Raw genomic sequence first — 144179 nt, 5'->3', positions numbered from 1 at the left:
AAATTAGAAGAGAAATACACCAATAAGCCTACAAGGCAGTGATCACCACGCTGGCCAGCTGGGCCTCGGCAAGCTTTGGCCCCTGCCCATATTCCTCTCTCCATCTCATAGGCTCCCCACGGACTCCACAGGCATAAGAGCCCTGTTTCAATTCTTTCCAAGTGTTCTGCTCTCATTCACCTCCCGTTCCTACCTGAGGTACCCTTAGTCTTTGTCTGTCTGCCTCCCACCCTGCATCTTTCCCCCCTCCAGCTACCAGGCCTCTCATTCTCAGCATGATCACAGCTTCCTCAGGGGCGCTACCCCATCTCCCAGGCTTGCCTAGCTTTCCCTGATGCCACTGCTGTGCACCTTGTATTTCTCCTTGACTGAGCTCCTCAGCTCTCTCATCACTTCTTTATGTCTTTCCTTGTGAAGCTGTTTTTTTGACCTCTAGCACCAACCACTGTGCCCACTGGGCCTGCCAAAGAGATGCTTGATAAATGGTTGTGGAAAGAATTAGTAATTACTAGGACTCTCAGTCCTCTTCTTCCCCTCTTCCCTCCTTCCCTCCCTCCCTCGTGCCTCCCCCCTCTCCTCACGCATCTCCCTCTCTCTCTTTCCTGGTCTCTTTACACACAGAGACACACACACATACATCCATTTAATTATGAACATAATTCATTCAATAAAACTTCATGAAGGCCCTTGAAAATTTGCATACTGTTTTTTGTAGGTAATAGAGCATGAACAATTTACCATTTCAAAGGGTTTTTTTTCTTTTTTTGGTGAAAGGCGTTTTTAAATAATTGCATACTCTAGTTATAGAAATGTAAGATAATTTACATATTTCCCCCTTATTGGCCATTTAAGGTTTTTAAAATTATTCAAAATATAAATAATACTGCAATAAATGTGCAAGCAGCTGTCTGCATTTCAGATTCTTTTTTGGATGGATTCCTAACAGTAGAGTAACTGGATTAAGGGAAAAAACATAAAACAAAACAAACAAAAACCCCTGTTGAAACACATAGTCAACAGTTTCCAGAAGAGAAGTTTATTCTTGCACCAGCATGCAATTCTTCATATTAAAGTGTTTGTCTCTGAATGGTCCTGAACAGTATAACTGACCTTGAAATCTGCACTCAGAGGCCAGTCTCACCCAAGAGCAAGCTCAATGGTCAACGCTGTTGCCCAAAGCTAATGAAAGTATTTTTTGCTACCTCCCAAACTTGGCTCTTGCCTCTTCTCGGCTTACTCAAGCACTATACATGCTTCAAGGTGTGGTTTAAATCTTACTTCCTCAAACTCTCATCTCCTTAGCACTTGTTATCTGCACCTTCTTAGGTATCTTTGTTAACCTTAAAGTTAAGGAGCAAATGCTTGAAGCTTGTCTAACACACTCTGCTATTTTCCTGTGGTGCTTAGCAGACTGTCTAGTATACAGAATTCCTTAAGATATAAACATTAATAGATGTTGTGGACTCCTGTTACTTTTAGAATACCTAGTCAATTCTCATTTGGGAAGCTTTCCCTTCTCGGTGGGAGCTTGTCATTCTTGTGGTCCTAGGTTTCCTAACTCTGGAGTAGACATGTAACAATTCTGATTCAGATTCCGAGTCCAACATGTGGGGTTTTCTCCATATCAAGCAATGCTCCAACACCATCTGGCCGTCTTAAAATTCACTCAGTTTTCACTCTATCTTCCTGGGGATAGCGTCAGAGCCCACAGGTTAAGGGCTTAGTCCTACAAGATTGTGCCCCCCACCACCACTTCAGATGGCAATCACAACCCTATACTTCTGAGGAACCAGCTATCAACTGGAGGTACCAACCACCCTTTCCTTGGGTTTGACTAACTTGCTAGAGAGGCTCACAAAACTCAGAGGAACAATTTACCCACTAGATTATTTGTTTATAAGAAAAGGATATAACTTGGTAACAGCTAGATAGAAGAGGTATCTAGGGAAAGGTATGGGAAAGGGCAAAGAGCATCCACTCTCTCCAGACGCAAGCCTCCCCAACCTGTTCACCAACCCAGAAGCCATCCAAACCCTGTCCTTTTTGATTTTTATGGAGGTTTTATTAAGCAGGCATGATTAGTAAATCATTAGTCATTGGTGACTGAACTCACCTCAAAGTTGGGAGGGGTGGGTAGGGACTGAAAGTTCCAACCTTCTAATCACAGGGTTGGTTCCCTTGGCAACCTCCCTCAGCCTTTGCTGCTTTCCAAGTGTCAACTCATTAACATAACAAAAGACACCTTTATTACCCTCATCACTCAGGAAATCTCAAGTGTTTTAGAAGTTCTGTGCCAGAAGAAAAGGTATGAAGACTAAATATGTATTTATTTTCAATTAAATCAGAACATGATACTCTGATGGGCCAATATGAGCTCTTCCTGGGATTTGTGATTGAAGCTATTGAGCAAAAGCATTTCTGCTATAACAGGAGCTAGGGGTACCATGTAGCTTGGAGCTGCTGGCAGTCAGATTTCCTCCACATGGAAAAAGTCCATCTGAGAATAAAACAGCAAGAAGGAAAGCAGAGCCAAAGGAAAGAATCTCGAATACATCATCTGAGTACCCAAATCCAACTGTTACAAGCCACAAGCTCTGCCCTCTTATATGAAATGATAACTTCTCTTTCCTCCTTTTTATTTACTTAGAATTGAGTATTTGTCACCTGCAACTGAATGAGACCTTACTACCCCAACTCTACTTGTGATAGTAATATACGTTGAAATAAGCACATTATCCTGTGTATTTAGTTACCATTTTAAATTCAACACTGCTCATCTTTGGAATGGGAGTTACCTACTAATTCCCCAAGAAAGGTTAATTTTTATGAGTTCATAAGCCCTTAATAATTTATCTGATGTTTGCCTCTTGGACCTGATATTTCCCTCAAGCCATCTTGTTCCTGTTTGACTTTAAGAAAATGAAAGTGATTTCAAATTACATTTTAATTATTTCCTTCATAATAAACCAAATTGCATTTTAAAAGCTAAAGACATTTTCTGCTCTTGAACTTAGAGCTGTAGCTTTTAATGAAATCTGCTGCACTTTTTAAAAATTTTAATAAATTTTCTACATCTTACCATGCTGCCTATCTTTTTTTGAAAGAGATGATCAATGTTTAATTTTGCTTTATTATGATGTTCTTTTTATTAGAGTCATAGTGAAACTTCTCTTCTGCTTAGGTATTTCCTCATAATACATGTTTTAGTCTCATCTCTGATAAACTTTGGTTTAGGCTTTACAATTCTAGTCAACTAAGTATTTCTCCCCTTTGAGACATTCTAAATTCATTGGAAAAAATCTGATGGAAGTCTATCTCTAGAAGAATCATATTAATTTGCGAGGGGCTCATGACTTGAGTTGAAATCAGGAGTGGGATGCTTAACTGATGGAGCCACCCAGGAGCCCCTGTGAGGTGTTTATTTTGAAATATCAACTGTCTAATACCACTCTATCCAATGCAAGCTTGTATCATGCCTCATAAATTTGTCTTGACTCTGTCTACATGAGATAAGTTTATCCAAACTTGTTAATTACCCAAATGTTTCATTTTCAAATGTGAATAGAATCTGGGTTTACTTTATCTTTTTTTTTTTAAGATTTTTATTTATTTCTTTTAGAGAGAGAGAGAGAGAGAGAGCACAAGCAGGGGGTAGCGCAGGCAGAGGGAGAAGCAGGCTCCCTGCTGAGCAAGAAGTCCAGTGGGGGGCAGGGTCCTGGGATCATGACCTGAGCTGAAGGCAGAAGCTTAACCAACTGAGCCACCCAGGCGCTCCTGGGTTTACTTTATTTTTAAATGGAAATACCTAAAACAAATATTTTTATTGCTTTTTCACTCACACATACTTTTAAAAAAATATAGAATATTCAAGTGTGTAAAATATACATTAAAAAAGTCAAGAAAGGGCCATTATTAAGTTTTGTGTTTAACTTTCTTGACTTTTATGCATGTTTAAACACATAAACATACTTTGAATCAAATCTTACATACTGTTCTATACTGCCTACCCTCCACCAAGGTACACACAGCACATCATGGTTATTTCTGCAATCTGACTTCATGCAGATTTACTTTATTCCTTATATGGTAGCTTAGTATCCTACTGGATGACTGTACATTAATATAACCAATCCTCTTCCAGTGGACAATTAGTTTGGTTCTAGGTTTGTGCTATTATAAATAATGCCTGGAAACACTACATTATCTATATCTTGACCCAATTATCTGACAATTTCCTTAAATATTCAACAAAAATTGTTTTAAAATTTTAAGTAACACTGCTGGATTAAAGAGTATGCCTATTTAAAATTTTAACATGTATTGCCAGACAGCCCTCCAAGAAAGTTATAAGAAATTAACAACCTCACCAAGATCACACAAGAGGGCCTATTCTCACTATTAAAACCTCTAGACCTGTATTTCTTAAAATAGGGTTTTGGTATAACCCTCATCCTTAGATGTATACACAGGAACATCAGTGGGCTTCACAGTCAACCTAATTGATAATAATTGAAATGGACTGAGCCTAGGAATCTTCATTTTTTTAAATTTGGGAAACATTATTCTGGCCATATCATTTTAGAAGGCATTTACTAAACAAATGGTTAAAGATATGTTCTCATATTTATCTGGGTTTATCTTTCCAAATATTTATTGGTTATTTCTCCCTCTGTCACAACTGTCAGCATATCTGTTCTGTCCTTTTTTCATCTGGGATGGGGTTTCATTTTTTATTGATTGATACCATCTTATTATATTTTAAGTATATTAACTTTCTCCAAGTCATATATCCTATAAATATGTGCTTTTATTCCTGTTACTTGTGTGATGGGATTTTTTTTGATCATGGAAAAATTGATAATTTTTGCATAGTAAAATCATTGTCTTCTTGAGACTCCCAGCTCTCCTCTAATTCCCTGTCCAATATTAAAATCATCTTTTAGATGATCTCTTGCTACTTAAAAATTTTTAACCAATCTAGAACCTATTTTAGTCTTCTTGAGACTCCCAGCTCTCCTCTAATTCCCTGCCCAATATTTAAATCATCTTTTAGATGATCTCTTGCTACTTAAAAATTTTTAACCAATCTAGAACCTATTTTAGTCTTCTTGCGACTCCCAGCTCTCCTCTAATTCCCTACCCAATATTTAAATCATCTTTTAGATGATCTCTTGCTACTTAAAAATTTTTAACCAATCTAGAACCTATTTTTGATATATTTATTTTTAAATAAAAATTGAATTTCTAATCATCATTTCTGAATAGTTTCCTAATTTTGCCTTACCTGAAACACAAAATGCTAGCAGTCTGAGGCGCCACTCCGATTTTTTCCCTTACCTTTAATAACATTATTTTTTTTTTAATTTTGAAATTCAGAAAGCCTACTAGAGTAAGAATACTTTCATTTCTATAGCACTTAGAAAGCTTGGTCAGTATTTTTTTTTAAGTTTCTTGTCCTTTTTTTTAAACCCCAAAGATATTTTCTAATAGTTTTTTAAAAATAATTCTTTCATTTATGTTCTCTTTAGATTTTCTATCATGTAGAAGAAATTTGATGTTATGAGGCTTTCCTCTGTATCAATTTTATTTCTAGAAGTTTATATACAAACTTTTAGGAGGTAGTATTAACAGAACATGTTTATATACATAGATAACTACCTAGCTATGTGATTATTTATACTCATAAAAAAGTGGAAATATTATTCAGTATTATTCTTCAGCCAGCAAATAAAATAGAGGCATCAAGAGCTAAGGATAACATAAGAAAATACTTCTGAGTCAATGTTTAGAGGAAAGGCAGGGTGGGGAGGGGGTGCACACTTGTGTACCATAAGATTACAACATAAAAGAGTAATAAAACCTATGCAAGGATATACATAAGCCAAACTGTTGCAGTTATCACTGGGATAGGAAACCATGAATGATTTTTTTTCTACTTATTTTGCGTGCTTTGGGCATGCTTTTATAATAGGGAACTCAATACATATTTTTACTTTAAAGCTAATACTCAGAAAATCGGCATCATGGATTCCTCTGAGTTGAAGAAACAGCCACCATGGTGGTCTGGGAAGGCAAAGAGCTGCCTGTTGCAGCTGGAGTACATGGGGCTGGTAGGAGCAAAGGGGCTTTGCAAGGAAGGAAAAGAGAAAAATTGGAAATGTGGCCTTGAAAATCCCTGAGACATCTTAGACATGACCTTGAATTTCCCACAGGGTGTGTTTCTCCTTCTTTAGAGCTTGGACGTTCTATGGCTCTTCATTTCATTTTTATTTCTACCTCAGGCAAAGAGAATATCTCTTAGCAAGTTTTGTTTTCTTATAGACCATTTTAGAACTTTCACTAAAAGAAGATAAAATGGTGTAGACCACATTATGTGATAACAAGTTATTTGATATTTTTATCTTTTATTCATAAGGAAAATACTATATTTGGCTTTTATTCATTTTTCATGTGTTTTATTTTTTTACAATAAAATTCTAAAATTGTTTAACCATCTCTCTTGTTTACCATACCAAATCTCTCATATATGAGTAATAAGATTTTCTCTGCTTAAAATTTTTTTAAAGTATTAGTGATGCCTTTAATCAAGATGAAAAAATAAATTAGTATCTTAAAACCCATCTGTTTGTATTACTTAGAATGCTCATATATAGTCAAATGACAAATACTCAATGTCAAACATTATAAGATTCAGTAGGTTTTTGTTTCCTATTTCCAAACTCCTAGAAGGATAAGGGATGAAAACAAGGACTGAACTGCCATTTTCACACTTTTTTTTTTGGTCTCTTTCCTTCTTCAACATGCCAACTCCACTCAGTCAATCTATGGACAGGCTCCTTCAGTGAATGGGTATTTTATTCAGTCTCTGACCAGACAGAGAAGGAAAACACTCTGACATTCCCCTTAGAAGAGAAATGAGGAGAGACCCCAATTAGCCTACTTTGTGTCGCATGTCCATCTACAAAGGAATCACTACTTTCTGTGAAATGGGTACAACAGTTCCTAGCCCTGGTCTTGACTAGGGAGGGAAATTGTTTCTTAGCAGGAAAGAGGCAGAAGAGAGGGCTAGGTAGTTACAATTAGCCATACCAGATTTTCTATTTTCAATAGCAAAAGACATTTTTACATCTCTATCTGATTCTACTAGACATGTGTAAAGAAACATGCTTTTGGGGAGGTTTGAGTTCAGGTGTGGAAAACCTTGAATAAAAACACTATTCTGTAGATCAGAGGAATATTCCTGGAAAAGCGGTTTGCAAAACAAGTATGTGTCAAAGTTTTCCACCTTTGAGCTAAAGAGCTGGTTTCCTGATAGGTCTTCAAATTCTTCCACTACAAAACATGGACCCCAATTCTGGATGGAGTTGTGTGTCTGTAACTGGCATGTCTCCCAGGTTAGCAACCTGAGAACCAACCTAACAAAAACAGTTTTCTAAGCAAACTAAATGGGTCCCATAGCAATTCTGACTTGGCAGAAATGAAATCATTTTGAGTCTAAAGATTATGTTCAAATGGCCATTTAGTTAAAATTTTATCAGTTAGAAAAACAAACTCCTTGAGCACACTTTGCCAAGATGGTGTTTTGTGTGATTATTTCCAAATTGTCAAGGAGTGGATTTCTATCTGTCATGGGAAACTGGGACACTCTTTTCTGTCAGTACTGTCTCAAGATGCTACAAGAAGGCAGTAAATGTTATGACTACGTCTTTGATCAAGATGGTCTGTCTGCCAGGTTGTCTATGTCAAGAACACATTTCTCTGGGTGTAAGGCCAAACAACTGGTGATTCAGGCAAAAAGCACTCATCGTAGATCACATTCTCCAGTCAGTTTTAACTTTCTCTGGCTCAGAAAAGCCTTTAATGCTATTTCTGGCCTCTGTTTGCTGTCTAGACTGAAGACAGAATTAACTATGTTGTGCTTGCACACGGGGTGTCCTCGAGTGAGAAAACTTTGTGTATTATCTTTCTTTTCACCGTGTATTTAAGAATCCAAGTGCTTATTGGGTTATTCTCATAAATGTGTTCAAAAAATGTGTTACAATCTAAAGTGTATGTTGAGAAATGATAGCCAGGTCTTCTTAAAAAGAAAAAACGAATAAAAGGGAATGTATGTGTTTGACATGTTTTCGTTTCAAATTGACAATTTCATATGTGAAGAAAGTGAATAAGAATGAGGAGTCTGCCAGGTAGAAGACAATATACACAGGCTTATAAATAATATTATATCCAATATACAGAAAAAAACCCCACTAAATTCTGAAGGGGTAGGTAAATTTCTCACCATATTTAAATAGCACCTAGGGAACTTCTTCCATCCAAGGTGACATAATAGGTACTGCATTTACTTTCCTATTAGAAACAATAAAAAAAAAACTGGACAAAATACATGAAAGTGGTTTTCAAGATAACAGACATCAGGCAATGAAGGATGGTGATCTCTCAAAGAGGAAACAAATGAGATGAGCCTTAGGATCATGTCAGCTTACTGCCCCAAAGGATTTCCAGGTCACAATACAAGAAGAGGAGACTGAGCCAGGGTCTGACAGACACACTGGGTTAAGGAGATGGAGCTAAGATTTGGGGCAGAACCAAGATGGCTGGAGTTCACAGGACAGAGTGCTGAAGACGAGAGAGCTGTTCGAGAGGAAATCCTGGGAATCTGCCAAGGGTCCCTCTTGAGTGTTGAGCAAGCATTGGGAACAGTGCACATGGGTGAGAGAGCTACCTACTCAGGGCTCCTGGAAAGAACCACCCCAAAGAAAGAGGGACAAGTATTCAGGGCTTACAAGGAGCTGGGAATAGCACAAAGTTTCCATTCATCACAGTAGTTATTCCCATATCAGTGAAATGTTTTATGCTATAAAATGGAGACAGAAGCGGAGAAATACTTTGTTATACTGGTGTTTAGGCCAGATCCTAACCCACAATGTCACAGACCTATTTTCCAAGTGTCACAGAAAATGCAAACAAGCCTGTATTTGCAGTCAGGAGAAAAGAGGGGCCCTTTTTACAAGTCGGAGAATGGAAAATCTTCTCATCCGAGTCTTAGAACATCGCAGGGAAGGTAACCGACTTATCCAAACAGAAATTAGTGGAATCTAGGGATTTGACTCTAAATCCAACCATATTTCCTTTACTTAAAATTATTTCTTCCTCTCACTATGACTTGTGTTAAGGCAACACAATCTTAAATGTAGTATAATAGTACCCCCCTTATCTGCAGTTTTGTTTTCCGTGGTTCCAGTTACCCATAGTCAACTGCAGTCCAAAGCAGATGATGCTCCTTCTGACATATGGTCAGAAGCTCCGTAGTAGCTTGACACTACGTCACAATGTGTACGTGATTCACCTCACTGCCTCTCATCTCATAGTTGTTTCACCACCTCACACCATCACAAGAAGAATGAGTTCAGTGCAGTAAAATATTTTCAAAGGGAGAACCACATTCACATAACTTTTATACAGTATATTGTTACAATTGTTTGATTTTTTTAAAGTTATTATTAATCTTTTTTTTCAAGTAGGCTCCATGCCCAGTGTGGAGCCCAATGTGGGGCTTGAACTCATGACCCTGAGATCAAGACCTGAGCTGAGATCAAGAGTTGCATGCTTAACCAATTGAGCCACCAGGTGCCCCTAATTATTCATCTTTAACTCTGCCTAATTTACAAATTAAACTTTATCATATGTATGTATAGGAAAAACACAGTATATAGAGAGCTCAGTACTACATGCAGTTCAGGCATCCACTGGGGGTCTTGGAATGTATCCTCTGCAGATAAGGAGGGACTACTACACCTCTTCTTATGTGAGCCTTAGGCCATGTGATGTGCTGATAGAGACTGAGGAAGACTGCTTTGCGGACTTGTGTGTCAATATTACATTCAAAGGTTTAGAACGGTATAAATGAGATCACACTGTTGCAGAGATCACTGGGGAGCACTATGGCCCATTTTTTCCTCTTCTGCTTGAGTCAATAGCTCAGCTTCATTCTAGCCCTTTACAGTTAGGTGGGGTCATGTGACTAGGTTCTGGCCACTGGAATGTTTGCCTTTTTGAGGTGTGGACCATTAAATCTCTCTCTGTATCATTTTCCTCCTTTGTCATCTTTCTTGGTTATGATGGAGCCACATCTGTAACATGGACATGTCACAAGGAGAATGAGCTGGGGGGCCCTGACTAACTACAGAGCACAGGCCTCCCCTTTCACCCTGCTAGACATTCAACAGTGATGTGAAAAAAGGACAAACTTTTACTGTGTTAAATCACTAAGATTTTGGAGTCATTTATAAAGCAGAAAACCTATTGTAAAAGACATATCTACTCTGTATTAGAACAAATAGGTGAAGTATGTCAGGTGGGGGGGGGCAAAGATATTTATGTATTACCTAGTAAAATTAGCAAAGATTCATGATTAAATTCCCATAGAAATTTAACAATTTCCTTAGGAAATTTAATGATCATTTATTCTTAAAACTTGGTATACAATTTTGGGTAGTAATTCTTTATTTTATAACTTTAATTGGGGAGGGGAACCTGCTAACTAGGGAGAAACATAACATATTCTGCCCTTTTTCATTATCTATCTAAAGTTCTTGAAAAATTTATAACACCTATAGGTCTCTTAGCTTTCATTTTTCAAAAGATAATTTCTTGCTTGGAATGAGTAAGATTTGGAGCTCACACTGTGAGGAGTTAGTTCACCAAGACCATTTTTTATTGAACGCTGAGCACTTAGTGGTCAAATACCCTTTGTCTAAGTTAGGTAGGAACAACCTTGCTAACACCTCAGAGAGTCAAATAAGGGAATTAAAGGGTAAGATTTTTGCTTGAATCATGTTATTTCAATGAATTACCCACACAAAGGAAACTGAATTTCATATACTATTTCACTCCATAGTTGGTATTTGAGTGACAGGGTGGGTTTTTTTCCCCCTTTAATTCCTCATTCTCCTTTCAGGGTTAAGTATAAAACAGAAAACAATGCTATTTCATAGTAGCAGCTCCAGAATTTTTGTGGAAGAGGGTCATAATGCTTATAGTCTTGAAGGAAAAAGAGGCTCATCACTGACATTGTTTCACAAGGGTGCTAATTTTTATTTAAGGGGATTTATTAATTTTTAATGAAGGGAATATAACAATAACAAAGTTCACTAAAGATGTTTTTATTCCCATGTTATACACTATATTGAGAAAATATTGACTGTTTATAAATGTATATTTTTCTTTGGGGTGGCTTGAGGGAGCTGATATTTTTTAAGTGGGAGGTAATAGAACTCCACAGTTGTTATTTTGTGGGTATTCAATTATGAAATATTTACTGAGTACTTGCAACGTTCTAAGCATTGGTCTAAGCACTGGAGATAGACCAGCAAACAAAACACACAGATCCATTCCCTCATGGAATTTACATACTTGTGGGAGACACAGGTGATAAAAAAAATTACCTAAAATATATAGTACACAATACAGGAGACTAAATATAAATATATGTAAGATAGATATATGTATATAATGCCTAGCATACTATAAAAAAGTGACAGAAAGGACTAGAGGTGTTAGGGGCAAGGGAAGAGAAGAGATACTTTAGACTTTTGACAGGTTGGCTGGCCAGATCCTACAGGGTAGATCTCAATGAGATATTTGAGTTGAAACCTAAAAGAATTGAACCATGTGGGTATCTGGAGTAGATAATTCTAGGTGGCAAGAATACCAAGCGCAAAGGTCTGGAGGCAGGAACTTAACTTTGTCTATTGAGGACAATATAAGCTGATCATAGTGATCAAATTGCAGATGCCATCTGCTAAGGTCAGACCACTGTGAAAAGGCCTTTTTTTTTTTTTTCCTTTCTCCCCTTGATCCTGAGTCCTGAGTGCATCTAGCTGGGAACTAATGGAGCGGAAGTATTGACTGAAGGCCAGCACAAAGGAAGATGTGCCCCTGAAGTGGGAAAACTGGCTGAATGTCATCAAATGCACCAGAAGGTGGGCTTGGGGACCGGAGCAGTGTGTCTCTCCTGCCTGTATGAGTTCCCTCAGGTCAAAAACTGAGTCTCTGGGCCAGTGAGAAAAAATGAAGGAAAAGAAATAGCTCTGTGGAATGTGGCAAATGAAACCAAACTGTATTGATCTCTAGCTCTAAAAGATCTTGTCTTAGAAATCCAACAAGTTAAAAAAATTGTTCCTTAGCAAGAAAACTAAAATGACCTCATAGAATCATGAACCTTCAGAGAGGTGGGAGCAAACTTAAAAATTGCCTAATCAAACTTATTTCTTTTATGAAAGAGAAAAACAGGCCTAGCTAAGGAAATTGATTTTGAGAGGTGAAATGACATGTCCAGCATAATAAAGTCAGTTGGGAGCAAAATCAGGTTGTCTGGCTGCATTTTCAAGGCTGTTTCTTCAACAATTTAAGTGATGTTTCTCCCTTTTAGGTGTGATTACCTTTGAGATTCTATTCTGGAAGGAACTGGTGATTTAAAGCAACAAATATGGCCATAGGCAATGTAATAGAGTAGAGAACCTTTTGACTCAGCCCCAGGTTTAAGTCTTGGTTCTAAAGGAATGACCTTGTTAATTAGACGGTTGGGATATTATCACTTTCCTCCTGAATTTGTTGAGAAGATTATACGTGAAATGCTTGGCACACATTAGGAATTCATAAACTATAATGACAAGAGCCTTGGAAGTAAGTTATCTAGGGAGGAATATCACATTTTGTCTGATTGCCTCCCAATCTAAACATTCCTCACCCCAGTTTGGGGAAGTACATTAATATCCACGATGCCTGCCAAAGGATCTTGTTCACTTGACCTCAGACTACATGGGAGAAGACAGCACACTGGCCTTGTAAAAGCATCAGAAGGCTTCCCAGGAGGCAAACAAGCAGTGTTTTGAAAAATCCATACAGGTCAACCTTTCGTGAGAGTACATACCCATCACATTCCCACCCTATTAGATGGAGGGCAAGATTGGGTCTCAGAGTAGATGCAGTGAAGTTCCACAAACACCGCCGTGTTACCAAGACAACAGTGTGTGAAATGATGGTGAAGGCCGCAATCACCAGACTGGTGAAGCACGTGTTTTAATACAGGATCCTATTACAGACTTACGAGCTGTGAGCTCTTTCCATCTAAGTGTGGGGCAAACACTGTCACATTTTGGCGACAACGGTGTGTGAAATGATAGTCCTTGTTAAAATAGCTGGAGCGCAGAAGCAAATACTTTAAGGTAAAAAAGCTTATTACGGACTTATGAACTGTTAGCTTTGCTTCCTTCAGGCAAGGGTCTGTGGGTGTCTGGAAGTTCAGTCCTGTTCCTGACTTTGGGGGCCCTAACACACTTGCACGGATGCAGTGAGGTGTGTGGGTGACTACTGGCCAGGTGCTGAGCTCTGCTTACTTTGTGGCCATCCCCATGGGGCTCAGCTCTGTGAATAACTGCTTGAGTGAGGCTCCTCAAAGTAGTGATGTCCTCTCTGTGCATGTGCAAAAGTGCCTGCCATTTCAACATACAACCCCTCTCGAGACATCCTGCCATTTAGAAGATAAATATACCCTAGGGAGCTTTCCATGCAATGGGAATTAACTGACCAAAGTATGTTTTTCCACACTTACAGACAAGGTCATAGCCATGAACCTGCTTTACAGACCTTCAAAATCAGAATATGGATGAACAGGGAAAAATTGAGAGAGCAAGTGCCTTGGAAAGTGATTGTTTCTCTAAAAATCTTCCCTTTTATTTGGAAGATGTTGTATTTAAGGTTCCCTTTCATTTCAAAGATAATTAAAATTGAAAATGACATAGATTCTAAAGGTCTGCCTAGAAAAGAACAGATACAAGTCCCGGGAAAATAGATTTTATTAGATCAAAACTCATGTTCTTCTCTTTAAACAGCCTTGTACAAAGAGTGCTTGTAGAGTACAGAAGGGAACATCAAAGCTATGCCTCACTCTGGCTCAAACTCCCTTTTGCCCTCGCAGAAGCTGAGGATGTTCCATTTTCCGGACTTGGAGGAGCTGGATCCAAATTAGAAGTCAGATGTACTCACTTTAATATTCTATCTCAGGCTCATGAAAAGAAGTCTGAATTGTGATCAAAATCTGACTCTTTCACTATGGCTCAACATTATGAAAAGACACTAAGAGATGGAAGGAGATGAATTTTCTCCAAATGATTCATGTAACACTTGAGATTTATTAACAGATGGTATTACATGGCTTATTGTCATGAGCCAGTAAGTCTACTGAGGCTCCCAGGGTGTCCTCCAGACTATGGAAAGATACAGCAAATTATAAGACATGATCTCTGCCCTTAAGGAGTTGGCAATCTCCTTTAATAGAAATTAAGAATTTTTTTCTTTAAAGATTTTATTTATTTATTTGACAGAGAGAGACAGCAAGAGCAGGAACACAAGTAAGGGGAGTGGGAGAGGGAGAAGCAGGCTTCCTGCCGAGCAGGGAGCCCAATGTGGGACTCGATCCCAGGACCCTGGGATCATGACCTGAGCCAAAGGCAGACGCTTAACGACTGAGCCACCCAGGCGCCCAGAAATTAAAAATTTTAAACAAGTAACTGAAAAAAGTACAACTAAACACTAAATTTGTGAATTAACTTGACTTACTGAAGTAGTTCCCCAGCTGTCAGGGGAGGCTGGTGAGGTAAGGAAAGATAACAGAGAAAGTCCTGGTGGACCTAGGGGCTTGGGAAGGCAGGCTTTCAAGTTAAGGTGGGACTTAGAAATACAAAGAAGAGAGTACAAGGCATTCCTCAGTCCAAATGAACATGACAACCCTCAAGTATAACTACATCTATTGAATTGCAAGAGTGACAGACCCTCTGAGCAAAGAAACACCATAGGACATGATGTAAATGACTTGGAGGAGTAATACAATTTAACTTTATCCAACTGGAATGATGGACAGTGAACAGATAGAAAGCACAAATGTTTCTTAGGTGCTTTCAGGAGGCCAAGCAGATCATGAAAAGGAGGGGAGCAGGTTATGCTTGAGAAATTAAGGAGTGGTGACAGCTATCGGAACTGTGTGCCTAGCCTAAAGGCAATCAAATAATAAAAGCATTTGACAGGCAACATAACAGTGGGCTCACAGCTAAATTGCAACAACATTCATAGTTCCTCTGAGCTGTGCTTTGCCTCAACCTAGGATTTTCACACACTCAATATTAACAGTAGCACTTTCCTAAGGACTCAACTTGGGACTCCCAATGACCCCCCACTTACTTCCCCAGGTGTCTCTTTCACCCCTCCACTTCACTAACTTATGCAAATGCTGAACTAGAACATTTTGTTCCCTGAAATAACCCTGAGCTTTTCTATCTCCTTTTACTCTCTTCCCTTCCCTCTATTTCAACTATTCTTCTCATCAAAGTCCTCCCTATTCTTGAAAGCTGTGTTAGTTATGCCTCAGTTCTCAGTGGTAAAAACCCAACCCAAATGAGCTTTACTAAAACACAGAAATTCCTTAGCTCAGCATTTGAGGTCTAGGTGTTGCCTTAGCTCTACAGACTATAATGACTCTTCTCTTTATCTCCCCAGTCTCTTGCAGCTCTGTGTTTTGTTTTCTACCCTCTCCACCCCATGGATTAGCATCATTCTTTTTGTGGGTGGGTGGGTGTGTGTGGGGGGGGTGGGGGTGGGGGAGGGCAGTCAAGGGGAATGTGTAAAGCAAAGCAGATCCAGAAGTATATCATCCTAGCTTAGTGACCCTGGAGGAAGGAACACTCTTACTTCCAGCATCTATGAATAAAAAGTGTCAGAAATAACCCTGATTGGCCTGATTTGCTCATTTGCTAAGGCACAAAATACTATGATAGGCCAAGTATCAGCTCCATGGTCCTCTATTAGCCAGAGGTACCATATGGAGTAGGAAGACACCTTTCCACAGAGAAAGGGAAGGGAATCTGTGAAAGGTGTAAAGGGATTCTGAGCAGCCATAACCAACAATAACCACCCTCAGCCACACCAGCCCAGCTCTAGGGCCTTACTTCAGGAAGCAGGATAACCTTAGCAGGAAGAGCATAGAATTTCTGAGACAGCCTGAGTTCAAATTCTAGGGCTAGCACTTCCTGGCTCATAAACGTGAACCAATTAACCACTAGAAACCTCCATTTACTTGCTATGTGGAAGTTACATGAGCTTCCTCTCCCCCCCATGCTAAATGTGTTGTGAAAATTAAACAGTATATGCAGTGTGCCCAGTTCTGTTCTTGGAATATAGGAAATGCTCAATATACAGATGCTGCTATGAAGGTGATGATGCCTGTGGTCATTATTACTACCATCACTACGAATGCTACTCTTCTACTCACTTCCCCTTGGTCCTCCCATTTCTTTTGCCCAAGCCAAAAAAGACTGCTCTCTTTTCCCTTCATCTGTGGGCAAATTTGAGCATTTCTAATTCCCTTTTATTACAGCTATTGCTCATATGTGTGACAGAGCTAAAAGACTTGCAGGTACTGAGTACTTGTGAAGGTACTCAGCATTTTTACTTTCTCTCTTCCTGCTGAATAGAATTCTTGATGTCCACTCCCTTGCCCCCACCCGCCATTCTCTTTGAGCAGCCTGGTTCCTTGATATTTGCGTGTGTTTGTGTTTATTCATTTTTTTTATTAAAGTGTAGTTGACATACAGTGTTAGTTGCAGGCAGACAACAATTCTATATATTACTTAGTGTTCACGATGTAGTTACAATTTTAATTTCCTTTATTTATTTCATCCATCCCCCTCCACAACTCCTCTGGCAGCCGTCTGTTCTCTGTATTTGAATTTTTTCTTTTTTTCTATTTATTTTGTTTCTTAAATTGAGAATCAGAAGATTGGGAAGGGGGAGGGAAGAAGAGGAAGAAAGAAGAGGGTCAGGTAGCCTGAATTTGGGAAATGTGTGACTAGGGGGATGTTAGGAAGGCAAAAGTTCTTCAGTAGCTGCTCATTGTGGGGAAACAGGAGGAGATTAAAGAGGATGAAATGGAGATGAAATGGAAAGTCCTATTCAGATTTTTTCAAGATTTACAGTCTATACACATCAAATGCATTTATAGTCAAATTTATATCTATGAGGGGGAGGAGCAAGATGGCAGAGGAGTAGGAGATCTAAATTTTGTCTGGTCCCAGGAATTCAGCTGGATAGGGATCAAACCATTCTGAACACCTACGAACTCAACAGGAGATCGAAGAAAAGAATAGCAGCAACTCTATGAATGGAAAAGCAACCACTTTCTGGAAGGTAGGACGTGTGGAGAAGTGAATCTGAGGCGACATTCGGGAGAATACACGGCGGGGGAGGGGGCCTCCATCGGCCACTTCTGGCAGGTGATAGAGCCACGGAGCACAAAATCAGAACTTTTAGAAGTCTGCTCCGCTGAGGGACATCGCTCCAGTGGCTAAGCAGTGGGTGGAACCCTCATGGGGAGAGTGTGGTCTCAGGACCCTGGAAGTTACAGAAAGACCAGGGGTGGCTGAGTGCAGCAGAGCTCCCAGGTGTCAGAGCGGGGAAGCCGGCTGCAGAGACAGAGCCGAAGAGTGGGCTCTTAGCTTGGGGTTGCCATAAACTGTGATCGGCGGCATAGTCGGGTCACTGCTCCTCCAGCAGGGACCCAATAAGTGGCAGATCCGGGGAGACTCTCCTTCCTCCCCCAGGAGGAGCAGCGCAGGAGCACACCGCAGGACCCTGCCGGGTTTGGAGACTCCACACAGGGTTGTGTGCCAGAGATAGAAATGCTCGGTCACAGGCCGGGTGAGCATGGAATGTGGCCGGAGACCAGGGAGATGGGAGTGACTGACTGCTTTTCTCTGGGGGCACACTGAGGGGTGGGGCCCCGAGTTCTCGGCTCCTCTGGGGTGGAGATTGGGAGGCTGCCATTTTCACTCTCGGCCTCCAAAGCTGTACGGAAAGCTCGCAGGGAACCAAAGCTCCCAAGAGCAAACCCGAGCAGATTACTTAGCCCAGACCGGGCAAGGGCGGGGCAATTCCACCTCCGGCAAAGACATTTGGGAACCATGGCAACAGGCCCCTCCCCAGAAGATCAGCAAGAACAGCCAGCCAAGACCAAGTTTACCGATCAATGAGAACTGCAGAACCTCAGCACTAGGGAAATACTGCACATAGAATTCATGGCTTTTTCCCCCATGATTCATTAGTCTTTCAAAGTTATTTTTTTTAATTTTTTTTTTAAATTTTTCTTTTCCCCTTTTTCAACCAACATCTTATCAATCCCTTTTTTAAAAAAACATTTTTATTTTTCATTTTTAGAGTCATATTCTATCCCTTCATAGTAGTTAACCTTATTTTTCATATACATATAAGTTGTCCTCTCTTTAAACTTTTGGCATACAGTTTCTTCTAACAGACCAAAATATACCCTAAATCTCTAGTGTATGGCTTTGTTCTAGTCTCCTGCCTCATCACATTTTCTCCCCCACTTTTTTTTAAATTCCTTTTCTTTCTTATTTCAACCAACTTCTTATCTTATTAATTCCTTTTGTAAAATCTTTTATAATTTTCATCTTTACAGTCATATTCCATCCCTTCATCGTATTAGCCCTTATTTTTGTACATACATAAGTTTTTCTTTGTTTAAAACTTTGGGAGACACTTTCTTCTAACAGACCAAAATACGCCCAAAATCTAGTGTGTGGCACTGATCAATGCACCAGCCTGATCATATTTGATCATACTCTTTTTTTTTAAATCTTTTTACTATTTCTTTTTTTTCTTTCTTTCCCTTTCTTTTCCCCTGGTTTCAGTTCTTTTGATTTGTTTAGTGTATAGTTTTCTGGGGTCACTGTTAATCTGTTAGCATTTTTGTTCTCTCATTCATCTACTCTCTGGACAAAATGACAAGATGGAAAAAAATCACCTCAAAAAAAAAAGAACAAGAGGTAGTACCGACTGCCAGGGACCTAATAAATAAGACATTAATAAGATGTCGGAACTGGAGTTCAGAATGATGATTTTAAAGATACTAGCTGGGCTTGAAAAAAGCATGGAAGATATTAGAGAAACCCTTCTGGAGAAATAAAAGAACTAAAATCTAACCAAGTTGAAATTAAAAAGGCTATTAATGAGGTGCAATAAAAAATGGAGGCTCTAAGTGCTAGGATAAATTAGGCAGAAAAGAGAATTAGTGATATAGAAGACCAGACGATGGAAAATAAAGAAGCTGAGAAAAAGAGAGATAAACCACTATTGGATCATGAGGGCAGAATTCGAGAGATAAGTGATGCCATAAGATGAAACAATATTAGAATAATTGGGATCCCAGAAGAAGAATGAGAGGGAAGGGCAGAAGGTATATTGGAGCAAATTATAGCAGAGAACTTGCCTAATTTGGGGAAGGAAACAGGCACCAAAATCCAGGAAGCACAGAGAACCCCTCTCAAAAATCAATAAAAATAGGTCAACACCCCAACATCTAATAGTAAAACTTACAAGTCTCAGAGACAAAGAGAAAATCCTAAAAGCAGCTCGGGACAAGAGATATGTAACCAACAAAGGTAGAAACATTATATTGGCAACAGACATATCCACAGAGACCTGGCAGGCCAGAAAGACTGGCATGATATATTCAGAGCACTAAATGAGAAAAATATGCAGCCAAGAATACTATATCCAGCTAAGCTGTCATTGAAAATAGAAGGAGAGATAAAAAGCTTCCAGGACAAACAAAAACTAAAGGAATTTGCAAACACGAAACCAGCCCTATGAGAAATATTGAAAAGGGTCCTGTAAGCAAAGAGAGAGCCTAAAAATAACATAGACCAGAAAGGAACACAGACAATATACAGTAACACTCACCTTACAGGCAATACAATGGCACAAAATTCCTATCTTTCAATAGTAACCCTGAATGTAAGTGAGCTAAATGCCCCAATCAAAAGACAAAGACTATCAGAATGGATAAAAAAAAAGACCTATCGATATGCTGCCTGCAAGAGACTCATTTTAGACCCAAAGACACCCCCAGATTGAAAGTGAGGGGGTGGAAAACCATTTACCATGCTAATGGACACCAAAAGAAAGCTTGGGAGGCAATCCTTATATCAGACAAATTAGATTTTAAACCAAAGACTAGAATAAGAGAATATGAAGGACACTATATCTTACTTAAAGGGTCTATCCAAAAGGAGATCTAACAATTTTGAATATCCTAACATGGGAGCAGCCAATTATATAAGCCAATCAATAACAAAAGCAAAGAAACACATCCACAACAATACAATAATAGTGGGGGACTTTAACACCCCCCTCACTGAAATGGACAGTTCATCTAAGCAAAAGACCAACAAAGAAATAAAGACTTTAAATGACACACTGGACCAAATGGACTTCACAGATATATTCAAAACATTCCATCCCAAAGCAAAAGAGTACACATTCTTCTCTAGTGCCCATGGAACATTCTCCAGAACAGATCACATCCTAGGTCACAAATCAGGTCTCAACCAGTACCAAGAGACTGGGACCATTCCCTGCATATTTTCAGACTACAATGATTTGAACCTAGAACTCAATCACAAGAGGAAACTCGGAAAGAACTCAAATACATGGAGGCTAAAGAACATCCTACTAAAGAATGAATGGGTCAACCAGGAAATTAAAGAAGAATTTAAAAAATTCATGGAAACAAATGAAAATGAAAACACAACTGTTCAAAATCTTTGGGATGCAGCAAAGGCAGTCCTAAGAGGAAAGTATATAGCAATACAAGCCTTTCTCAAGAAACAAGAAAGGTCTCAAATACACAACCTAACCCTATACCTGAAGGTGCTGGAGAAAGAACAGCAAATAAAGCCTAAATCCAGCAGGAGAAGAGAAATAATAAAGATCAGAGCAGAAATCAATGAAATAGAAACCAAAAGAACAGTAGAACAGATCATCGAAACTAGGAGCTGGTTCTTTGAAAGAATTATAAGACTGATAAACTCCTGGCCAGACTTATCAAAAAGAAAAGAGAAAGGACCTAAATAAATAAAATCATGAATGAAAGGGGAGAGATCACAACCAACACCAAAGAAATACAAACAATTATAAGAACATATTATGAGCAACTCTATGCCAGCAAATTCGATAATCTGGAAGAAATAGATGCATTCCTAGAGATGTATCAACTACCAAAACTGAACCAGGAAGAAATAGAAAACCTGAACAGACCCATAACCACTAGGGAAATTGAAGCAGTAATAAAAAATCTCCCAATGAACAAGAGCCCAGGACCAGATGACTTCCCAGGAGTAGTCTACAAAACATTTAAAGAAGAATTAATACCTATTCTTCTGAAACCATTCCAAAAACTAGAAATGGAAGGAAAACTTCCAAACTCCTTTTATGAGGAAAGCATTACCTTAATCCCAAAACCAGACAAAGACCCCATCACAAAGGAGAATTACAGACCAATATCCCTGATGAACACGGATGCAAAAATTCTCACCAAAATATAAGCCAATAGGATCCAACAGTCCATTAAAAGGATTATTCACCACGACCAAGTGGGATTTATCCCTGGGCTACAAGGTTGGTTCAACATCTGCAAATCAATCAGTGTGATACAATACATTAATAAAAGAAAGAACAAGAATCATATGATCCTCTCAATAGATGCAGAAAAAAGCTTTTGACAAAGTACAGCATCCTTTCTTGATCAAAACTCTTCAGAGTATAGGCATAGAGGGTACATACCTCAATATCATAAAAGCCATTTATGAAAAACCCACAGCAAATATCATTCTCAATGGGGAAAAACTGAGAGCTTTCCCCCTAAGGTCAGGAACATGGCAGGGATGTCCACTATCACCACTGCTCTTCAACATAGTACCAGAAGTCCTAGCCACAGCAATCAGACAACAAAAAGAAATAAGAGGCATCTGAATTGGCAAAGAATTGAAACTCTCACTTTTTGTGGATGATATGATACTTTATGTGGAAAACCCAAAAGACTCCACCCCAAGACTGCTAGAACTCATACAGGAATTCAGTAGAGTGGCACAATATAAAATCAATGCACAGAAATCAGTGGCATTTATATACACCACCAACAAGACAGAAGAAAGAGAAATTAAGGAGTCAATCCCATTTACAATTGCACCCCAAACCATAAGATACCTAGGAATAAATCTAACCAAAGAGGCAAAGAATCTGTACTCAGAAAACTATAAAATACTCATGAAAGAAATTGAGGAAGACACAAAGAAATGGAAAAACGTCCCATGCTCATGGATTGGAAGAACAAATATTGTGAAGATGGCTATACTACCTAGAGCAATATACACATTTAATGCAATCCCTATCAAAATACCATCCACTTTTTTCAAAGAAATGGAACAAATAATCCTAAAATTTGTATGGAACCAGAAAAGACCCCGCATAGCCAGAGGAATGTTGAAAAAGAAAAGCAAAGCTGGTGGCATCACAATTCCGGATTTCAAGCTCTATGACAAAGCCGTAATCATCAAAACAGTATGGTACTGGCACAAAAAACAGACACACAGATCAATGGAACAGAATAGAGAGCCCAGAAATAGACCCTCAACTCTATGGTCAACTCATCTTTGACAAAGCAGGAAAGAATGTCCAATGGAAAAAAGACAGTCTCTTCAACAAATGGTGTTGGGGAAATTGGACAGCCACGTGCAGAAGAATGAAACTGGACCATTTCCTTACACCACACACAAAAATAGACTCAAAAATGGTTGATTAGCCTGGTGGTGGGTATTCAGGAGGGCACATTCTGCATGGAGCACTGGGTGTTATGCACAAACAATGAATCATGGAACACTTCATCTAAAACTAATGATGTAATGTATGGGGATTAACATAAGAATAAAAAAAATAAATTAAAAAAAAAAAGGTTGAAAGACCTCAATGTGAGATAGGAGTCCATCAAAATCCTAAAGGAGAACACAGGCAGCAACCTCTTCGACCTCAGCTGCAGCAACTTCTTCCTAGAAACAGCGCCAAAGGCAAGGGAAGCAAGGGCAAAAATGAACTATTGGGACTTCCTCAAGATAAAAAGCTTTTGCACAGCAAAAGAAACAGCCAACAAAACCAAAAGACAACCGACAGAATGGGAGAAGATATTTGCAAATGACATATCAGATAAAGGGCTAGTATCCAAAATCTATAAAGAACTCATCAAACTCAACACCCAAAGAACAAAGAATCCAATTAAGAAATGGGCAGAAGACATGAACAGACATTTTTCCAAAGAAGACATCCAAATGGCCAACAAACACATGAATAAGTGCTCAACATCGCTTGGCATCAGGGAAATCCAAATGAAAACCTCAATGAGATATTCACCTCACACCAGTCAGAATGGCTAAAATTAACAAGTCAGGAAACGACAGATGTTGGCGAGGATGTGGAGAAAGGGGAACCCTCCTACACTGTTGCTGGGAATGCAAGCTGGTGTAACTACTGTGGAAAACAGTATGGAGGTTCCTCAAAAAGTTGAAAATAGAGCTACCCTATGATCCAGCAATTGCACTACTGGGTATTTTCCCCAAAGATACAAATGTAGGGATCTGAAGCGGTACGTGAACCCCGATGTTTATAGCAACAATATCCACAATAGCCAAACTGTGGAAAGAGCCAAGATGTCCATGGACAGATGAATGGATAAAGATGTGGTATATATACACAACGGGGGAATATTGTGCAGCCATCAAAAGGAATGAAATCTTGCCATTTGCAAAAATGTGGATGGAACTGGAGGGTATTTTGCTAAGGGAAATAAGTCAATCAGAGAAAGACATGTACCATATGACCTCACTGATATGAGGAATTCTTAACCTCAGGAAACAAACTGAGGGTTGCTGGAATGGTGGGGGGGTGGGAAGGATGGGATGGCTGGGTGATAGACATTGGGGAGGGTATGTGCTATGGTGAGCACTGTGAATTGTGCAAGACTGTGGAATCACAGACGTGTACCTCTGAAACAAATAATACATTATATGTTAAAAAAAAAAAAAAGAAGATAGTAGGAAGGGAAAAATGAAGGGGGTAAAGTCGGAGGGGGAGATGAACCATAAGAGACTATGGACTCTGTGAAACAAACTGAGGGTTCTAGAGGGCAGTGGGGTAGGGGGATAGGTTAGCCTGGTGATGGGTATTAAAGAGGGCATGTACTGAATGGAGCACTGGGTGTTATACACTAGCAGTGAATCATGGGACACTACATCAAAAACTAATGATGTAATGTATGGGTGATTAACATAATAAACAAAATTGTATCTATCTACCTACCTAGATATACACTCCCGAAAGTATTAGCCACCAGAGGTGTAACTTTTTTTGCTGTTGCAGAGTCTATGGATTGATTACAAGCCTGGGTTCATAGAACAAATGGAGAAAAGCCTGGGTAGACACAATTTTAAAAATCACATCTTCTAATGATATTATTTGTATTTATTAAATTTCCATTAAAGTCCATCCAGCAATAAATCAAATAATTAGAAATAATGACCCTTTATCACCATCTTTCTTGGAGCTAACATCCCCTAATGCAAGGCATGGTATATCCAGGGATTGGGCAGTAAATCTATGGTTATCTGATAGGACAAAGGGCTTTGCAGCCTCCATTCACACAGTATACTGCAACGCGGTGCTTCTGCGTAAGCACTTGCTTCCAATGTGGGCTAGAATAAGAGGGGGAAAAAACTCCTTTTAACTATTGTTGATGACCAAGAAAATTCTCCAAGGTATGTACAACATATATTGCTCATGACTGATCTTCTCATACCAGAGAAATAAGGGAAGTTATACTAAACATTGATAAGTCTATTGAGACAAAAGCCAGCAATTTCTCAGAGGGTCCAACTGACTTATTTTAGGTTGAGGATACCTTTCTGCCTTAAACCTAACAAAGAGGAAACATTTACAGATGATTCCTGCTGATTTTCTAAATATGTCTTCCCACTTCCTTTTGTAGAGTTATTAGAGATTTAATGCTCTGAAGGTTAACAGAGCATCCCTAGCTGACTTTCCCTCCTTTCCATGTAAATTGCAAATATGCACATTGCCAGCTCTTAATCACCTAGTGCCCTCTACTCCCTAAAGCAGCAGTCCAAGATTCCTGGCTGCCCGGACCAGAGGAAGTCAAGGTTGGTTCTCTCCCTCCATCATTCGGACCACCCACGTAGGTTTATTAATCTAAGTTTTGTCAGATTCTATTTTTACAAAGATAGAAGAGATATTTTTTAAAAACAAAGTTAAAAGTAACATCAAGATAGATTTTAAATGGTCCTATCCCTTGGGTCAAGGAAAGTAAACAAGTATTATCTCCTCCTCATTCCAGATAGGATAGAGGATGGAGGTTATAGCTCTGAGGAAAGTTTCCTGACTCTGAAGCTCGATCAGAGGAGAGAAGTGGAGAGGTGTGTTTTGGGGAAAGGCAGACACCATTCTCCCATCCACAGGATACTGGCCCAATGTTAGAAGAATTTCAGGTGGTGTATGGTCTTAGGATACACACTGAAGCTGGATGCTGAGGCTGTGGTCTTGATGCTGCTATGGTCAGTGAAAAAACCCACTCTAAGAGGCAGCTGGGGTGAGCAGCAAAGCCTCATGGTCAGTGGGGTAGCAGCCCTCACCAGTGCTGTCATGTGCAAAACAAACATGTGATGCCTGGGGCCAGTGGATAGATACACAGAAATCTTTCCTCTGAGTTTGGAGCCTGCCTTAGTCCTCCAGTTCCAGTATCACCCCAGTTTGGGGAATAAGGACAGAGCTCATTCAGAACTTCTCATTAATTTTGGTGAGGTTTCCAAGCTGGATTTGGCTACAAGATATCAGAAGGGAAATCTCTCACCCTTTCACTACCAAATCGCCCAACCCATTCTATCTCTAACCATATTGTCTACCATCCCCATCCCAATGGATTTACCACTCATGCTCCTACGTAAAGCAGCCCCTCCATTTGTGCAGGAGACCCACTAGTGCCCCCTCTCTTCCAATCAAGGACAAAGCTCCAGCCATCCTCTTTCCTGTACCATTAATCCCCAACCCCAATCATTCCCATCAGCAGGGCAACTTGCTGTAGTAACTCTCACCTTAAACACATGCCCTCTTTATTCTAGATCCTCTTCCAAATGTGCACAGTCTCTCCACTTCCTTTATGGTGAAACTCTGCAAAATGGTTACATATACTGCACTCCCTATTTTGTCACCTCCCCCACTCCGCCATGCTTTCCTCAACCCACTCCAGTCAGGCTTGCCTGTGCATCGAAGTCACCAGCAGTTTCTGCACTGCCAAATTCAGATACCATTCACCAGCCCTCACTCTCCTCAACCTCTTACCAGCATGTGATGTTGATACACTATTCATTTTCTCCTTGAAGGACTTTTTGCCTTGGCTGCTGGGAAACTGTCCCATTCTGTTTTCCTCTGACACAATAAGAAGCCTGCTCTTCCTCATTCACCTCTTCTGGGCTCCCCTTTTCTTCCCATTTCTACATGCAGGAATACCCCAGAGGTTAGTCCTTGTCTCAATTCACACTCACTTCCTTGACAATCTCATTGAACCCCATGGTTTTAAATGCTATCTCTATGCTAATCTATCCCAGATTTAATCTCTAGATGCCACTTTCCCCTGAACTCCACACTCCTATTCAATTCCTACTTAGCATCTTTACTCACCTACTAATAAGTACTCCAAAGTGAATATATCCTATATTTACCTCTTTATTCCCATGTCCAACCCAAATATACTAACACCTAAGGGTTTTCTGTTTCATTAAATGGTTCCAACATTTACTAGTTGTTCAGTTAAAAAACCTAGGAGCTGTCATTGGTTCTCTCTTGTTCTCACAGTTTACATCAAGTTTATTAACAAACCCAATTGGCTGTACCTCACGGAATACCACTTGCCACCATCTAACCACCATCCTAATCCAAATAGTCATCATCTTTCTCTTGTACTGTCCTTTTTATTAGTATATATCATTCTTAATGCTGCCACATATTCTCCACACAACATACAGAGTAACACTTTTAAGATTGTATATCAGATCATAACACTGTTCAACTCAAAATTCCCCAATGGCTCCATAATATTTAGAATAAAGCCAAAGTAATTGACAAGGTACACAACTGCAGACCCTATGTGATCTGGCATGTTCTTGCTCACTCGCTCTCTCTCTCATGTGCTCATGCACACATAACCCACCCACACACTTCATTCCCTTATACTCTTTACTGATCTCTCTGTTTTTCAAACACATCTGCCATGCTCCTGTCGCAAGACCTTTGTTCTTATATACTCAGCCTGGAACATTCTGTCCGCACACATGCCCATGATGCTACTCACTCATTCCAATCCCTGACTACCCAATCATTAACTTTTTTTTTAGATATCTTATTCCTAACATTGCTACTAATTAAGAAATTGTAATTATTTATGTATTATATACTGATTATATAATCATTTATATTATTATATAGTTGTTTGTGTATTTGTCTGTTTTTTCCTTCATGAGATTGTATAATCTATAGAACAGGAATTCTGCCTATTTTGACTGCCATTTTATCTAAATCACCTAAAAGAATGTGATAGAGAGTCAGGGCTAAATATTTTTATTGAATGTATAAATGCCAAATTTCAATTAACCCAGTAGATTTCAGTAACTTGTACTGAACTGAAGTGGCGAGGTAGCAGTAAACTGTTATAGCAACCGCACTTACAGTGGTTTCCTTATGATTAATCTGTGGTTATTTCAAAGATGTTTATTGAGCAAGAAAATGCTAAGAGAAAACCAAACTGCATTTACAATTCTTTTGTGCAAAAAATATGATTTATTACACACGAAAATGGTTTTAAAAATTACTTTGTTTTTAGCTGCCTCAGGGTTTTATACTTCCTAATCCCTTAGTTTAGAACATTATTTTCCCCAAATATTTCATGGCATCACATTCTCATTTGATACAAAGAGTTCTTGCTCTGAAAAAAAAATAGTATTGATATTTTCAACTCAGAAAAAATTATTTACATGTATTCCTACAATAAAACCCAACTAACAGAAGAAGATATTAGCAAAACATATAACTGACAGAAGATTACTGTATAGAACACATAACCAATTTCCCTAAATCAATAAAAAAGATAAGCAAAACAACAGAAAATGAGAATAAGAAAATAGAAATTTTATAGAAAAAGAAGTACAAGTGGTTTACCAATATATAAAAATATCAACTTCAGGGGTGCCTGGATGGCTCAGTCTGCTGAGCATCTACCTTCGGCTCAGATCATGATCCTGAGGTCCTGAGATTGAGTGCCACATGCAGAGGGAGCCTGCATCTCTCCCTCTGCCTCTCCCTCCTGCTTGTGTGCTCTCTCTCTCTCAAATAAATAAAATCTTCTTTAAAAATCACCTTCATAAATTACTGGTAAAGGCAAATTGAAACCACAATGAGATTCCACTTTGTACAAAGAGAGTGGGAAAAACTAGAGAATTTAACAGTACTAAATATTATTGAGGGTGTGGAGCAAATGAAACCATCAAAATGATGGTAGTGTTTTGGAAACTTTTCAGTATTACCTATTAAAATGAAATCTATGCACATTCTACTTCCCAGCAAGTTCACTACTATATATGTAAGGTAGAAAAACTCTTCCTTTTGTGTACAATAAGTTATATGGAAGAATGCTATTACAGCTGACCTTGAAAATATACACACACAACCCCAAAATTGAAAGCAATCCAAATGTCCTGTAACAATGGAATAAATAAGTTGCTTTATATGCATAGAGTGGAATATTACTCAGTAAAGAATATGAATAAACACCAGCTACACAAATCAGTGTGGATACATCCCAGAAACACATTGTTGAGTCAAGAAGTAAAACATATCATACTTGTATCCTATGATTCCATTTTTCAACATTCAAAACAAAACCATGATTAAGTGTACATGCAAAAGTGCTAAAAACTATAAAGAAAGCAAGAAAATGATAACTATAAATTCAGGATAGTGACTACCTCTTGCTTATCTGGAAGGGGAGATAAAATTGGGAGGCAACTGGGATATGATCATAAATTATATCTTAGCTGGTGGGTACAAGGATGTTTGTGTTGTTCTGTTCTTTAAATTGTAGTTACATGTAGTCATGTAGTCATATTTCTTAGGAAGAAAAAAATAGTACCATCCCAGAACTTGTGTGGTAAAAATACCAGTGGAACAAAGTCAGAAGAACTGACTTAAAAGTACTCCCTCTCCCATTCCAAGGTATGGCATCCTTCCATTTTCTGAGCCTCAGTCACCCCATCTATAAAATAAGGAGGCTAGGTAAGATGAAGGCTGAAGTTCTATACTATGACTAACATTCTGTAGTTCTCTGACTCTATAAGGGCCAGGCATCTGAACAATCTGATTTCATGAGCAGAAGTCTAAGTTTTACCAAATACCTGGAAATAGAAGATCAAAGTATTAAAAACTTGGCAGACTTTGGATAATTATGTTGAAACACAATTAATGTAGGTGATGTCTAACAAAAGACAACACTTTAAATAACTTACAGGAAATAATGGTCTCCCAGATTTATTACCCCCATCCTTTGTCTGCCTTTTGCCTCTCATGCCCTGAGAAAAGGAAATGAGAATCTGTGTTTGGGATAATTTTGTGTTAGATGTGGTTTTAATAAGTGGTCTCATGATAATAAAGATTTTGGAAATATATAGTTTCTTTTTTTTAAGATTTTATTTGTTTTAGAGAGAGAGAGTGTGTGTGCAAGCAGTGGGGAGAGACAGAGGGAGAGGGAGAGAATCTTAAGCAGACTCCACACTGAGCACAGAGCCTGATGTGGGGCTCGCCTCATGAGCATGAGATTATGACCTGAGTAGAAATCAAGAGTCAGACATTTAACCAACTGAGCTACCCAGGCACCCCTGGAAATATATAGTTTCTGCCTTCCAAACAATTAGGGATATAAAGGAATATTAAGGTGGGATCATCAAAGAAAAAGTGAAAGTTAAATAAAGAACAGGCCTAGGAACCTCATCTATAAGGTAACCTCTGTGCTTAAATGCCAAGAACAACAAAACTTGAATGCAATAAGCAATTAAGTAGTATTATGGAATTCTGTAATTAGAATTTGAGAGTTTCATCCAAATCATGGTCATGGAATACCCACTTTAAGCTGTATTCAAATGAATAGGTTTTAGGGTGATGAGGTTGGAAGTCTTAAAAAGGAAGAGATATAATAATAATTATTCCAAATAAGCCTTATAATTTAGGGATATTTTAGAATTTTATTCAGTAAAAAGTAAAGGCTCTGGAAAAACAACTGAGGTATTTATTTATTTATTTATTTATTATTTATTTATTGCTTGCCTGCCTTGTTCCAGAGAAAATTTAAGGGCTATATATATTCTTACTGCAGCTGTATTTTATATTATATTTTTATCACTCTGAAAACTACACTTAAAAAAATTATCTAAGTATGAGAATGATGGAGGTTCTACACACTCTGCTTCTCTCTCCCTCCTCCAAGAAGTAACCACTGATAATCCTCACTAATTTTGGTACTCTAAATTGTTTTTTTTTTAATTTCATGTAGTCTAATTTCTGAATATAATATAGAAACAGAAATATGTAGATAAACATGTGAGTTGTGTACACATTTAAACAAAATCATGTTGTTGATACTGATCTGAAACTTGCATTTTTCATTTCACAATAGGATAACCATTAAGCCATTCCATATATGTGTTAAAATATATATTATCACGTTATCAAGGTACCATAAGTCAAGAATCACCTATTACTGGACAATTAGAATTTTTAAAAAATTTTGTTATTCAAGGGGCGCCTGGGTGGCTCAGTCCTTAAGCGTCTGCCTTCAGCTCAGGTCATGACCCCAGGGTCCTGGGATCAAGCCCTGCATCGGGCTCCCTGCTCTGTGGGAAGCCTGCTTCTCCCTCTCCCACTCACCCTGCTTGTGTTCCCTTTCTCGCTGTCTCTGTCAAATAAATAAATCTTTAAAAAAAAATTTTTGTTATTCAAATAGTGCTGCACTGAAAAACAATTTTACTGTTATAGAAAGCATTTCTGCAAATGCAATTGCTGAGTTAAAGGGTAAATGCATTTTTTAAAAAATTTACAGCCCCACGGAATGTATTTTCTATGCTCTTTCTACCACTATGTGTTACTAATTTGATAACTTCTGCCAATTTGATCAATGAAAATTCTATCTCAACTTTTAACTTACATAACTATGAATGAAAGTAAGTATGTTATTAAGTACTTAGTATGGCCCAATTGTTTGTATTCTCCTATAAGCAGCTCATTAAGTTTTTCCTTTGTTTTTTTTTTTTTTTTTTTACTGGTTGTCCTTATTTACAGGAATTCAATATATATAAAGTTATTAATCTTTCCTGTATTACAAAATCATAAACATTCTCTCCCAGTGTGACATTTATGTCTTGACCTCATTTATGCAGAAGTTTCCCATAATCTATTTCTAATCAAACCCATCACTTACTTAACCAATCCCAGATTTCCTGTTTTTCTTAGGAAGGCCTCCTTATGGTGAAGTTACAAATCTACTACTTACATTTTCTTCTAATATTTAAAAAGTTTAACTGTTTGGGCGCCTGGGTGGCTCAGATGGTTAAGCGTCTGCCTTTGGCTCAGGTCATGATCTCAGGGTCCTGGGATCGAGTCCCACATTGGGTTCCCTGCTCAGTGCAGAGCCTGCTTCTCCCTCTCCCTCTGCCACTCCCTCTGTTTGTGCTCTTCTGTCTATCTCTCTGTCAAATAAATAAATAAAATCTTTTAAAAAAAATTTAACTGTTTAAATTGAGATACTTTGTTCTTCTGGAGTTTATTTTTATATATGGGTAAGACAGGAAACATAGCTTTATAGTATTCCAATTTTAGCCAAGCATCCTAACCTATGTACTGAATAATCTATCATTCTATCTACTCTGGATTGGAATGATAATTTCAATGTGATAGGCAGCTTCTAAAATGACTCCCCATGATCCCCACCTCCTGATATTCTCACTTGTGTAATCCCTTCCCCTTGAATGTGAGCCAGACCTTGTGATCTGCACATAATAAATAAAATATGGAAAAAGTGATGGCACATCACTTCTGAGATGAGGTTCAAAAGACTATGACTTTTGTTTTACAAGCTCTCTCTTTTGGTAGCCCTCTTTCTGCTTACAAACTCTGATGAGGCAGGCTGTCTTATAAGAGACCCATGTGGTAAGGAACTAAGGGCAGCTTCTGGCCAACAGCCAGTAAGGAAGTGAGGCCCTCAGTCTAAGAGTCTGGAAGGAATCAAATCCTGCCAACAGCCACTGGAGTGAACTCAGAAGTGGATCCAGACCCACATAACCCCTGAGATAAGACCAGTGCCTTTTAAGTGACTATGAGAAAGAAGACCCAGCTAAGCTGCACCTGGACTGCTGAGCCACAGAAATTATTAGATGATAAATGTTAATGTTTTAAGTCACTAAGTTTTTAAGTAATTAGTTATGTAGAGATACATCACTAATTCCTTCATTGATTTCTACTTGGTGTTTCTAGAGGATTCTTAATCTTTTAAATTTAATTTTATTGTGCCAGGTATCACTTTTGGCAGTCTGATGAAGTCTACAGAAACTTCCTCATTATAATATTTTTAAATGAATAAAATGAGATACATAGGACTATAAAGGAAACAAATTACCTATATTGAAATCCACATTAAAAACTCCACCTAGTCCATTCAACCATGTTTTAGTTACTGTGCAGATTCACATTGTTTTGATTATATTAGATATATGTTAACTTTTAGCAACTTGTACACAAGTTCCTATTAACTATTGTGTTTAATATTTTCTTGGGATTTCTCACTTGTTTATTCTTTAACATAATGCCTAAAATCTTTTATTTATCTTTCCCCAAACTGATTGTGATTCTTTTTTAAAAATATTTTATTTATTTGAGAGACAGACTGACAAGAAGCTCAAATGGGGGGGGGGGGCAGAGGGAGAAGCAGGCTCCCTGCTGAGCAGGAAGCCTGATGAGGGGCTTGATCCCAGGGTCCTGAGATCATGACCTGAGCCAAAGGTAGATGCTTAATCGACTGAGCCACCCAGGCGTCTCCTGATTGTTGTTCTTATTTAAAATGTAGGAAATATATATACAGAAGTATTGACATTTTTGTGATATTAGCTCTTCTATTAACTCAGAACTTGTTCTCTTAATACCTTTCTTACTTTCTACATCTTCTCTGAGCAACAGTGTAATAATTGTAATAGTAATATCAATTAAATGTCATTTATTTGAGACTTACTCTGTGCCATACCATGTGCTAAATGTTTTACAAAATTTAGCCAAATACTCACAACACTATAAGATAGGGGAATTGCCCATTTCTAGACAAATAACTAAAGTTCAAAGATGTTAAATAAGTTCCCAAAATTGAGAAGTTAGCTAGTGGCTAACAGGCATATCTACCTGGAAATCACAAGGCTTCTCTGCTAAGCCAAACTGCCAATTTATGTTTCTAACCCATGTCTACTAAAAGAATGTAAATGGCAGAGAATTGTAAATTTCCACAGTACATTTCACAATGAATAGATAGTTGCTTAAGTGAAGCTTGCATTTCCAAACTGTATAAAAATGCATTTGTAGTCAAGATATGAACTCCTTTTTTGTTGTTTGACTGTTGACAGCTTTCAAGCACCACCTCTCCTTCTACCAGTTATGTCCCTCATCTGGGCAAGCCAGTAAGAAGACATGTTTAGCACCAGTAGAAAGTTCTATGCTCTCAAGTCCTAGCTCTTGCGAGGGAACCTTCAACCCAGCCCCAATTCCTAACCCTTAATAAAACCCAAGCTAGTCTCTCTTTCCTGTTCTTTCAAGTTCAGGAGCCTGTCTTGTCCCCCAGAAAGCCTCATTATGTGAGTAATAAATCTTTTTTCATACTCTTTTGATGCCCATGTGGCATCTTTAATCTTAACATCTGAACAAAACTTTGAGTGGAGATTTATTTTACTGTATGGGTTGATCAAAGCAGCACTGAGTATTTCACTTAGTCTTTTAGATACTGCTATTTTAAAAACCACAGTTAATCATTAACACAGATGATTTTACATTTAATTCATTTCTTCCCAAGGCATTTATTAAGTATCTACTATATAGGCACGCTATTCTAGGTGTTCTGCTGGTACCAAGGAATTTGTCAACAAGTAATTATGAGACTTGATTCTAGCTTTGGGAACTAAAGTTTGAACTAGAAATATAAAGCCAAATACAGGGCTCAGGGGGAGGGAGTACTTATAGATTAATTCAAGATTATTAATGTACTATTCCCCTATCAAAGAAAAAATAATCTATAGTTAATTTAAAACATTTGCTATTTTAATCACTTGAAGAAATTAAAGATTTTTTTTTTGTCAGATAAAGCTGAGGATCACAATGGATGTTTGCCTTACAATCAAAAGCCATTGATTGCTTTCCATTAAAACTTTCCTACAGATTGAAATTTCTTTAATTATAATATGACACCTCCCAAAGTCTGTGAATATAACAACATAAAAGATGTGGTAGTTGAGCAGCCCCAACAGTGGGCTGGGGGCAGAAGTCTGACCTGACAGCTGGCCCTGACAACCAACAAAAAATTCACAGGCAGCAGGACAAAAAGAGAGCTATATAGTTAGCTCTCCAAAAGACAGACTTGGCGCCAGACATCTGGTCTGGCTGCAGGCCCTGCCCACCAATGAAAGCCTCTCATGGGACAATGGAGGGAGAGTGCCCTGCAGTTCAGTGTGACCACAGTTCTAGCAAATGGGCTGAGGGCAGATATCTGGTCTGTCCCAACTACAAGCCCATGGAAGCTCTAGACAGGCTCCCTAAGAGCACAGAGACCAAACCCTGCCTTAAACAAAGAGGACCATTGCAGCTAACTGGACTGAAGGCCAATGGGCTTAGCCACAATATTAGGGTGCATGGACCACACATAGGAGACACCCCTGGAGTGCCAGGTTCTGGTGAATGAAGAACATTGCACTACAGGGCACCATAGGACCTCTTGTTCATAAGGACACTACTTTCAAGAACAGGAGATGTAGCTGACTTTCCTAGTACACAGAAACAAAGACAGTGAGTTAGACAAAATGAGAAGATAGAGGAATGTGTCCTGAATGAAAGAACAGGACAAAAATCACAGCAAAAGAGCTAAATGAAATAAAGATAAGCAACACACCTAATAGAGAAATCAAAGTAATAGTCATAAAGATACTTAATAGACTTGAGAAAAGAGTGGAGGATCTCAGTGAGACCTTCAACAACAGAAAATATTAAAAAGAACCATTCAGAGATGAAAAACTCAATAACTGAAATAAAAAAATACACTAGAGGAAACAGATAGTAGACTAGAGGAAGCAGAAGAATGGATCAGGAAGTTTGAAGACAGAGTAATGGAAAGCAACCAAATGGAACAGCAAAAATAAAAAAAAAATAATAAAAAATGATAATAGATTAAGAAAACCCAGCAACATCATCAAGCATACAATAACATTCCTATTATAAAAGTCCTAGGAGAAGAGAGAGAAAAGGAGGCAGATAATTTAACTGAAGAAATAATAGCTGAAAACTTCTTTACTCAGGGGAAGGAAAAAGACATTCAGATCCAGGAATCACAGAGAGCTCCAACAAAATCAATCCAAGGAGTTCCACACCAAGACAGATAATAATTAAAATGGCACAAAGTAGTGACAAAGACAGAATTTTAAAAGCAGCAGGAGAAAAGAAAACAGTTACCTACAAGAGAAACCCCAAAAGACTATCAGTTGATTTTTTAGCAGAAACTTTGCAGGCCAGAAGTGAGTAGCATGATATATTCAAAGTGCTGTAAGGAAAAACTTGCAACCAAGCACACTCTATCCAGCAAGTTTATCATTCAAAATAGAAGGAGAGATAAAGAGTTTGCAGGCAAACAAAAATTACAGGAATTCATCACCACTAAACCAGCCTTACAAGAAACATTAAAGGGAATTCATTGAGTGGAAAGAAAAGGCTATAATCAGGAGTAAGAAAATTAGGAAAGGTAAAAATTTCACAGGTACAAATATAATAAAAGTAGTAGATTAAACACTTATAAGACCAGTACAGATGTTAAAGCACAGAACCTGTAAAATCAATGATATCTATAAAAATCACTCAAGAGACTCATAAAGGATATAAAGTATGACATATACATAAAACATGGAGGGGGGAGTAAAAATGTAGTGCTCTTAGAATAAGTTCAAACTTAAGTGACCATCATCCTAATATAGACTGTTATATGCATAGGATGTTATATATAAATTAATGGTAAGTACAAATTAAAAAAAAAAAACCTGTAATAGATATGCAAAAAATAAAGAGAAAGGAATCCAAGTATATCACTAAGGAAAGCCATCAAACCACAAGAGAAGAGAGCAAGAGAATAAATGAATAGACAAAAACTGCAAAAACAGCTGTAAAAGAAATAACGAATTTTTAGTAAAAATTACTTTGAATATAAATGGACTGAACGCTCCAATGGATAAAAGAGCAAGACCCACCTATATTCTGTCCACAAGAAATTCATTTCAGGCCTAAAGACACATGCAGATTAAAAGTGAAGGAATGGAAAACATTTATACATTTGTAAGCAAAAAGAAAGCTGGGTAGGAATACTTATATTGGACAAAATTGACTTTGAAACAAAGACTGTAACAAGAAACAATGAAGGACACTATCTAATCATAAAGGGGACAATCAAAAAAGAAGATAAAACTATTATAAATATTTATGCACCCAACATGAGAGCACCCAAATATATAAAGCAACTATTAACAGACATGAAGAAAGAAATCTATAGTAATACAATAATAGTAGGAGACTTTAACATCCCACTTACATCAATGTATGGATCAACCATGCACAAAATCAACAAGGAATCAGTGGCTTTGAATGACACATTAGACCAGATGGATCTAACAGATATATTTAGAACATTTCACCCAAAAATAGAATACACACTCTTTTCAAGTACACATGGAACATTCTCCAGAATACATCACATGTTAGGCCACAAAACAAGTCTCAACAAATTCAACAAGTTTGCAATTATATCATGCAGCTTTTCTGACCACAATGTTAGAAATCAATCACAAGAAATTATCTACAAATAACACAAATACATGGAGGTTAAATAATAGGCTACTAAATAATGAATGGGTCAATGAAGAAATCAAAGAGGAAATTAAAAAAAAATACATGGAGACAATTGAAAATGAAAACACAATGGTCCAAAGTCTTTGGGATGAATCAAAAGCTGTTCTACCAGGGAAGAGGACCTACAGGCCTATCTCAAGAAAAAAAAATCTAAAACAAACAAACAAAACCCAAACCAAACCAAAACAAAAAAAAACAAAGAAACCTCACTATCACCAATGACCAAACCTAACCTTTCACCTAAAGGAACAACAACAACAACAAAAAACCAAAACCCAAAGCTAACAGAAGGAAGGAAATAATAAATATGAAAGCATAAATAAATGAAATAGAGACTAAAAATCCAATAGAAGAGATCAATGACCAGGGTGGGTTCTTTGAAAAGATCGACAAAATTGATAAACCTTTAGCCACTCATCAAAAAACAGAAAGGCGGGGGGAGCTCAAATAAAGAGTAGTAACAACTGACCTTACAGAAATGCAAAAGTTTATAAGATACTATTATGAAAAATGATATGCCAACAAATTGGACAACCTATAAGAATTCCTAGAAACATATAATCTCCTGAAATTGAATCAAGAAGAAATAGGAAATCTGAATAGACCAATTATTAGTATTTAAATTCAATCAGTAATTAAAAAAACTGCCAAAAAACAAAAGTACAGGACCAGAAGGTTTCACAGGTGATTTCTACCAACGCTTAAGAAAGGATAATACCTATTCTTCTCAAATTATTCCAAAAAATAGAAAAGGAAGGAAAGCTTCCAAATTCATTCTGAAGACAACACTACATTGATATCAAAACCAGATAAAGACACCACAAAAAAGAGAACTATAGGCCAATATCCGTGATGAGCATAGATGCAAAAATCCTTAACAAAATATTAGCAAACTAAATCCAAACATAATTCACCACGATTGAATGGTATTCAGTTCCAGTATTCAAGGGTGGTTCGATATTCGCAAATCAATACATCACTTTAACAAAAGAAAGGGCAAAAACTATATTTCAATTCAACATATTATTTCAATAGATGCATACAATGCATTTGACAAAATATAACATCCATTCATTATAGAAACTCTCAACAAGGTAGGTTTAGAGGGAACATACCTCAACATAATAAATGTTACATAACGAAAGCCCACAGCTAACATCATACTCAATATCAAAAAACTGAGAGTTTTGCCACTAAGATCAGGAAAAACACAAGGATGTCCACTCTATTTTTATTCAACATAGTACTGGAAGTCCTAGCCATAGCAATTAGACAAGAAAAATAAAAATTGGTAAGGAAGAAGTAAAACTTCCATTATTTGTGACATGATACTATATATAGAAAACCCTAAAGACTCCACCAAAAAACTGCTAGAACTTATAAATGAATTCAGAAAAGTCACAGGATACAATATTAATATACTGAAACCTGTTGCATTTCTAGACACTGATAATAAAGTAGCAGAAAGGGGAATTAAGAAAACAATCCCATTTACAATTGCACCAAAAAAAAATAGAATATGTATGAATAAACTTAACCAAGGAGGTAAAAGACTTGTACTCTGGAAACTTTAAAACATTAATAAAAGAAATTGAAGATGACATAAACAAATGAAAAGACATTCCATGCTCATGGACTGAGAAAACAAATATTGTTAAAAATGTCCTTACTACAAAAGCAAACTACTAATTTAATACAATCTCTATGAAAATACCAACAGCATTTTCCACAAAACTAGAACAAATAATGCTAGCATTTGTATGGAACCACAAAAGACCCCAAATAACCAAAGCAATCTTGAAAAAGAAAACAAAACTGAAGATATCACAATCCCAGATTTCAAGATATACTGCAAAACTGTAGTTATCAAAACAGTAGGGTACTGGCACAAAAAGAGACACATATATCAATAGAACAGAATAGAGAGTTCAGAAATAAAGCCATGCTTTATGGTCAATTAATCCACAATAAAGGAAGCAAAAGTATACAATGGGAAAAAGACAGTGTCTTCAAAAAATGGTGTTGGTAAAACTGGACAGCCTCATGCAAGAATGAAACTGGACCATTTTCTTAAACCATATACCAAAATAAACTAAAAATGTATTAAAGATCTAGATGTGAAACCTGAAACAATAAAATTCCTAGCAGAAACATAGGCAGCAATCTCTGTGACATCAGCCATAGAAACATTTTTCTAGATATGCCTCCTTTGGCAAAGGAAACAAAAGCAAAATTAAACTATTGTGACTACACCAAAATAAAAAGCTTTTGTGCAGCAAAGGAAATCATCAATAAAACAGAAAGACAACTACTGAATGTGAGAAGATACTTGTAAATGACATATCTGATAAGGGGTTAATAACCAAAATATAAAAATAATTTATACAACTCAACAGCAAAACAAAACAAAACCCACAAATTAAAAAACGGGCAGAGGACATGAATAGACATTTTTTCCAAAGAAAACATACAGAGACCAACAGACACATGAAAAGATGTTAAACTTCACTAATCATCAGGGAAATGCAAATCAAAACCACAATGAGATATCACCTCACACCTGTCAGAATGGCTAAAATAAAAAACACATGAAATAACAAGTAGATGGAGAGAACATGGAGAAAATGCATTGTTGGTGAGAATGAAAGCTGGTGTAGCTGCTGTGGAAAACAGTATGGAGATTCCTCAAAATATTAAAATTAGAAATACGATGTGATCAAGTAATTCCACTAGTGGGTATTTACTCAAAGAAAACAAAAACACTAATCAGAAAAGATATATCCACAATTATGTTAATTGCAGCATTACTTACAATAGCTAAGATATGGAAGCAACCCAAGTGTCCATCCACAGACGAATGGATAAAGAAGTGGTATAGATCTACAATGGAATATTATTCAGTCAGAAAAAAAAAGAGTGAAATCTTACCATTTACAAGGACATAGATAGCTCTAAGAGGATAAAATACTAAATGAAATAAGTTATTCAGGGGAAAACAAATACCATATGATTTCACTCATATGTGGAATTTAAGAAACGAAACAATGAACAAAGGGAAAAAAGCTTAGCAAAAAAACCAGACTTTTTTAATAAATTTTTTATTGTTAAGTTAATCACCATACATTACATCATTAGTTTTTGATGTAGTGTTCCATGACACATTGTTTATGTATAACACCCAGTGCTCCATGCAGAGCATGCCCTCTTTAATACCCAACACCAGGCTAACCCATCCTCCCACCTCCTCCACTCTAGAACCCTCAGTTTGTTTTTCAGAGTCCATCATCTCTCATGGTTCATCTCCCCCTCCGATTTCCCCCCTTCATTCATCCCTTCCTGCTATCTTCTTCTTTTTTAAAAATTTTTTTTAACATATTATTTGTTTCAGAGGTACATATCTGTGGTTCAACAGTCTTGCACAATTCACAGCACTCACCATAGCACATACCCTCCCCAATGTCCATCACCCAGCCACCCCATCCTTCCCACCTCCCACCACTTCAGCAACCCTCAGTTTGTTTCCTGAGATTAAGAATTCCTCATATCAGTGAGGTCACATGATACATGTCTTTCTCTGATTGACTTATTTCCCTCAGCATAACACCCTCCAGTTCCAACCACCTCATTGCAAATGGCAAGATCTCATTCCTTTTGATGGCTGCATAATATTCCATTGTATACATATACCACATCTTCTTTATCCATTCATCTGTCAATGGACATCTTGGCTCTATCTACAGTCTGGCTATTGTGGACATTGCTGCTATAAACATCAGGGTGCACGTACCCCTTCAGATCCCTACATTTGTATCTTTGGGGAAAATACCCAGTAGTGCAATTGCTGGATCATAGGGTAGCTCTATTTTCAACTTTTTGAGGAACCGCCATACTGTTTTCCACAGTGGTTGCACCAGCTTGCATTCCCACCAACAGGGTAGGAGGGTTCCCCTTTCTCCACATCCTCGCCAACATCTGTCGTTTCCTGACTTGTTAATTTTAGCCATTCTGACTGGTGTGAGGTGATATCTCATTGAGGTTTTCATTTGGATTTCCCTGATGCCAAGCGATATTGAGCACTTATTCATGTGTTTGTTGGCCATTTGGATGTCTTCTTTGGAAAAATGTCTGTTCATGTCTTCTGCCCATTTCTTAATTGGATTCTTTGTTCTTTGGGTGTTGAGTTTGGTAAGTTCTTTATAGATTTTGGATACTAGCCTTTTATCTGATATGTCATTTGCAAATATCTTCTCCCATTCTGTCGGTTGTCTTTTGGTTTTGTTGACTGTTTCTTTTGCTGTGCAAAAGCTTTTTATCTTGAGGAAGTCCCAATAGTTCATTTTTGCCCTTGCTTCCCTTGCCTTTGGCGCTGTTTCTAGGAAGAAGTTGCTGCGGCTGAGATCGAAGAGGTTGCTGCCTGTGTTCTCCTTTAGGATTTTGATGGACTCCTGTCTCACATTGAGGTCTTTCAACCATTTGGAGTCTATTTTTGTGTGTGGTGTAAGGAAATGGTCCAGTTTCATTCTTCTGCATGTGGCTGTCCAATTTCCCAACACCATTTGTTGAAGAGACTGTTTTTTTTCCATTGGACATTCTTTCCTGCTTTGTCAAAGATTAGTTGACCATAGAGCTGAGGGTCCATTTCTGGGCTCTCTATTCTGTTCCATTGATCTATGTGCCTGTTTTTGTGCCAGTACCAGACTGTCTTGATGATGACAGCTTTTTAATAGAGCTGGAAGTCTGGAATTGTGATGCCACCAGCTTTGCTTTTCTTTTTCAACATTCCTCTGGCTCTTCGGGGTCTTTTCTGGTTCCATACAAATTTTAGGATGATTTGTTCCATTTCTTTGAAAAAAGTGGATGGTATTTTGATGGGGATTGCACTAAATGTGTAGATTGCTCTAGGTAGCATTGACATCTTCACAATATTTGTTCTGGGGGTATAGCTCAGGGGTAGAGCATTTGACTGCACAATATTTGTTCTTCCAATCCATGAGCATGGAACGTTTTTCCATTTCTTTGTGTCTTCCTCAATTTCTTTCATGAGTATTTTATAGTTTTTGGAGAACAGATTCTTTGCCTCTTTGGTTAGATTTATTCCTAGGTATCTTATGGTAAAAAAAACCAAACTCTTAAATATAGAGAACAAACTGGTAGTTACCAGGGAGGAGGTAGGTGTGGGATGGGTGACAAAAGGGAAGGGGATTAAGAATACATTTATTGAGATGAGTACTGAGTAATGTACAGAATTGTTAAATCATTATATTGTCACTTACAACTAATGTAACATTATATGTTAATTATACTTGAATGAAAAAAAAAGCTATATTTGACAGTCAACACATTCATGCATTCAGTGATTTGCCAAATATTTATAGTACATTCATACATTAATTTGAAAAGGATTGACCTAAAGTATTGTGATTTCAGAGTATATATATCTCTATTATTCAAGTCATATTTAGTACTCACAATCAAATTTTATGCTTTTCTTTTAGCTAGATCTTGTATCTTTCTTGTTAAATTTATTTTTAGCTCTTTGAAATTTTGGTCTGTGAATGATTTTTTTCCCATTTCAATTTCTAACTGGTTATTGTTAACATAAAGAAAAAAGCATTGCTTCTTTGTGGTATTTATCTTGAATCTAGCTGCTTTACTGAATTTTCATATTGGTTATAACAGAATTGTTTATTTGGGAACTGTGTGATCATATCATCTGTGAATAACAAAAAAAAGTCTGTCCTTACAAATGTTTGTAATATTTAATGCATTTTGTCTTAATGTATTAATTAGAACTTCCAAAAAGATGTTGAATAATGATGATAATAGTGACTATATCATATTCCTGGTTTTAATAGGAATGCTATCTAGTAAGATATTCACTCTTGGTTTTTATTCAATATTGTCATAGGGAGTTTCTATTCCTATTTTGCTTTCATTTTTTTTTCCTTTCCATCATTTCATTTTCAGATATAGACATCACAGCCTCTCCTTTATTTACTTCAGGCAAATACCAGCTAAATATCATCTTGAAACTTTCTTATTTTAAGGGCAGCTTTATAACTATGGTTTGAAGAGTCAAGGAAGGGCACTTGTACCAAGTTTAGAATATAGCTAACTTTAATAACTAATAGGGGGCTGTAATCTCCGAGAGTCTTTTAATGTTTTGATTTATGTTTGGCCTGATTTATGATTATATACTTTATTGGTTTTTTAATTTTTTATTTATTTAAACTAGGTACAGAGCTAATATTAAATAACAATCTACTTCTCACAGTGGCACAGATAGCTCCATGACAAGATATATTTATCAAAATAAAGGAAATGGAAAAAGAAGTAATATTCAGCAACATTTAAATAAGGCTTTCCAAAGTGCTAAGATTTCTAAGGGGATAGCAAAATGAAAATACAGTTAGTACATCTGTCTTCTGATTCACTTTCAAGTATATTTTCAAGTGTGATTAATGGTTTTATAAATACATTTCTCACTTTATCCGTACCAACAAAAGATTTCAAATTAATTCACTATTTTTGACTCCTTCCTTAATGGATTTTTAAAGTCCATGGCAAAAAATCAATCCACTGCAGACTCAAATCTGTGAAATATGATATATTCTTTTATATCCAGAAAGGAATGGGAAGGTGATGCTGTAAATGATACTGCAAAATAGACTGGTACCATTTGCCCTAAGCAAGGAAAGTGGCATGGTCATTTCAAGATATTTTATTTCTAATACCAAAAAAAAAAAAAAAAAGTTATGCTTTTTATCTTCCCTAGGCAATTAATGGGCTCTGGAATATTTAAAAGGCTTAAATATAAATACTGTAAAGTTTCAAATACACATATTTTTCATTAAAATTTCTTTCCCCAGGTATTTGAGCCTTTAAAAGGGGAAGATAAGACTGTATGCACACAGGATATATAAATGGTTCTTAGCTTCAAGGAACCCACACTTACAAAAGAAGGTAACATTGTTACTTGGAAAGACAAAAAATAAGTTTCAAGAAATGCCAACAGAACAGACATTTCTGAAGACTCACAAGAAAGAAAATTGCAAATATCAAGGGTTGAAAAGTTGTAAGAAAAGATAAATAGATCAATGACACAAACACCACATCAAAAACTAATGATGTAATGTATGGTGATTAATATAACATAATAAAATAAAATTTAAAAAAATAATTCCAAATATAAATAAGAATATGAAATATGACAGGAGAGAGAGGTATAGCCAATCAGTGAGGAAAGGAAGACTCATTCAATAAATGATACCAGGGAAATTTGTTCTTCAGGTGGGAAATGATAAAATTAGATCCCTATTTCACACCATTTCCAGATGGATTAGAATTATAATTGCCAAATGCAAAATAATTTATAAGAAAATATATTTTGCATATTAGGCTAGAAAGCATTTTCTTTTTTATTTATTTTTTTATTCTTATGTTAATCCCCATACATTACAACATTAGTTTTAGATGAAGTGTTCCATGATTCATTGTTTGTGCATAACACCCAATGCTCCATGCAGAATGTGCCCTCCTCAATACCCACCACCAGGCTAACCCATCCTCCCACCCACCCTCCCCTCTAGAACCCTGTTTGTTTTTCAGAGTCCATCGTCTCTCATGGTTCGTCTACCCCTCCGATTTCCCCCGCTTCATTCTTCCCCTCCCGCTACCTTCTTCTTCTTCTTCTTTTTTTTTTCTTAACATATATTGCATTATTTGTTTCAGAGGTACAGATCTGAGATTCAACAGTCTTGCACAATTCACAGCGCTTACCAGAGCACATACCCTCCCCAGTGTCTATCACCCAGTCACCCCATCCCTCCCACCCCAACCCCCACTCCAGCAACACTCAGTTTGTTTCCTACAATTAAGAATTCCTCATATCAGTGAGATCATATGATACATATCTAGAAAGCATTTTCTTAAGGCACAAGTGCAAACCATAAAGGTAAACATCAAGTTTGTCTACATTAAAATAAAAATTTTTATATGAAAAAAGCTATCATAAAACAAAGTTAAATGACAAGTTACCTACTAGGAAAGTTACTTTTAATACTGCCAGTCAACTAAGGTTTAATCATCATCATCATCATCATCATCATCTTCTTCATCATCATCATAATGTTGTAAATAAATAGATCATTTAAAGCAAAAACAAGATAACAATATGGTAGTAAAGTTATACAATAATATATGCCAGATGCTGTTCAAAGCACCTTATATTAAACTCATTTAATCCTCACAACAAACTTGTAGGTCCTATTATTTTTCCCATTTTACAGAGGAGGAAACTGAATCATAGGTAGACTGAATGAATCATCCAAGGCCACAAGGCCAATGAGTGGCAGAATTAGGTTACATAAATACCTCCTACAAATTGAAACAAAAAAAAAGAGGAATAATGCAACAGGAAACAGACAAGGCTGTAGACACATAATTCAAAAAAGAGGAACCTCAAACACATATCAATTGCCCAATTTAACTATTAATGAGAAAATGAAAATTAAAACACTGATACAATTTCTCATCCATCATATTGGCAAAATTTTAAAGTGTAGAAAAGTCAAGTGTTGGTAAAATTATAACAAATTGGATTTTTTTTATATACAGCTGACATCCAGAAGAATTTAAAAAATTATAAACTCTCCAACTCAAGAACTATACTTTGGAGATCCTCTCACTTGTATAAGGACAAGAAATACTGTACAAAGATATCCATTAAAGCACTGATTATAGTAATTATAAATGAGAAAAATTAGTTGTATAAGTTTCAAAAAGATATATTCAACATGAAAAAATGTTTATCTAAATGATAAAAGCACAAAACACTGTGATATATTTCTTGTGACTATAGTTTTATATCTGTCTATCCATCTAGCTAGCTAGCTATCCATGAAAACAAAGTAAAGAATTAAAAAATACATAGGAATGATAGACATAAACTTCAAGTTAGTTGTCACCTCTAAGAATGGAAAGAGAAGAATAGAAGTGGGGCTTTCCCCCCCACCCTTCCTATGGAAACAACATATAGGAATCAAAGGTGGAAAATATTAGTACTCATTAAGTATGTGTAACAGATGCACAAGGGTCAGTTATATTGCTTTTAGAACTGAACTTTATGTTCTGAATATTTATCAATTAAATTTTTTTTCCAAATTAATGATGCTCTGTTTTTGCACAGTGAAAGAAACCATCAATGAAATCAAAAGTACCTTACTGAATGGGAGAGGGTATCTGCAAATGACATATCCAATAAGGGGTTAATATACAAAATATATAAAGAACTTACAAAAATATATAAAGAACTTATATATAAAGCCAACATTAAAATAATAGTAATAATAATACAATTAAAAATGGGCAGAGAACCTCAATAAATATTTTTCCAAAGAAGACCTACAGATGGCCAACAGTCACATGAAAAGATGCTTAACATCACTAATGCAAATGCAAATGGGAAATGCAAATCAAAGCTATGAGATATTGCTTTACAAATATCAGGATGGCTAGTATCAAAAAGGCAAGAAATATCAAATTTTGGCAAAGATGTGGAGAAAAGGGAACTCTCGTGCAATGTTGGTGGAAATATAAATTGGTGCAGCCATTTTGGAAAACAGTATGAAGGTTCCTCAAAAAATTAAAAAATACAAAAATACCATACATTCCAGTAATTCCATTACTAAGTATTTACACAAAAAACAAACTCACTAATATGAAAAATATATGCATGTATATGCCTAAGGATATGTGCAAAAGATATATATAATGGAATATATGAAATATATAAGATGGAATATTAGTCACACAAAAGAACGAGATCTCACTATTTGTGACAACATGAATTAATGTAGAGGGTATTATGCTAAGTGAAATAAGTCAAAGACAAATATCACATTTTACTTATATGTGGAATCTAAAACAACAAAATAAACCCCTCTGCCCCAAAACAGAATCATAAATACAGAGAACAAACTGGTGGTTGACAGAAGGGAGAAGTTTGGGGGATGGGCAAAACAGGTGAAGAGAATTAAAAGGTACAAGCCTTATTAATACTGTAGTAACATTATATGGTGACAGATGATGACTACACTTAATGTGGTGAGCATAGCATTATCTATAGAATTGTCCTATCACTATATTGTACACCTGAAACGAATATAACACTGTATGGCAATTATACTTCAATTAAAAATAAAGATACTGTGAAAAGAACAGAAAAAAGATGCTGTGTAGTAAGAATGCTGAGGGCAGAAAGAGCCATGAAAGTGAAATATTCAATGATTAGTGATTGAGGGAAGAATGTATTTTTCAAAGAGAGAGTTTTATGGGCAGGAGAAAGGAGAGAGAGAAACCTTCAAATGTTTGAGAAGGTGAAGTCACAAACTCTGATCTATGAGCCTAATTTAGCCAACAGATGTGCATATTCAGCCAGAGCAGAACTCTTCAGAATTTGGTTAATTTTATATGTATATAAACATATTTTGGTATATATTCTATTTCATCATAATCCTCACAAACTCCTTATGTCTTCCACCAGGTCATTTTTGTTTATATACCTTGTTTATGAAAACTTCTGAGTATGAAATCTTGCAAAAGAACAAAATAAGCAGGTAGACAGAACATTTGATTTGTAACTCAAGAGGATTACCTCTTCATCAGAGAGAGCAGAGAAAGAAAGAGGAAGAGATGTAAAACATTTAAAAAGAGTAATTAAGGCAGGTGAGGCTTTGAATAAGAAAATAAAATATGTTGCCCTTGGGTGGCTCAGTTGGTTAAGCGTCAGAGTCTTAATTTCAGCTCAGGTCATGATCTTATGATCATGAAATCAAGCCCCTCATCTGGCTCTGCACTGGGCATGGAGTCTGCTTAGGATTCTCTCTCTCTTTCTCCCTCTGCCCCTCACCCCTCTGTCTGTTTCTCCCTCTAAAAACAAAAAAGAAGAAAATAAAATTTTACAAAAAGTTTAGTGAGGATGTAAAAAGAGAAAACACCTGGGTACATTTTGAAACACCACACAAATGGGCCTTTGGTATGGCCATATTGTTAAAAGCATCTTTCCTGAATACTTTGTCCTAATCTCATATTTTCTGCCTCCTGACATCAAAAATTTTTTTTCTGCTTGAAATTTTATCTCATCCCACAGGTTCAAAGTTTATTATTACTTCTTTGACTTCCAGATTTCCTCCTGGACTATGCTTTGTACTAGTCTTTCTTGGGCTTCTCTGGGTAAACCCTTTCCTAGTCTCATCTAGAAAGGAACCTGGGGATGGTCCTCTCCTTCATAAAAACAAGATCTGCTTACACAATTTTCTTGAGTGTCTAAGAAGCTATCTTTTCATCAGCTCTGGAGAGGTGTCACCAATTTTCTCTTCAAATCCACTTATTTGTCATCTCCTTCAGAAACTTTTTAAAAAGAAAACTCTGTGTTACCATGTTTGGAAGAATGGCACTGGTGTTAAAATGCTGAATAAGACTGAATCTCCAGAACATTATAATAATTGATGGATTCAGTCGATTTTGTAAAACCCTCTCCTTTTCTTTATCATTAGGGAAAAACATGTCCAGTCAATTTTATCACCCTGGGAATGGTGGATTTGCTATTTCCATTGAACTGGATGACCAGTCCAGTCAAATAAGTGGTTTACTATTTTTCTCTGGTGAAATAATTGTTTAATTGAACTGAACAGATTTATAGGTTTCTTGGGCACGCAAGCACAAAGCCACAATGAAAATCAATACCTCAATGTGTGAGTATATAGACAAAACTATTTGAATGAAAATTTTTTCACACTTGCAATTAAGTTTTGACTAAGTTTCTTATTCTTATGGGGCTTTATTTATACAAATTTAAAGCTAAAATATCTCACAATGAACTGGATATTTTGGAGGACTGGTCAGGAGTATTATTATAAGGTAGTAGGAGTAGAGTAGTATGGGTATGTGTCACAGGCTTAGTGGAAGAAGTAAGTTTCTTTGGAGAGAAATTGAAGTACCTACATCAAGATTTATAGAGATTTTATATGCAAATATTTTTAAATGCAAAACACTGTTTTAAGTACTATAAGTGCCCCCAAGATGAAAATGACAAAGTCTCTACCTTGAGTGAGAATACCAGTTAGGAAACTTTTGTCTGCTAGAAACAGAATATACTGTTTGGGCTCAAACAGGTTTAAAAGACAAAGATTATATCATTGCACATAACTAGAATTCTTGAGAGAGGACAGTTTTGGTGTGATTTAATAAATGACTTAATTATGACACTACAGACACAATATTAGAGTAGGCAGTTAGGTTCTAACAAGATACCTGATGGTCAGCAAAGAGGAAGTCATGGCCAGGTATGGGGAGAGTCAGAGGCCTGTTCTAGCAGCACACCCCAAGGAGCCAGATCAAACCAGACAGGCCCAAGATGGTGGGTGCCATGACAGGAAACCCCTGATTAAATAAGGAAGAAAAGGTATAAAACCCTGCTTCCAAGAAATCCTGCCCCCAAGTAATGAATATTCCACCACCCCTAGTTAACAACTGTCAATAAAAGATAGAAACTTGAACTCCAGGGCGCAGCTCACTTGTTCTCGCTCTCTCTTGCTCTAGCTCTCTTGCTTGCTCATGAGTTCCTTGTTTCTCCCTCCTGCCTGCTTTCAACATCCAGATAGTGTACTCTTCTCTTTAATAGACTTTTCCTATTTGTCCCACACAACCACTGTGTCTGGTTCATCCTTGAATTTTTTCTTGCCACGAGACCAAGAGCCTTCAACAACATCTTTGGGAGGGACTAGGTCAAGGCCCCAGAGCTCAGGGTCTCCACAGTTTACTCAGCAACAACAGCTTCTGGTATACCTCATTCTGATATCCTCAACATGAGATCTACCATAATTAAGCTCCTCTTTTGGTTACAAGGGGACTGTTAGGACAATTATAACTATATGCTATGCTGTTCATACCTAGTATTTGTGAATGAAAATGTGAATAAGGAGGGAAAAAAGGGGGGTTTGGGAGGGAGAGAAACTGGGGTGGGGAGAAGACAAGAGTACAGACACACAGTGATATACCCCCTTAATTATAGAATATAAGCCATTCTCTTTCCTTGGGTGGGGCCAATTTAATACAGCCATTCTGGACCAGGAATATATTGCAGCAGGAATGCCAGGCATTGGCTTAGAGGATTCAGGTTCTCCACCTCCACATCAAAGAATGTGCATTTAGTGGAAGACCACACAAAGAAAGAATATTGTGATTTCTGTTAGGAAGTGAGAAGAAAAGAGTTGGATGTTGGATAATGAAATGATGACTTTTATATTAACTTTACAATTTATTTTTGCACGGTCACAGGGAAGATGGCAAGAGACCTATGAATAATTATAACATAAGACATAATACAATAAGTGGACATCTTCATCAGTCAGTCAGGAGTTGTTGTTGGAGTTGAATCATGTCTTCCATTCCTGAAATAAACCCTTATAATTCTGAATGGGTATATCATTACCTTCACAAATACTCAATTTGTGACTAGTTTGTACAGATCCCCAAATTCTTCTGGAATTATGTTTTATTTTGGTTTTCTTTTTGCATGTACTCAGAACATTTATTGACCTCTTAACCTTCAATGGAAATTTTTCTCTGATTTATTGCCACTTTCCACAAAGTAGCAAAGGTTTAAATTATTGCAAAAGAATTACCATATATCCACTGAAGAGAGAACAGTGTAAGTGTGTTGAGATGTTGGTGTCAGGCAGTGAGCTAGAATTACCCATTAGCTACATGACTTGTTCTCACACATCAGCTTGTCTATGTGTTCAATCTGAATATGTGCCTCAGCAAAATTTCAAATCTAAGCATGTCATGGACTATCAGGGTCATGTGCAAACAGTCAAAACCACTTACATTAAATCCATAAATGCCAAGGGTCCTCTATACAAATATAAGCTATTAATAAATTTCATAAAAGATGTGGGAACCAGTTATTATGGAAACTTGAAGAAGGAAAATCCCTTCCCAGCAGAGTCACTAGAAATATTAAAGTCAACTGCCAAATATTCATGGCAGATTTAGAGGCTGCTTTTGTATTTTCTGGGTTGATGATTTGATGTGGACAACTAAAACAGTCCACAGTTTTATAATATCTGCATTAACTTAAGAAAGGAAAGCAATTCTTGTTCTAATTAATGGCTTTTTCTAAAGGAAATGGAAACATTCAACTACCTTTGTCTTAAAGACAAAAAACTGTGCTTCTAAAAGATTCTTTGAAAGTATGAAGAACAGAAGAACAAATGTGCTATCAAGAAAGTCAGGAAACTGTTTTCAAAATAGATAAACAGATGAAATAGGTCACTTTGCACAACAATCAAATAGCTTGCAAGATACAGTGCATTTGCTCAAGTCACATGTAGAGCAACAATTCTGAAAAGATGGAAAAGAAAAAGAATTACCTAGGAATGGTCTGTTGCCTCTCTCCATGGTGCTGCAGGCCAGTGGCTGAAACCCAATGCAGTCTTGAGTACTCACAGCTTAAACCCACAATTCTTTTCCTGGACAGTACAGTTAACCTCATACAGTGATCAAAATGGATAGTTAACATGGCCAATTAAGCAGTTCTATTGCTAGTTCATGCTAAAGGAGTAATAGATTAAGTTAGATTGTAAGCTAGTCACCAAGGGAGAATTACCAATTTTTTAAAGCTTCCTTCAGCCTTGACTTACATGAACTGTGTAACTTTGCAGTAACAAATTAACTTATAATTAACCAGGAGATTTGGTTGGCTCTGTATAAAGAAACAGATATCTCAGACTTCATAATAATTTGAGAAGATTATAATAAAAATATGTGCAGCTGTTTGCTCAGAACACTTAGCAATAGAAGTTACTAGTGCTTAGTTGGCTGTAAATACAAGAGATATGACTTCAACCATCTCTGTATGCTATATGGAACCCATTACTTTGTCTCACTAATACACACTTGAAATATATGAGGTTATTTAAATAAGTTCTCTTCTTCTAAAATTAAAAAAAAAACAAAGCTAGAAGGTATGAATATTATTAAATGCTCATATCTTTGAATTAATTACTTTAATAAGAACTTCACCCCTAACATCTAGTTGAGAACCTATCTGCAATGAGGGAATGATGGCCTTGATGGGGATAAAGAAGAGAATGGGGGCACTCTAGGAGAGCAAGACTGAGTGGATCAGTAGAGTAGGGGGGTACTTTGGGAACCCTGAGAGTTCTTAACGATCTACCGACTAGCAAGGAACAGATCAAATGAATTTCCTAAGGTCAATTCTGCATACCCATCACTTAAGAAGCTAGGAGACACAAAATGGGGACTCTCAAAACTAATCTTTCTCTTTAAAAATTATTGCTTCCTTCCCTATTAATTGTTAGCTGCCTATGGCTTTATGGATCCAAGCATCAGAGTACCTACTATGTGCCAGATATTCTACATATACCTTACAGATTATTTAATTTAATCCTTAAGACAGTGGTAGGTATATAATCTATGCTTTACAGACAATTGAGTAATTTATCTCATACCACTTAACTTGAAATGACAGAAATATAATGTGAACCCAAGTTTTGTGACTTTAAAGACAATGTCCTTAATAGATGTAATATTTTCTCTGGGTTCCTAGTTCACATTCAATCTGACCTTCTTCTTAGGTGGCTACGATTTTGGCTCATCTTAATTACTTCTCTATCCTGAAGGCTCCTTTATTCTAGAGGTTCTTTATTATTTTCTGATCACAATTTTCTGATTATTTTTTTCTCTGTGACCAATCTCTTTTGGCTAAGAACTCAAAGTCTGCTGTGTCAGCCTGTTTCCAGTAACCTTGGCTAACAGTGGCCCGTAGGAACAATGAAGCTCCCAAGTCCTTGATCTGAAAGAGAAATCAAGTAAAGATGGAAGAAGGGAAAGAAAAGGGAGCTTGATGGGATCAACTACCATCAACCTTTTATTTTTAAAATTAAATTTAAGGTTAATAAGTACTAATATGGAAGAATCTTTGCAAGCCAGCGCTATACCATGATCTTCAGGTAAATTACTTAACTTCTCTGACCTAATCAGTTAACAAATTATATTTGAGGCCTACTTTGAACAAAATTTACATATTCCTTGTTCTCAAAGGACCTACAATCTACAAAACAGTGTATAATAATCAAACTCTTGAAGAATTACTGTGAAAATTAACAGCCTAATGCTCATAATAAGGGACATTTGTTTAAATGCTGTTTGCTTCAGTATTTAGGAGCAAGATGGTGGAGGAGTAGGAGACCTACATTTCATCTGGTCCCAGGAATTCAGCTAGATAGGGATCAAACCATTCAGAATACCTACAAACTCAACAGGAGATCGAAGAAAAGAATAGCAGAAACTCTCTGAACAGAAAAGCGACCACTTTCTGGAAGGTAGGATGTGCGGAGAAGTGAATCCAAGGCAATATTCGGGAGGAGAGACGGCGGGGGAGGGGGCCTCCATCGGCTACTACTGGCAAGTGATAGAGCAACAGAGCACAAAATCGGAACTTTTAGAAGTCGGCTCCGCTGAGGGACGTCGCTCCAGTGGCTAAGTGGGGGTGGAACCCTCGCTGGGACAGCGTGGTCTCAGGACCCTCGGGGTCACAGAAAGACCAGGGGTGCCTGAGTGTGGCAGAGCTCCCAGGTATCAGAGTGGGGAAGACGGCTACAGAGATGGAGCCGAGGAGTGGGCTCTCAGCTCAGGGTTGCCATAAACAGTGATCCACAGCACAGTCGGGCCACTTCTCCTCCAGCAGGGACCCAACAAGTGGCAGATCCAGGGAGACTCCCCTTCCTCCCCCGGGAGGAGTGGCGTGGGAGTTCACTGCAGGAATCTGCTGGATTTGGAGACTCCTAACAGGGTCGTGAGCCAGAGACAGAAATGCCCAGTCACAGGCTGGATGAGCAAGGAGTGCGGCCAGAGACTGGGGAGACGGGAGTGACTGACTGCTTTTCTTTGGGGGCTCACTGAGGAATGGGGCCCCGAATTCTCAGCTCCTCTGGGGTGGAGATTGGAAGGCCACCATTTTCACTCTCGGCCTCCAAAACTGTACAGAAAGCTTGCAGGGAACAAAAGCTCCCGAGAACAAACCCGAGCAGATTACTTAGCCTGGACCTGGCAAGGGTGGGGCAATTCTGCCTCTGGCAAAGACATTTGGGAACATCAGCAACAGGCCCCTACCCAGAAGACCAGCAAGAACAGCCAGCCAAGACCAAGTTTACCAATCAGTGAGAACGGCAGAACTCCAATGCTAGGGGAATTCTGCACATAGAATTCATGGCTTTTTTCCCCAATTCTTTAGTCTTTCAAAGTTTTTGTTTTTGTTTTTTTTTTTACTTTCTTTTTCTTTTTTCTTTTTTTTGAATTTTTCTTTTTCCCTTTTTCAACCAACATCTTATCAATCCCTTTTTTAAAAAAATTTTTTTATTTTATATTTTTAGAGTCATGTTCTATCCCTTCATAGTAGCTAACCTTATTTTTGGTATAAATGTAAGTTGTTCTCTCTTCAAAATCTTGGAATACAGTTTCTTCTAAGAGACCAAAATATACCCTAAGTCTCTAGTGTATGGCTTTGTTCTAGTCTCCTGCCTGATCACATTCCCCCCCCATTCTTTTTGTTTTAAGTCATCTTCTTTCTTTTTTCAACCAACTTCTTATCTTAATTCCTTTTATAAAATCTTTTATAATTTTCATCTTTACAGTCATATTCCATCCCTTCTTCGTATTAACCCTTATTTTTATACATATATAAGTTTTTCTTTGTTTAAAACTTTGGGAGGAACTTTCTTCTAACAGACCAAAATATGCCCAAAATCTAGTGTGTGGCACTGATCTATGCACCAGCCTGATCATATATGATCATATTCTGTTTTTTGTTTCTTTGCTTGTTTTTAACTTTATCTTTTTCTTTTTTTCTCTTTCCCTTTCTTTTCCCCGGGTTTCAGGTCTCTTCTGATTTGTTTAGTGTATATTTTTGGGGGGACATTGTTACCCTGTTAGCATTTTGTTCTCTCATTCATCTATTCTCCTCTGGACACAATGACAGGAGAGAAAAAATCACCTCAAAAAAAAAAAAAAAAGGAACAAAAGACAGTACCAACTGCCAGGGACCAATCAATACGGACATTAGTAAGATGTCAGAACTAGAGTTAAGAATGATGATTTTAAAGATACTAGCTGGGCTTGAAAAAAGCATGGAAGAAATTAGAGAAACCCTTTCTGGAGAAAAAAAAGAACTAAAATCTAACCAAGTTGAAATCAAAAAGGCTATTAATGAGGTGCAATAAAAAATGGAGGCTCTAACTGCTAGGATAAATGAGGCAGAAGACAGAATGAGTAATATAGAAGACCAAATGATGGAAAATAAAGAAGTTGAGCAAAAGAGAGATAAACAACTACTGGATAACGAGGACAGAATTCGAGAGATAAATGATACCACAAGACAAAACAACATTAGAATAATTGGGATCCCAGAAGAAGAAGAAAGAGAGAGAGGGGCAGAAGGTATAATGGAGCAAATTATAGCAGAGAACTTCCCTAATTTGGGGAAGGAAACAGGCACCAAAATCCAGGAGGCACAGAGAACCCCTCTCAAAATCAATAAAAATAGGTCAACACCCTGACATCTAATAGTAAAACTTACGAGTCTCAGAGACAAAGAGAAAATCCTGAAAGCAGCTCAGGAGAAGAGGTCTATAACCTACAATAGTAGAAACATTAGATTGGCAACAGACATATCTACAGAGACCTGGCAGGCCAGAAAGGACTGGCAAGATATATTCAGAACACTAAATGAGAAAAATATGCAGCCAAGAATACTATATCCAGCTAGGCTGTCATTGAAAATAGAAGGAGAGATAAAAGCTTCCAGGACAAACAAAAACTAAAGGAATTTGCAAACACAAAACCAGCCCTACAAGAAATATTGAAAGGGGTCCTCTAAGCAAAGAGAGAGCCTAAAAGTAACATACATCAAAAAGGAACACAGACAATATACAGTAACAATTACCTTACAGGCAATACAATGGCATTAAATTTCTATCTTTCAATAGTTACCCTGAATGTAAATGGGCTAAATGTTCCAATCAAAAGACACAGGGTATCAGATTGGATAAGAAACAAGACCCATGGATATGCTGCCTGCAAGAGACTCATTTTAGACTAAAAGACACCTCCAGATTGAAAGTGAGGGGGTGGAAAACCATTTATCATGCTAATGGACATCGAAAGAAAGCTGGGGTGGCAATCCTTATATCAGACAAATTAGATTTTAAACCAAAGACTAGAATAAGAGATGAGGAAGGACACTATGTCATACTTAAAGGGTCTATCCAAAAGAGGATCTAACAATTGTAAATATCTATGCCCCTACCATGAGAGCAGCCAATTATATAAGCCAATCAATAACAAAAGTAAAGAAACACATCAACAACAATACAATAATAGTGGGGGATTTTAACACCCCCCTCACTGAAATGGACAGATCATCTGAGCAAAGATCAACAAGGAAATAAAGACTTTAAATGACACACTAGACCAAATGGACTTCATAGATATATTGAGAAAATTCCATCCCAAAGCAACAAAATACACATTCTTCTCTAGTGCCCATGGAACATTCTCCAGAATAGATCACATCCTAGGTCATAAATCAGGTCTCAACTGGTACCAAAAGATTGGGATCATTCCCTGCCTATTTTCAGACCACAATGCTTTGAACTAGAACTCAATCACAAGAGGAAACTCGGAAAGAACTCAAATACATGGAGGCTAAAGAGCATCCTACTAAAGAATGAATGGGTCAAACAGGAAATTAAAGAAGAATTAAAAAAAGTCATGGAAACCAATGAAAATGAAAACACAACTATTCAAAAACTTTAGAATGCAGCAAAGGCAGTCCTAAGAGGCAAGTATATAGCAATACAAGCCTTTCTCAAGAAACAAGAAAAGTCTCAAATACACAACCTAACCCTACACCTAAAGGAACTGGAGAAAGAACAGCAAATAAAGCCTAATCAAGCAGGAGAAGAGAAATAATAAAGATCAGAGCAGAAATCAATGAAATAGAAACCAAAAGAAGAGTAGAACAGATCAACAAAACCAGGAGTTGGTTATGTGAAAGAATTAATAAGATTGATAAGCCCCTGGCCAGACTTATGAAAAAGAAAAAAGAAAGGACCCAAATAAAATCATGAATAAAAGAGGAGAGATTACAACCAACATCAAAGAAATACAAACAATTTTAAGAACATATTATGAGCAACTCTATGCCAGCAAATTCGATAATCTGGAAGAAATGGATGCATTCCTAGAGATGTATCAACTACCAAAACTGAACCAGGAAGAAATAGAAAACCTGAACAGACCTATAACCACTAAGGAAATTGAAGCAGTTATCAAAAATCTCCCAACAAACAAGAGCCCAGGGCCAGATGGCTTCCCAAGGGAATTCTACCGAATATTTAAAGAAGAATTAATACCTATTCTTCTGAAACTGTTCCAAAAAATAGAACTGGGAGGAAAACTTCAAACTCATTTTATGAGGCCAGCATCACCTTGATCCCAAAACCAGACAAAGACCCCATCAAAAAGGAGAATTACAGACCAATAACCCTGATGAACACGGATGCAAAAATTCTCACCAAAATATGAGCCAATAGGATCCAACAGTACATTAAAAGGATTATTCACCACGACCAAGTGGGATTTATTCCTGGGCTGAAAGATTGGTTCAACATTCACAAATTAATCAATGTGATAGAATACATTAATAAAAGAAAGAACAAGAACCATATGATCCTCTCAATAGATGCAGAAAAAGCATTTGACAAAGTACAGCATCCTTTCTTGATTAAAACTCTTCAGGCTGTAGGGACAGAGGGTACATACCTCAATATCATAAAAGCCATCTATGAAAACCCACAGCAAATATCATTCTCAATGGGGAAAACTGAGAGCTTTCCCCCTAAGGTCAGGAACATGGCAGGGATGTCTACTATCACCACTGCTATTCAACAGAGTACTAGAAGTCCTAGCCTCAACAATCAGACAACAAAAAGAAATTAAAGGCATCCAAATTGGCAAAGAAGTCATCAAACTCTCACTCCTTGCAGATGATATGGTACTTTATGTGGAAAACCCAAAAGACTCCACCCCACAACTGCTAGAACTCATACAGGAATTCAGTAGAGTGGCACAATATAAAATCAATGCACAGAAATCAGTGGCATTTATATACACCACCAACAAGACAGAAGAAAGAGAAATTAAGGAGTCAATCCCATTTACAATTGCACCCCAAACCATAAGATACCTAGGAATAAATCTAACCAAAGAGGCAAAGAATCTGTACTTAGAAAACTATAAAATACTCATGAAAGAAATTGAGGAAGACACAAAGAAATGGAAAAACGTCCCATGCTCATGGATTGGAAGAACAAATATTGTGAAGATGGCTATACTACCTAGAGCAATATACACATTTAATGCAATCTCTATCAAAATACCATCAACTTTTTTCAAAGAAATGGAACAAATAATCCTAAAATTTGTATGGAACCAGAAAAGACCCCGCATAGCCAGAGGAATGTTGAAAAAGAAAAGCAAAGCTGGTGGCATCACAATTCCGGATTTCAAGCTCTATGACAAAGCCGTAATCATCAAAACAGTATGGTACTGGCACAAAAAACAGACACACAGATCAATGGAACAGAATAGAGAGCCCAGAAATAGACCCTCAACTCTATGGTCAACTCATCTTTGACAAAGCAGGAAAGAATGTCCAATGGAAAAAAGTCTCTTCAACAAATAGTGATGGGTATTGAGGAGGGCACGTTCTGCATGGAGCACTGGATGTAATGCACAAACAATGAATCATGGAACACTACATCTAAAAGTAATGATGTAATGTATGGGGATTAACATAAGAATAAAAAAAAATTAAAAAAAAGTTCTTTATAGATTTTGGATACTAGCCCTTTATCTGATACATCATTTGCAAATATCTTCTCCCATTCTGTCGGTTGTCTTTTGGTTTTATTGACTGTTTCCTTTGCTTCGCAAAAGCTTTTTATCTTGATGAAGTGCCAATAGTTCATTTTTGCCCTTGCTTCCCTTGCCTTTGGTGATGTTTCTAGGAAGAAGTTGCTGCGGCTGAGATCGAAGAGGTTGCTGCCTGTGTTCTCCTTCAGGATTGTGATGGACTCCTGTCTCACATTTAGGTCTTTCAACCATTTGGAGTCTATTTTTGTGTGTGGTGTAAGAAAATGGTCCAGTTTCATTCTTCTGCATGTGGCTATCCAATTTTCCCAACACCATTTGTTGAAGAGACTGTTTTTTTTCCATTGGACATTCTTTCCTGCTTTGTCAAAGACGAGTTGACCATAGAGTTGAGGGTCTATTTCTGGGCTCTCTATTCTGTTCCATTGATCTATGTGTCTGTTTTTGTGCCAGTACCATACTGTCTTAATGATGACAGCTTTGTAATAGAGCTAGAAGTCCAGAATTGTGATGCCACCAGCTTTGCTTTTCTTTTTCAACATTCCTCTGGCTCTTCGGGGTCTTTTCTGGTTCCATACAAATTTTAGGATTATTTGTTCCATTTCTTTGAAAAAAGTGGATGGTATTTTGATGGGGATTGCATTGAATGTGTAGATTGCTCTAGGTAGCATTGACGTCTTCACAATATTTGTTCTTCCAGTCCATGAGCATGGAACGTTTTTCCATTTCTTTGTGTCTTCCTCAATTTCTTTCATGAGTATTTTATAGTTTTCTGAGTCCAGATCCTTTGTCTCTTTGGTTAGATTTATTCCTAGGTATCTTATGGTTTTGGGTGCAATTGTAAATGGGATCAACTCCTTAATTTCTCTTTCTTCTGTCTTGTTGTTGGTGTATAGGAATGCCACTGACTTCTGTGCATTGATTTTATATCCTGCCACTTTACTGAATTCCCGTATGAGTTCTAGCAGTTTTGGGGTGGAGTCTCTGGGGTTTTCCACATAAAGTATCATATCACCTGCAAAGAGTGAGAGTTTGACTTCTTCCTTGCCGATTTGGATGCCTTTTATTTCTTTTTGTTGTCTGATTGCTGTGGCTAGGACTTCCAATACTATGTTGAATAGCAGTGGTGATAGTGGACATCCCTGCCATGTTCCTGACCTTTGGGGGAAAGCTTTCAGTTTTTCCCCACTGAGAATGATATTTGCTGTGGGTTTTCATAGATGGCTTTTATGATATTGAGGTATGTACCCTCTATGCCTATACTCTGAAGAGTTTGGATCAAGAAAGGATGCTGTACTTTGTCAAAAGCTTTTTCTGCATCTATTGAGAGGATCATATGATTCTTGTTCTTTCTTTTGTTAATGTATTGTATCACATTGATTGATTTGCGGATGTTGAACCATCCTTGCAGCCCAGGGATAAATCCCACTTGGTCGTGGTGAATAATCCTTTTAATGTACTGTTGGATCCTATTGGCTAGTATTTTGGTGAGAATTTCTGCATCCATGTTCATCAGGGATATTGGTCTGTAATTCTCCTTTTTGATGGGGTCTTTGTCTGGTTTTGGGATCAAGGTGATGCTGGCCTCATAAAATGAGTTTGGAAGTTTTCCTTCCATTTCTATTTTTTGGAACAGTTTCAGAAGAATAGGTATTAATTCTTCTTGAAATGTTTGGTAGAATTCCCCTGGGAAGCCATCTGGCCCTGGGCTTTTGTTTTTTGGGAGATTTTTGATAACTGCTTCAATTTCCTTAGTGGTTATAGGTCTGTTCAGGTTTTCTATTTCTTCCTGGTTCAGTTTTGGTAGTTGGTACGTCTCTAGAAATGCATCCATTTCTTCCAGGTTATCTAATTTGCTGGCATAGAGTTGCTCATAATATGTTCTTATAATTGTTTGTATTTCTTTGATGTTGGTTGTGATCTCTCATCCTTCATTCATGATTTTGTTGATTTGGGTCATTTCTCTTTTCTTTTTGAGAAGTGTGGCCAGGGGCTTATCAATCTTGTTAATTCTTTCAAAGAACCAGCTCCTAGTTTCGTTGATCTGTTCTACTCTTCTTTTAGTTTCTATTTCATTGATTTCTGCTCTGATCTTTATTATTTCTCTTCTCCTGCTGGGTTCAGGCTTTATTTGCTGTTCTTTCTCCAGCTCCTTTAGGTGTAGGGTTAGGTTGTGTATTTGAGACCTTTCTTGTTTCTTGAGAAAGGCTTGTATTGCTATATACTTGCCTCTTAGGACTGCCTTTGCTGCATTCTAAAGGTTTTGAATAGTTGTGTTTTCATTTTCATTGGTTTCCATGACTTTTTTTAATTCTTCTTTAATTTCCTGGTTGACCCATTCATTCCTCAGTAGGATGCTCTTTAGCTTCCATGTATTTGAGTTCTTTCCGACTTTCCTCTTGTGACTGAGTTCTAGTTTCAAAGCATTGTGGTCTGAAAATAGGCAGGGAATGATCCCAATCTTTTGGTACCAGTTGAGACCTGATTTATGACCTAGGATGTGATCTATTCTGGAAAATGTTCCATGGGCACTAGAGAAGAATGTGTATTCCATTGCTTTGGGATGGAATATTCTGAATAGGTCTGTGAAGTCCATTTGGTCCAGTGTGTCATTTAAAGTCTTTATTTCCTTGTTAATCTTTTGCTTAGATGATCTGTCCATTTCAGTGAGGGGGGTGTTAAAGTCACCCACTATTATTGTATTGTTGTCGATGTGTTTCTTTGCTTTTGTTATTGATTGGCTTATATAATTGGCTGCTCTCATGGTAGGGACATAGATATTTACAGTTCTTAGATCTTCTTGTTGGAGAGACCCTTTAAGTAGGATATAATGTCCTTCCTCATCTCTTATTACAGTCTTTGGTTTAAAATCTAATTTGTCTGATATAAGGATTGCCACCCCACCTTTCTTTTGGTGTCCATTAGCATGGGAAATGGTTTTCCACCCCCTCACTTTCAATCTGGGGGTGTCTTTGGGTCTAAAATGAGTCTCTTGCAGACAGCATATCGATGGGTCTTGTTTTTTAATCCAGTCTGTTAGCCTGTGTCTTTTGATTGGGGCATTGAGCCCATTTACATTCAAGGTAACTATTGAAAGATAGGAATTTAGTGCCATTATATTGCCTGTAAGGTGACTGTTACTGTATATTGTCTGTGTTCCTTTCTGGTCTATGTTGCTTTTAGGCTCTCTCTTTGCTTAGAGGACCCCTTTCAGGATTTCTTGTAGGGCTGGTTTTGTGTTTGCAAATTCCTTTAGTTTTTGTTTGTCCTGGAAGCTTTTTATCTCTCCTTCAATTTTCAATGACAGCCTAGCTGGATCTAGTATTCTTGGCTGCATATTTTTCTCATTTAGTGCTCTGAAGATATCCTGCCAGTCCTTTCTGGCCTGCCAGGTCTCTGTGGATAGGTCTGTTGCCAATCTAATGTTTCTACCCTTGTAGGTTACAGATATCTTCTCCTGAGCTGCTCTCAGGATTTTCTCTTTGTCTCTGAGACTCGTAAGTTTTACTATTAGATGTTGGGGTGTTGACCTATTTTTACTGATTTTGAGAGGGGTTCTCTGTGCCTCCTGGATTTTGGTGCCTGTTTCCTTCCCCAAATTAGGGAAGTTCTCTGCTATAATTTGCTCCATTATACCTTCTGCCCCTCTCTCTCTTTCTTCTTCTTCTGGGATCCCAAATATTCTAATGTTGTTTCATCTTATGGTATTGCTTATCTCTCGAATTCTGCCCTCGTGATCCAGTAGTTGTTTATCTCTCTTTTTCTTAGCTTCTTTATTTTTCATCATTTGGTCTTCTATATCACTGATTCTTTCTTCTGCCTCATTTATCCTAGCAGTTAGTGCCCCCATATTTGATTGCACCTCATTAATAGCCTTTTGATTTCAACTTGGTTAGATTTTAGTTCTTTTACTTCTCCAGATTGGGTTTCTCTAATAACTTCCATATTTTTTTCAAGCCCAGCTAGTATCTTTAAAGTGATGATTTTGAACTCTAAATCTGACTTCGTACTAATGTCCGTATTGAGTAGGTCCCTGGCAGTCAGTACTACCTCTTGTTCTTTTTGTTGAGGTGATTTCTTTCCATCTTGTCATTTTGTGCAGAGGAGAATAGATTGAGAGAACAAAATGCTAGCAGAGTAACAACGTCCCCAGAAAATATACTCTAAACAAATCAGAAAAGACCTGAAGCAGTGGGAAAAGAAAGGGAAAGAGAGAAAAAAGAAAAAGATAAAGATAAAGATAAAAACAAACAAAAACAAACAAAACAAAACAACAACAACAAAAAAAAAACAGACTGTGATCAAATATGATCAGGCTGTTATATAGATCAGTGCCACACACTGGATTTGGGGTGTATTTTGGTCTGTTAGAAGAAAGTGCCTCCCAAAATTTTAAAGAAAGAAAAACTTATATATGTACAAAAATAAGGGTTGATATGATGAAGGGATGGAATATGACTGTAAAGATGAAAATTATAAAAAATTTTATAAATGAATTGATAAGTATAAAGAACTTAAGCTCAATACCCAAAGAACAAATGATCCAATCAAGAAATGGGCAGAAGAGATGTACAGACATTTTTCCAAAGAAGACATCCAAATGGCCAACAGACACATGCAAAAGTGCTCATCACTCAGCATAAGGGAAATCCAAATCAAAATCTCAATGAGATATCATGTCACACCAGTCAGAATAGCTAAAATTAACAAGTCAGGAAATGACAGATGTTGGCAGGGATGCGGAGAAAGGGGAACCCTCCTACACTGTTGGTGGGAATGCAAGCTGGTGCAGCTACTCTGGAAAACAGTATGGAGGTTCCTCAAAAAGTTGAAAATAGAGCTACCATATGATCCAGCAATTGCACTACTGGGTATTTACCCCAAACATACAAATGTAGGGATCCGAAGGGCTACACACACCTCAATGTTTATAGCAGCAATGTCCACAATAGCCAAACTATGGAAAGAGCCAAGATGTCCATCGACAGATGAATGGATAAAGAAGAAGTGGTGTATATATACAATGGAATATTATGCAGCCATCAAAAGGAATGAAATCTTGCCGTTTGCAATGTCACGGATGGAACTCGAAGGTATTACACTCAGCGAAATATGATACATCAGAGAAAGACATGTATCATATGACCTAACTGATATGAGGAATTCTTAATCTCAGGAAACAAACTGAGGATTGCTGGAGTGGTGGGGGGTGGGAAGGATGGGGTGGCTGTGTGATGGACGTTGGGGAGGGTATGTGCTATGGTAGTGCTGTGAACTGTGTAAGACTGTTGAATTTCAGATCTGTACCTCTGAACAAATAATACATTATATGTTTAAGAAAAAAAATGAAGAAGGTAGAAGGGAAAAATGAAGGGGGGGAAGTCAGAGGGGGAGACGAACCATGAGAGACTATGGACTCTGAGAAACAAACTGAGGGTTCTAGAGGGGAGGGGGTTGGGGGGATGGGTTAGCCTGGTGATGGGTATTAAAGAGGGCACGTATTGAATGGAGCACTGAGTGTTATACACAAACAATGAATCATGGAACACTACATCAAAAAACTAATGATGTAATGTATTGTGAATAATGTAACATAGTAAAATAAAATTAAAAAAATTCTGTGTGCTTCTTCTGGGTGGAAATCAAGTATCATTGATTCAAATTTAGTTAAGCTAAATCTTGCTTCTATGTTGGTATTACTAGTATTTGAGTTATGAAGCCAAGGCAACAACTGATCACTTCCCTTGTCCTTTTAAGTCCAAGCCTAAGTACAGAAGAAGCTGAAGATTGGTAAATTGATGAAAGTACAAGACTGAATTGCTGCTGAGTGCTTTTCCTGTACAGAGATTATAGGCCTCTCTTCTTATTGCCCCTAGAGTAAGTGCAAAGCTTTTTTTTTTTTTTTTTGAGTGAGAAATAGTGAGAGCACAAGCAGGGAGGAGAGGGAGAAGCAGGCTCCCTGCTGAGCAGGGAGCCCAACATGGGGCTTGATCCCAGGACCCTGGGATCATGACCAGGGCTGAAGGTAGACGTCTAATCGACTGAGCCACCCAGTCATCCCAAGAGTAAAGCTTTTTTAAAAAAATGAAAAGTGATAACACTTCTACAAGCTTTTATTCTAGTTGGAGAAATACCTTAGAGCTGTGGCATCATAGTATGTTCCCAATGACATGAAGAAAGACACCACTAAAGGTATAGTCTTAAGGTCTATCTCTTGATGGAATGGCATGAGCAAAGGACATATCACCACTCTAAAACTTATAATTTTATGAGATTCTGGTGACCCTGAGTGAAGAAAATACCCTTTGAGTGTGAAGTATTTATTGTTTTAAGGAGTGTCACCTCAATTCTCAGAGAGACAGGATTTATCCCATATAAAGCTAATGCTCACACTGTTAGTGCAACTCTGTCCCAAAATATCAGGCTCCTTCCCTACACCCACAGACCCCATTATGTCTTCCCCATACAATTCAACAAGTTTTAATATATACAACTTAGTACTCAACATATTAATCAAGATAAGTGAAATTTCCATTACCTCCTAAACCTCTCATTCCCCATTCTTGTGGATAAGTTCTTTCTAAGTTTTATTGACCTAATAGCACAAATTTCAAGAAAAGTTCAAGCTAAGTTTATAAAACCCTAAAGAATATCTTTTTATGGCCCAAATATTTAAATGCTTTTTCCAGTGTTTAATTAACCAATAGTAACTGATTAGCTATTTAACCCAAGTGCACATATGCCTTATAATCTCATTCAACTCTTACCAGTTTTGAGTGTTTACTAGTGAGTTAATAAAGGCTAATAAAAATGGCATTTTTGTTTGTTTGTTTAAATCATTTGCTATTTTGGGACTGATTTTTTTACTTTGGCTGTGGTTTGCATTTTCTAAACTTTCTCTAGGTACTTTGCTAAAGATTAATTGTCTATCAGGCTTATGTAAATAGGAGAGATAAGATTCCTGTGCATATTCATTCATAAATTAAAAACAATGCTTTCTACTGGTTAACTCTATAAAAGGGAAATAGACCTTGACTGGACATAATTAGGCATTTTTGTTCTCCATAACTGTAATTTACTATTAGTGTTTGAAGAACCATCAGTTCTCATTTACTCTGGTAAATGACAGTAAGTGAGGCTAAAGTAAATTCAAAGCAACACTCCTGGGTCACCTTAGTGAACTTATGGAGCATATCATAACATTTGAAACAACTGTAATTTTAGTCCTGTTGTGCAATAGAATGAACCTCTAGTTTGATTTGTCATTCTGTATATCCAGTGATACTCAAAGTGCATGTCCTCAGGAAAGATGAACTCGACTGGAGCCATGGCTACATGGTAGGTGGTCTGTACTCTCATTTAACACGTGATGCTCAAGTTGATCCATGTGGTGAGATTTTCCACAGAGTCAAACACGAATTGTTTACTCTTTGGAGATGCTTCAGTAAAAGACTCTGCAACTACTGTGTGGTATATAAGCCATAGATTGTAACCATGTGTAAATATATAGGCAAACATATTTTTTTCCTAAAGCTAGTAATGAAGGGGAAAATCAATAATGTAGCTTTTTGTTTTTTCATTTTTTTTTTTTAGTTAGCATAATTCTCAGGTTATCTGGAGGGTAAATTTCAGAAAATTACAACCATACAAAACAAAATAGAAAAATTAAATAAAAATACCTTGAGGCTGAAGGTTTTAAAATGGTGTTAACTCTGCCTTAATGGCTTTTAGAACATGTAGATTCAGGAGAGATTGGACCTCTGGGACTTTACCCCCCTGCCCTTCAACCAGAACTCTTCTGTTTTTACCTAATTAATTATCTAAAGTTCTGTTCAGAGAGTGAAAAAGAGAGAATAAGTCACTGGCCTAGGCTGTATATTAGAAAGCAGGTGTACCAAATCCAAAGTGTTCCTTAAGGGAGGCTCCAGAACTCTAGTAATCCGCAACTTGGTTGACTGGTGTTTTAATTTACATAGATCCAAAGTAGCAAATCTGACATAGGATAGCAAATCCAGAGAGTGGGCACACTTACTACCTCTAAGAAGCAATCACTAGTACAAAGCTACAATAATCAAAACAGTTGTAGTGCTGGCATTGAGACTGACATATAGACCAATGGAATAAAATTGAGAGTCCAGAAATAAACCCATCCATCTTTGCCCAGTTGATTTTTGACAAGGATGCAGAATCCATTTAATGGATAGAGTACTATCTTCAACAGATGGTGCTGGGACAATTGGATTTCAACATGCATGAAAATCAAGATGGACTCCTATCATATACCATATACAAAAATTACCTTAAAATAGGCCAATGACCTAAATAGAAGAGTCAAAACTGTAAAACTAATAGAAGAAATGTTAAGTCTTTATAAACTTAGATTTGGTAGTAGATTCTTAGATACACAACCAAAAACATAAGAGGCAAAAGGAAAAAATAGGTAAACTCGTGCTCATCAAAATTTTAAAAATTTTGTACATCAGAGGACATTATCAACAAAGTAAAAAGATAACCTACAGATTGGGAGAAAATATTTGCACATCATATATCTGATAAGGATTTAATATCTAGGGCATACAAAGAACTCCTCCAACTCAACAACCAAAAAAAACAACCCAATTACCAAAAATGGGTGAAGGATGTGAATATACATTTCTCCAAAAACCTATACAAATCACCAATAACCACTTGAAAAAATGCTCAACATCATTAGTCATTAGGGAAATGCAAATCAAAACCACAGGGAGAAGGATATGGAGAAACTAGAACCCTTGTTCAGTGCCAGTGAGAATGTAAAATGGTGCAGCCACTGTGGAAAACAGTTAAGCAGTTCCTCAAAAAGTTAAAAATACTCACCATAAAACACAGCAATTCTACTTGTATGTATATACTCCAAAGAACTGAAAACAAGACTCAAACAAATACATGTACATATTCACAGAAGCACTATTCCCAGTAGCCAAAAGATGGAAACAACCCACATGCCCATCAATAGATGAATGGATAAGCAAAATATTATATATTATATATATATATATATATAATGGGTTATTATTTAGCCTTATAAAGAGATGAAGTGATTTTTGCTACAATATGGATGAATCTTGCAAACATTATGCTAGGTTATGTCAGATTCAAAAAGACAAATATTGCATGAATCTACTTATATGAAATATTCAGAACAGACAAATTCCAAGAGACAGAATATACAGATTATCAGGGATTGAGGGTTGTGGTAATGGGGAATTGCTGCTCAGTGAGTACAAAGTTTCTGTCTGGAGTGATGAAAAAGTTTTGGAAATACTGATGATGTTTGTACAACAATGTGAATGTAAGTAATGCCGCTGCATTGTACATTTAAAAATGATGAAAATGACAAATTTTAGGTTCTATTTTACTACAATTAAAAAGAGCAATCACTGAAAGACTAGATGCAAGGGATAAACTTTTTTAAAAAGATGAGTGATATTTATATATGACACAGTAAATATTTATAACTGGCACAACTGAGCAGTAACTAAGCAGCGTGGATACCAGCTGCAAACACACATTCAGAGCTACTGGTGAATTCAGTTTAATTACTACCTTGTATCTGGCACAAAATTAGTAAAGCTTATCTCTGAAGAAGCAAAGAAGGAACACTCAGCTCATTATAGTGTCATAGTATCAAAGCACTGATTCTTTGAACAAGAGCCCTATATAGTCAAGGCCCTGGCTTTACTGATGAGAAAAAGGAGGTCTACAGAGCTGAAGACTGGCCAAAGTTCCTCTACACCATGGACACAGTCTGCGCTGCAGTCCTGCTCCCATGACATCCACCTCCCCTGATCCTTCCATAATCCATGTCATCAGGGGGGCGCAAGAACTCCCACTTGTATGCAAATGAAACTAATGTAAAAAGGAAACATCAATTACTAGGATCATTATGAGAATATGTGGAATATTTGATTTTCTTCCTTTTTTTCCTCATCCAGGTTGTTCAATGACCTACTCAGTTGCCAAGGCCACTGTCCCCCATTCTTTTAGTGGTAATAGTGCTCTTACACTTCCTTAAATGAGTCTGTAGAATGGTTAAGAATACAGGCAGACACACCAGTATTTGTTGCCAGTTCAGCCATATACCTGCTGTGTGAACTGGAGTATGGATTATGATTATGAATGAGAAGTCATGAACTAAAACTTTGCTAAACCTGGTGGTGTTTGTTTGTTTGTTTTTTTCTGTAAAATGGGTTTAATGAAGCACCTATATATTCTCCATGGAATTGCTGTGAGGATGGAATGAGAGAGCACCTTCAAAATATCAATATCTTACATGTCATCAGCATCTCATCAGCAATAAGTACATTAATTACACTTCCCCACCTTCCAAATGCTGCCAACATCACATCCTTAGGCTGGCTGTACCTGTATCAATGGGGGGGCATCTCTCTGTCACTCCATTCTACTGCATTCTGTCACCTCAACATACTACTCTAAAGTTAGGGCCATTCCTCTTACTTTGCATTTCTTCACAATGACAAAAGCTTGTTGGCAATTTGACAGTTCACATATTGGTCCGGGCATGGCAAAGGCATCTTAGCCCTCTACTAACTGCTGTCCCCCTTGACACCTTTCCCCTGACTTTCAGGAGAGGGTAGCTTCAGCACACAGACCTGACTGGGGGATGCTGAGCAATCTACATATAGCTAATAGTACCCTTTCTAATGTTCACACAGGAGAGCGAGGAGAGTGAGGCTATACAAGACCAAAGTCCATTCAATGACTGAGATGGGAAACTCAGTTCTCATACTTTTCATACTAGTTAGGCCCATCATTAGCCTAATAAGTCTTATACTTGATTAGGATTAATGAGGAACATGAACTTTCCCTCTCTCTTAGGTTTCTTGGGGAGACATTGATGTATGGCTCAGAAACACACCCATGGAGGGGGGAAGTTACCTCATGGAAGCAATCGGAGTGCATTTCTTGCCCCTGTCCAGCCTTGACCTTTAAAACACAAACATTTGGATGCTTCTGCCAAATACCTGCCCATGACTAAGCAGCACATGAACTTACATTACTACTTTATAAAATAACGGGCCATCTGAAGAACACTCATGGGAAAACAAAGTCTAGAGTAAAACACAAACAATGGAAGCTCTAGTTCTAATATCAGAGCGACTGATAGCTACATCCCTGGGAACAACATGATTAAAATCAATATGAAGCTCTCAAAATGAATTCTTAAAAAATAAACTAACCATACACTTAGAAAAATATACTTCAGATATTTTCTATATCTTTCAGAAATTAATGAAAAAAATTCTACTTCAGTATTCCCAAACTTGTTCTTCTGTTAGATATTCAACAGAATTTCTTATGAATAACTTTTGATACTTTGGTGAAATGCACATTAGAATACAAAAGTTTTAAGGACTATTTTATGTCCTAACCTAAAAGATACATTTTCAAAGACTAGGAACTTTGTGTAGTGATTATTTTAGTTCACAGATTTTTAAAAATTCACTTTTATTAGGTGAAATACAGATAATTTAGTGACTAATGTTACTAATTCCAGGGTCTTATCTTCAGGCACAGTTTGATCCAGGAGGCAAGAGATAGCCTCAAGACTTACCATTTTTGGCTCTGCTTACCTCTGTTGGTTTCATTTAGAATCTTTTTTACTGCTTGCCTCCTGTATCACCAGGTCTACAGCACACAATTTCAGCAACCTCAGTAGCAAAAGAAGGTCTAACTAATGGTTCAAACTGTGGTTACACCATTCTTCTGGGATTGCTCTCTTTACAGTAGTCAGGAAAATAGACTATACCAAGTAGCCACATTTGGGTCATATTCTCACCCTTAGTGCCAAGGGTTCAACCTCATCCAAAACATGAAGACAGAAAGTGGGAGAATCCAAAAATTTCAGGCTACTGCTCCCAAAGACCAAATTCTGAGTAGGCAGAAATACAACTTGACCTCTTAGCCCAGGTCACTTGTTTTTCTACGTGAAAAAATATTCATAGTTCCCATTTCAGTTTCTCACAGTGACTAAGAGCCCCAGAGTAATAACACCTCTCTGTGCTGGTGCTTCTCCATCTGTGACATCAGAATATTCAGTTACCTGACTTGTAGGCATACTATTTACACTTAATGCTAGTAAAATGCTCAGGGCCCAAAACACACTATATAAATGCAAAGTGTCAATATAAATTGTGTGAAAAGAGGTATTCCCCAGTTAACAGAAGGAATAGCATGACTGCAAAGATACATCAAATGCTATAAAAGAAATGCTAATTTCTTTTGCCTCCTCACCACATATTTTAAAAATTGCTTTACTCATATCCTATATTTTAGAGGTTATATTTTTTCTCAGAATGTCTGCACTTCAATCACTTGACTTTCTAAAGGTTATGATAACACAACTTTCTTTTAAAACTGAACCACTCCTAGAAGATGACAGAAGAGTTTGTTAGAATTCCAATACAGTGACAGAATTCTCTGTGTCCTCACTCTCAGCCCTGAGAAAAATTGATTTTTCAAGTGCCTCTGGTAAAAGATTACAGTCATTTGGGTTTGGGTTTTCTTCTTTTCTTTTCTTTTTTTTTTTTTTTGGCTTTGAGAAATAAAAAGAAGTGGTTTGGGCTAAAGGTATAGATTCCCCTATTTAGTCACAGAAACAAATTTAGATCTTTATAGCACACAGTGAAGATGAATGAAAATCCAGCACCACACAGATGCTGCCAGGATGAGAGGTAGAAATCTCACCTGATGGGTGATCAATGAGACAGTAAAGGTTAGAAGAATTATTAATGGAGATGCAGAAGAACAAAGGATAATAGAAAAAAAAACAAAAACAAAAATCTTTCTGGTGATTTCTTTTATAAATCACAATGTAAAATGATCTATGTGTAATGAATTATCTCTTGCAGCTCTCAGGGTTCATTGAAAGCCAAGTCAAAGCATTTTCGAATCCTGACCTGATTACATGTTTTGTGGCAGTTGGATGTTGGTTTTCCATTTTTGTTTTGTTTTAACTTTTAGTAATGAAAACTAATTTTGGACTGAAGTGTTAAGGAACAGGGTAGAAAGATATTTTCATTAACTAAGAGTCATTACCATTAAATAACAATGTACAATAAAGTGGGTTACAAAACAGTATGTTTTATTTATTTTAAAAAGATGGTATGTTATAATAGCTAGCACTTAGATGACTTACTTTGGGACAGGCACTGTTCTGAGGGCTTTACATTTATTAACTCATAGACTCCTCACATTACAGGTGATACCAATTGCCATGTGATAAATGAGAAAACAGAGAGAGAAGGTAAGGTTTCCCATGATCTCATTAAGATAGAAAGATGGATGAATGAAGGGATGAATGGGTGGATTCATCTAAATAATGTTCACCAAAATGTTAATGGTAATCATTTCTGGATATTAGAGTAGGATTCTCTGTTATGCTCATTTTATTATTAAAAATGAATAATATTTCCCATTGAAAATACTTATCATTATAATCAGGAAATCAATAGCTATTGTCATTTTGGGGAAAATGTTTTATTTATTGAACACATTCCTCTCTGGTGATTCAGTTATCCTGTTGAACATTTTACACAGACAACTCAAACTCAACCAGCTCCAAGTGGATGGAAGTTTACCTTCTCTCTAGCCCTTTCTTCTTATCCTCATTCCTTTTCTTGGTGAGTGGTGCCATGAAGAGAGAACTGTGGGAGTCACCTCAGACCAGCGTGAGCAAACTCAATTTTATCACCTACCTGGTTCTCAAACCCAAGGCTTCCTCCTGTTTGTCCATTCACTATCCACCATCATCTTCACCAACTGAGTGAAAAGCTCTGAGCATTTCCTGCCAGGATTATTGCATACAAACGATCCTTTTCCTTCTATCTACCACACTCATGTCTTCCCTTCATCCCTCTAACTTACCCTCCTTCATGCTTACAAAGCTACCTTTGTGGGAACATGACCATACAGTGCCCCTGTTTAAAATTACTCCCCTTATAAAGTTTCTCCCCCTCATGAAAAATAAAAACTCAATCCCTTAGCATTAAATATAAGGCCCTCCAGGATCTGGATCACACATACCTTTCTTGTTTACAGCAGAAGCCTCCCTTTTACTTTGTTTACTTGTGAACTGCAGGAGTTTTTCTGTGCTTATACAACCATATACTAAATGTTCCCACCTCTAGAACTTCACATGTGTTGTTCCCTCTGTCTGAAATGTCTTCTACTAGACTTAAATCTTTCTGCCCTTAATCCCTAAAACAGAGACTAGCATCTATTCATTATTCAATTAATATTTATTAAGCACTTACTATGCATCAGGCAATTTGCCCATGCTGGTGATATGAGAGCAAACCTAAAAATACCTGGTTCCTGCAAAGTGACCAACTCACCCCAGTTTGCCTAGCACTTTCCTGATTTTAGCAGTACAAGTCTCAATTTCCAGGAAACCTCTCAGTCCTGGACAACCCAGGGTGGTTGGTCATATCATTCCTATACCCTATACTTAACATTCCAGCAAGGGAAGCGGCTTACTAAGGACAATGAATATAATAAGAAAATGAACAAATGAAGAATTTCCTTTTATAGCACCTAAGGCTGGTCATTATAAATATCTTTTATCTTCACATAATTTTGCAATACACCTGAAGTCAGCTTTATGATAGAAAAACATAAATAGCTTAATATGCTAAACACTAATTCTAACATGTAGCAAACAAGATTATATGACTCACGGGGTAGAGAGGAAGTCAAGGCACCTTGTAAAGGGCTCTCTGGAGAGAGGCAGGTGATAAGGAAAAGAATCTTTGATTTTCCTCTGAGTCAAGTGGAAACTCAGCTTGTGTCTATTCCCATGACACACTGCCAGCAGGATGAAACATGCCTGTAACAGCTTCATAAGAGGATGGGTTAGAAATGCAGGAGATAAAGGAGAGAGTGTTCTTAATCTCTCCACCTGAAACTCTTCATTATCTTCATCTGTAAAATGGGGGTAATAAAAATAACTCATATATTTTTATGAAGATTAGGTTAATTCAATGTATCTAAGGTGCTTAGGACAGTGCCTGGCACAGGGTAATACTACTTATGTATTAGCTTATAACACCTACTGCTCCATCTCCAACCTCCACTACTCATTCTACATGGGGTCAGCAGAAATAGCTGCAGAGACAGCAGAACTGGTTGAGCTCAGAGTCTCTCATCTCAGCTTAATCCAAGAAGAGGCTTATGGAAGGAGGGTAGAAAGAGGGCTTTGATTTCCGTGTCCACCAGCTTTCCCGGCCATGCACTGGTGTGAAAAAGAATTTAAGAATTAACCTTCAAACCTACTCTGTTCAACTCATGAAATCATCTGCATCCCCATGATTATGTGCCAACAGGAATAGATTTTTTAAAGATGGGTCAAAAATGCACTAGAAAAGAAATCCATATTAGTAATAAAATATTCCATATTGGTAATAAAAATAAAATATAGTAAATAAGGAAATTATCTTTCATACTTTACCCAAATATTACTGAACTTGAAAGTCATAGTAAACTGAAACTTGTTCACACAGATTGAAATTAGCCCTGATAAATAAAGACCAAAAAAAAAAAAGCCATCTTTTGCCAAGAGGTTTAACACACAATCTGATATTTATATTCTAGAAGTAGGAATACAGTCATGTCCTTTTACAAGTTAAATTAAACAGGCAAAATAATCAAATTAAGTATATGCGTTGACATGTTTTTGGCTCCCTTTTTAAAAAATTGGTTATTTTGAGTTAACTCAAATATGGAGGAATAATTTTTTGCCCAGGTGCCAAAACTGCAACCAGATGGTAAGATAAGTCCATCTGAGTTCAACTGTTTGCATCCCAACACTGCCCATCTGGGGTTCTTGAGTGCACGTGGCCAGTGCGGCACATGCCTCCTCCTTCAATCATTTTACCCAAACATTCTGAGATTTTCCCTACCTCTGCCTGCAAGAAAACAAATAAAAATAAAGTGTTTCTAAAGGATGTGTGTGTGTGAATTTATATTTAAAGACTGACTCAGCACTTTGAAAATGTTTAATTCCTTCCTGGCCCACAATGTCTGGGTTATTTTAGCATTGCCTAATGAAACAGACATGAAAATAGCCAATGGTCTATTTAACTGGTTTCCAATAGAAATCATGGTAGGTTGAAAGTAAATCATTCAAGAGCTCAAAAGAGAAACTTATTGTGATCTACTCTGTAGCTCTATAATCAGTAGAACAATTTCCTCAAGGCGGCATGTACTGCAGGAAGCCAAATTATATTCCTTTTACTTAACAGCCAACGCAAATCTGATAATGTCACTTTCTTGCTGAAACCCTTCAGTGATTATCCATTGCTGATGAATGTGGCCCCAAATCCTTAAGAGCCTTAATAAGACTGAGGAAGAATAGAAGAGAGCTAGATCTTGACCTCCCATGCTCCCCTCTGTTATTCTCTATGGTTGACCCCTCTGCATTTCTCTATTCCTCCAAATGACCAAGTACTTCATCTCAGAGCCTTACACACACACACACACACACACACACACACACTCACTCACACACACAGAGTTCCTACTGCTTTTATGCTTTTATTGCCCCTTTTTACTCAATGAACTCTTATTTATTCATATCTCTTTTGGCCTTCACACAACAGTTAATCACTTCCTTGGGAAGTCTTATTGTTCTCTCCTGGGCAATTTGGTACCCCTATGGTTACTAAACTTGGAGTATTTTTTTCCTCATGGCTCTCATTACAATTATAATCACTTTTATAATTACTTCTTTAATTTGTATGTCCATCATTCCTCATAGCTTCAGTCTAATACCTGGTACAGCACCTGGCATCTAGGACTTATAAATTTATCTTTGGTGAACAAACAAGTGCATAATGATTGTTTGACATGACAAGCACGTGGGAGGCAGTGGGCCCATGAAGAAAGAAAAGGCCCTGATACTGGACACAAGGTGTGGCCAATGCTAATTAAAAGTCTAGTTAAAACTGTAAATACTGTAACAACTGATCAGAAAGCTGAATCTTAGATTTCTGCTAAATCTGATTCCAGAATTACCTTCTTAAAAAAAATACAATTAGACTTTAAGCAGAAAATTGCATTACTCTATCATAAATTTTAGTGTATTTTTGAAATTATAGTGCTGACAATTTTGACATCTACATTTTCCAAATATCTATTAATGTCTCCCAAAGCCCCTCAGTAACTAAAGGTAACATTTTCTTCCTAATATTTAAGGATTTACAGAATCACAACATTTTAGAGTATTTCATGTTCATCATGTTCAGATGAACACAATCTCTTATAAACTTTGTAAAAGGAGAAGATTGACAACACAGAGTTATCTTTAAAAAGATTTTATTTATTTTGAGAGAGAGTGTGTGTGTGAGTGGGGGAGGAGCAGAAGGAGAGAGAATCTCAAACGGACTCCACACTGAGCATGGAGCCCCACGTGGGGCTCTATCTCACAACTCTGAGATCATGACCTGAGCCTAAATCAGGAGTTGGATGCTTAACCAACTGAGCCACCCAGGCACCCCGCTGATTAAAGTTATAAAAATGCAGTAGGACATGACTGTTCCACATAGTTGGGAGAAGAATACCAAATCATGGTTCCCCAAAGACACCCGTGATGAGTAAATGCTGGTAATGTAATTGGCTACTGTATGTGGTGACCATACTTCTCTCTGGCCATGTCGCTTTTCTAAAGGGCAATTCTCAATGTTTAATTTAGAAATTTCATCTTTATATTAAAATAGAATCTTGAAGAGTTTTCAAAATCATATTGGTTATGCACGTGAGCTTTGGTATAAAGTTGAATTATGAAAGTGAAATGGGAATGCCTGTAACTCCAGCTCAACAAATTCAATGTTTCGTTCAATGGATGATAATGCAATCTTTTGTAAAGTTGCTTTACTTGTGTTGTTAATAACAAGGTGACATTTACAAAACTAATAAACTGTAAAGTCCATTTGGTTTATCGCCAATTCTCGAACACGAACCTTGTAATATATTCGTTCATAAAAACCATTTGAGTCATTTAAATATCATTAAACCATAGCAGAATTAAAATGAGTTTTCTCCCTGTGGGTTCAGGTATAGGAGAGTTAAGTTATTATTTGTGTAAGCTAGTCAGCCAGTTTGGAGGCTGATGTATGACGTAGTGTGCTACTCCTGCCATCACCCAGGGTAGGGAGTCAAATCAAGGCATCAATCACCTTCTCGGTGTAAACTTTGGGGAAAGTGTCTTTTAGTTCTCCTTGTGCAGTCAGAAAAGTGGTGGGTCGGGCGCCTGGGTGACTCAGTTGGTTAAGCGACTGCCTCCTGGAGTCCCTGGATTGAGTCCCGCATCGGGCTCCCTGCTCGGCAGGGAGTCTGCTTCTCCCTCTCCCACTCCCCGTTTGTGTTCCCTCTCTCACTGTGTCTTTCTCTGTCAAATAAATAAAATTAAAAAAAAAAAAAAGAAAAGTGGTGGGTCTTTTTCCATATTGAAGCATAATTAAAAGCTTTCCTCCTGTTATCCTCACTGTCTGTGTCCTATTCCATGATTCTTACTGGAAACTGTGGGACTGAACCATTAACTGGGAAAAGTCAGGGGAGTCTTCTTCCTGAGATCAACTCTATCTTCACCATCACCTCAGTTCAAGTTTGTATCCTTTTTATCTGAAGTATTGCCAGGGCCTAAGAGCTAGGTCTTCCGGCCCTCAGGACATTCTTCCTAACATTCTTCTCCACTGTCATTTTACAATGACATTATGTCTCCTCTTAAAGGTTATATTTAGGATTACATGTAAACTCTGATGCAGAGAGATAGAGAGAGAGAGAGATCTTCATGCGTGGCTCTTCTCAATTCCTAAGGCAGGTGGAAGTCACAGAGGGAAGGGGGATGTGTGTACCCAATCATCCCCAAGAGGGAAACATAATGGGCAAACTGATAAAACTTTAGTCAAGAGAAATACCTCAACTCTATGTTTCTGGCCTATCAGATTGATAAATCATTTCCTACTTTAATACTGTGTAATCAGAAAAATGGCCCAAAGTTAAGGATGTGATGAATCCTAACATTTTTTTCTCTAAATGAACAAAGGACTTACTCAAATTGGTCTAGTCAAAACTCCCTTCTCATTACTGCCTGCATTTACTAGATGTCTGGAGTGTCTGAGAGCTGTATTTACTTAATCTTTATTGCATTCTTGTCTATAGAGCTAAATGAAGAGGGGAGTCAGTTGGACAGCTTCCTGGGACATCAGTTCATAAAGCACATTAAAATATCCCTAAAATAAAGTGTAAATACAGTGCTAGTTAGCTCAGGTTTCCACATGAGACTACTAACATAATTGGCAAAAAGAGGGAACACACTTAAATGGAAATTGTGAAAACACTTCTCCCGGTGGTGAACTTGCTCTGTTGACTTACTTTGCAAAGCATAATTGCAAAGTGCATGTTGCAATTATAGGCTGCTCCAGTAGCCTTGAGACAGGCCTGCTGACAGTAAGTTGACATTATAAAACTGAATAGTTGTTGGCAAAGAGTTTCCTTTCTTCTTCTTTCCTCTTTAATGAGTGATTTAGTTCACTATCTAAATTTCAACTCTCGGAATATGCTCCCAAGATATATTCTGTTTCAAAAACTTAAATATAAAATGTAAGTGAGCATGGAAAAGGTGAAAGATAGGAAGTGAGTTATCAACCTGAAGGCCAGACAATGAGGACTTGGAGATACAATCTGAACAAAATGTAGCACATCTACATAGGTAAGTTACCTCTTTCCTTCATGATTATGGGTGATTGATGCTACCTAGCTATAGGTGGTTGAAAAAAAATCCTGAAAAACAAAGAATTTCAACTAAGTTTAAAAAGTAACCAGAGGGCACCTGGGTGGCTCAGTTGGTTAGGCGACTGCCTTCGGCTCAGGTCATGATCCTGGAGTCCCGGGATCGAGTCCCACATCGGGCTCCCTGCTCAGCAGGGAGTCTGCTTCTCCCTCTGACCCTCCTCCCTCTCATGCTCTGTCTCTCATTCTCTCTCTTGCAAATAAATAAAATCTTAAAAAAAAAAAGTGACCAGAAAATGTATACACCCTATCAATAGAAAGCCAATTCTCTTGGACTCAATCAAATCAATGCTAAACAAGTATTTGAAAAATGTCAATTTGAAGGATATCTCTATACTGTGAAGCTATCTGAGGAGCCTACTTGTCTTCATCCAACCTGGTTTCTGAGCTAGGTACTGGGATATCCACAGCACCCCTGACAAAACAGACCTAGAGAGGTTGATATCTTCAAGATTATTTTCAAGGAATAATTTTGTCAAAAGCCTGAGAGTGAGTGATAGTATTTCCATCTTGGATCCTTGGAGGTTAACAGTTGCCAATAGCTCAGAATTGTTGAAAACTGTCGTGTGTGTGTGTGTGTGTGTGTGTGTATGTGTGTTGGTTTTTTAATATGAACTGACAGATGACATGAAATAGAGATGAGAAGTAAAAATGCTAGATAGCAGAATCAGGATCCCAAGAATTTGAAATGAACTGATATGAAAAATTTGTACTTAAGATTAACTAGAGGGGAGGGGGGTGGAAGGATGGGTTAGCCTGGTGATAGGTATTAAAGAGGGCATGTTCTGCATGGAGCACTGGGTGTTATAGAAAAACAATGAATCATGGAACACTACATCAAAAACTAATGATGTAATGTATGGGGATTAACAAGAATAAAAAAAAACTAATGATGTGATGTATGGTGATTAACATAATAATTTAAAAAAAGATTAACTATAGTAGAAATAGAAATACTCTTAGGCATAATAAAGAGAGCAAAAAAAAATTACAGAATGAGAGAGGTATGACTCACTAACATACGAAGTATAGAGTTTTTATGTAATATGAGCAATATAAAAAGGGGGATACAAAATATGGGCATTAATATTGTTTGAGGTCACATGGCTAAATTGAATAATATAATGAGCAAAGTCTGTGATGGCTTTTTACCATAAAATGCACATGCAAACCAAATTTAGGATTCAATTTGAGATTCAAGGAGGTCTATAAAGACTTGAAGCCAAGGGGCGCCTGGGTGGCTCAGTCGGTTGGGCATCTGACTCTTGGTTTCTGCTCAGGTCATAATCTCAAGTTGTGAGATCGAGCCCCAAGTCAGGCTCTGAGCTCAGAGGTGAATCTGCTTGAAGATTCTCTCCCTCTGCCCCTCCCTCACCCCACTCTCATTTCTCTCTCTCTCCCTCTCTCTCAAATAAATAAATAAATCTTAAAAAAAAAGACTTGAAGCCCATTTAAGGATCCCTGAGCTATTCACCAGATCTCAGATTTAAGACTGAATTAGGAGAACAATCTCAGAATTCATATAATCACAGATTTGAATACCGAATCCACCACTACTAACAGGATGACATCAGGCACATGACAAACTCGATCAGCCTTAGAATCCTCATCTGCAATATAGGAATAAAAATACCTAGCTCGAAGAGTGGTAGTATGGTGGGAATGAGAGTATTTTTAAATAGAGATTCACCTATTATTTGATAAGTACTCCCTCAATGGTAAATTATCAGGGGCAAGATGGTGATCAGATGTATTGTGTATGACTCTATCTGGTGGATGGAAGGTATGAGAAAAGCAGAGCATGAACAACCCTAACACTGAACTAGATGTCTGTTTCCAAAATATGGATACTAAGCATTGTTATTTGTGACTTGTCAACCTTCTTAGGTAGGTGACACCTTATTTTTACTTATGTATAGTTTTAACACATATAAATTTTCTTCCAAGACTGCAGTATGTTTATCACTCAGAACATCATAAATCATTAGATTTAGATGTCTTTAGTAGCATTTTGCTTATAAATTTTGACTCTCTTTAGCATCATGTTTATTTTAAAATGTCTTAAACAGTCTGCTTACATAACCATACAAAGAAATTTCTATGAGAAAAGTAGTTTTCTGTAAAAAGGAAGAGGTTGGGAACTAAAGGATTTAGTATTCCTTCAAGGTCACTTCCTAAACCAAAGTTTTCAGACTTGGTAATCCTTCCAAGGCAAATGAGGAATCTAAAATAAGGGGGGGTGAGGCAGAGAAAATCTGGGAAAGGAAAGGGTGTTCTGAATATATCACATCTCAGGCAATGTACCGGAAGGATGCTGGCAAATCTGTCACGGCATCCTGAACACATTCTTCAAATGACAAAACTCTCTGACAAGCTCTTGGGAAGCAACACAGCACAGTATATCCTTTTGAAGCAGTCTCAGGGGTAAGGAGGGAAGAGGAAAGCTATGAAGATGAGGAAAGACAAAGAATAAGACAGATGCATCTGGGTTATCAACTGTCACTGTAAAAAAATAATGAAACAAGGAAATCAAGCTACAGGATTAAAGACTTTTAAGCTTGTACTTTCAAAAAATGTACGAATATTTCTACTTGTGATCAAGAAAATGACTGTGCTTGCTTATCAAATAACATATGGGTTCTGTTTGAAAGCAGTAATTAGCTGATTCTTGGAGATAGCATATCACCCCAAGTCTTGGATACTACTGGAATGGAATACCAACTTCTTCAAATTAGAAGACTACATTCACCATTCTTAGCTTAGCTTCTCAAAACCTCATAAATTAGGCAGCCATCTGAGTCCTCCTGCACTCCACTCCAACTCTACATACTACATTTTTAATGATAGCTGAGAGTTTCACTCTATGTCTGTTGACAGAAGCCAATGATAATGCATTGTCATAGCAATCCTGTAAGAAATACTGGGATTTGTTTTTTGTCCTACTTCCCATCTGCAAAGTCATTTTTAATATCTAAGTGATATTTTTATGATGAAAAGATAAAGTAGAAAGCTCTGTTCTCCACTCCTCTTGCCTCCACCAACAACCAGTTTCTTATTCTACTTTTCCTTACAAGAACAAAAGGAATTTATTTTCCTACTAGGGGACTCATAAATGTCATCTTTAATTTCAGAAACTATACAGGCAAATGTGTTTTCTTGTCCATTCATGAGCACCACCGAGTATTTGCATGAGCTGTGTTCCTTTTGGGTGATCCAATGTAAGAGCAGCCTCTCTATATTGAGTAAATAAACCACTGGGCTGGAGATTGCAAAGAAACATGAGGTAAATCAAAGAAATAGAGGCAAGTCAATAGCATGAGTAATATTAGTAGTGCTAAAAAGTATTCTTATTACTATTAGAGACTTGGTAGTAGCAACTACCATTTACTAAGTGCTGGCTGGATGGTAGGTATATTGCTGTGTGCCGTATGCATTCTTTCTTTTTTTTTTTTATTCATTTGAGAGAGAGAATGAGATAGAGAGAGAGAGCATGAGAGGGGGGAGGGTCAGAGGGAGAAGCAGGCTCCCCGCCGAGCAGGGAGCCCAATGCGGGACTCGATCCCGGGACTCCAGGATCATGACCTGAGCCAAAGGCAGTCGCTCAACCAACTGAGCCACCCAGGCGCCCCTGCATTATTTCATTTAATCCTCATAGCAACCCCATGAGGGGGCCATTACTTTGTCCATTTTCTGGATGAGGAATCTGAGGCTAAGTAAATTAAAGTAATAGCTATGTGTTTAGTAGGAGCCAGAATTCAATTCCAAACTTGTCTGACTTCCTATCCAGGTGCTACACTACAGTGCTTCTTGTATTCAAGTAACAGTCATCTTAACCTCACACAATGGAAAAAGTTAACTGGACAATAAGCCGGTAAAACTTGTTTCTCCTGTTCTAGAAATGGGAAAAGACATTTCTTCTTGTATGAGGAGATATCATTCAAGGCATGTTGTCTTAAGTGTATTTTTCCAGGAGTGGGGCATTATTTGTGCTGAGCTTCAGTATGATTTTGTGAACCAAAGGATCTTAGAAGTCCAAGTCCAACCAACTGCTTATGCTTGAACCACCTCTACAACATTCAAACCAAGCTTTGTCAAGAGTCGTCCAAGGCATTTCATTCCATCTTTGCATCATTCTTAGTATAATGGAGTATCAGAAGCTGTTTTCCCCATTTTCCTCCCCATGTGGCATGCAATGTCACCTTGAGCAGACCCACCCTTTTAAAGGAAGATTCACCCTTAGTGATTCCCCTCAACTGTGTAACTGAAAATGAAACTGGGTAAGAGCTGTCTTATATATCATGACAAAGGTAGGTCCCTACAATACTCTACAACACAATGTATTGGTCATTAATGGGTAAAGGGATCAATTTGCATAAGGAGACAGGGATCTTCTGTGAAGAAAATGTCCTATATCCTATGACTTGAAATTGGTGAAAATTTCCAGACCAAGAAGGTTTTGTTTGAAACACACCCACCCAGAGGGGCGCCTGGGTGGCTCAGTTAGTTAAGTGTCTGCCTTCGGCTCAGGTCATGATCCCAGGGTTCTGGGATGGAGCCCTAGTCTGGCTCCCTGCTCAGTGGGGAGCTTGCTTCTCCATGTGCCTCTCTCCCCCCCTCCCGCCTCCCCCCATTCATGCTCACTCTCAAATAAGTAAAATCTTAAAAACAAACAAAACACAAAACACCCACGCAGAAAGACACACAAACATATTCTTTGAATTGTGCTATAGAAAAAAAATTCTCTAATTTTCACATATTGTTTAACATGGGCCCCTGAGTCTTCCCTTTTCTTAGCTTGGGCCCCTGAGTCTTCCCTTTTCTTAGCTTAAGTATCCCTCCCTCCTTCAATTATTCCTCCTATAAGGCTTGATGCTCATGTCATGCTGACCCACTTCTCTAAAGTGCTCTTGTTGTTCTATATCTCATTTCTAAGTTCTCTTGCACAAAACCTACTTCAAAAACCCACCTCTGGTGTGAGATCTCTTTCAATCTCTCTCTCAAACAGCCAGGAATGATACTTTCTCCCATTCCATAAACTATGCTTGTATCCAAGTAACTCAAAAATGCATTATCATCTTAAGCAGTTACATCACACAGCTGACAAGCTTTTGAGTTTACTGTCAAGTAAAGACCACAAAACCTCTTTTAGTCACTATTATACTTTGATGTACTATTTCTTCCTCATCCTGCATTTTGTGATTGGTGTTATAGACTCAAGGTCAGAAGCCTATGTTGGAGTTTATCCTGTTAGATTCTGTCTATAATTCTGGCTTGTTGCCACTTTGGTGTTCCCATTCTGCCCTCCAGTATATTCCCAACCTCACTTGGCTTTTTAATCCATAAATAAGTCAAAGACACCTTCTTAATTCAAGTGTAACTAGATGACTAGTTACAATTAGGGATTCTTTCTATGGCCATAGATCTCAAATATACCTACATAGCAAGATCCATGCCTCTAATTCCTCTTAACACAATGTACAAGTTTTTTAGGGAACTGCTCAAAGAAAAATGATAAATGCTGATGTAGAGGAGGTTTGTACAAAATTTTTAAAACATTGGTAACTTTCTAAAAATAGAACAACGCTATGAGCCAACAATTGCACTATTAGGTATTTACCCAAAGGATACAAAAATACATATTTGAAGGGGTACATGCACCATGATGTTTATAGCAGCATTATCAACAATAGCCAAACTATGGAGAGAGCCCAAATGTCCATCAACTGATGAATGGATAAAGAAGATGCGGTGTGTGTGTGTGTGTGTGTGTGTGTGATGGAATATTACTTAGCCATCAAAAAGAATGAAATCTTGCCATTTGCAACAATGTGGATGGAGCTAGAGTGTATTATGCTAAGTGAAATAAGTCAGAGAAAGACAAATACCATATGATCTCACTCATATGTGGAATTTAAGAAATAGATGAATATAGGGGAAGGGGGGAAAGAAAAAAAGGAGAGAGGGAAACAAGCTATAAGTGACTCAAAGATAGGAACAAACTGAGGGTTGTTGGAGGGAGGCGGGTGGGTTTTGGGCTAGATGGGTATTAAAGAGGGCACTTGTTATGATGAGCACGGGGTGTTGTATATAAGTAATGAATCACTGAATTCTATTCCTGAAACCAATATTGCACTGTTTGGTAAGAAAATTTAAATTTAAAAAAAGACAATAAAAAATAAATAAAAACATTGGAAACTTTCAATATGTATTTGTTTAGTGGTTAAATGGTGGATCTTATTTTTACCTTTTATATTCTAAAATGTCAACATTCCTCATCCATCCATCTGTCCATCCATCCAATACACTGTTTCTAAGCACTATGCACCACCAGCTGCATGCAAGGTCTTGGGGCTATTTACCACGGCAAATAAAGCAGAGTCCTCTTCCACCCAGTCTGGTGATAGTGGTAAGAACAAAAGAGGGGACAGTAATTACTCAGCAGCTACAGTGCAGCATATAGTACCGTGAAAGCACAAAGGAGAAAGAGCTAACTCTGCCCAGAGTTTGTACATAGAGATGGGAGTCAGGAAAACTTCCTGGAAAGGTTAATATCTAAGCTAAATTCTGAATGAGAAGTACCAGCCAGGTGAAGAGTAGGGTCAAATATTTTTCATTAGAAGAAGCAGAAGAAAGTACAGCATGCCTGGGTAAGGGCAAGCCATTTAAAATAAAATCTCTGGTGCTGGTTGCTAATGCTAACTTATGATTTCCACATAGCTTTTGATAGAATATGAAAATAATCTATTTTAGTCAAGTAACTAAAAGCAAGAAAACAATGAAAAGAAGAAATATACCACGGATTGATTTTATAGGGATAGGGAAGAAAAATAAGACAAATGAACATTTTGGAACATGTACACTTTGCTCTTTAAAACACCCAGGAATGTTATTTACTTTCACCAAAAAATATGTACTCCATTTTTCTTAAAACATGCAACTCGGGGCACCTGGGTGGCTCAGTCATTAAGCGTCTGCCTTCGGCTCAGGTCATGATCTCAGGGTCCTGGGATCGAGCCCTGCATCGGGCTCCCTGCCTCGGTGGGAGGCCTGCTTCTCCCTCTCCACTCCCCCTGCTTGTGTTCCCTCTCTCGCTGTATCTCTCTCTGTCAAATAAATAAAAATCTTTAAAAAAAAACAAAAAAAAACAAAAAAACATGCAACTCTTCCAGTCTATATTTTATTTCGAATCATTTTTTAGAATTTCACTTTACTAGGAAAAAAAAATACAGGTTCAAATAAATGGTGAGTGACACAGTGTCAACATCAGATACACAGGAGGATATGGTGAAGACTGGAAAACTGAAAACTGAAAAACTGGTGTCCCAACCAAAGGGGGCAGATGCTACTCAAATAATGCTACCTGATTACCAAGAAGAATTTAAGCCCCATCAAACAAGTTCTCCATTTTTCTTTTTTTTACCAGAAACTAAAAATCTGGTAAACTAAATTTCACTTTATACATGAATATTTTTTGGGGGGATGGGGGGATTGGGGAGGGAGCAACTAATTTAAAATGTTGAGAAGCCCAATACAGGTCACTATTTTAAATTAAACACATATGTTGGCCACTACCAGTCTTCAAATTTTAGTTTAGATGCTTGATAATCAATTTCTTAAAAATTAGTGATTAGTTTTCCTCAAAATCTCAGGTCCAAATTTCAGCCAAATAATGACATACTTTAGGACCAATACAATGGATAACATTTCATTCTTGGCCTCTGGATGACTTAAGACTTGAAACACACCTGACTCTTCACCCTTTTCCCAGACCCCAAAATGATTTCACCTCCTTGTGGCTGCCAGGACAAGCACATATATTAAGTGGCTTATCTGCTGGGAGTATGTCAATGTGATTAATTAATTAAAGAGCCAAGTGTAGTATCAGATAAAGGGCTAGTATCCAAAATCTATAAAGAACTTATCAACTCAACACCCAAAGAACAAAGAATCCAATCAAGAAATGGGCAGAAGACATGAACAGACATTTTTCCAAAGAAGACATCCAAATGGCCAACAGACACATGAAAAAGTGCTCAACATCGCTCGGCATCAGGGAAATCCAAATCAAAACCTCAATGAGATACCACCTCACACCAGTCAGAATGGCTAAAATTAACAAGTCAGGAAACAACAGTTGTTGGCGAGGATGTGGAGAAAGGGGAACCCTCCTACACTGTTGGTGGGAATGCAACCTGGTGCAACTCTGGAAAACAGTATGGAGGTTCCTCAAAAAGTTGAAAATAGAGGTACCCCATGACCCAGCAATTGCAGTACAGGGTATTTACCTCAAAGATTCAAAAGTAGGGATCCGAAGGGGTACATGCACCCTGATGTTTATAGCAGCAATGTCCACAATAGCCAAACTATGGAAAGAGCCAAGATGCCCATCAACAGATGAATGGATAAAGAAGATGTGGTACACAATGGAATATTATGCAGCCATCAAAAAAAATGAAATCTTGCCATTTGCAATGATGTGGATGGAACTGGAGGGTATTATGCTAAGTGAAATAAGTCAATCAGAGAAAGACATGTACCATATGACCTCACTGATATGATGAATTCTTAATCTCAGGAAACAAACTGAGGTTTGCTGGAGTGGTGGGGGTTGGGGGGATGGGAGGGATGGGGTGGCTGGGTGATAGACACGGGGGAGAGTATGTGCTATGGTGAGTGCTGTGAATTGTGTAAGACTCTTGAATCACAGACCTGTACCTCTGAAACAAATAATACATTATATGTAAAAAAAAAAAAAAAAAAAAAAAAAAAGTAGGAAGAGAAAAACGAAGGGGGGAAAACCGGAGGGGGGGAGGAACTATGAAAGACTATGGACTCTGAGAAACAAACTGAGGGTTTTAGAGGGCAGGGGGGTGGGGGGATGTGTTAGCCTGGTGATGGGTATTAAAGAGGGCATGTATTGAATGGAGCACTGGGTGTTATATGCAAACAAGAAATCATGGAACACTACCTCAAAAACTAATGATGTAATGCATGGTGACTAACATAACATAATAAAATAAAATAAAAAAGAAAGAAAGAACGAACCAAGTGTAGGAGGGAAACTTCTTGCATATCCTTCCCCATGCAGTGAGTTTTTTGAGAGACTATCTTATCACAATTAAATTCCAATTTCACAGTTTACTAGCTTTTTTCACTACAAACATGAATGCATTCATAATGCCAAGGAAGTATAGAAGAACTGACATCCTGTTCACTGTTTGACTGCATATTAAATTTCCACATTAAGCAGCCAGTACACAGATATACATGACTTGGGGGAACTCAAATTGGTTTGTGTGAGATTAAACATGTAATTTAAAATGGATTTTTCTATGAGAATGACCTTTTCTCCAAGTGTAGAAATAATTCAAGTAGTTCCTATATTTTCATGTTTGAGTTATCTTATATTTGTGTTTGATGGTCACTCAGCTTTCTGTGGAAAGGCTGGGAATTGTTAGGGGGTTATTTTACTACTGATGGTGTAGGGGAGCAAATTTTGCTGCCTTAAGAAATGCCTCTTTGGCATACTGATTATTTTAAGGTGGTGATTTTTAAGAAACTGCAGACAAAGGAGAAGCTCTGAAAACCTAGTAGAAGTTACCCTTTTGTAAGTGACACCTACATTCATAAGGGAAATTTCCATTTGTAAGGGTGTCTGCCTGGCTGTCTCAGGGAAGGGGAGGACTCTAAATCTCTAGAAAGTCTTATCAAGGTAAGGACTTAAACCTGCATAACAGCCTGACCCTTGTTTACTGTGTTTTTCCTGGTAACCTTCCACAACTTACTCCCCACCCCCAACATCTTCTTTTGTCTTTAGCTGACAGTTGTATTTAAGGTGATAGCTTTGGCCATTTGGGGGAGTTACTCAGTTTTCCCAGATCTTTCCCATGTGCACAAGAAGTATACATGTTTTTAAATTGTCTTCAATTTTCTCCCATTCATCTGTCTCATGTCAGTTTGATTCTTAGACAAGCTAGAAGAATCTGGAAATGCAGAGGAGTATTTTTTTCTCCTCAACAACAGCCAGTTGGACAAGCAGCAAGCATTTATTAAGTGCTGTCTGAAAAAAAATAAAAGAAAAAAAAAAAACAAAAAAACGAACCAGAAACATAATACTGGCCCTTAAGAAGCTTCAAGTCTGATTGTGCTGGCAAAATACATATCCATATACCAACCAGAGAATAGTTTCAAAGGAACACATCACAATTTGTTGACTACCAACATGTGCTAGTAGTGCTGTAAAATAGAATGTGTCAGATCTGATATAAACCTGAGCCAATCCAAAGTGGCAAAAAGCTTTCCACAACAACTTGGATATTTCCTACTGGTATGCACATTTTTTAAAAGGTACCATTTGAATGTTTATTAAATGTCAGGAATGATTCTAAGCATTCTGCATACATAAATCTCCAAAGCCAGGAGGTAAACACTATTACTATACTCGTCTTTTGGATGAGGAATCAGAAGCTTAGAGAGGTTGAATAACTTGCTCAGAATCATACAACCAGCAAGTTCAGATTTGTACCTAGTTCTGCCTGATTCAAAAGCCAAGAGTTTTTTTAAAAAAAATTGTAAAGATTTTATTTATCTGAGAGAGATAGAGCATGAATGGGTGGGGGGAGAGGGAGACACAGACTCCCCGATGAGCAGGGGTCCCAATGAGGGGCTCCATCCCAGGACCCAGGGATATAATCTGAGCCAAAGGCAGACACTTAACTGATTGAGACACCCAGGAACCCCAAAGCCAAGAGTTTTAATGACCATGCTATAATGTTCAGTACCTGGAACACGGCTTGACACAAACAAAGCCCCCAGAAGGTATCTCATGAATGAATATTTCCTTGGTTATTTATCATTAGCCATAAAGATTTTTTTCATCCATCCCAAAAATGCCTTCATGATTTAAATGTTTTGAATCAGTACATTTTGAAAAAAGACAATGCATGATGTCATGCATTATTAAATATAATACTTTAGTCAATTAACAATTTTTTAACCACACTTTTAAAATTGTATTTGAAATACTTCGACAATTTTTATCATGCCTTCTAAAAACAAGTATTCCTAAATTGTTACATTAAAAAAATAATCATTTGACAAAGGAACATGTAGAACATGAGGTTTTTAGAAGGCTGCTTGTTCTTGACCAAATCACCTCCCTCTACTGGATATTAATTTCAGAGACTGTCCCTTGAGGATGTGACTTTCAGGGCCACAATTCTGTGGCTCTGTGTTTGAAAACATGACATAGTTTAGGATTAGTAATTCAATTAAGGGATCTTTATTAGTTATTAGTCTTGAGGCAACATAGAGCCAGTGTAGAGGAATGGGAAACCAGGACTTGTTGGAGACCCACTAGGAAAAAGAAGGACAATGGGGAGGGAACTAACCTGTCTGTAGGGGCTACCAAATCTATGGTTATTAGTTAAATCATCATCATTTGGGATTAAAAACCATAATTTGGAACTTAAAAAGACCTTTAAATAGCTAGCAGTCTTCTGGTTTAGACCCAAAGGGAGTTTTTCCTAAAGGGGCCAAAAAAGTCCTTCTACATAAGGTATGTGCTCAGTATTTGTTGAATGAATGATCTCCCACTTATCGTCTATGAGAAAGCATTTGACCATTTTGTCACATCAAAGGAGTGAGTGGATGTCAGCTTCTGGGGAAGATACTAAGAGTTCAAGGGCAGATGTGCTTTCAAAGTTTCATGAAATAGAGGATCCTTGTCTATGAATCAATGCCCAGCGTTCTTTATCCAAGATACCTTGCTGATGTGATGTACATTTTAAATTAAGGTCAACAATTTATGAGATTATTGTAAGAAAGCCAAGTTTAGATATACACTCCAAACCAATAGACAAATAAAACTTTTCTTATTTTCAATGCTGTTATCTCTAAATTATTTTGTCTCTAACTTCTCAAAGACGCATTACTTTGGGAATAGAGTGCTGATAACAGTACAAAAAGTTAATTAATACACACACACACACAAAACAAGGCAGAGGATCTAAGCACTACTGCATTCATTAAGCTAGGGCCAAGGGGAAAATAGGGCAACAAGGAAGAACATGAGCAAGCACTAGTATGTTCTGGAATCCCAGTTAAAAACTGGAGTTCATGGCACAACTTCATTCTTGGGATGTATGTATGGGAGGAGATGAGGAGGAGAGGCTAGGCAGGATTTCAGTCCTATCATCAGACCCAACATAGTACATAATAAAAAGCTGAGTGAACAAATGACTCAGCCTCCTAGAACTTAATGTGGGCCTAAAGGATTCTTACATAAGTAAGACTCTAAAGAGCTTAGAAGCTCAGCAATTGTAACTATGCCACTGTTCCTGAGGCTGGCATAGTGTTGGCAATGAGACGTCATTTAACTATACCAATTTGTTCACTTCTTTTCAATAAATATTCTTTGAAGTCCTCTGGGAGTGAGTGAAAGTACTAGAAATTGAGGATACAAAGTTGAAATTGAGTAAAATGTATATATTTATCACCTCAAAAACCCCATACCAATCCTCCAGGGGAAAGATTAATTAATCTATATTCCAGTGAGGACCTTTTAAGAAATATGAGAAGATCCAGCTGTGAAAAAATGAGAGAGGGGAGCAAAAAATGGCCTATTGGGTATGAGTTGTGGCTCAAATTTTATAGACAATAACAAATAATTGGATTCTGGATATAGACTAAGGGAAGATTATGACAATTATAAAGGCATGGTGCAGGGTGGGTTTAGGAAATTTGGGGGGATGGAAAATTGGCTTATCTGAAACTGATTTCTTTTATGAACAATTAGATATAAATTATGAAAAGAAGGAAAAGGAGAAACTCATAATAACATTGGAATTCTGACTTATGATACAGAATAACTGGCACTTTAGGTTCAGAACAGGGATTAAATATAAAGATAAGAATATTTATGGAAGGGGCGCCTGGGTGGCTCAGTCGTTAAGCATCTGCTTTTGGCTCGGGTCATGATCCCAAGGTCCTGGGATCGAATCCCGCATCGGGCTCCCTGCTTGGCGGGAAGTCTGCTTCTCCCTCTCCCATTCCCCCTGCTTGTGTTCCCTCTCTCGCTGTGTGTCTCTGTCAAATAAATATTTTTTTAAAAAAAGAATATTTATGGAAGATTATTGTGGCATGTGTATGTGGGATGGACTGACAGAGGTAGCGGAAATGATAGCGATGCCCTGAGATATTTCAGAAACAGCTGTCAAGTTTTTGCCCAGGGTGGTGGTCCTTATTTCCAAACCACAAAATGGTCTAGTAGAGGCTCAAATTTGAAAGAGTATAAAAACAAAGTATTATGATCGTTTTCACCTCTCCCTTGAATTCCTTTATTCATAATAAGTGGATATTTATAGGAACCTAGGTATTACCTAATTATTTTTGCAGCAAACTTTTGACAACTGGAAATAAGAAGATTTTTTTTTGTTCACTTCCTCTTTTCATTGTCATAGAGCATCAGATAGGATAGTCAGAGGTTGGGCGCCTGGGTGGCTCAGTCAGTTAAGCGTCTGTCTTCAGCTCGGGTCATGATCTCAGGGTCCTGGGATCGAGCCCCACATCAGGCTCCCTGCTCAGTGGGGAGTCTGCTTCTCCTTCTCCCTCTGCCTGCCACTCCGCCAGTTTGTGCTCTCTCTCGCTCTGTCAAATAAATAAAAAATCTTAAAAAAAAAAAAAAGATAGATTGAGAAAATGTTTAAGAGAAGTGTTATGTGTTGAGGAATCTGTGTATTTTAATTCTCTAACTGACCCTCAGTGGACATGATGAACCCAATTCAATGTGTACTGAATCAAAGAGAAGTAGATTACTTTTTGTAAGAGTGATTGACAATAACGATGGCAATGACAACAATGCTCACCATTTACAGAAACCCTACTATGTACTAGAAACCTAGCCTTGTAGGTATTTGGTATACAATGTCTACAATGTCTCAAATCTTCACAATAGCCTTGTAAATTAGACATGGTAGAACTACCTCAATTTTGTAGAAGAAATTGACAAGTTTAAATGACTTGCTCAAGATCCCACCTTAGAAAACAACAGAGTCTGGATTTTAACACAGGCTTGAGTTTGTGACACATTGTTCCCCCTATGCCATTCATTTGGAGAGTAATAAAGCACACCATGGCTCAGAAACTAGTAAAATACAGTTTACAGTAAGATTCCAGTGTTTCAGTGTATGATGAAGATATCTGAAATCCACCCTCAGTGTGGGAGAACACTTCACAGACCTTATATTGAAATACAGATGTCAATATTAAAAAATTTGAATGTGTAGTTTAATAGTGATGAATTAAAATCTAGGATGAAAATCTGTTTCATTGGTATTTTGATAGAATTATCAGTATCTTTGGAGAAACATCAAGAATAAGTAGGATGCTATTTCAAAAGATGCTATCTTATCAAACACAATATCTCTCTAACAAGCAGTCTACTACCCGTGGGCTCGTAGTTAACTTTGTAAGAGGCTCGTTGAAACCCTAGCAGAAATAAAAATTTATGAGGCACTGCTTTATCTTTCAAACTGAAGTAATTCAGACTGTATGAACTTTAAGAGATTAGTTCTGCATAATTTATTCAATAAAATGTAGAACCATAACTACATTTTATTTGTACAATATATAAATGTGCAAATAACTTCAATTGTCTAAATAATAAATCTGGTAGTTGAGGCTTTTCCTCTTCTCTGTCTGGAGCACCTGCAGCCTATGCTTTGGTCAGTTCCCCTGGCTAGCATCCACTCAGCCTCCCTAAAATGTGCCTGGGTGTCTTCTGGGAAGACTGCTCTCACTTCCTAGGCAGCATTAGGCCCTCTCATCCCCTTCACCTCCCTGCTCAAAATCCGAGCCTCATGACAGCAATCACTACATTGTTATTATCCTTATTCTAGAGAAGAGAGAGAGAAGTGCACTTGGCCTTATTTGCAGAGCTTGAGAGTGACAGAGCTGACATTCTTACTCAGCTGGTCAGATTCTAGGGCCCAATACTCCTAACCATTAAGTGTGTGGACTTCCCAGAGTACACACTTTATATATTTTTGTATCTCAGGACTTAGCAAAATATCAGACACGTCAGAGGAACTCAACGAAGGAATGAACAAGTACTTTCAACTCAAACGGGGCCTCGGCTTTAGCGCATCCCATGGTTACTGCTTACCTCTATGGCTCTGTCACATAGGCAGTGAGTGAAAAGGCAGTGATAATTGAATACCTCCCCTACACTATCTTCTGGAGGAAAATAAAAACAAAAAAGATAGTCTGAAAAAAAAAAAAAAACTCGGCTTCTCTGTTCCGACTGCTCCCCGCCCTCTACCCCCAAAACAATGGCAGCATCTAACCGGCTTGCTCTGCTGTGATCTCTTCTCTTGCTAAGTGCCAAATACCATACAGAAGGGTCTCATTCGAAGCTTTCAAGAGCTTATTTTCTAATCAAAAACTCATCCGTCTCAGTCTATAGATCACTCTAATACAGTCTGATTTCTCATTATTTCCCAAAACACATTCTTTAATTTCTACTGTCACAAAAATATACCGTTCTTATAACCCTTCTGAATTTCATTATTCAGGGCAATGCAGGGATCAGCAAACTACATCGTTCCACCTGTTTTTTATACTGCCTCTAAGCAAAGAATGTTTTTTAAAAAAATTTTAAATGCTTAAAAAAATCAAAAGGAGAGTACTCTGACATCTGAAAATGATATGAAATTAAAAATTCATCTATAAATCCAGCTTTATTGGGACACAACCAACTCATTTATGTATTGTCTAAGGCTGTTTTCATGCTATAACTCTAGAGGTAAATAGTTACAACACAGACCATTTGGTCTGGAAAGCCTAAAATATTTATAATCTGGCACTGTACAGTAAAAGTTTGCCAACCTCTGGGAGAATGGAATAAAATGATGATATGCTATCATTGAATATCTACTCTGCATGAGACATGGGTACTATCCATTCTTTATTTCATTCAGACCTCCCACCTGGGGAAGGTGGATATTATTCTCCCAAACTGTAGATGAAGAGACTGGGATTAAACAAGTAAAAAGAACCAAAAGCAGAACTAAAAACCTTCAGACTCCAAAGCTCATTCATGGTTTTTCCTTTACGACAAGCTATTTCTCCATACTTGGGAAGAGGTGAATATATCGACAAGTATGAAATCACATAGTCCACATTCAATACTCAAATAATAATGGGATGCCAAGTAATAACATGGCCCTAGGGAAACCCAGCTAATCCAGGGACCACCAATTGCATCAATAGAGCTGTTTGGGTCTCTTTTTCCTCAATTGCTAACTTTACCTAGAACATAGTTCCTTTTTCTCTTTTTTTTTAAACATTAAACTATTGCAGATCCTTTCAGGTAGAACTTCAAACTTCCTTTTTATCACTTTTGTCTTTCATCTATTGATCAATTTATTCTTTAAAAGAATATTTTTTTAATTTAATTTTATTATGTTATATCACCATACATTACATCATTAGTTTTTGATGTAGTGTTCCATGATTCATTGTTTGCATATAACACCCAGTGCTCCATGCAGAACGTGCCCTCTTTAATACCCATCACCAGGCTAACCCATCCCCCCACCCCCCTCCCCTCTAGAAAACCCTCAGTTTGTTTCTTAGAGTCCATAGTCTCTCATGGTTCGTCTCCCCCTCTGATTCCCCACCCCCTTCATTTTTCCCTTCCTACTATCTTCTTCTTTTTTTTAACATATAATGTATTATTTGTTTCAGAGGTACAGGTCTGTGATTCAACAGTCTTACACAATTCATGGTGCTCACCATAGCCCATACCCTCCCCAATGTCTATCACCCAGCCACCCCATCCCTCCCATCCCCCACCACTCCAGCAACCCTCAGTTTGTTTCCTGAGATTAAGAAAAATAGATATTTTTAAAGTACAATGCTGTTTCTTGAATTTCACTTGACAATTTTTTAATCAGTATGTGAGCTAGGCTTATTGTCCTTTAGATTTCAGGACATATAGAATGGAATAAAGAAAAAAGACAAAGAAAACAGTTCAATTTTCCCCCCAAAGCATCCATATCTTGAATCTCATAGGCCAAACTAAGGAGAATCTACAGTGATATGGAAAGTAAATAGAAGAAATCCAGCCAAAATAATATAAGTAAGCCTGTGTTTTTTTTGTTGTTTGTTTTTTTTTAATCCAAGTGAACCTGATGCATTCTGACTGCTAGGTAGCTTTGGCTCACGTTTAGAAACAATCCTCAGAGCTGGAGATCTTAAGCTCAATTCTTGGAAAGGTAACTGACCCTTAAGAAAACAGTATTATTTTTAAACTGTCCTCTGGCCTTGCCTCTAATAATAAAAGCCAATATTTGTTGATCATTGCCATGTTTTACACCCTCAACATGTATTAATTTGTTTAATCCTCACAAAGGCCCGGTGAGGTAATACTATTATATACTCCATTTCACAGATGAATTAGCAAAAGTACAGCAGGTTAGGGGACTTGCTGGCTGGCATTCAGTTGGTGACAGAGACAGGACCAAACAAAATGACTCAGAGTGAGCACTCCTAACCACATGATGGACTGCTTCTGGTCTGCTTCCCAATGTGTCACAACTATTGAATTAGCTATCAAATGGTAAACCTATCATTTAATCAAACATTTTCATTGTGTAGTTTGGTGGCTGCTCTCCAACAAAATCTTGTTCATTTGGTTTTCACTATCTTTTCCTAAGGGGTAGTTGTCATGAAGACAGATTAAAAAAATCTTTTGATAAAAGCCTTTAGTTGGGCAGCTCTGCAAATAAACTGGAAAAATAACAGCAAATATTTCCTTGTGAGGAATTCCAAAACTTTTTTAACAGTCTTAAGATTTTAGCATTTACATGAACATTATGGAAGTGTCTATGTCTATGACTATCTAGAAAGTAATTTCCCATCTTTAATGAAGAAAGATGATCAATAGAAGAGTAGATTATGATGTTTTAACTATAGCAACATACACACAAAAATCAATATGAAGTCATTGATCCAATCAGAATGGAGACTTAGAGGCCAAAAATTACCCAGACTGCAATGAATTTTTTTGTAGTGACATTATTTTTTTCTTTTGAGCTATAATTGATGTATAACATTGTATTACTTTCAGGTGTGTAGCATAGTGACCCAACATTTGTAGGGTCAAAAACATGTTCACTACTAGAAGTCCAGTTACCATCTTTCACCTTACAAAATTAATATAATATTATTGACTATATTCCCCATATTATACATTACATCCATGACTTATTATTTTATAACTGGAAGTTCACCTCTTAATGCCCTTTACCAGTTTTGTTCCCCCCCACCACCACCCCCATCACCAACTCTCCCGCTTCCCTCTGGCAACCACCAATCTATTCTCTGCTCTATGAGTCTGGTTTTTTTGTTGTTTTGTTTTACTTAGATTCCATATACAAGCGAAATCATATGGTATTTGTCTTTCTGTGTCTGACTTATTTCACTTAATACCCTTTGGTACATCCATGTTTGCTGTGGCAAGTGGTAAAATTTCATTTTTTTTTATGGCTGAGTAGTATTCGTGTGTACACACACATACACACACACACAATTTCTTTATCCATTCATTCCTTGAAGGACACTTTGGTTGCTTCCATATCTTGACTATTGTAAATAATGCTGCAATGAACATGAGTGTGCCTATATTTTTTCAAATTAGTGTTTCTGTGTTATTCAAATACATATTCAATAGTACAATTGCTAGATTATACGGTAGCTCTTTTTTTAATATCTTGAGCAACCTCTGTACCATTTTCCATAGGGACTACACCAATTTGCATTCCCACCAACAGTGCACGAAGGTTTCCTTTTCTCCATATCCTCACCAACACTTGTATTGCTTTTTGTACTAGCCACTTTTAGATGTACAGTATTATCTTGTGGTTTTGATTTGCATTTCCCTGATGGCTAGTGATGCTAAGCATCTTTTCATATGCCTGTTGTTCATCTGTCTGTCTTCTTTGGAAAACCATCTATTCAGATCCTTTGCCCATTTTTAAAATGGATTGTTTTTCCTTGCTATTGAGCTGTATGAGTTCATTGTATATTTTGGATATTAACCCCTTATCAGATATATGACCAGCAAATATCTTGTCCCATTCAGTCAGTTGCCTTATTGTTTTGTTGATGATTTCCTTCACTGTGTAGAAGCTGTGTGGTTTGATGTAGTCTTTTTTTCCTTTTGTTTTCCCTGCCTTTAGAGTCACATCCAAACAACAATAACACAAAACATTGCTAAGACCTATGTCACAGAGCATAACACCTATGTTTTCTTCTAGGAGTTTTATGGTTTTAGGTTTTACATTCAAATCTTTAATCCACTTTGAGGTTTCTTTTTAAATATGGTATAAAAGGGTTGTTTCATTTCACTGAATGTTCCATGAATGTTCCATTCATTCCATTGAATTCATTCCCTAACACCATTTATTGAAGAGATTGTCCTTTCCCCATTGTATACTCTTGTTCTTTTCATAAATTAATTGACCATATGTATATATAGTTTGGGGCATCCTAGTCTGTTCCATTAACCTATGTGTCTCATTTTATGTCACTAAAACACTGTTTTGATTACTATACCTTTGTAGTACACTTTGAAATCTGGGAGCATGATCCCACTGACTGTATTCTTTTTTTCTCAAGATGGTTTTGACCGTTTGGGGTCTTTTGGGGTCCCATACAAATTTTAGAATTATTCTAGTTCTGTGAAAAATGCCTATAGTATTTTGATAGAGAATGCACTGAATCTGTAGATTGCTTTGGGTAATAAGAACATTTTAACAACTTACTTCTTCTAATACATGAGCACAGAATATCCTTTATTTTTGTCTTCTTCAATTTCTTTCATCAACATCCTGTAGTTTTCTGTGTACAGGTCTTTCACCACTTCCTTGATTAAATTTACTCCTACATTATTCATTATTTTTGATATGATTATAAATAGGATGGTTTTCTTGATTTTTCTTTCTGGTAATTTTTTATCAGTGTATAGAAATGCAAGAAATTTTTGTATATTAATTTTGCAACCTACATCTTTACTGAATTCAGTTATTACTTTCAATAGTCTTTTGATGGGGTCTTTAGGGTTTTATATATATATATAGTATCATGTATCAGAAAATACTAACAGTTTATTTCTTCCTTTGCCATTTGCATGCCTTTTATATCTTTCTTGCCTAATTGCTGTAGCTAGGACTTCAAGTACTGTGTTGAATAAAAGTGGCAGGAGCGGGCATACTTGTCCTGTTTTTGATCTTAGTGGAAAGGCTTTCTGCTTTTCACCATTGTGATTTTAGCTGTGGGCTTGTCATACACAGCCTTTATCATGTTGAGGTATATTCCCTCTACAGCCACTTTGTTCAGTTTTTATCAAGGTTGGATGTTGATTTTGTCAAATACCTCTTCTGTATCTATTAAAATATTTTTATTTTTTAATGTGATGTGTCATGTTGATTGATTTGCTGATATTAAGCCATCCACTTGAGTCCTTGGAATAAATCCCCCTTGATCATGGTATATGAGCCTCTTAATGACTGATAAATTTGGTTTGCTAATATTTTGTTGAGGATTTTTGCATCTATGTTCATCATGGATTTGCACCTGTAACTTCCCTTTTTTGCAGTGTCCTTGTCTGGTTTTGGTATCAGATAATGGTGGCCTCATAAAATGAGTTTGGGAGTTTTCAACCTCTTGGAATTGTTTGAGGAGGATAGTTATTAAATATTCTTTGAATGTGTGGTATAATTCATCAATGAAGCCATTGGGTCCTTGTCTTGTTTGTAGGAAGGTTTTTGATTACTGATCCTTACTAGTAATTAGTCTATTCAGATTTTCTATTCCTTCATGATTCAGTCTTTGAAGATTGTAAATTCATAAAAAAAATCTATTCAGAATGTTCAATTTGATGGCATATAATTTTCATAGTATTCTCTTACAATCCTTTGTATTTCTTTATAGTATCAATTGTAATTTCACTTTCATTTGTGATTTTATGTATTTGAGCCCTTTTTTTTCCTTGGTGAGTCCACCTAAAAGTTTATCAATGTTGTTTACAGTTCCCAAGGAATCAGCTCTTAGTTTTATTGATCTTTTCTACTGTGTTTTAGTCTATTTCATTTATTTTACTCTGATCTTTATTGTTTCCTTCCTTTTACTAACTTTGAGCTTCATTTGTTCTTCTTTTTCTACTTTCCTTAGGTATAAAAGTGTTTACTTCAGATTTTTCTTGTTTCTTGAGGTAGGTTTGAATTGCAATAAATTTCTCTCTTAAACTACTTTTGCTATATCCCATAGATTCTGATAGGTTGTATTTCTGTTTTCATTTGTCTCTATACACTTTTAAATTTCTCTTTTGATTTATTCTATTACCCAGTAATTGTTCAGTAGCATGTTTTTTAAGCTCCACATATGTGTAGTTTTTCCAGTTTTCCTCTTATAACTGATTTCTAGTTTCATACCATAGTGGTTGGAAAAGATGCTTGATATATAATTTCAATATTATTGAATTTATTGAGCCTTGTTTTGTGGCCTAACATGTAATCTATTCTGGAGACTGTTCCACTGCCCTTGAAAAGAGTATATATTCTACTGGTTTTGCGTAGAATGTTTTATACATATCTAGTAAGTCCATTAGGTCTTAGTCCCTGTATTTTAAGACTGATGTCTTCTTACTGTTTTCTATCTGGATGATCGACCCAATGATGTAAAAATCCCCTACTATTAATTGTATTGCTGTCGATTTTTCCCTTTAATTCTGTTAATATTTGCTTTATCAATTTTGGTGCTATGTTAGGTGGATATATATTTACAAATGTTATATTTTCTTGCTGGATGTAACCCTTTATCATTATGCAGTCCTCTTCTTCGTCTTCTATTACAGTCTTTGTTTCAAAGTCTATTTTGCCTGAAAGGAGTATAGCTATACCAGCTTTCTTTTTGTTTTCATTTGCATAGAATATCTTTTTCCTTTCTTTCACTTTCAGTCTGTATGTGTCCTTAATTCTGAAGTGAGTCTCTTATAGACAGTATATATATGTGGCTTTTTAAAAAATCCACTCAGCTACTTCAAATCTTTTGATTGGAGCATTTAGTCCATTTACAATTAAAGTAATTATTCATAGGTTTGTACTTACTGTCATTTTGTTAATTGTTTTCTGATTTTATAGATCCTCTCTGTTCCTTTTTTCTTTCTTTCCTTGTGGTTTGTTTACCTCTTTAGTGTTTTAGTTAGACTCCTTTCTCATTTTGTGTATTTACTAGAAGTTTTTGCTTTGTGGTTATGGGGAGGTTTACATATATTATCCTATGAATCTAACAGTCTATTTTAAGTTGATAGCAACCTTAACTTTGAACATATTCCAAAAGTGTACATTTTTATTCCCTTCTTTCATGTTTCATGTTTTTGGCATCACTTTTTACATTTTTTATTTTATGTATTCCTCAACTAATAATTACATAGTTAATTTTACTACTTTTGTCTTTTAAACTTCTTAGTAGCTTAACAAATGATTTATCTACTACCTTTACTATATATTTATTTTTTTCCAGTGAGATTTTTACTTTCATGTTTTCTTATTAATTAGTACCATTTCTTTTCATCTTAAAGAAGTCCTTTAATATTTCTTGTAAAGCTGGTTTAGTAGCAATAAACTTTTGCTTGTCTAGTAAACTCTACCCCTCCCTCAAACCTGAAAGATAACTTTATTGAGTATTCTTAGTTGGAAGTTTTTTCCTTTAAGCACTTTGAAGGGGTCATGCAACTGCCTTCCGGCTTGCAAAGATTTTGCTGAGAAACCTGCTGATAGCCTTTAGGGTGTCCTTTGTACGTAACAGTTCGTTTTTCTCTTGCTGCTTTTAAAATTCTTTATCTTTAACTTCTGCTATTTTAATTATAATGTGCCTTGGTGTGGGTCTCTCTAGGTTCCTCTTATTTGGGACTGTCTAGGCTTCCTAGATTTGAATGTATGTTTTCTTCCCCAGGTTAGCAAGCATCACAACTAATCACCCCACCCATCCTAGCATGGTGGCAGTAGGATACCATGTCTGAGTTTGCCTGCTTGTGCTTGCAGGCCATGTAGAGAAGAATAATGTGCTATCTGCCAGTGCTTCCATCTCCAGGGAACATCTCAACTGTCCCTGCCCCTTCAGTCAATGCTCCCAGATCTGCAAATGAATCTCCCTCACATGTAGTCTGGGTACTTTTCAAACTGTTGGGGTTTTTTTGTTTGTTTTTTGATGGGTCTTGGGGTTAGTCCTCCAAGAGGAGAATCTCAGTTTCCCATCGCACTCTGGGACCCCTGGACATCAGCTTTGTTGGTTTTCAAAGCCAGACATTCTGGGGACTTGTCCCTCCAGTGCAGATCCCAGGTCCTGGGCTGCCTGATGTGGGGCCCCAATGCCTTGCTCCTCTAGTAGAAGCACCTGTCTGGTGAGATTCATCCCTATTGTGTGTTGCCACACTGTGGGTGGTTTTTTTTTGGTTTTTTTTTTGTTTGTTTGTTTTTTGGTGGAGCTGTCTCTGTCTCCTATCCATTGTGATGTGGTCTTTTTATCCTATGTTGTGAAGAACAATTCATCTAGTTTTCAGATCTTTTTCAGAGAGCAATGATCCTTATGTAATTGTAGATTTGGTGTGTCCATGGGAGAATGTAAGTTCATGATCTTCCTATGATGCTTTTTGGACTCCCTTCCCCATCATAACATTCTTACTAAAAATCTGTGCAATTTTGAAATAATCAGTTCTAAGGACATACCAAATTACACTGAGAAGATGAAAAACAAGAAAAAAAGCTTCACTTTTCTCAAAAGGCAGTTGTTTAAAATAAAAGGAATAGCTCCAATTTCCTCATAGTTATAGTCTCATTTTTTTTGCTAGTGCAGTGGGACCACTTATCACCATTTAGAGTAGAAATATATGTGGGTTTTTAAAAAAAAAAAATTTTCTATTCTATCTTGTTTCAAAATAGATTTATGGTATCATATAGACTACAGAAAAAAACAATTTGTCTTAGTTTTTTTGTAGGCTTACAAATAAAGGTATTTCTTTTAAAAATCAAGGAGAGAGAGGAGGGAGGTGGGAGGATGGGTTAGCCTGGTGATGGGTATTAAAGAGGGCACGTTCTGCATGGAGCACTGGGTGTTATGCACAAACAATGAATCATGGAACACTACATCAAAAACTAGTGATGTAATATATGGTGATTAATATAACAATAAAAAATTAAAAAAAAAAAAGAATCAAGGAGAGGTACAATGACCTCCAAATCAACTGTAAGGTCCCTGATTTTCTTACAGAAAAACTGGGGAGATTCAGGAGAGAACATTTGTAACAGATTTTCCATTTTTGCACTATTTTCACTTCTCAGCTGTCATAAATCTAGGCAGTGCACAGTAGAAGGCTGGTTGGAGTTTCCAGAAAATGGCAACTTCTAAGCTAAATATAGCTTGGGAGCCACTATGCTATATTCTAATGATGTAGAATTATTGATTTAATCAAGCAAATATAAAAAAATTATATTCTGATTCCCTTCATTTAAATTTCCTTACTACATTCCTGAATAAAACAATATCTTTGAGCTCGATTTTCTTAAGATGACATTTTAAATTTAAAAAATTCCTAAAAGAAGATGCGTTTTCTTTAGTAAAAGCACAATAATTGATGCTAAGCTATTTTACAATGTTCTTAGCTGCTGAAATTTGTGCTAGTGCCATATTATTACACACCATTTTTATTAGAATACTCGATTTGGTTGTAATTGTTTTATGAAAAAATATGGTCAATAACATTGAAGTAAATCACAAACTTAGAAAGTAGTATAAAGAGTGTCAAATGAATTATCATTGCATATGTATTACTCTTTCATCTTTTTCTTGATCAGTCTGGATTAAAGGATACACGAGTATTTATTCTGAGTAATGTTACTAACAGCATAACAAGGGAAATCTTGTTTCAATCACAGATTTGTATGTTAATTAAAAACAACATTGTAAAGCAATGTTCTCCTCATCCTTTCATATATTGAGAGAATTTTGCTTCTACTTATGGTGGTATAGTTTCTATTAAAGGAAAACTATAAACATTCAACAAAATTACTTGAAGGCATTGGAAAGTGAGACAGAGAAGAGAATAGGCAGATACTGTATGGAAGGCAGACACTGTGTTGGAGCAGGAGATAATACACACTTGGAAAAGGTAATGGCACAGTAAGGCCTTAGTCAATGACATGTGAGGCACTGTAACTCAAATACAAACCAGCTGTTTTACTGCCTTGAAAAACCAGAACATAGAGTTTCAAGTACCCAAAACAAATGGGAAGTTGATGAAGATGATGAAAAGGAAATAGAGAGAGAAAAACCCCACATTGTGGCCTAAATTCTGTCCAAGTCCGTGGCTGACCCCATGAGTGGGACAGACTCCAAGCAGTCCAAATAAGACTAAAAACACCGCACAGAGATTCTAGCTATTACAATCACAAAGGAGACAGGAGTTTGGAATTTGGGTTTAGCCAAATTAACTGCTAATTTTTTCCCATATTTGAAGACTATAATAGAATACAGTCTCTACTTAACAAAATCAAGGATAAAATCCAAAATTTAGACATGTAGGAAAAAGAAGTCATGGCATATAATCAAAAGAAAATTAATCCAGATTGACTTGAATGTTGAATTAGCAGAAGAGCTTTTTAAAATAGCTAATACCAAAAGCATAAGCAATAAAAATAAAAATGAACAAGACTATCAAACTAAAAAGCTTCTGCACAGCTAAAGAAATGATCAACAAAATGAAAATGCAACCTACATAATGGAAGAAAAATTGGCAAGCCACATATCTAATAAGGGGTTAATATCCAAAACTTATGAAGAACTTAAACTCAGTAGCAAAAATAATAATAATAATCTGATTTAAAAATAAGCAAAGGGGGGCACCTGGGTGGCTCAGTCAGTCAAGTGACTGACTCCTGATTTCGGCTCAGTTCATGCTCTTGGGGTCATGAGATCGAGCGCCCCACTCTCCCTTCCCCAGTCAGCTCCACATTCAGCATTAGAGTCTGCTTGGGAGTCTCTCTCCCTCTGCCCCTCCCCCCACTTGCACCTTCTCTCTCTCTCTCAACTAAATAAAATCTTTTAAAAAATGAGCAAATGACCTGAACAGCCATTTTTCCATAGATGATATTCCAATGGCCAGCAGGGACATGAAAATATGTTCAATATCAGTAACCATCAGGGAAATACAAATCAAAACCACAATGAGACATCTCTTCATACTTGTTAAAGTGACTAGTATCAAAAAGACAAGAAATAACAAGTGTTGGTGAGGATGTAGAGACAAGGGAGCCGTAGTCCACTCTGGTAGGAATGTAAACTGGGGCAACCACTATGGAAAACAGTATGGAGGTTCCTTTAAAAATTAAACATAGAACTACCATATGATCTAGTAATTCCATTTATGGATACCTATCCAAAGGAAATGAAAACACTAATGCCAAAAGATACATGCACCCCCATTTTCATTTCAGCATTATTTATAATAGCCAAGACAGGGAAGCAATCTAAGTACCCATCAATAGATGAATAAAGAAAATGTCACACACACACACACAATTATTCATCCATAAAAAAGAAGGAAATATTGCCATTTGTGATATGAATGGAACTGAAGGGGATTTTTCTAAGTGAATAAGTCATAGAGAAAGAAAAATACTATATCATTTCACTTCTATGTGGAATCTGAAAAAACTGAACTCACAGAAACTGAGAACAGATTGGTGGTTGCCAGAAATGGGGGGTAGGAATCAGGGAAATGGGTGAAATAGGTCAAAAGGTACAAACTCTAGTTATAGAAAAGTTCTGGAAATGTAATGTATACCATGACTATATTTAACAATACTGTACTGTATATTTGAAAACTGCTAGGAGAGTAAGTCTCAAAAGATCTCACCACACACACAAAAAGTGTTAACTATGTGAGGTAATGCATAGTAACTAAACTTATTGCGGAAATCACTTTGCAATGCAAACATATCAAATCCTTACACTATACAGCTTAAACTTATGCAATATTTTACATCAATTATATTTCAGTAAGGCTGGAAAAATGCCACTAATACTTGACAAATACAAATGATATGCTTCCAGTTTCAGAGACAGCTATAAAATAGACTCAAAGTTGATCAAAGGACTTTCTTTACAAATGCAATGCCTTTATCACAGGGTGATTGAAGCATTTCACTTGTTTCTCATTTAAAGCCACACCATCTTATGCCCTACCTATCCAAGTTCCATAGCATTTCCAAGGGACAACATGTAAGTTCTTCCTTTAATGCATTTTATTCTTATTTTTTAAATTCACATTTACACTGTCACCACTCTTAGCCTCTATCATTTCACACACTGAGTCTTGCCTGTGTTCCTTCTCTAGTCCTATCTTTATCAGATCTTTCCTTCATATTCTTGACTTGATCATTCTTTATAAAATATGGCTCCACAGAGCTTCAATTTTTTTAAATTAGTCAACACATTCTTAAAATAATATTCTACTGAATGTCTAGAACTCTACTCATCTGCAATCTAATGCCTTCAACCTTATCTTCTATAGCCCCTTTATTCTAGACCTCAGAAAAGAGAAAAAGAAAGGCCACAATTCCATCTATCTAAATATTTAAAAGATGTAAATTAAGCTATATAGTAAATATACTTTAGGCTTCTACTTGTACTTTCATATCAATAAAATTGAAAACTATATACAAAGCTATGTTTTTATGACTTGAAGCGAGCAAGTTATTTTAAAAATAGCCAGTGTTATGCTAAAGGTCATTTAGGAAAATACGCACTTAGTAAATGAACAAATAGACAATCTCAGCAGAGAAAGTATACAAAAGAGCCAAATGGGAACTTGAGAGTTAAAAATACAGTATGTGAAAATAGTTAATTTGGTGAGGTTAATGGCAGATTGGGGGACATAAGAATCAGTACCTTTGGAGACTAATAAATCAAAAGCATCCAATTGTAAAAATAGTGGAGGGGAGGGGTAAAAAAAAAACAAAACACAGCAGAGCCTCTGAGATCTACAGGATAAAATAAAATGGTCTAATATACAGATAATTGGATTCCAGAAGAGAAGATAAACTGGGATGCAAAAAATACTTAAAGTAATAAAGGCAAACTTTTTCCAAAATTTGGTCAAAGGCTTAAATTTACCCATTTCAAGAAACATAGCAAATCCTAAGAGGAATAAATACAAAGAAAATCACACCTAGACACACCAGAATCAAATTCCTGAAACACAAAAATATCAAAATCTCAAATCAGCTGGGGGTGGAATATTATAATACTATTTATTACTTATTTCTCATTAGAAAAATGAGGTCCAAAGACAGTAGAATGATATCTCTAAAGTGCTGGAAGGAAAACAAAAACTGTTAGCCAAGAATTCTATATCTAGCAAAAATATTCTTCAAGAATGAAAACAAAACAGTTTTAGCTAAATAAAAATTAAGAGTTTGTCATTAGCTGAACTGCATTACACAAAATGCTAAAGGACGATCTTCAAGCTGAAGGCAAATGTTCCTTGGCTTTTTAGAAAGGAATTAAGAGTACCAGAAGTTTTAAATATGTGGGTAGATATAAAAGATTACTTTTTTCTCCTAATTTAAAACATAAGGCTCATGAAATTATCGTTTGGGGTTTATAAATTATCTAGATGCAATAAATACATAAGACGACTAGGGAAAGGAATGGGGAGTAATGGATAATTAGGACTATACAGAAGTGAAATTCTTTTATGTGAAATGATACAATATTAAATTTGAATTGATAGTGACAAGGTAAAGATACATATTTTAACCCCTAGAAAAACTACTAAAAATAATTCAAAGAGGTACAGTTTAAAAAACAGCAGATACATGAAATACAAGAACAAAGACTCCTAGAATATCAAAGATGGAAGAGACTGTAGAGTACAATGTTTGATCCAACATCAGAATCCCTTTTATAAACATTTGACTGCTCATTTAGCCTCGACATTGCTCACATATTTCCAAATGAAAAGGCTCATGAGGCACCCCATTGCCCTCATGTTTCTGGTTCTAAGTAACAATCCTATATAAAAAGGTTTCTTCCTTCACAGACAAGTATCTATTACCTCTTAATTAAATATCTAAACATCCATTTCTTCTCCACAGTTTCCCCTGTTTATGGCTAGGGAAAGGAGGTTGTTCTCTTCTAGATGAGCTCCTACATGACTTTATGCCCCCCATCCTCTCCTAGCATCCTATTTATTTGTTTCCTTTGTAACCCTTGCCAAAAATGTAAAGGACATGATAGTCTATTAATTTTATTTGTTTAGTGAATGTGCCTGACACCTAATAGGTGTCCAATGAAAATAAGATGAAATTAAAACAAGCATGATGGGACAATTGTGTGGCCATTTGGCAAAAGATAAACTTAGATCTACATCTCACACTGTATTGAAGAATAATCTTTAAAAGGATTAGAATTAAAATGTAAAAAAAATGAAACCAAACAAGTATTTGAAAACATGAGCAAATTTCTCTTTAACCTTGGTGCAGGGAAAGGCTTTCTAACTATTAAATTTAGAGGAAATATAAGAAAAAAGAGTAAATTTAACTTTTCTTTAACAGTGTAGACAAAAATCCACTAAGAACAAGATCCAAGAACAACTGACCAAATGGGAGAAAATATTTGCAACGTATACCACAGAAAAAGGACTAATAGCATACATACAGGTATTATTTTTTTTTAAGAGATAGAGCACACAAGAAAGCACATGTATGGGAGGAAGGGGTGAAGGGAAAAGGGGAGAGAGAGAGAATCTCAAGCAGACTCCACACCCAGCGCAGAGCCTAACACAGGGCTCCATCCCAGGACCCTGAGATCATGACCTGAGCAGAAATCAAGAGTTGGGCACCTAACTGACTGAGTCACCCAGGTGCCCCTACAGGTATTATTCTATTTACTCCTCACCTTTAAAAAAGTTTATTTTATAGATAATGAAACTAAGGTTCAGAGACATTAAGCAACTTGCCCAGGGTCATAGAAACTGGTAAATAGAGCTGGGATATGAATTAAGAACTGAAGGAATGAAGCATGTAGCTGCTCCTCGTTCTCTATATGAATCAGGACTACTGCTTTGATGTCTTCAGTCACAGTTCCTCTCTAGTTTGCTTACCTGTACACTGCATTTTCCCCTCTCTGGCATCTCCATACATCCCTACAGGGATTACCTCTTCTCGTCTCTGATTCTCCCTTTCTACAGAAACCGATTCCAGCTAGCTTCAAGGTACCTCCCTAATTACCAATCCCATCCTGATCATGATCCTCATGGATGCCTCCTGATGCAAAATGGAATAAAATAGTATTTTGTCAGAGATTATCAATCTTGCTTTAAATAATGAAGTATAAATAATAATCAACATTATCATTATATATTATTGAAATGATATCCTGGTTATAAGATAGTTCCCAATGTGTGAACTTACAGACTTATCTTGACTGTTTCTTTAATTTCCATGTTTGATTTAGCTCTGTCTGAATTATATTCTGTATTGATCTTCTTGGTGTATATTCCTGAAGTACATCTTGTGAATAAAAGAGCAAAATGAGGTATGGATATGTTCCGAGCAGCAAACTATCAGCTTTGTTGACAAGAATTTACTACTCCATTAAAGAGTTACATAACTTACTTTTATGGGTCATTGTTTGACATAGTCTGAGTTTCTTAATCACGATAGAGAGTTGAACATATTCTGGCAATAGCCCATAGTATTCAATTTTATATTTCTTTGTATTATAATATCAGTGTTCACATATATTATGAAATGAGGTTAGTTTTTTATTCCCTTGTGATCATGTCAAAACTATGACTAGACAGAACTTTTGTCTCTATCAAAATCTTAAGTCATTTTGAAATTATCATTTTGCTTTAAGTCAGTTTCATTGGTAATGGTATAAAGATTTAAAATGCAGCTAGTGTGATCAAGTGGGTAATGGTATAAAGATTTAAAATGCAGCTAGTGTGATCAAGTGGGATTTTTCCCGGGTTGCAAGGGTGGGTTCAATATTCACAAATCAATTAATGTGATATACCACATCAATATGAGAAAAGCTAAGAACCATGGATCATTTCAATAAAAGCTGAAAAAGCATTTGACAAAGTAGTACAACATCCATTCATGATAAAAACCCTCAACAAAGTAGGTTTAGAGGGAGCATACCTCAACATAATAAAGGCATATATGAAAAAACCACAGCTAACATCATCATTAATAGGGAAAAACTGAGAGCTTTTCCCCTAAGGTCAGGAACAAGACAAGGATGCCTACTCTTACCACTTTCATTCAACATAGTACTAGAAGTCCTAGCTATAGCACACGGACAACAAAAAGAAACAAGGAAGGAAGAAAAAAGGAAGAAGTAAAAGTTTCACTATTCACAGATGACATAATACTATATATATAAAACCCTAAAGACTCCACACACACAAAAAAAAGACTGCTAGAACTGATAAATGAATTCAGTAAAGTCGCAGTATACAAAAATCGACGTACAGAAATCTGTTGCATTACTGGTGTATACTGATAATGAAGGAACAGAAAGAGAAATTAAGGAAATAATCCCATTTACACTTGCACCCTAAATAATAAGATACTTAGGAATAAACCTAACCAAAGAGGTGAAACACCTGTACTCTGAAAACTATAAAGCACTGATGAAAGAAACTGAAAATGACAGGGATGCCTGGGTGGCTCAGTTGGTTAAGCGTCTGCCTTTGGCTCAGATCATGATCCCAGGGTCCTGGGATCAAGTCCCGCATAGGGCTCCCTGCTCAGCAGGGAGCCTGCTTCTCCCTCTGCCTGCCACTCCCCGTGCTTGTGCCCTCTCTGTCTCTTTCTCTATCTCTGACAAATAAAATCTTAAAAACAAAACAAAACAAAAAAAGAAATTGAAGATGACCCCAAGAAAGACATTATATGCTCTTGGATTGGGAGAACAAATATTGTTAAAATGTCTATACTACCTAAAGCAACCCTATCAAAATACCAACAGCCATGTTTCACAGAACTAGAACAAACAATCCTAAAATTTGTATGGAACCACAAAAGACCCTGAATAGCCAAAGCAATCTTTAAAAAGAAAAGCAAAGCTGAAGGAAATCACAATTCCAGACTTTGAGTGACATTACAAAGCTGTAGTACTCAAAACAGTATAGTACTGACACAAAAATAGACACATACATCAATAGAACAGAATAGAAAACCCAGAAATAAACTCTACAATTGTGTAGTCAATCTTTGATGAAGCAGGAAAGATTCTCCAATGGGAAAAAAGTCTCTTCAACAAATGGTGTTGAGAAAACAGGACAGCAACATGCAAAAGAATAAAACTGGACCACTTTCTTACACCACATGCAAAAATAAATTCAGAATGAATGAAAGACCTAAATGTGAGACCCGAAACCATTAAACTCCTAAAAGAGAGCACAAGCAGTAACCTCTTTGACATTGGCTGTAGCAACATCTTTCTAGATATGTCTCCTGAGGCAAGGGAAACAAATGCAAAAATAAACTATTGGGACTACATCAAAATAAAAACTTCTGCATAGCAAAGGAAACAATCCACAAAACCAAAAGGCAACCTATGGAATGGGAGAAGGTATTTGTAAATGACATGTCTGAGAAAGGATTAGTATCCAAAATATATAAAGAATTGATACAATATATATATATAAAAAAACCAAATAAGCCAATTTAAAAAATGGGCAGAATACATGAACAGACATTTCTCCAAAAAAGACATACAGATGGCCGACACATGAAAAGACACAAAACATCACTCATCATCAGGGAAATACAAATTAAAACCACCATGAGATACCACCTTATACCTGTCAGAATGGTTAAAATCAACAACACAAGAAACAACAGATGTTGGGGAGGATGTTGGAGAGGATGTGGAGCACCCTCTTGCACTGTTGGTGAGAATGCAAACTGGTGCAGCTACTGTGAAAAACAATATGGCGGTTCCTCAGAAAGTTAAAAAATAGACCTCCCTTATGATCCAGCAATTGTATTACTGGGCATTTACCCAAAGAATAAAGAACATTAGTTCAAAGGGATACATGCCCCTCCCCATGTTTTTAGCAGCATTATTTACAATAACTAAGCTATGGAAGCAGCCCAAGTGTGTTCATCCATTGATGAATGAAGAATCTTATTTAGCCATAAAAAAGAATGAAATCTTGCCATTTGCAATTACATGGATAGAGCTAGAGAATAGAATGCTAAGTGAAATAAATCAGAGAAAGACAAATACCATATGATTTCATTCATATGGAATTTAAGAAACTAAATAAACCAGCACAGGGGGAAAAAATGAGAGAGAGAGAGAGACAAATCAAGAAACAGACTTAATTATAGAGAAAAAACTGATGGCTCCTGGAGGGATGGGTTAAATAGGTGATGAGGATTAAGGAGTGCATTTGTCATGATAAGCACTAGGTGATGTATAGAAATGTTGAATCACTATATTATATACCTGAAACTAATATAACACTATGTTAACTAGAATGTAAAAACTTTAAAAACTTAAGAAAAAAATAAATAAAACATATCCGGTGTTCTTTCAACGAAAATTAGGATCTACAATTTTTATACTGATTGGTTATTTATAAGACTGTGCTAAACTCTTCGAGAGAGAGTTGAATAGGTCGTAGGTCCACTTCAAGTAGCTTACAGTTTACTTAATGGAGACAAATATATATGCAAATAACTAACAGAAGGCATCACAAAAATTATTTGGTTGCTTTAGCTTCAGAGTAACAAACTGGATACAGGCCAGTTACAGTGAGTTCCTTGGAATACCCCAAAGCAGAGGTTATAAATTCACCCTGTTACTCTGTCTAGGACAACTAGTTCACTCTTCTCTACATCACTGTTACTCAAAGTGTGGTCCACAGACCAAAGTGTGTGTGACTTGTTCTCAGTGAGACAGAAAAAAAAAAAATCAGGACAAGCATTTAGAAATATTTATAAAAATTTGATAAGGTAATTCTTTCTGCTAAATAATAAAACATTGAGGCTTGCATTTGTACTACTAAAATTGTCATTAACAATGAATTATGGGTATTTTATGTACTTACATTCATCAGTCCTGGAAAACTTTGAAAACTAAGCCAATTATTACATTAGCTCTCATCACAACAGTGATGAATTTGCAAGGATTCCAGCATTCAGTTACCTAAGCTGTAAAAATAAAAATGTTGGATGAGCTATCTTATATTGATGTTTTATTTTATTCACAATTTGGAAAATAAATCTAACAGGAACCAACTAGTATTTTCTGGAAATCTTTCAATTTCTTCATCATTTTCTAACTTCCTTAGAACATAATGTTTCATTTTTAAGGTTGAGTCTACTTTATTACATGGATTTTAATTAGCTTTATTGAGGTAGAATCTACATACAATAATCTGTACACTCACTTTAGGTATAGTTTGATGAATTTTGGTAGTTGGATATAGTCATGTAAACTCTGCCAAAAATGAGAACCCAACTATAACAGCACTCCAGCTGATCTTAAGGGTTAACTTGCTTCAAGTTGACATGCTCCTTGCTTGCTGACCTAAGGCCCTTGATCCCTAGTACAACTAATTTACTTTCTTTGAGATTTGCAGACCACGGGCCTTGGGGAATGAAGGACCAGAATGTTCCCAGGCCACAGAGGCCAAGCAAGTCTGTTTGAAGCCATCTCAGCTTTCTGATTAGCCCAAAGATTTTTTTTTTTTTCAGCAAAATGTTTTTCTTTTTTAAGGTCACACAAATAACTTTACTGACCTCCTTTTACAAATCTGTAGATCTTGCCCTCCTTTGCAGAAAGAACAGAATACTCTTGCACAACTCCCCAGGCACCAATGAACCAGACCTTCTTGCAGAACCCGCCCTGGGCACCAAGGAACTAGAACTTCTTGCACAACCTCTGAGCACTGAGAAACTCCAAAGTTGGCATCACCCAGTCTACAGGTAATCAAGAAATGTCACAGGCCACTACACTGCTTTAACTAATCGAACCCCTTTAAAAATCTCTGGGCCAGGCAGAAACCTCAGAGCTGGCCTTTGGACAGGAGCATGCCTTCTCCCGAGGTGGCTGCCTTCCTGAATAAAGCTCAAACTCCTTTCCAATCAACACTGAAGCTACAGACAGCCAAACTTGGGTTTCCATAATACAACTATATGTAGCTCCAGCGTAAAAGCTACAAAAATGGGGAACTTACTTCAGCTAGCTCCCTTCCATACTTTGACCACATACGCCCAACCAGAAGCTGCTTCTGTTCATTCTTCAATGCTCCTGGGCTTTATAGTTGTTTTCCATGTGAGCCCTCTGGTAGGATCTTAGAATCTATCATTCCCAGGGCTTATATTTTATATTTGTTTTTAAATTTCCTTGTTAGAAATTAGTTGTATTGCATTTTACAGAAGTATTGGCCTATGATGACTGGAAATTTTTCAAAAATCTCATTCATTATAGATCATTTGAGAAGCACAGCTCTAAACCAGAGGTCCTCAAACCCTGCTGTAAACTCATCTGAGGAACTTGGCAAAAAGATGCAGGCCCCATACTAATTCAATGAGCCTGGCCCTCTGTATTTTTTTCTCCCTACCCCAGGTAATTCTGATTCACACAAACTTTGAGGATCAGTCACTAAATTAATCCCTAGATAACTTTCAAAATTCTAGTTTAAATTCAGGAAAGGCTGCACAGTAGACAGAGTTGACTAACCAAGCTAAGGCCTTTTATCAGCTGAAGAATTTTTGATTATATGACAGATGTTAGTCTATCACTAAATGTGGTCTTTTCACCCATGGATTATAATTTGGATAGAGAAATGAATAAAGATCATGTTCTCATAGGACCTACTGGCAGAAATACGGAAAACCTTTTGATATTAGCCAGTTAAATGGGCATAAAACATGAGGAACAGAATTTTCCTACTGGTAAAATATAAACATTTTCTCTGTGTTGCTAATATTCTCTCAAATACAGCTTCCCCATTTTTCTCTCAATTTAAGTTTCGTGCAATGAAAAAAAAGCTAAAGTCCTATGTGATCCCAGCAATAAGCCTTACCTTTTTCAGTACAGTGTATACGTCTTCCTTTTTTCCCCCCAAATGCATGTCTGTTGCCCACCTAACAGTGGTATTTCTATAGTGCGGCCCCTAAACCAGGAGTATCAGAACCACCTGGGAAATTCTTTGAACTGCAGCTCCATGAACCTTGCCCCAAACCTGCTGAATCAGAAACCCTGGAATGGGGCATTATAAATAAGAGGCCCTCTGGGTGATTCTGATACAAGCCACAGTTTGAGAACCACTCCATTAAGATAGGCTACATACTAACTCATACCACTCACCTTGTTGGTGGACTTAAAGGGACCTAAGCTGAATGCCACCCAAATTACTCGTCTTCTATTTCTAGTTCTCTCCACCTGCACACTAGGGCTCCTGTCACATATACCCATTTTGACAAGGACAACCTAAAGTAATCTCCCTCCTAGAAATATTAACACTTTAAGGAGTATGGCTAAAGAAAGCAAGCTTAATTCATTAACAATTTAAAAACTTCTAAATGCTGAGATTTGGGGTATCTATCATGTATCTTCATATCACGTAATAGAAACTTTCGTGATTCACATTTGAGACTGGCCCTGGTACAGAGTACTGAGAATTTCCCTCCCACAACTATGTTAATTTTGATAGGAGAGCTTTTACTTCCATCTACCTTTATTTTCCCCTTCCTCCCTTTAATCATTATAAAATAACTACATGGCAAGATTAAAAGAACACATGGATAAATTTTGTTGACTTAATTCCTAGGTGTACAATAAAACTTCTTTCCTATCTATTAAAAAAATTAAAAACTGTGGTGTTCAGGGGCGCCTGGGTGGTTCAGTCGTTAAACCTCTGCTTCGGCTCAGGTCATAATCCCAGGGTCCTGGGATCGAGCCCCACATCGGGCTCCCTGCTCTGTGGGAAGCCTGCTTCTCCCTCTCCCACTCCCCCTGCTTGTGTTCCCTCTCTTGCTGTGTCTCTCTCTGTCGAATAAATAAATAAAATCTTAAAAAATTTTTTTTAAAAATTTAAAAAAAAGCTGTGGTGTTCCGCTATGATTATGCCTATAGCTACAGAGCACATCATGTCCTTTTTTTTTTAAGATTCCATTTTTAAGTAGTCTCTATACCCAACGAGGGGCTTGAACTTATAACCCTGTCAGACCAAGACTCACATGCTCTACTGAGCCAGTCAGCCAGGTGCCTCCAGAGCACATAATGTCTTAAAGTCCCCTTTAGCCTGAGCAAATTCCACTCTAAATTCTAACATACTCTCAAATAAATTAATATAACCAGGACATCAAATGACTACAAATTTTAACCTGAACCTTTACTTAGAAATTCCCAGTGCTTCTTTGTATATACATAAGCTGAGCTTTCATCTCAGAAGCCAATTAACATTAGAGTTGTTTGTGTAAGCAACTGAGGCATAAAACAAAATTTAAATAATATAGTTTAGAAAGACTAAAAAAAAGCAAAATTATATCTATCAATGTCCCTGCTTCCTTTTAATAGAAAAATGATTGAAAGGGCCCATCTTAGCATTGACTCCAGTAACCCATGTAAAAGCTGAAATGTAATTTAATTATTTTCCTTTCTAGTAATTAACTGAGAATTTCTTATCATTCAGTCTGAGTATGTTTTGATTCATTAAGTATCCTGTTCAAATTTTATTTTCCCCCCATCAGAGAGTATTAAATCCTCTTAATAGCAAGCACGTGGAGACACTGAGGTGTTGAGGCCAGTCAATGGTTCTGGCTGCATTGCTTATGCCAGAGAGGACAGGACAATTTTTGATCAAAATTATTTAACAATTGCCTGATCTAGTGATAAATTGGCAGGGTGCTAATTGAGTTACACCTGGAAGGCAGACACTACATGACTCAAGGGAGATTAAGAGTGGTTTCCATGAAAACCACAGAGTGAAAGCAAAATAACAAACCCAGATGAATGCTAAAAATGCACTAAAAAAATGCCATGGTAGGAAGTGCCCGAACTCATGTTTATTTTGGCAGAAAATGGAAAAATATTTGCTTTGCAGCAGATATAACCATAGGCTATAAAAATCAGCACTACGAAAAATGTCCTTCAAGTGTTCCAATCCTAAGAGTTAGTGCACACATTCTTTACACGTGCAGCAATCTCCCTCCGATCAGTTGAAAACTTCAAAGTTCTCACTCTCTATTAAGTGTGTTGCACATCTCTGAGATGGTAGTATAGAAATCAGTGGTTTGGTAAAAGGATGTTTTATCCTTGGATTTTAATTGTTCTAGAAAGTGATCATCAAATGATACAAAATTATTTTTCTAGTTGCACCCATATAGAACCATAGAGGTTTTTTTTTTCCCCCAAAAGTCTTTTGTACTGAGTATGTATTACTTCCAAATAAAATTTTTTCTTGCATATGTGGAGATTTATCATTTTTATGGTTATATTTAGGTCATGAAATTCTACATGTTAGCTGTATGGCACTTGAAACAAAGTCAAATTCTAGCTGTGTCATTGAAATTTACAGGGAGCCAAACAGCAGCGGGAAGCAATGAGAGTGGCACATATGGTCTCTGTCACAACCAGTCAACTCCATAGGACAAAAGCAGACATAGGTAATATGTAAATGGACAAATATGGCTTTATTCCAATAAAACTTTAATGATACTGAACTTAGAATTTCATATAATTTTCAAGTGTTACAGAATATTATCCTTCTGATTTTTTAAACCATCTGAAGTGTAAAAACAATTGTTAGCTTGTAAGCCATATGCAAACAGGTGTTGAACTGGACTTGCCCTGTGGGCTGTTGTTTGCTGACCTCTGGGATAGATGCAGCCTAATTTAATCCCCTAGTGATGGAGACCTTGGCTGATTCTAACCTTTGCTATAAGAAACAATGCTTGAATAGATAACAATGTACATATGACATTTATCATCTATAAAAATATCTTTGTCTGAATTGCTCAAAAGTAAACTCTTAGCTTAAAGGGTCTTTGCTTTTATATTTTTGATAGATACTCCAAATTGTCTTCTCATTGAAGTTGTATTGATTTAGATTCCCAGACAATGAGTAAACCCGTTCCCCATAGTCTCATCAGCAAGTTGTGTTAAGCTTCTATATTTTGTCACTCTGATAGGTAAACAATAGTACATAAGTATAGTTTTAATTATATTTCTCTTATGAATGGAGTTGATTTTTTCTTTTATTGGTTAAGAGTCATTTGAAATATTCTTTGCTGCCAACTCCTGTTATCTTTTTCTCACTTTTCTATTATCTTGTTGCTCTTATCCTTAACTTCTAAAGGTCATTATACATGAGGAAGGCATAGGTGGTTAACTACAATGTCAGGTACAAGACAGCAGAGATTTTGTCAGTTTTAGTTACTGACATAACCCTTGCTCTTAGATAAGTGGCAGGTATAAATTAGTCTTTATCTATAAATGAATTACAAAATGTTTCCTATTTAATCGTTTTTGACTTTGCTCAAGTTGATCTTTGCTATGCACATCTTTTTTTTTTCCATGTATGTGGCTGAATTTATCAATCTTTTACAGCTTCTAGATTTTTTTTTAAAGATTTTATTTATTTATTTATTTGAGAGAGAGAGAGAGAAAGAGAAACAGCATGAGAGGGAAGAGGATCAGAGGGAGAAGCAGGCTCCCCGCTGAGCCGGGAGCCCGATGTGGGACTCGATCCCAGGATTCCGGGATCCTGACCTGAGCCGAAGGCAGTCGCTTAACCAACTGAGCCACCCAGGCGCCCTAGATTTTTTTTAACAATAAAGTATTTATTAATTCTTCTAGATTTTGAGAGGTATTTAGTAAGACCTTCTCTATTCCAAGTTTATAATGTAGTTCTTTCATATCTTCTTCCTACAGTTTAATATTTTTTTCTTAAATCTTTAATGCATTAGGGTTTTTTCTTGATACATGGTGACAGAGATGGATTCAACTTTTTTTTCTAGAATACAACTCAGTCTTACCACTTGTATCACACACTCCATCTCTTCCCTTGCTACCTTCCTACCTCCAGTATGAAATGCCTCCTTTGCTTGCTGTTTACCTCTATGAAAGCTATTAATACCTGCACATTAATAGTGTACTCTAGTACCTAACGGAATTTGATAGTTTCATGATTTTAGTTACTCTTAAATGTTTCAGGAATGTGATATTATATATATCATCTAAAAAGAGTAATTGTTTACCACTTCTTTTTTAAAGAATAATGTCATGCAGTTATAATTCACTTATCATAAAATTCACCCTTACTACCTCCTTTTAAAATTTAAGATGTAGAATGTTTCTTTCACTTGTCTAATTATACATCTAACAAATGTTAAACAATAGTGGTAAAAGAGGGTTTCCTTATTTTGTTCCTACCTTTAGTCAGTAGTGAGTCTACTATCCCACTGGGTTTGGGGCTGACTTTGAGTTAAAATAGATGTAGTGTTGTAACATTTGGAATGCATTTATGTATTCCCATCATAAATAAATTTTCCAAATGTCTTAAGCATCTGTAAATATGATCATGACCTTAACTCCCAGTTATTACAATCAGTATATATATTCTTTTCCCCCTATTTTATTTCACTTTTCAGCCCCTCTCCCCCCACACCATCCTGATGAACCTTGTGTTATGTATCATCCCACATGGCTTCTGTGGTAATCTTATCTGCTTTTGGCACTTTGACTCAGCATATCATAGCTGTCACCTACTTTTACTCAAAAAGGAGTTATCAGGCTTTTTTCTCGTTCATCTTTATGGTACAGTGTGATGTCCAGAAGGAAAAGGACATGGATGTCTCATTCTACCATACTCATATAGGGACTAAATCCTTTCTGAAACATAAGCACTGCTATAGAAAAGTTGTATGACCAAACCCCTTGTCCTCAAGTGGACACCGAACATTGTCCAGTTATCTTCCCATTTTCTCTAGTAGGAAGGATGTTCTGCTATCCACACAATAGTCACATCCCTTCCTCACTCTCCCTAAATAATAAAATAATTTAACTTTTATTGTTCTCTTGCTATACATTCTTAGTACTGTTCTTAATACTTCTTAAGTACACTTCACTGTATCTCCCTAAGACCCTTATAAGGGAGGCACCAGGGAAGCAGGGGAGAGGACTGTTTAAAGGGTGGGCTCTAAAGCTGGACAGCCTGGTTTTGAATCCCACCTCTACCATCTATTTTGCCTTTCTCTTACAGCTTCTGGAGCCATAGATTAAGGATGCTGATAGAATCTACTTCCAGGGTGGTGAAGAGCGTATGAGAGAAGAGACTAGCACTTGTGATGTAACAGAAGATGAGATGCTATGAGATATAACAGACTAGCACCCAAAGCAAGCTCTTGCCAAACGTTTGCTATTATTATCCTAACTTGATAGATGAGAACAGAGTTAAATGGTTTACCCAATGTTCGATGGCTACTAAGTGAAGCTACTAAGTAGAGCTGTGATTCAAATCAAGCCAGTCATTCTCCAAAGCCTCTGCCCTTATATGCTGTATCAGTTTGCTAGGGCTGCCATAAGAAAATGCCACAAACTGGGTTGCTTAAATAGAAATGTATTGTCATACACACACACACACACACACACACACACAGAATCTCTATCCATCTATCCATTCTTCACTTACTACTCCCCACAAAACCCTGTAAGGTCCTATTGTCATACCTATTTTATGGATAAAGAAACTGAGTGACATATGGGTAAATATTCTATCATTCTCTCCCATCCTCATGCCCTCTTTCTTTAATGTTTGGTCTTGCACTTCATGGAGACAAGATAAACCATCACACGAGATTCCATCAGTTTCCCACCTGTACCCATGCACAATCTCCTCTTCCATTTCTGCCTTCGCCATGGAGAGAGCATCTCGACCCAACTTAGTGGGGATCATGTTTTGAAAATCAGTCTCTTTTTCAGCATCAATAAATAATCATAGAAATAAATACATAAAAATTAACCTAAGTGCTATGAAAAGAAAAGGGGTTTTTGACAGAAATAACCAGCCAGAGTGGCTAAAGGGCTGTAAGAAAGGCAGTGGCACTAAATTAAACTGGAGAGCCTTGCATCGCATGGTTAAGAGGGTCGCTTTTATCCTCACTATAATGGGAAACCATTGCAGGGAGTGGCATGAGCCAGTTTACATGGAGACAGATAATTACAACCATGTGGTAAGTGCTGTAATTGAGCTGAATAGTATGAGGACACAGAGGGAAGGCAACAACTCTGCAAGTGGAGTCAGGAAGGTTACAGAAAACATTTGATTTGACAAATAAAGGGTTGGTTGAGTTTTCCTCAAAGATGACTAGTACTTAATTACATAATTTGCCTCTTTCACAGCAATAGGGTGCTATTATCATGTAAATTCATATTAAACAAGCTATGTTGGTCCTTAAATTCGGATTTTTATTTGCCCAATACATTTAAAGAATGAACTCAATCACAATAACAATACGAAAGTCCTATTTCTAACAGAAACAAACAATAAAATTTAAACCAAGAGGGCATCAGAGCACAGAAAACAGTCACATTAAGGCAAACAAATGAACATGAGGAAAAATAAAGCCATGGCCACAAAGAGCTAGTGAAATGACAGAAACGGACGAAGGGGCAGCCAAGTGTGGATGACAGAAACCAGGGCTGGCCCCACAGTTCCATTCCTGGCTTTGTCACTTCCTTGTGATTCTGAGCAGATTACTCCATTTCCCCTGGTTCCATTTCCTCAGCTGGGAAATAAGCAGGTGAGTCTGAGGATTTGTCCCAGGGGGGTTTCAACATTCAAAGTGTCTGAGTTGATGACAGCTGAAGCAGAAAGGCCTTTCCTCAGGATGACCTACTAATTTGTGCTATGGCAAGTTGAAAACAAGAAAATGGAGGGTTGAGTGTTCATTCTCAGTTGCTCCTAGGGAAAGGCATCTAGGCTTCTCTCACCCCTCACCCCTGTCCTGCACAGTTCTCTGATGGGAGAAGTCACAGGAGATTAAAACATCAGCACACATGTCTACAGAGAGCTGATCTTCACTCCTGTCCTCTAACACTAGAAAGATAAATCAACCCATAGTCTGGTCATCTCATGTGGAGACTTTGTTTCCTGTCCCACAACTTGACTTAAAGACAAACTCACCCACTTTCTTTGTCTGACCTGTGGGTGGGTTTGGGGGCAAGAGCTGTGATATAGACTATGAGGGCATTCCCCTCTCCTCAGTCAGAAGCTGCTTGGGAAGAAGAGTAGCTCCACGGGGTGGGGCGGGGGAGGGGGGAGTCCTGTTCAACCCTCTGAATTGGCCCCTCTGGGGCCCACACTCTCATCATAAATTTTTGTCTAGCTAGAAACTGCAGTGCCCCTCTCTCTTTCAGGGACCTTGTGAAGACTGCAGTAAATATGATGTGGGTATTCCTATATTCTCTGCCTAAATGACATTCTAAATGCACCTCTGGTTTATAAATCTGGCATCAGTGGCAACAGCAGCATCACTAAATCCAATATTTCTAATCTTTTCCCCTTGGAAATCAACATTCTTCAGGTTGTTTGTACTTGGCATAACTCCTACAAATAGCCAATTCTTTTTCACCATATTAAAGATCTAAGTCAGTTAAATGACTAGAAAAAGAAATAGAACATGCTATGGTCGCTGATGAGTTACCATGGAAACCAAATCCAGACTGGAATCCACTTCCAGTATCCCTTGGGTTGGTTACTCATAGACTCAATCTGCATTGAAGCACCAAAAAGAAAAAAGAAAAATCAAAAGAGAGCCAACTCTCAATTATCTTTGCTACCATATATACAAAATTATATTTATATTTATATAGATACAGATATATCTTATATAATGGTAAATCATCTTCAGGTAAAATTTTCATGTATCTTTAAACCTCATGCTTCAATTAATTTAGGTGGGGTGAGAGAATTTTAAAAAATCTTTTATACTCTAAACAATGAAAAATCAGGGGCACCTGGGTGGCTCAGTTGGTTAAGCATTTGGCTCAGGTCATCATCCCAGGGCCCTGGGATTGAGCCCCGAGTCGGGCTCCCAGCTCCACAGGGAGCCTGCTTCTCCCTCTGCCATTCCCTCTGCTTGTGTTCCCTCTCTAGCTGTCTTGCTCTCTGTCAAATAAATAAAATCTTTAAAAAATGCAAAATCATAAATTTCACATAGCATATTAGTGAGCCATTTTTTTAATCATCTGATTACTGAAAGTTTCTATACCATTGCTCCACTACAATATTGTGATTTATAATACACATTAATTTGGTCATTTAGATGACCAAAATACATTTCTCACATAGATATATTTGCTCTTTTTCCACAGTCCTGGCTCATAACTCCCCAAACTTTGGGAATTTCCTAAGTGTTAAGAATTACAATAAATCATGGAACACTACATCAAAAACTAAATACTGTATGGTGACTAACATAATAAAAAAAAATAAAAAAAAGAATGATAAAAGTGTCTCATTAACATAATGAGATGACTTTTGGAAACTCTCAAGGATGGGGACTTGCAAGGAAAACCAACCATGTGATTAGGGAGTTGTAATTTTCAGTCTCACTTCCAGACATCCAGGGTTGGGTAAAGGACTGGATATTAAGTTCAATTGCCAATGGCCAATAATTTAATCAATTTTATCTATGTAATGAAGCCTCCATAAAATCCAAAAGGACAGGGCAGAGATTGGAGAATTTCTGGGTTGGCGAACACATGGAGGTTGGGGAGAGTGGCATGCTTGGAGAGGGAATGGGCTGTTCCTGAGCTACATCCTTTTATAATAAACTGGCCATCTAGTAAGTAAAATGTTTCTCTGAAATTCTGTGAGCCACTCTAGCAAATTAATCAACATGAGGAAGAGGTCCTGGGAATTTCGGATTTATTGCCTGTTGGTCAGAAGTATAGGTAATAACCTTGACTTGTGACTGGAGTCTCAAGTCCCAGGAGGAGGTAATGGAAATTTCCAATCTATACCCAGTTAGTGAAAAGCACAGGTAACATCCTGGCATCTGAAGTAGAGAGTGGGTGGGTTAGGGGCAGTCTTGCAGGGCTGAACCCTTAACCTGTGGAATCTGATGCTGTCTACAGGTAGATAGCGTCAGAATTAAGTACACTTGAGTTGATTGGTTGAATTGCTTGGTTGTATATGTGGGAACCCCCTCCCCAACTACACATACATTGGAATTGGTCTCAGTATAATCCACCAGTTCAGGTTTCAAGGGTTTGTACAATATGTAAAAAGCTCCAAAGAACATAGTTCTGCAGCTGTTCTGCCCTTATTAACCTTATCATTAAATGGGTAAGAAAAAAAAATCTAGTGTAGATCCAGGGCACTGAAATTGAAAATCCTGCCTTATGCTGTCTTCAATCCTAAATGGAAAACCTCTTTTTCCATTCCTCCTTCATGTATTGGAAGACTGTGTTGGGAGTTACTTCTTCACATTTTAGTTCATATGGAAACAAATATGACAAATTCCTCTCTTATACCATTGCTTTTGGGGTTGTATTGTGTCTGTGGTCCCATGCCATTGTAGAAAAAGTTCATGGTGGAAGAATTCAGGTAATATATTTCCTTTCTGTACAGTATCTTATGCACTTGATGCTTCCATAATATCAAGTGATGAACCAACAACTCTATTTTAACTTCCCCTAAGAGCCCCTTTCTGGGTTCAAACTTAGTTAATAGAGGTTCCCCTGTGGGAAATTGATAACACCACAATAATGGATTTGATTCCAAGAAGATATTTGTACTTTGGAGCAAAATGACTACAGATCATTTTGATGTTCTTTTTCAGTCTTACTATGTAAGAACTGGGCTATTAATTCTTCCCCTGGAAATGGACTAATACTTCAGAAGTCCTCCTTCTTTTAGATTTATTTATCTCTGAGAGAGCGAGCGAGCACGAGTGAGCAACTGTGGTGGAGGAGGGGCAAAGGGAGAGTGAAAGAATCTCAAGCAGACTCACCACTCAGCACGGAGCTTGAAGTGGGGCTTATGAGTCCTATTAGGCTACTAAATATAGAAAGAACTACATCCCCAAGATGAGAAAGTTTTAAGTATCTTGCTACACTTGTATAAATAATTGTATGAACCTGTATGAAGAAGCAAGGCAACATCACTCAGAGTTCTGGAGAGTAAGCTCCAGTAAGGGGAAAAATGTAGCCCAGTTGGCTGTGCATTTGTTACAAAACCCAGAATCTCTCAAATGGAACAGTCCTCACGTGCATCAACAAGAAAAGACAAGCACAGCTTCAGATCTCTTTAAATCACAATAGAGAAATTACTTGAATATTAATGTTCATGCTAGGAGGCACCTTAGACTTCCCTCAGCAAAATCCCTCTTATTTCATAGATGACTTAAATAATTTGCTTAAAGACGGTTGGGGAGCTAATGAGACAATCAGGATGAGGAACCATTTCTATATTCATAATATGCCATTCTCCCCCCCAAAAACCTAAATTCTCCTGTCTCAGATTATGCATGGACTTAAATGGAGTCACATAGTAAGTAGGTATGCTTGGATGCTCTAACTAGCGATTTCTACCAATTGACAAGAAATACAAGGAACATTCCATTAAGATCTGCCAGGACAATTCATTTACCACTTGATTATATATTTAAAACCTAAGGTTTAATCTCCTTCCCCTCAACACCCAAAACTGATTCTTTGGTTCATTCAGTCTAATTTCTTGACTGATATTAAGATCACTTTTTTTCCTTTATCAATATTCTGGATAGTCAGAATTTGGGGGATTCAAGTTCTAGTTTTGGCACACTTACCCTCCATGCCATCTGGGGAGATCATGTATTTCTGCCTATAATCCTATTACCTTATTTAAACATCATAATATTTGGGTCTAGTCAGAGGTTCTTTATTTGGAATCTAGTCTCCAAATTCAGTTGAAAAACTCTATGTTCAGTTTTGTGTGCATAAATTGTGAGCATTATAGTGTTGAAAGGATTCCTAAATTTGATCAGTTAAGAATTTCTGGGCTGAATGATTTCAGCAGTCCATCCAATGTGTAAGATTCTACAAATTACATTATGTGATGAAATGACATCTCAATATGCCTATAGAATCCCTTTATTTATCTATTGTTCTTTCCAGTTGGTCTTCAGTTTACCTAAAGCCTAAGGGATCAGGAATAGTATTTCATAACAAGTATCTACTGGTTACAAATTATTAAAAACAAAACAAAACACAACTGTGATCACCTTTCCTGTAGCCTATCTCCACAACTGATTCCTTGAACTGCTGCCTAATTTTCCACTGCCTAAGCCTCAGCTAATCACATTCTAATTGCCTTTCTGGACTTCCTCTACCACCTGCTACTGGTATGAAGCTGGAGAGAGAAATGCATGGAAATAGAAGATACCAAAGGGAGTGTCACATTAAAGTTGGGCAACTAAATGTCACAACCACAGAAATTATGTCCAAATTCAGGGACAAATAAAAATCATAAGAACAAAAATAAATATCAAGGTCCTACAGCAGGGATAGGTAAGTACGTAAGTGAATTCAGAGTTTGAAATGGATTGTGGCATGTGATTCAAATTATGAATATGTTAACGGATGACAAAGGCCTGTTTCTATGTTTTGTTGTCTGTATCCCTCAGAGAGAGGTACAAACCTCACTTTAATCCTAGTAAGAAGATTTAATTACAAGTGCTGGTCCTTTTGCATCTGCACTATTGACCAATAGTAGCACCTAGTACCACTGCTGCTACTATTACTACTGGGACTGCACCAAGGACTGATTTCATGCCTCTCCTTTCATTAAGGGCCCTTCACATATCATTCATTTAGTCTTCATAGCAGCCTTGAGGTTGGTCCTACAATGTCCATTTTATAAATGAGGTTGTGAGCTGTGGGAGGGAGTGACTTGCCCAAAGACTCTAGCTCATATCTCGGAGTCAGTTTCAGACTCAATGTCCACATCTCAAATTTGTTGAAAGGATGCATTTGACTCTTATCAGTTTCCCAGGACTGCCATAGCACATTAAGACTAAAACAATAGAGGGCGCCTGGGTGGCTCAGTTGGTTAAGCGACTGCCTTCGGCTCAGGTCATGATCCCGGAGTCCCAGGATCGAGTCCCGCATCGGGCTCCCTGCTCAGGAGGGAGCCTGCTTCTCCCTGACCCTCTCCCCTCTCATGTGCTCTCTGTCACTCTCATTCTCTCTGTCTCAAATAAATAAATAAAATCTTTAAAAAAAAATTTAAAAAAAAAAAAAGACTAAAACAATAGAAATTTATTTTCTCACAGTTCCAGATGTTACAAGTATAAAATCAAGGTGTTATCAGGGTCATGTTCCCTCTGAAGGCTCTAGGGAAACAATCATCCTGGCCTCTTCCTAGTTTCTGGTGGCTTCAGACAATCATTGGCATTCTTTGGCTTATAGTTATACCACTCCAACCTGTGCCACCATCTTCACATGTCATTCTCCACTCTTTGTATCTATGTGTGTCCTTTCCTCTTTTTATAAGGATATCGGTCATTGGATTTAGGGGGTCATCCTAATACAGTGATGACCTAGATTTACCTTAACTAATTACATCTGAAAAGACCCTATTTTCAAATAAGGTCACATTCTGAGCTTCTGGGTGGGCATGAATTTTGGAGGAGACATTATTTAACCCAATACCACACCTTTGTAGATAGCTAGATATATTATGGATCATTATAATCATTATCAAAGGGCTAGCCATAAAGCAATATATTTCATTCTGAACTATTACATATTCATTGCAAAATGGTTAACAGTAGTATAAGAGATTTCTGTATCCCTTGAGTTACCTTACTGTATTAGCATCGTGAGCATCATTCTCCTCTCACTATGTGTGATACTACTTTCTCCAGGAAATAGCTTTTTGAGGTGGATCTGGCTATGGTCAGTATATCAATTTGCACTTCAACTTCAAAGCTCTGAGAAAACTTTAAAGACCCAGGATTACAAACTTAATGCTGCATTTGATTTACTCTGAGGAAAGATTTTCATCTTTAATAAATAAAGGCTCCTATGTGTTCAAGAAGAAAAATTTAACAAATAGGTCTGGTCAGTTTTGGCTTCTAGTTCAGATCAAAACCAGATAACTTCCATAATATGAGTTATGTGCTTTTCCCCCCATCAATAGTGGAACTGCAGGAAAATAACCATGTGTTGTATGGTTCTTTCAAAAGATGTTTACTATCTTACCAGGGTGTGTGTTAGGAGAATATGGATGTGGCAATGTACTTCTGAACAGAGATGAGCAAAGGAGTAAGGATAGGCTTCCAACACAGTATTAAATGGAGAATAACCACTGCTTTTTCTACTTCTCCCTATCAACCTTGTTTCCCTCAAAATCAATCTTTGCTACTCAAGGATCATACATCTTTGCTTTGAGAGTCAGGGCAGTTAAATAAGCCAAATCCTGAATCTTAGCACAGGTCCTTCCTGTCCCCTCAGAGTCAGTGGGGGCAACAATACCTTCATGTGACAGACCTTCTAGTTTGGTTCTAACTACCTTTGCTGTAAAAAGATCTAATGTATCAAACCCTCTGTAAATGTTAACTGTTCTGTATCCTCATTTTACAGATGACAAAACTAAAGGTTCAGGCTAGGCATTCACAAAAACACATATACTTTAAAGAGCATCTAAGTATGACGCATGAAATTAGAATAGGTAGAAAAACTGACTTTAATAAAATTTTGCCAAGAAAAATCCTACATTCTGAGGCACAGCTCTAAGTACTCTGGAGACATGGAGCCAAGCCTGCTTAGACATGTTCTTACAAAGCTTCATCTCTTTTCAAAGGACTTTCACCCATCAGTTACCTGATATGACTATCCCAGCTTTGCTGATTTAGGTATGGCACGAAGAACTACACCTACCTTTAGACAGGAAATACAAGGCACAATTGCTTTTTTTTTTTTTTTTAAGATTTTATTTATTCATGAGAGACAGAGAGAGAGAGAGAGAGAGAGGCAGAGGGAGAAGCAGGCTCCCAAGGAGCAGGGAGCCCGATGCGGGACTCGATCCCAGGACCCTGGGATCATGACCTGAGCCGAAGGCAGACGCTTAACCATCTGAGCCACCCAGGCGCCCCAAGGCACAATTGCTTTTTAATTTCCTTATTAAGTCAATGAAAAATTGCCAATTTACCCCTATGTGCTAGACTAGTGGTGGGTTGATTATGAATAAAATACAAACCTGGCTCTCAGGAACTATTACTGTTACTATTGAGGTCACCTGGTTTGTTGGCAAGAGTTGTAGAGATGATCCCATGTTCAAACTCACATTTCTGTTTTCATTACATCCTGTTATCTCTTAATTGAAAACATGATTCTCAAAACTATTTGATGAGAAAAGTATTAACTATACCATTAGCAGAGAAACTAGATTAGTTTCTGGTATTAACTGTTTAACAGGAGTCAGACTAAAGAATCTCCTAGAGATAATGAAGATACCACAGGTTTAATTCAACTATTTCCTATAGAGTGTGTTATGATTGGTGTATATCTAGGGTAGAAAACAAAGCAAAAATGTCATTTATCTATTTAAAGTATTTATTGAACAGTTACTTTGTGGAAGTCATGATAAACAAGTAGGCATGACCCCTCTCATCCTAGATTTTTAACTAGTGGCAGAAATATTAAAAAGGGGCATTTGGGTGGCTCAGTCAGTTAAACGTCTGCCTTTGGCTCGGGTCATGATCCCAGGGTCCTGGGATCGAGCCCCACGTCGGGTTCCCTGCTCACTGGGGAGCCTGCTTTTCTCTTTCCTCCCCATTTGTGAGCTCTATCTCTGTCTCTCTCTCAAATACATAAAAATCTTTAAAAAAAATAAAATTAAAAATAAAAATAAAAAGTAAATTCCTCTACTTTGGAAGTTGATAATAATCATACTTACCAAAACACTTAACTATGGGCACACATGACTTTTATAATAAAAAGGGAAATGAATTAGGTATGCTGGCTAGTACAAGTCACCACATGAGAAAACAATCATAGTTTAGAAGAGCCTAGAAGATATAATTACAGGATTATTTGCAGAACACTGCATGAACTTGCATTCTGATTTCATGTCATAATACCATGATTGAAGGCTTCAATGTCAGAGTCAAATTTAGATCTCCCATTTAGGGAATATGATAATCAGAATCTTCTGTCACTGAATCCCAGTGTATTTGAAATACATTGCACTCCAACAGTGAGGTGACAATATGAGGAAAAACAGCAGAGCATCATTTCTCTCTTTTCTAAGGAAGTTTAAAATTTTTTTCCTAGGTCATTTTTTAAAAAATCAACAGGATATATTATATTACATCCAAAACTGCTTTATACTTCTCTTACATGTTTAAGAAAAATACAATCCAACACCTATGTAGGCAAGGAGGAAGAGAAAGGAGCATGCGCATTTAAAACCCACTTCTCCTATAAGTAACTTTTTGCATTTCTTATAAAACGGAACATACAACCCTGCACATTCTTTGGTTGTGAATTAATGAATACATAGAAAAATCCTAACAGAGTGCCTGGTACAGCATAGTTACTTAATAAATATTCCAAAAGGAATTTATTATTCTGTATGCTGTGAGGTAATAATTAAACTTGCTTTGCTAAATGCAGGCCAACTTATCCCAAAATTCAGTAATGAGTCATATACTTTCCCCACTGATTTTTTCTTAATTAAAAGTTTTAACTTACAAAGGTAAAATATAATCAATGTGAAAATGCCAAATAATGCAACAAAAGAGAAGAAAAATTTGTCACTTTCTCCAAAGGAATTCTACACCTGTCTCCTAGAGTATCTTTATATGTGTAAATTAAATACTATACACATGTGTATGCATGCACACATAATTTCTTCTTTCAGACATTGGGTTGAATTATATTTACAATTCTGTGACTTGCCTCTGTCACTCAGTAATGCACCTTGAAAAGATTAACAAAATGCATTTATCTATCAAAACTTTGGGAGTCTGACCATCAAAGTCAATATAAAGGAAGTGAAATGAGAATTACACACTGGGAGATGTTAGTTTTCAATACTTATAAGAGGCAAAGGATTAATCAATATAAAAATAAAAATATAAAGAATTCCTACAATCTGCAAGGAAAAATAACCAAGAAAAAAAATGAGGAAAGCCTTGATACTTCATAGAAAGGAAATCTAAACAACCAATAAAAGATGCCCACCTGATTAGTAATCTCAGAAATGAATATTAAAACCACAATGACAGATCATGTGTTGATGTGGATGAGCATTAACCAGAGCACTCATATAGTACTTCTGGTCTGTACAAATTGGTATAACCACTTTGAAAAACAATTGGGCATTATCTGCGAAACAACAAAATATCCATTTGTTTTAAAAGTCATCTTATATATGGCATACTGAATTCTCATATTTATATGGGCCTCTCTTCAGTTCCTATTTCTGTACCATATTGTTTTGATCACTCTAGAGTGAAATATGTTTTTAAAGATTTTTTTTGTTGTAGAGTGAGATATGTTTTCATAACTGAGAAGGCATGCCTTTCCTTTAGTATTCTTCTCTTCCAAAACTTTCTCAGGTAAAATTTGAAATTTGCTTTTCCAGATGAAATTTAAAATCAATTCATCAAGCTTACCAACACCACTGAAAAAAGAGAGAAGTTTGAATATGATTGCTTTGAATTTATATATTAAATCAGAGAATAAATTTCAAAAATATTGAGTCTTCATATGAAAAAGCATGGCATATTTTTCAATTAATTTAAATCTTCCTATGTACTTTAAGAAAAGTTTGTAACTCTTACATTGTACATTTATTCCTACATTTGCTTTAGATATTTAATAGTTTGTATTGCTATTGTGAAAGCATCCACTGCATTTTTATTACGTTATGTTAATCACCATACATTACATCAGTTTTTGATGTAGTGTTCCATGATTCATTATTTGCGTATAACACCCAGTGCTCCATGCAGTCATCCACTGCATTTAACAATTTTATTGAGATATAATTGAACTAAAATAAATTGTACATATTTAAAATGTGCAATTTGATTAATTTTGACATATATTTACACCTGTCAAATCATTACCACAAGTGAAATAGTGAGGATATCAAAGACAACCCCAAATTTTGTACCTCTTTGTAACCTCTACCTCTTTTTTATATCCCCCAATATGCTTTAGTTCACTATGCATCAGTTGAGATTTTCTAGAAATTTATATAGATGGAATCATACCATATGTTTTTTTTGACTTATTTCACTCAGCATAGTTATTTTGAAATTAATCCACTTTGTTTGGAAGTTTCTTAGCAACTTGAACATACACCTAGAGTACAACGCAGGAAATACACCTAGGAATTTATCCAAAAGAAACAAAATCTAGTGCCAAAACCTGCTGTTGGATTTGCTTTGAAGTTGTTTTGTTTAGAATTTTTGCAGTTATAGGGGCACAAGTGTGGCTCAGTCAGTTAAGCATCTGACTCTTGATTTTGGCTCAGGTCATGATCTCAGGGATGTGAGACAGAGCCCCAGGTCAGACTCTGCACTGGGCGTGGAGCCTGCTTGGGATTCTCTCTCTGCCTCTTCCCCTCCCCTTCTAAAAAAAATGAATTTTTGCAGTTATAGTCATAAGGTAAGTTGTTATTCAGTTTTCTTGTAATGTTTCTGTCTGGTTGGGGTATGAGAGTAATGTTAAGCAAATAAAATGAGTCACAAAGTATTTCTTCCTATTACTATTGAAAAGTCTGTGTATGATTAACTATATTTCTTTTTGTTTTTTTAAATGGGTGAAGGAGAGTGTGAGATATAGGCTTCCAGTTATGGAATGAATAAGTCATGGGAATGAAAGGCACTTATAAGGAACATAGTCAATGATATTATAATAGTGATTTATGGGGACAGATGGTAGCTACACTTGTGGTGAACACAGTATAATGTATAAACTTGTCAAATCACTATGTTGTATATGTGAAATTAATGTAACCTTGTGTGTCAACTATACTAAAAAAATTTTTTTTAAATATGATTGACTATATTTCTTCTTTCTTTGGTAGAGTTTACCAGATAAGACAACTGAGCCAGAAACTTTATGGGCGGATTTTTAAATATAAAGTCTAATTATTTAATAGAATAAGAATATCTAGTTTACTCATTTCTGTTCGTTTGAGCTTTGGTGCTTTGGGTCCTTAAAAATTTGTCCATTTTCTCTTACTCATAGAATATATTGCTATAAAGTTATTAATATTTCATTATCCTTTTTAATAACTGCAAGAATCTCTAGCAACATCACCTCTCTCATTCCAAATAATGGTAATTGTTGTCCTTTTACTGTATATCAAATCTGGCCCTAAGTTTATCAATTTCACTGATCTCAAGGAACTAGTTTTTGGTTACATTCATTCTTTTGAATTTTGTTTCCTGTCTTCTTGATCATTTATTTCTGCTCTCATCTTTATTATTTTTCTTCTCTTTATACCAGGTTTGATTTACCTTTTTCTAAGTGTTTCTAATAGAAGTATAGGTCATTAATTTTAGGGCCATTTTTATTATCTAGTTTAGGCATTTTAATGCTATAAATTTTCCTCTAAGTACTTCTTTAGCCACATCCAAACATTCTGATATATTGGGTTTTTTTTTTTTTTATTTCAAAATTGTTAAAAATAACAATTTTCCATTTGATTCTTTCTTTGACCAATGTGGCATTTAGAAATGTTTTTAAATTGGGGTGCCTAGGTGGCTCAGGTGGTTAAGGATCCAACTCTTGATCTCAGCTCAGGTCTTGATCTCAGAGTCATGAATTGGGCTCCATGTGGAGAAAATAAATAAATAAATAAATAAATAAATAAATAAATAAATAAATAAATAAATAATTAAATTTTAAAATATTCAGGGATTTTCTAGGATATTTCTCTTACTTATGTTTAATGTAATTCCATTGTGTTCACAGAATCCTTTTAAATTAATTCAGACTTATTCTATGGCCAAAACTATTAATTTGTATATTTTTCTTGCAGCTCTATCAAAACTTGATTCAAGTATTCTGAAGCTCTGTTTTTAGATAATTAAATATCTGAGATTGTTATGTTTTCACAACATAACAATCATCTTTATCATTATGATATGCTCCATTTTACCCCTTGTAACATTCTTTGGTCTTAAATCAACTTTACCTTATATTAACATAGATACTCCAGTTTTATTTTTCTGAGTGGTATACCTTTTTTAATTTTGAGTTGGTTTTTTTCTTTTCTAATTCATGTATTTGTGTTCTAATCTTTAATATTTCTTTTTATATATTTATTTTATTTTAGGTAGGTCTTTTTCCATCCTTTTACTTCTCATATATTTTTATTTTTATATTTAAAGTGTGCTACTTGTACATAGCATATAGTTGGGTCATGCTTTTTTATTCAACCTGACAATCTTTGCCTTAGATTATATAGTCCAATTACTTTAGTGTGATTACTGATATAGTTGAATTTAAATATACTATATTGCTATTTGTTTTCTCTTTGTTTCCTGCTTACTGCCCTTGTGACATCTTCTACTTTAATAATTTTTATTATGCCTTTAAAAAATTATGGTAAAATATTCATGTCATATAATCTACCATCTTAAGTAATTTTAAGTATAAAGTTTTATAGTATTAAGGATAGTCACATTGTCATGCAATAATCTCCAGGACTTTTTCATCTTGTAATTCAACTAAAAAAAATGAGCAAAAGTCTTGAATAGATATTTCTCAAAAAAAGATCTACAAATCACCAACATGCACACAAAAGAATGGTCAACATCACAATCGTTAGGGAAATGTAAATCAAAATTATGAGATACCATCTCATGCGCATTAGGATGACTATTATGAAAACATGAATAAACAAGTGTTAGTAACGATGTGGAGAATTAGAATTCTTGTATAGTGCTAGCAGGAATGTAAAATGGTGTAGCTGCTGTGGAAAACAGATGGCAGTTCCTCAAAAATTAAAAATAGTATTATCAAATTATATAATCTAGCAATTCAACTTCTGGGTAATACCTAAAAAAAATTAAAATCAGGGTCTCATATTTATATACCCACATTCATAGCAGCATTATTCACAATAGCCAAAAGAGGGAAGCAATCAAATGCCCATTAACAGATGAAAGGAAAAACAAAGGTAGTATATACATATAATGGAATATTAGCCTTAAAAAGGGAAAATAAAATTCTGATAAGAGCTATACCAAAAATGAACCTTGGAGACATTATGCTAAATAAAATAAGCCAGTCACAAAAGGGCAATTACTATATAATTCCACTTGAATAAGGTACCTAGAGTCATCAAATTCATAAATACCGAAGGTAAAATGGTGGTTGCCAGGGGCTGAGGGAGTGGAGAATGGGGAGTTATTACTTAATAGGTATGGAGTTTTAGTTTGGAAAGTTGAAAAACTTTGGAGATAGTGCTGATCATGGCACAACAATGTAAATGTACTTGATGCCATAGAACTATACACTTAAAAATGATTAAGATGGTAACTTTTATGCTATTAATATTTTACCACAATAATAAGATATAAAATTTCTTAGAAATGGGCAATGGATAGGAACAGAAAAATCCCTGAATTCTAAATGTCTAATATGCATATAAAATATGCTCAGTTTTACTAATAAAAGATATGCAAATTTTAAAAGCACCTTTGAGATATAACTTATGTATCATAAAGTGTAATATTTAGTGATTTCAGTGTATTTATAGGGTGTGCAACCACAACTACTACACAATTTTAGAACATTTTTATCATTCCAAAAAAGAAAATCTATACCAATTCAGTCACTCACTGTTCCCTCTTTCCCCAGTTCCTGATAATCTACTTCCTGTCTCTGTTGATTTGCCTATTTTATATAAATGGAACAACACAATGTGTGGTCTTTTGTATCTGGCTTCTTTTATTTAGCATAATGTTCCCGAAGTTCATCTGTATTGTAACATGTATGAGAATGTATTCCTTTTGTTTGTTTGTTTTTAAAGATTTTATTTATTTATTTGAGAGAGAGAGAATGAGAGACAGAGAGCATGAGAGGGAGGAGGGTCAGAGGGAGAAGCAGACTCCCCGCCGAGCAGGGAGCCCGATGCGGGACTCGATCCCAGGACTCCAGGATCTTGACCTGAGCCGAAGGCAGTCTCTCAACCAACTGAGCCACCCAGGCGCCCCGAGAATGTATTCCTTTTTAAGGCTGAATAATATACATTGTACAGATAGGCCACATTTTGTTCATCTAGTCATTAGTTGATGGACATTTGGGTTGCTTCTACTTTTTTGCTACTACTAATAATGTTACCATAAGCATTTGTGTAAAAGTTTTTTTGTGGACATATATTTTCATTTTTCTTGGATAAATATCTAGGAAGGGAATTATTGGGTCATAGAATAACTCTATGTATAATCATTTGGGAAACGGACAGACTGCTTTCCAAAGTGGCATTTTATATTTTCCCCATTGGGGTTTTGATTTCTGCACATCCTCATCAACACTTATTATCTGACTTTTTGACTCACCATCTTAGTGGGTCTGAAGTGGTTTTCCATTGTAGTGTTGATTTACATTTCCCTAGTGACTAAAGATGTCAAGCATCTTTTCATAAATCACTGCACTTCTACGGTTTGAAAATCACTGCACTTCTACAGTTTGAAAATCACTATACTTATCCTTCATTCTCTACTTCACTTTTGGAAACATCAACCTGTCCAAAGAGATTTCTTTGGTCTTTGAAAATTTGACCTCAAATGCATGAGACTAATTCCCATGTACTGAAATGGCGAGGGTTTCAGGTTCAAGAGCATTATCAAGAGATGGCTGATTTCTAGAAGCCAAATGAAAATTTTAAATTGACCCTTAATCCCAGGAAACAAACTGAGGGTTGCTGGAGGGGATGGGGGTTGGGAGGGATGGGGTAGCTAGGTGACGGATACTGGGGAGGGTATGTGCTATGGTGGGTGCTATGAATTGTGTAAGACTGATGAAATCAGACTTGTACCCCTGAAACAAATACATTATTTGTTAATTAAAAAAAAATAAAAGAATGCATGCCAAAGGAAATGCAAGGAAGACCTTATTCCAACTGCTTTGTTTCACCATTGGGCACTGACTTGCCCTGTTGACTACCAGCTCATTTGTTAGAACTTCGGGCTTTTTCTCTTCTGGACCAATACTACACATCTCCACTTGGAGCTGCCATAACATAGGGACATGGGACAGTATGCCTGCAGTGCCTCAGGCCACTTAAGCAGTGGAGCTCTTCCAAGATGACAAAGTCTTTCTAAAAAGAAAAAACTAGAAAACATATATCATAGAGCAGAATGAGAACCCTAATGAGATCCTCCAGGGTTTTGATATTGCTTATGCATGTGAGGATGCCGCCACCATTTGAGAAGTTCTCCACTGTACCACATTCAATCCAGTGTACATTATTTAATGGATACTATTTACTTCTTTGCTTAAAGCTGAGCCAAGATGTTTTTGGATCCCTAGGGCATCCTGACTAAATGGTAGATTGGCTGTGACTGTTTTTCAAAACAACAGGTCAAGACCCATTAGAGGGCTGTGAAATCAGTTTAGTAGGTCATGACTTATGCATTTTTTAAGGAAATAGAATAGAATAAAAAATAGCAGATTGTATTGTAATAAAGATAATAACTGTTTTTTAAAGATATTTCAGCAGTGTGTATTCATACATTACATATTTCTTATTGTGGATCATAGTTAAACACTTTTGAAAGCTGCTATTCTATCTTTACCATGATCCCATTTTAACACAAAACAGATTGTCCTTACAACAAACTATATGCCTATACAGTGATTGACAGGGGTATATAGGAAGCCCTAAACAAAAATTTACTCTCCCAGAGTATTACAATGAATTAAATTCCTAGCCCAACCAAACAAAAAGCTATGGGATAATGAAAACAGTTAACATGTCAGCATGGTAGAACTGTGGGGTGGGTTTCCTTTCTTTACTATCTGATACAAATCAAAATCAAGAGAGAAAACCATGTACTCCATAAAATTACCTACACTTGGATAAAGGATTTGGGAAAAGCACTATCATACCCTACCTCTTTAGCAGGTCCCAGAATAGTTTTTTTTTTTTAAGAGCTCTGAAGGAATTACTAAGATTTTTTCGGTGATCATGCCATCCTAAGAAAGCTGAGTGACTCTTTCAAGATGATACAACTCATGGAAGAACAAGAAATCAACGAACTCCTGATTGACTCCAAATCTGATGCTCTCCTGCCCTAGTTGGCAGCTGTCTGATACAAACAGCCTTTACTGTAGAGTTAGTATCTAGGAAGAAACAGGCAAAGGGAGGAAACATGCAGAGCAAGGAAATAAAATTCCACTAAAGAAAACTTGAATAATTTGACGATTTTGTTAGGACTCTCTCAGGTGAAAAATGTGCTCTTTATTTACCATATCCTAGGGAAACCAATCATGAGATTATCATACTTGGGAAAGGAAAGACCTAACAGAGAATACGTCCTAACTCTTCTTAGACCTGAAAAACTGAGGTCCACAGAGAAGAGACTTAATGAGGGTCACACAGTGGCCTGGATGGAGAAGGACTTCAATCCCAGTGGCCTAATCCCCAGTGTATGGATTTTTTCATAGTATCATGTTCTTTCTTCTTCATAAAGACAAATTAAAACAAACAAAAACAAAATGCCCCAAGCCTATGAGGGGCCAAAGGAGACCTGCAAGTGTTGATAGGAGTTCCTCTTGAAAAACATCAGCAACTACTAAGGATAACTGGCTTTATAAATGCCTGCTCCAAAGCAATGAAAATGTTCTCAGAAGGATAAATCACTTCCCATTTCTTAAACTTAGTTTATTTCACAACCATTCCTTACCTCCTAATGTGTGCCTGGGCAAAGCAGATGCATGGATTTTGGGTGCAAAAGCAGTTTAGGAACTTTGGGTAACTTTCTCCTATAATGACATTTTACTTTTGAATTCTTGGATGTTCATCTCCCACTGTCAGAGAGGAAAAAATATAGTCTCTAGAGGTTGGCTGGTCTTAGAAGAGTTCTTCTGGGAAGTATTAATCCCAGATGGCACAAGTGATCAATATTGGTGGGCAATGTTATTACTAGTTGTTTTAATAGGTGAAGAGGATAAAAATGCATGAGTTTGCAAACTAGACTTCTCAGCATCTCTTTTAGTGGATGATTTCATATACTGTGGTAACTTTTATGCCTTGATGACTCCACACTCAGATTGGAGATCATGATAATCTACCCTGCTTAATGGGTTTTGTAGAGCCTGTCAAACAGAACTCCTGGCAAGCAGAAACTTAATGACTACACTAATGGAGACATTATTGATGAAATTGCAGGAATGTCTCTTGAACAGTAAGTCAAATGTATGCAATGTTATCCATTTCCAGAAAACTTTGAGAATTAACTTTCCAACAGGATAAAAATTAAGTTTTTAGAGTTACAGAGACTTATATTCAAATCTCAGCTCTACCATTTATCTAGGAATACAGGTTTGAGTCTCTCACTACAAAAGTAACTTACCTAGCTCCCTCAATTGTAAAATGTGGATACTAGTGCCCTCCTTCATTTTATTGAAATATTTTGAATAGGTAATATATGCTCTTGATATAAAATATATGAGGTAAAAAAGAACATTCATGACATAAATTCTACTTCCCTCCCATTAACTAATTCATGAGTTCCTTTTTGGACATATTCTATGCATTTACAAACACACACATTTACACAATACATATTTTAAAATTATATATGAATACCTATCTTCAGTGTTGTCATTAGGCAAAGAGGTAAAGTTTGTAAAGCATTTAACTCATGGTTATAGTATTAGAGGATTCTTCAAAGCACTTTCTAGAACCACTTATGAAATATAACATTTACTGGTGCTCAAATTCAAGAAGCAGTTACTGGGAGGAAGCCATCACCCACTGAGGAGGAAGAACATCTGACATATCACTCAGCTGACACACTGTATGGTACTGATGACGCTAACCATCTGTTCCTTTTCCTTCTACTGCCAGAGTATCATAAATCATCTTTTGCAATGATCAAGTTCTACCCCTTTCTGTAGCAAGCCTTCATGGTGGAAGGAATACATTAGACCAGAACAAGTTGGAGACAGAATTGAAATTCTGCTTAACTTTAAATGAAGTTTAATAAATCCAACATCTTTGAATTCAACTTAATCAAAAATCTCAAGAGATGCAGAGACAAGGATATAGCTTTAAAACTATTGCACATTTGAATTGGAAGGTCTCTCTGGATAGATAGCATCATTGCTCCTAATTCTTACCTTTCCTTATGTTCATGCCCTTTGATATGTGATTTTTAAATTTTTCCCACTAGAGGTAGAATATATTTCACCACCTCTGGGATTCTGGTTTTAGTTATATGACATGCTTTGCCCAAGATAATGTCATTGAAAGGGGAAGTGTACAGTTTTGAGCTCAAGTCTTAATAGGTATTGAATGTTTCTACTTGCCCCTCTGTGCCTTTTTCCATCATCATGAGAGGATGATGCTTTGGATAATTTACTAGTCCAGGAAGGATGAAAGTCACATGGAGCCTCAGAACTGGAACCCAGCTAGGAGATAAGCCATGATTAGATCTGTTGAACCCCAACCAATCTGAAATTCATGAATGAGAATGTATGATGGTGTTTTCAGTGAGTGAAATTTGATGTGGCTTATTACACAGCATTATGTCTATAGCTGACATATAAACCCTCATAGATCATTATCTTCCAAAGGGAAGGAGCTTTTCTATGTTTCAGCTTAGTACAGTAACAGGTACATAATAGGCACTGGTAAGTTGTTGCATTGTATTGATCCTAATCAATATCTTATTTTCAGATAAGAACCACCCCCTCCTGAGTTGAGAGGTCAAACTTTTTGCTTAATATTATACAACTAAGTGGCAGGAAATGCAGAATCGGGTTTTCCTCTTTCTTAAATGACAGGAAAATGACCATAAAGCAGTCTTGTCTCTACTGACATTTTGGGCCATCTCTAATCTCTACTTACTAGCATCCCCACTGCAGTTGTAAAACCAAAAATGTCTGAGACATTGCCAAATGACCTACGAGGAGTAAAACTGTCCCCCAGTTGAGGACCAATGAACTACCACACAACTTTTGACTATATAATTTTAACTGTTGAAGCCCTATGGTTTTTACAGTGAGCTACATAATGCTTAAAAGAATGCAGACTATCTAAAACACAAAGCTAAATGATACTTATACAAATTTTATCACAAGTATTCAAGAAACTGGAATTCAAAGTAATTAAGCAACTAACATCCAACATATAACTCAAATTAAGAATCCTCATCAGCCACATACTGGAGCACAAGGAAGTTCTTTGTAGTTAAAATGCTTTTACAAAGCAAATGTCTAGAAGCCAGTTCTTAGGAATCCATTTTGACCTCCCAATTTTCTGATCCTCTTTTTTCTTTCTCCTTGTTACAAATCAGAAAGAATCTGCAGGGCCAACAGGGAGGGGGGAAATGTCCTTTCCTTTGTCAAGATTTTCCTGACTCTTGACCAAGATTTGAAAGCTTTCTTGGCTCTTTCATCATTAGGAGATATCTGATCATGTGACTTCCATGAAGCAAGGGAGAAGCACTTATCTCAACACACAATCTAACTCATTGGTTCATCATATACATTTCTTATGCTATCAACTACTGATATCCTTTTCTGAGAGTGCTTTCCTACCTTGGATGCCATTTAGCATCCCTCAAAAGTGTTCTACAATGCACAGATGCTTAGCCTCACCCCAGATTACTTAACTATCAGTCTCTGGCAATAAGCATTGTTTTTTTTTTTAAATATCCTTAAGAAACTCCAGTCTGTGGTGTTATACACAACTAATGAATCGTTGACCACCACATCAAAAACTAAGGATGTACTATATATTGGCTAATTGAACATAATAAAAAAAAAACTTATAGTAAAGAAATTCCAGTGTGCATCCAGGGTTGAGAACTACTGTTTTAAAAATGTATGTTACATGATGTCCCACATTCGTACTCAGAATCACCCACCATATCAAGACCACAACCCTAAGTTCTTACCACAGTCCATGAGAGTCCTATATGACCTAGCCCCTGTCTCTCTGTCCTAATCCCCAACAACTGTCCCTCAGCCCTAGACACACTGGCTTCCTAGCTCCCCCTCACTACTTCAAATAACACCCTTGCCTCAGGATCTTTGCCCTTGATGGTTCTTCCTCTTGGGACATCCTACAACATGGATTCATATGGTTTATAACTTGACTTTTTTTTAGGTGACTCTTCAAGTTTCACTTCCCCAGAGATGCCTTCCCTGACCTCCCTGTAGAAAAGAGCACCTCATTACTCTGTTTCAAGCTCGCTTTATTTTTTAACACTAATATGACTTAGATTTGTCTGTATATTTGCTCATTAGCTCTTTTCACATAAAGGCAGGGACTGGTCATGTTTTGGTTCAGTTCAACATGCCCAGCATCTATATCAGTGTCCAGAACCTAGAGGGCACTAAAAAGTATTTGCTGAAAATATTAACAAATAAGAATCATAAAATATATTCATGTTTTCTCTATTTTAGGCACTGAATTAGGTGCTTCATAACACTATGACCTCATATCATCCTCAGGGTAATTCTTATTATCTTTAATTCATAATTAAGAAATTTGAGAATAAGGGGCACCTGGGTGGCTCAGTCATTAAGCATCTGCCTCTGACTCAGGTCATGATCTCGGGATCCTAGGATAGAGCCCCGCATCGGGCTCCCTGCTCAGCGGGAAGCCTGCTTCTCCCTCTCCCACTTCCCCTGCTTGTGTTCCCTCTCTTGCTGTCTCTCTCTCTCTCTCTCTTTCTCTGTCAAATAAATAAATAAAATCTTTAAAAAAAAAGAAATTTGAGAATAAGAAAGCTCAAGAAAACCAAGATTAAACAGATAATAAGTTCCAAGGTCATGATTAGAACTCGGGATTTTTTCACTCTCAAATTCATTTTTTCTCCCAACACTGATAGTAGCCCAGGTTGGGTGAGGACACCATGTGCTAATATAAACAGTCCCTTCCCCAACATCCCTTTCTTGGACAGAGTGTAATGGAAAAAACTCAGGCAACTGAGCAACTTGAGTTGTTGACGACCACTAACTAGCTTTGGGACTTGAAGTAAAATTCTCTTTGGCTCTAGTTTTCTTGCCTGTAAAATGATAGGTTTGAACAACATGATTTTGAAGAACCCTCTAAGGCTTGGAAATTCTACTGGAGACAAGACTGTACTTGTGCTATGTCCATAGACTAAAGAACCACTAGGAGAAAATTTATAAAGATCCAGATTCAAGTTAACACAAGGACCTGATTTCTAACAAATACCAGCTTTCTGAAATGTGTCAAATCTCTGTCACTATGAGGTTCAGTCTTATCTTTGGGGAATACTCTAAAGAGCTTTCTGCTTTGCACTATAAGTTGAACTTAAAAACTTCTGAGTTCCCTACTGATTCTATGAGGCTCCATTTTTAATAAAACACTTTATTTATTAATCACTACTTTCTGTCTTGCTATCCTATCACAGCACAGAGAAATGGCCTGTCTTGATCTCATCCTGAGACCTGATTACTGTGCTTCAGCAAGTTCGATAAGAAAACCCAAAGCCCAGACACTCCATGTTCGGTCATTGTAGGGAAGCAGTCACCACAACTCTCCTTTCCTTATCACTCATCCTGCACATCACCCACAGGAGAAGTGCAGCCAATCAGCATTCAGACTTTCCAAAGAAGAAACTGACTACTTGGATCCCAGCAGGAAGTTTTATTATCCTCCAGAGAATGTGTGCAGTTGAAGTTCCCCATGGAAAGTCAATCAGCGGTGGGAGAAGATTCTAAGTTGTTTATTTTTAAGTGAGAGCTTCATCTTCAAACAGCTTTTAGAGAAAGCTTGTCACTAAGGACTGAACTGA

This window comes from Mirounga leonina, unplaced genomic scaffold (assembly GCF_011800145.1).
Source record: "Mirounga leonina isolate KUSES-001 unplaced genomic scaffold, KU_Mleo_1.0 Mir_94, whole genome shotgun sequence".
Classification (NCBI taxonomy): domain Eukaryota; kingdom Metazoa; phylum Chordata; class Mammalia; order Carnivora; family Phocidae; genus Mirounga; species Mirounga leonina.
The sequence above is the reverse complement of the archived record's forward strand: the minus strand, read 5'-3'. Positions refer to the sequence as shown.